At 35.8% G+C, this 119,635-nt stretch overlaps 4 protein-coding genes across 4 annotated transcripts; 2 read left to right on the top strand and 2 right to left on the bottom strand.

Annotated features, from left to right (window-relative positions):
- Nucleotides 1-4,484: 4,484 nt before the first annotated feature.
- Nucleotides 4,485-12,735, top strand: FAM162B (family with sequence similarity 162 member B; the record flags this gene model as incomplete). Its single annotated transcript, XM_082855946.1, is given in 6 exon segments — nt 4,485-4,522; nt 7,975-8,347; nt 8,349-8,412; nt 8,560-8,668; nt 12,074-12,182; nt 12,703-12,735. Coding segments are annotated over 6 exon segments (726 nt in total).
- A 13,486-nt stretch (nt 12,736-26,221) lies between these two features.
- On the bottom strand, nt 26,222-72,029 carry KPNA5 (karyopherin subunit alpha 5). The gene is made up of 14 exons (XM_082856057.1): nt 71,959-72,029; nt 67,020-67,153; nt 65,532-65,633; nt 65,319-65,418; nt 60,747-60,841; nt 58,440-58,571; nt 56,433-56,521; nt 42,048-42,147; nt 39,273-39,436; nt 37,173-37,251; nt 35,156-35,281; nt 34,451-34,578; nt 31,317-31,495; nt 26,222-26,557 (listed from the first exon to the last, which is right to left on the bottom strand). The coding sequence occupies exons 2-14, from the start codon at nt 67,146-67,148 to the stop codon at nt 26,370-26,372; spliced, it is 1,611 nt and encodes a 536-aa protein (XP_082712183.1). The 5' UTR covers nt 67,149-67,153; nt 71,959-72,029; the 3' UTR covers nt 26,222-26,369.
- A 1,404-nt stretch (nt 72,030-73,433) lies between these two features.
- Nucleotides 73,434-97,403, top strand: ZUP1 (zinc finger containing ubiquitin peptidase 1). The gene is made up of 10 exons (XM_082855299.1): nt 73,434-73,702; nt 74,948-75,523; nt 78,433-78,543; nt 80,272-80,393; nt 81,984-82,152; nt 88,412-88,600; nt 88,888-89,053; nt 91,701-91,852; nt 92,944-93,164; nt 94,661-97,403. Exons 2-10 carry the CDS (start codon nt 74,962-74,964, stop codon nt 94,706-94,708), a joined length of 1,740 nt encoding a protein of 579 aa, XP_082711425.1. The 5' UTR covers nt 73,434-73,702; nt 74,948-74,961; the 3' UTR covers nt 94,709-97,403.
- A 34-nt stretch (nt 97,404-97,437) lies between these two features.
- On the bottom strand, nt 97,438-113,782 carry RSPH4A (radial spoke head component 4A). The gene is made up of 6 exons (XM_082856129.1): nt 112,688-113,782; nt 110,066-110,300; nt 104,089-104,820; nt 102,871-103,021; nt 99,351-99,468; nt 97,438-97,757 (listed from the first exon to the last, which is right to left on the bottom strand). The coding sequence occupies exons 1-6, from the start codon at nt 113,359-113,361 to the stop codon at nt 97,520-97,522; spliced, it is 2,148 nt and encodes a 715-aa protein (XP_082712255.1). The 5' UTR covers nt 113,362-113,782; the 3' UTR covers nt 97,438-97,519.
- Between the last annotated feature and the right edge of the window lie 5,853 nt (nt 113,783-119,635).

Below are 119,635 nucleotides of genomic sequence, written 5' to 3' on the forward strand. Positions count from 1 at the left end.
TTATAAGAATAAAAAAATTTTAACTTCAAACAAGTTAAATGTCTATAAAGAATTCATTAAATAAATTATGGTACATTTGTTCAATAAAAGACTGTTCAGCCACTTGAAAAAGTGAAGTAAGTTTATACGAACAGCGACTAAAAGGTCCTGCCATCTATTGTGAATGATGGAAACCAGTTGCAGAATAGTATAATTTTTGTATACATACTATATATAAAGATTGGGAAGACAAGTATCTAACTAGTAATACTAGTTTCCTCTAAAGGGTACATGACTGAGCAGACTTTCACTTTCTGTGTTTTATTACTGTTTGAATTTTAATTACAATGAGCATGTTTTACTTCAGAATAAAAATTTTAAGAAAAATAATTTCTTAACCAGCCCATTTGCTGATCTGGTATTATTGCAATGAAAATCATGAAAAGCTGTTTTATATAACAAAAATAGAAAGTAAGTGGTAAAGAACATTCTAAAAGAGAATAATAATGATAAAGGTGGGAGAACTGCCAGGAGTCAGTAGTTCTTCCAGATAATGTAACAATAATTAAATGATGCAATATTGAAACAAAAACAAACATAAATAAAATGGAATCTTAAAATCCAAATAAACCCATTTATATATTATATTTAAGCATTCAGTAAAATAAGAATCACATAATTCCAGGAAAGTGACTATTATTTAATAAACAGGGAGGGATAATTGTAGTGCTGTATAGGGAAAATTGATTTAGATCGAAAACTTATACCCCAAATGAACTCTATGTCAGTTATTTGGTCACAGAAATGCAAAAAGAAAAAAAAAGTAAAGCATTAGTTACCAAAAATAAAGTTATGCTAACATATGAAGAAACATCATAACATTGGATTACTTGGACATTTTGTGTGTGTTTGAACTATTTCCTTAAGTCAACTTCCCAGAGTAAAACTGTTGGTGTGCTCACGCACACACACACACACACACACACACACACACACACACACAACACACATTTACATGGTTCTTGACAGGAGTTGGGAATAAAATTCAGAACACATGTTTTGAAAAATATGAGAGTACATATTTAGAGATAGAATTAAACAAAATATCTGAACTAAAGCCCATCCAGAACATCATATATTCTGTAATTAATTACAACAGGTAAAGTTAGAAACAACCTACGTCCACCATAGAAATAAAATAAATTATAACATTTCTTTATAACTAAATATTAAGATGCCACATAAAAAGATAAATATAAAGATTAGGCTGCAAAATGGAAATGGTTTATGATCTATAAGTGAAAAATTTTAGATGTTATGGGTACTTTACTTAATAAACATTCTAAGGAAGCATAGAGAAGTAGAAAATATTTGTGTTCAGGATGTGAGAATATGGGATAATTCTATGTTCCCTTTAATGTTATTTTAATAATATGTTATACATTTAAATATCATAATGGAGTATACTGAAATGTACAGATGATAAGAGTAAGATTGTTCCCATCAACTTGCAATTCTATTGCCACTAGTTAGGGCGAAAGTAGACTATGAAGTAAATGTAATAAATGTGAACTGGATGCCCTAAAGCACAGCTGCTATCTAATCCAGTTTTAATTGTCTGGAGGCTGACAATTAATTTAATTGTCTGGAGGCTGAGAAAAATCATGAAAAAAAGCAATGCCTGAAACCACATATGTTTCTAGCAGAAAAACTGTCATAGAATGTCTATTAGATTTACCTTTGGGGACTGGGGGTTGTGACACTAAGCTCATAATTTGCTTCCAGGCACAGCACATAACACTTGGTAGCTCAGACTCCACACTGGCAAAATGGCTATATTAAACCCACTTTTTCTTCTGATACTTGAGAATAGTCTATGCTTAGAATTTTTAACGACCAAAAAGAAATGAAAAAAAACAGAAAGTACGTATATTTGAGCTGCAGAATACAGACTGTGAGCTAGTTGAGGGCAGGAACAGAACTCATCCTCTTCATATGTATCATGAGAATTTAGGAAAACTCCCCTACTCTGTAGGTGTGTATTAGTAGAACAATTTGGAATACTGTTGCCACCTAGTGGGCAATTATATTTTTACTTTTTATTTATGGTCAATAGTATAACAGGAACTAGGACCCTCATGGAACACTTCTAGAACAGCTTCATGATAAACACTTATATAGATGTTCCTGCTTAATTCAATACTAATGAATACAAGCATTAAACTAAAATATATTTTTATTAGTTTACCAAATAAAGTAATTAAGAAATGGTAATGTAAAAATATATTCTTAGGAGCGAAGAAGTTACTTTTAAATTGACTCCAAAAAAATTACAACTTTTAATTTTGGCAGGGTAATAATCCCTCATTTTCAACTTATATACATTTTTTTCCTTGGGAAAAAGTATAGAAATTGCCCTTATAGAACTTGCTCTTTCTTCCTAAATATTCAAACTATAATAAATACATATGAACAAAATCTTCACAAAAAATTTAAAAACTTTTTCACCATTTATTCATTCATTTAATATTCCTTGTCGTAGCCTTTCCCTTTTCACTTAAGGAAGATCCTTTACACTTCTGTAAGGTCAGTTTAGTATAGATGAACACTTTCAGTTTTTTCCCGCCTTAGAAGCTTGTTCTCTCCCCTTCAATTATGAATGATAACCTTGCTGGGTAGAGAATCCTAGGTTATAGCTGGTTTTTTTTTTTCTTTAAGCACTTTAAATATGTCATGCCACTCCCTTCTGGCCTTATAACTCAATTTTTTAATAAAACACTTACACAACTATCAAGTGCTTCGATGGACTCTTAGAGCAGTCCAGCTTTTTATGAACTAGGTTTCAAAATTTTAAATGACTACTAGAGGAAGCTAGGAAACACTTCAAACTCAGAACATGATGTTTGTAACAGAAGTAAAGACTACTTAACATTTAGGTACCTATGCCTCCATTCCTATTTAACCTTTTTTGCATCATCTAAACAGAACTTTGTTATTGAATCAATGTTTCACCCTGTCAGTGTCATAAATTCTTTTGGTTTAGAGTTAGCATTTAGTCAAAGTACACATGGACCTTCCAATAACAAGTATATATTCAAGGAGACAGCTGTTTTTGATACTTTTAATGCTTTATTTTTGGACAGCCTAGCAGGGATAACTCTTGGATGTTTTGTAGTACTAAGCTTTTTAGAAAAGGTGTTTAATCTACACTTTCTGGTTGAATGAAAGAATGAAGGAATAATGAACAAATAATAGCTGATTTTTAACCTCTATAACATTCTCTCTCCTAGGCTATACAGTTTTAATCTTAAAAAATTTCGCTAGATTTTGGGTTTTTTACCCAACCCAGACCTCTTGTTGGAGAGCTCTGATAATTTAAATGATTTGTGGTATTAGTGCCCTGCCAATTATCCTTAACAAATTCTGTTGTTAATCTTCATTATCACGATCATAAATAGTAAATAATAATTAAGTGTCCATTTGTAGATAGTGGTGAAAGGAGAAATATGAAAAAAAAACTACCTGAGACTCTGTCATCTTAATTAGCTATGCCTAGATATTATTAGACTTCACATTGGAAATTAGAAATTGGTATGAGTAGCCCCAAGTAAAAAGGTTCAGAAGAGAAAAAAAAATTATTTTGATAAGTTGATTTTTTAAATTCCTGAATAGGGAAAACATTCAAATAGGCCAGTTCTCTGTCTCCAAGAAAACATGACCATATAAACCAAGAGAGAGACAAGCAGCTGAGGGAAGCTGAAGAACTGTATGAAGTCATGTAGGACAAGAGGTAATTGTCTTAAGGGAATATAAGGTGGCATCATTCACATCATGATTATGAAATAACAACCCTTCTTCAATTGTAACTATAGAAGTAAGGTATTATATTGTACACTTATAATGGGTAGGATTAATTTTGCAAGACCACTTCCCTATACGTGTATGAGGAGGGTGGCGTGGGACACGGAGCTGGAGAAGCACTGGCAAGTCATCATAAAAGGCTATTGCAGGATACAGATTTGAAGCACATAAAGTCATAATTGTGCCTCAAGTGTGAAAAGTCTGTAGCAAATTCAGTGTTGGGGACCATAAAATCCTCACTTTTTCATACAAGATTATTACTAGGGGGCTTCCCTGGTGGTGCAGTGGTTGAGTGTCTGCCTGTCGATGCAGGGGACGCGGGTTCGTGCCCCTGTCCGGGAGGATCCCACATGCCGCGGAGCGGCTGGGCCCGTGAGCCATGGCCGCTGAGCCTGCGCGTCCGGAGCCTGTGCTCCGCAACGGGAGAGGCCACAACAGTGAGGGGCCCGCGTACGGCAAAAAAAAAAAAAAAAAAAAAAAAAAAGATTCTTACTAGGAATTTTGGAGTTTGAAATTGATCACGGGAGCCAGAGGATGCTCCACCAAAAATGATTAGCAATTACACACAATCTGACATATATGAGTCTTAACAGACATTCAAGTAGGCTACAAAAATAACCTTTCAGCCAACGAATGTGAGAGACATGACCATTGCAGATGCCTCTTCACCGTCCTGGGGGCAGTTTGCATAAATAGTACTTCATAAATATGCATATATTTCAGATTTGCTATTTCTAGAACGAATACAAGCTATGTATTATTGAAAGTATGAAAGGTTTTGATCAGTGCAGGAGCAATTAATCCAACCTGGTTTCTTCTGAATGTATTTTTTCAGACTAATGTTTAGAACAATGGGACAATAAGCAACTCAACCAGTCAGAACTCAGCCATGCCCTGATGAGCGCTGGTCACACACACAGTGCCTACCCAGCTATACAAGCCAGAACTAAACTGTGATGTCAATTGATAGTTGTTGTGCATCACTATTAGCACAGAGTAATTCAATGTAACCTACCTACCTGTGCTTAGTGACATTTTAAACATCTAGGGATATGACAAGGGCATAGATTTGAATCAGACTATGCAAAATATCAAAGCAGAAGACTTTGAAAGAGTCCTCCCTGCCTCATTATAATATTTTTTCAGGTCGTTTCTGTAGTCTGTGGATAGGGATGTAGGGTGCAGGGTTAGAAAAAAAAATAGGAAAGAGATTGGCGCCATGAAAGTTTTATACGATAACATCCATGTTTTAGAAAACTATCTCTGGAAGCTAGGCAGAGAAAGGATTGGAGAAAGAACTGACCAGAGATGAGGAAAATACTTTGGAGGTCATTACAATAGATGGTTGAGAGAGAATAAAATACTGAACTACAGCAATGAAAATGGGATTTAACAGGAATAACATGAAGAGCTGTATATAGATCTTTTTTGGGGGGTTGAGATCTCATTTTGAGCTTTTGCTGGTGTCCTCAGCACATGCTTAGTACCTAGCAGGTAATCAGGCGCTTGCCTGGACCACCCACTTGATAAGGTTGCCGGAACCACTGGAGGCCACTGTAAGCTGGGTCTGCAGGGAAACTCACTTTAGTAACTTTCCCTACAGAGAGACTAGTAGGGGATGGGAAAGCAAGTTAGTTAAGGTCCCTCCCAGCTCCTCCTTTGGAAGCAAGGCATTTTCTGATGAGGGAATATAGTGCCAGCCAGACTGGGAACTTCTTGGGGACTGCAGCAATCTTTGCATTTCCTGCCTTAGCCCAGTGCAGAGCACACACTAGCTTTCAACAATAAAAAATAATAATAATTTTTAAGTTACCACACTTTCCACTTAATCTATGAAATCACTTTATTTAAAAATTATTCCTAGCTATAGCAGTATACCTTAAGAAGTAAGTAAATTAACTGTAGGAAATGGGAACATAAACCATACTAATCAAAACAAGCCTTGAAGGAACAAAACTGTAAATAGTATATGCAAATTAGATGAACCATTGGACTGAGAAATAACATAGTACAGAACGTGTAAACTGAAACCACTGTGGATTAATAATAAACTCTGTGAGGAGCAAAGATTTTTGTATGCTTACCTGCTATGCTGTAACCTCAGAGCCCAGAACAGTACCCAGCACATAGGAGACATTTAATGAACATTTGTTCAATGAACAAACGAACTGTCCTGGTTTAAAAGAAAGAAAGAAAGGAATATAATTAGTTTTTCTTCTATTAGAAGTTGATTCGAGTTTTTGTTTTTGTTTTTTTTTTGGTTGTTGTTCCAATTCTAGAGCTAAAGAAAACATCTCTCATGCAACTGTGTTTTTTTTTAAATGTAGAACACTGCCGAATAGTGATATTTTAATTGCATCAGGAACAGAGAACAGAATGCAAACTGTTCTTTCTCTCATGACATAAGCCACGATTCTCTTGCCCTGTGGTTCTGCAATGCTAGAGAAGCTTGAGAGAGAAAATCATGTGTAGATACCTGACATTTGGTTCTCTCCAGGGAAATAAACTTATTTAGTTAGTTTAATATTCCTTGGTTATTATATATATAAAATTATATTATAATATTACAGTAATATATAATATTACTGATTGGCTGTTTCACACAGATGTTTTTCTCTAGCTCTATGGGTATTTTCAGTGATGTGAAGAAAAATAAAATATTAAAGGAGAAAACAACACATTTGAATAATGGGAGAATTTTCAAGTAGCATATTCCTGCAACCATCAAATATTATCTATGGCAACGTACTTTTTCAGGTAGGAATTCATTCTGTTCATCATGCAGCATGTCCTCAAGTATTCAGTCTTTTCTTAAACTAGCCCAGATAGAGTCTATTTCATTATTGAAGATTTTCATTCATTTTTTCATCTATTTAACAGATTAAAATTAAGTATCTACTAAGTGCCAATGTTTCAGCTACACCCTTAGGGAGCTCATTGCCTCCTACAGTTCCCTACAAGAGATTTCATGAATTAAAATGCCCTTGTGTTTGGGGACTAGTTAAAGAATGTGAAGGGAAAGAAACATCTTTGAAGTGTTATGAACGTACCAGGCACATTTAGAGGGGCATCTCTAACCATCCTTTTTAAATAGCGTCCACCCCCATGCCTGCTTACTTTTTTTCATCCTGCTTTTTTTTTCTTCATCTACTAATCCCCACTTGACATTGTTCACTGCTCTATACCCAGATCTGAGAAGTCGCTGGCATAGAGTAGGGTTTTTTTTGTAGTTGTTGCATGAACGAACTTGAAAGGAAGCAACTCTTATTTTACAAATGAGACCAAGACAAATGACTTAAATGATTTGCTTATAATTGTGCAACCCTTAAATCACAAATTAGGGGATTAAACCTTAGTGTGAAGGCAAAGCTCATGGTTCCTTCCACAACTGTGCCTCTAAATGCATATTTCTTTACTGAGATATGAATCTGTCCTCTTTTGTTAAAACGCCATTATGTGAAAGACGCAGAGTTACAGAGATCTTGCCTTCAAGAGCCTGGACAGTCTAGTTAGGAAGGAAAGAAATATGTGGGGATCCAACTAAAAGTAGGGCAGTGTCTGTGTTGGGAAGGGACCTCCGAGACAGTAAGGAGGAGGGTGCGCTAGCCTGGGGCTGGGTCCTGGAGAGCACTTTAACGTGGCTGGGGTCTGTTGTCCCTGGAATGTGAGGAAGTAGACTAGGTAGATTCCTTCGGAGTAGCCAGCTTTCCTACAAGCCCTTTCTCTGAGTCCCTGTTCCCATTTAGATACCAGGGAAAAGTGGATTCTCCCCTCTTTTTGAGAGGGAAGATAGAAAAAAAGCTCATTTTGAAGGGAGTTTGAAGAGTTTGTGGTCTAAGAAATAAAGAGGTGGAGAAAACCAGTGGTAGGAACTGAGGTCGTTTTACCTGGAAAAGAGAAAAGGACGGGAGTGGAGAGTGGGGTGAAGAGCTAACTTCAAAAAACCTCTTCATGGGAAAATCAGAAGTTCGTTGAAAGTCCTGACACTTACTTGGTAAACATCTGAAGCGACCTGAACTTGAAGGCCTGACTGTCGCCCTTCTCTGGAGGAGAGAGTTTAGATTTATTCTCTTGGGCACCAAACAGTGGAACCTAAAAAGCTCTGACGGAAACTCGTTTCTACTCCACACCAAGAAACGCCTTTAACACGAGCGGCACGGAGCTGCCTCAGGAGGAAAGTAGTCCCGCCGTCAGGTCGCTCCCGGGCCCCGCCTGGCGACCGTCTCAGCCCCCGTCCCGGGTCGCCGGCTGGGGACGCAGTCCGGGAACCCAGGAGGCGCACGACAGACTCCGGCTGCGCATCCGGGGCTCCCCTGGTAGCTGCGCGGGGCGGGGCAGGCGTCCCGGGAGCTCGGTCCCTGGCTCCGGCTGGGTTTCGGCCGGGAGACCAGGGCGCAGCTTGCTCGCCAACGTCGGGCGCCTCCTGCACCTCCGCCTGGGGCGCATCCCCCGCTGCGCCCCGGGAGCGCCCCCAGAAGCCGCGCGGCTGCCCGTCACGTCTCTCCGGCCCCCCCGGTCACCCCCAGTACTCCAGCGGCTGGGCCCCCGGCGGCTCAGAGCCCCCAGGTTCCTGTGAGCCGGGACTGGGAACGGCCTGGGAGGGAGGGGTCCGCGGAGAGGCGGACGAGGAGCCGGGGCTGGGGGACGGAGGCGTGAGCGTGCACTGGTCTCTGTGCCGTCTCTCGGTGCCTCCGTACATCCCTGTCGCTGTCGCAGCAGGGAAGGCCCATAGGGTCCCCGCCGAGCACAAGCTGTCGCAATTAGACAGGGAAATCCTGCTGTGGACCGGGCGTTTCACAAAGATGGAGGAGATCCCGCCTCGGACTCCGTAAGTGTGGCCTGTGCCCGGCCCGGGTTGCGTGCGCCCGGCAGGGTCGGCGCCGGGCCTGGGGGTCTCGGGGTCCATCCACTTCCCGACCAATGCGCACCCTGGAGCGGAGGCGGCCGCGGAGCCACACAGGTCTTCACAATAACACCTACCACCTTAAGGAATTTACCCACGCCCCCCGAGTGCGGTTAAATGCCAGGCTCCGTGATTGGGCTGTGGGAGCTAAGCTAAGCTTACAGAGAGATTCTTGAAGTCGGGTGAAAATCCAGAAGTTCAGTGGGCACTTCCACCGTCGCTTAGATGCCCGCCCCCAGCGAGCTCCGGGCCATGAGACAGTGGAGTATACTTAGGCCAAACGGAAGGCACCGGCCTTGCGTGCACCCGGGTGGCTGAGAGGGAGAAGGGCTCTGGTCTGGGAGGGGAGGGCGGCTCCCTGAAGCACCCAAGGAAGCATCATGGCTCGAGGGGTGGCTAGAGAGTCTCTGGGAAGAAGCCACATCCATGTGACCTCCTCTTCTGGGGTGGGAGATGTCAGGTGTACGCGGTCCTGCAGCCCTCTTGAGTACGGGTTTACTCGGACTGGGACCCACGACGCATCAGCGTCACTGGCCTCTTCATCATCCCAAACCCAGGACAGAGACTCGCTTAATAAAACTTAAGCTGACAACTTCAACTCCAGGGTAAATTTAATATATTTTTTTAAAAAAAGTAAATGTAACCTGTAAAAACCATCTTTCTACAGCTTCAGTTTATGCAAAGCCCAAAAATCTTCCGGGAATTTTACAAGGCAGTGGTTACAAGGGGAAGGAAGGAAACTAAGGATAACATCAATCTACTACTTTTTGAACTGATCTCAAAAAAAAACGGGAGACTAGAACTATAAAATCAAATAAAGATTTCAGATGTTCAAATATTATATTTATATGATGTAATCAATGCCTATTAGAATGGATAATGGAAACTGGGCCTACATCTTGTGCTGTGCATATTGCCTACACTTTTATTGATTGTTAATTTATTAGTCACCAAAAGCATCTCAAATAAATGGAAAACAAAATAAGGCGGGAAATGTTCATTCAATAATGAATTCTCAAACATTTTTATTCCTTTCTTGTATCAAATTATTTAATGAGGAATGGACATGGAATTTGAAATAACATGGAATTTGAATTCTATTTTCAGCATTTATTCAACCACGAAGATGTTTTTTAATATTATAAAGCAAATTTTGTTTTCCTTGAGATCTATAGCCTCTAAACTAAAGACTTAGCCCAAAGAAGAAATTAGCCCCAGAAAAGCTTAAAAAGACCATGCTCAGTGTTTTTGGATTTTGAATTCTAGTGCTACACAACAGAGTAATCAAAAATGTAAAGAACCTGCATTATTGTAAATTAATGCTTGTCAAGAGAACCTAGATCCATTTTAGCATGGCTGTATATGTGAAGAGACCCATTTTACAGAAATAATTTCATTTCCCCAGGATCACAGTCAAAAGAAATATTATAGGGCTTCCCTGGTGGCACAGTGGTTAAGAATCCGCCTGCCAATGCAGGGGACACGGGTTGGAGCCCTGGTCTGAGAAGGTCCCACGTGCCGCAGAGCAACTGGGCCCATGCGCCACAACTACTGAGCCTGCGCTCTAGAGCCCGTGAGCCACAACTACTGAGCCTGCGTGCCACAACTACTGAATCCCGCGTGCCTGGAGCCCATGCTCTGCAATGAGAGAAGCCATCGCAATGAGAAGCCCACGCATCACAGCAAAGAGTCTCCCTGGATTACCACAACTAGAGAAATCATGCACGCAGCAATGAAGACCCAACGCAGCCAAAATAAAATAAAATAAAAAGAAATATTATAAACAGAAGAATTTAACTTTGAGCAAGGTGCCTAGAAAAAGTATTGTAGTTTTGGGTTGAAAACATGAAAGTATTTGAATATTTTATTATTTTCTATAATTTTTTAAAAGCATTGCTATTTAGGAGAGCTATGCCTCCTAAGCTAAGTGTTAGATTTACAATATAAACAGCTTTCATTTTTATGCTTTTAATGGACATATAATTAAGTGACCTATAATTTTTGGACCATACACTAATGATATTTAATAATAACTGTACTTTTTCTTTTCTTTTCAGTGTTAAACTAATTTACACTAATGATATTTAATAATGACTGTACTTTTTCTTTTCTTTTCAGTGTTAAACTAATTTGGTATAGCTGTTCAAAGCCAGATGGATGGGTAAAAAAGATCAGATCTTTCAGGTTCCATCTGGAACAAAAGTCAACAACAAGTATAATCTAATAATGTGCTAAAATTCATCTGTTGACAACTACCTTCAAACTTACATTAATCTGCCTAAAATCTGAGGAAAGCAGGCTAGATATTGGTTTTCTGTGTTCTTTCAACTAGTGGAAAGTTAAAGAAAAATATTTTCATTTTTAAGAAGAATTGCAAATTGTCTTCCTGGAATTCTTTTTTTATGTGACTACATTCTATTTAAACTTGACAAAGATAAAAAATACTGCTGAATACATTCTCAAAAGTCATTCTTTAATTGTATGTATTTATAAACTGCCACTTCATGTTACTGCAAATTGTTAAAATTTATTTTATCATAAAGGCCTACAGGCATGATTACTTTTGTAACACTACTTTGCTAAAATCTGGATAACTTGCATATAACTTTATTAATAAATAAGACTATGCAGTATTCAAGTAAGCATATAAAATGTCAGAATAATAATAAGAAAATGAAGGTGTGTTTGTCTTTTCTTCAACAAATCACTGTGATTTTGATCACTTCTTTTGAAAACTTCATGCAGAAGCCACGAAGGAAACACCCTAATAGACATTCTCACAAAATATATAATGTATAATAGCAGCATAATAAGAGTCATCTTCACAAAATGTAAAATAGTCTCTTTAATGGAGTCAGGATGGGAGGGGGCAAGAAGAGATTTGGAGGCTAGTGAAAAACCAAAATGATGAAAATAAGTTTTCAGAAACAACCTGTTCAAAACTGAAAACAAAGCCCACTTAATAACACAGGGGCCAAATGAACATGAGTCATAGACATACATAGGCATTAATTCGTACTTTTATCCCAGTCAGTGAAACAAAAATGATGGAGAGTCAGGTCATAATCTCCAGTAGTTATATTTTGAACAGTTAGAAATGAAATATACTGCATTGTCATTTCATAGTGGCTAACATTATTTAGGACCTGAATAAATACCTGTTAACTTGAAATCGGTAAGATAATGGGCTAGCATTTGGAAATATTTCGCATCTGCCATTTGCATTCAGGGACACTTTTGGAATATTTACATAAAAAATCATTGTTTATTATGCCAGTCAGAAAATCATATTGCTTTAATATAATTAACAGAATACACATCTTGGTTTAGGCCAGAAATGATAGATGCTGCAAGAAACAAAGCGCGAGTGAAAGCTTGTTACATAATGATCGGACTCACAATCATCGCCTGCTTTGCAGTGATAGCGTCAGCCAAAAGGGTGAGTACCTCTTTAAAGTAAAGATAGACTTGTGAATTTTAAGAAGGATTATGAGCTTTGCTCTCCTTTGGGGGATTATTGCTGTTTTCTCAATGTAAGAACAATTTCATCTCAGACACCTTGAGCCACCTGCATATATTTATCATACTGGAAACAGCATTGTTCATGGAAATTTGAGTCAACAAATTAACTATATGGACAGGAGGGACAGAAGTTTGTTTCCATTTATAAGATAAGCAAAAACAAAAATAACAGTTTATAACATGGTCAAAATCTGCACAGGAAGAACTTTGTTGTATGAAAGTTATCCAGACTACATCATTCCTTAAATCATGAATTCAGTTAGCTATTGCATAGAATCATGAAATAGTTAGAAGTGCAAAAGTTGGAAATGATGACCAAGGCGGGCTAGTTTGCCTGTATCCTGTGTATAAGCCCTTTCCTTGTCATCTCCAATATGTAGTTTCTAGAGGGGAATTAAGAGCTAATTACTGTCTAATTTTGCTTCTTGCTTCCCCAGATTCTTTCATCTGCTGATCACTTTTTGCCATGAAGAGCAGCCCCACAAATATTGGGAGATATCTGATACACCTCTGTGAGTCATCTTTTCTCTACTCTTAATTTCTCCATCCCTAACAGCTTTCCTCTATTTTGAGCTCTCCTCTGGACACACTCCAGTTTATCAGTGTCCCTCTTCATTGTGATACCTGCAACTGAGTCCCTTAGAGTGTGATTATAACCTCTTTGTTTTTGAACACTGCATTTTAGTAACACAGCCAGAGTTGGAAATAGATTTTGGCAGCCACATCACACAGAATAGTTTGCCTGGATCCATCTTCACTCTCTAGGCACATTTAGCCAATGACCATTCTGCCTAGACCTATGGTCCTGCTCTTCTTTACTTCTCAGGTTTTCAAGGGTATTTGAGCCCAATATTTCACACAGGGACTGGGTCTTCTGAGCTTACTGATGTTATATACATGTCTACTCATTTCTGTTGGCTCAGCAAAGAGCTTATGCTTTGAAATTATTCTCATCAAATGGAAAATTTCTTAAATGTTTGCTGGGCTGAACACTTAAACATAGAAATAAGGAAATTCAGTCATCTCTTGTTTTTAACCTATCCTAGATAAAATGACTGTCTACCCAGTTGGTGATTCTCTAGCTCCTAAATGATAGATTGGATTTTGATACTACCTGGACCCTCCGTGTTTCATACCATCTTCCCTTGGTTCCTTATGCTTCAGCCACACTAGTTCTTTTTTGTTTTTTAAGGCATCAGACCCTTTATTCTCTCTAGGCTTTCCTTCCTTCTCTTGGCCTTACTGTAGCTGACTCATTCTCCTTCTTCTCAGTGACAGCTTCCGTGACCACCCCATCTGAAATGGCCTTGCTCAGGCACTCACTATTTTATTATCTTTCCAACTGCTCATGAGTAAGTCGTTATATACCAGCAATCCTGTTGACTCCACTTAAGACTATATGCACAATTGGACCACTCCTCACCATCTCTCTTGATATCCCCCTGGTCTGAAATAACCACCATCTGTTGCCTAGTTTATTGCAATATCTTTTAAATGGTCTTACTCTGTCTCTCTTGCCTCTCTCCAATTCACCTTTCATTTTGAATAATTAATGCATGTACCCTAAATAAGATGGTGTCATATAGAGATGGAGAAATGGTTAGCAATTTGAGATGTATTGGGGGGTCAAAAGGATAGAATTTTGTGGTAAATTCAATGTGGGAAGAGGAGAGAAAAAGGAAGAATGACATCAAAATGCCTGGGTTTTTGCTTTGAGCACCTAGATGGATGGTGCTGCCATTTGTTGAGATGTCTACGGCTGGGAAAAGAACTGATAGGCATGACAGGCAAAATATGTCAAGTCCTCTATTTCAGATATACTGAATGTGAGATGCATATTAGACTTCCATCACTATATATTTTTATTTTTTCTGCTAAGGACTTTGTATGTTCTTCAGTCTGAGGACCTATAGCTTTCCTCACTTCTGAAAAAGTCTAAGCTGTTATCACTTCAAATATGGCCTCTTTCCCCATTCTGACTATTCTTCCCACCTGTTAAAAATATATGTTGGGGGGAGACCTTCAAGATGGTGGAGGAGTAAGACGTGGAGATCACCTTCCTCCCCACAAATACATCAAAAATACATCTACATGTGGAATGACTCCTACAGAACACCTACTGAACGCTGTCAGAAGACCTCAGACCTCCCAAAAGGCAAGAAACTCCCCACATACCTGCATAGGGCAAAAGGAAAAACAGAGACAAAAGAATAGGGATGAGACCTGCACTTCTGGGAGGTAGCTGTGAAGGAGGAAAAGTTTCCACACATTAGGAAGCCCCTTCACTGGTGGAGACAGAGGGTGGGTGGGTGGGGGAAGCTTTGGAGCCATGGAGGAGAGCGCAGCAATAGGGGTGTGGAGGGCAAAGCAGAGAGATGCCTGCGCAGAGGATCGGTGCCGACCAGCACTCACCAGCCTGAGAGGCTTGTCTGCTCACCCCCCGGGGCAGGTGGGGGCCAGGAGCTGAGGCTCGGGCTTCGAAGGTCAGATCCCAGGGAGAGGACTGGGGTTGACTGCGTGAACACAGCCTGAACGGGGCTAGTGCGCCACAGCTAGCCGGGAGGGAGTCTGGGAAAAACTCTGGAACTGCCTAAGAGGCAAGAGACCATTGTTTTGGGGTGCGCAAGGAGAGGGGATTCAGAGCACCGCCTAAACGAGCTCCAGAGACGGGCGCGAGCCGCGGCTATCAGCACAGACACCAGAGACAGGCATGAGATGCTAAGGCTGCTGCTGCCGCCACCAAAAAGCCTGTGTGTGAGCACAGGTCACCATCCTAACCTCCCCTCCCGGCAGCCTGTGCAGCCTGCCACTGCCAGGGTCCCGTGATCCACAGACAACTTCTCCAGGAGAACACACCGTGTGCCTCAGGCTGGTGCAACGTCACACCGGTCTCTGCCGCCACAGGCGCACCCCGCATTCTGTACCCCTTCCTCCCCCCCGCCTGAGTGAGCCAGAGCCCCCAAATCAGCTGCTCCTTTAACCCCGTCCTTTCTGAGTGAAGAACAGGCGCCCTCAGGTGACCTACACACAGAGGCGGAGCCAAATCCAAAGCTGAGCCCCTGGGAGCTGTGAGAACAAAGAAGAGAAAGGGAAATCTCTCCCAGCAGCCTCAGGAGCATCAGATTAAATCTCCACAATCAACTTCATGCACCCTGCATCTGTGGAATACCTGAATACACAACGAATCATCCCAAAGTTGAGGTGGTGGACTTTGGGAGCAACTGTAGACTTGGGGATTGCTTTCTGCATCTAATTTGTTTATGGTTTTATGTTTATCTTAGTTTAGTATTTAAAGCTTATTATCATTGGTAGATTTGTTTATTGATTTGGTTGCTCTCTTTCTTTTTGTTTTTAATATATATATATAATTTTTCCTTTTTCTCTTTTTGTGAGTGTATACGTGTATGCTGCTTTGTGTGATTTTGTCTGTATAGCTTTGCTTTTGCCATTTGTCCTAGGGTTCTGTCTGTCATTATTATTATTATTTTGCATAGTTTTTAGCACTTGTTATCATTGGTGGATTTGTTTTTTGGTTTGGTTGCTCTCTTCTGTCTTTTTTTATTTTAATAACTGTGTTTTATTTTATTTTTTCTTTCTTTCTTTCTTTTCTCCCTTTTCTTCTGAGCCCTGTGGCTGACAGGGTTTTGTGCTCCAGCTGGATGTCAGGCCTGAGCCTCTGAGGTGAGAGAGCCAAGTTCAGGACATTGGTCCACAGAGACCTCCCAGCTCCACGTAATATCAAACGGCAAAAGCTCTCCCAGAGATCTCCATCTTAGCACTAAGAGCCAGATCCACTCAACGACCAGCAAGCTACAGTGCTGGACACCCTATGACAAACCACTAGCAAGACAGGAACACAATCCCACCCATGAGCAGAGAGGCTGCCTAAAATCATAATAAGTCCAAAGACACCCCAAAACACAACACCAGACGTGGACCTGCACACCAGAAAGACAAGATCCAGCCTCATCCACAAGAACACAGGCACTAGTCCCCTCCACCAGGAAGCCTACACAACCCACTGAAACAATTTTAGCCACTGGGGACAGACACCAAAAACAACGGGAACTATGAAAATGTGGGCTGCAAAAAGGAGACCCCAAATACAGTAACATAAGAAGAATGAGAAGACAGAAAAACACACAGCAGATGAAGGAGCAAGATAAAAACCCACCAGACCTAACAAATGAAGAGGAAATAGGCAGTCTACCTGAAAAAGAATTCAGAATAATGATAGTAAAGATGATCCAAAATCTTGGAAATAGAAAAGAGAAAATGCAAGAAACATCTAACTAGGACCTAGAAGAACTAAAAATGAAACAAGCAACAATGAACAACACAACAAATGAAATTAAAAATACTCTAGATGGGATCAATAGCAGAATAACTGAGGCAGAAGAACGGATAAGTGACCTGGAAGATAAAATAGTGGAAATAACTACTGCAGAGCAGAATAAAGAAAAAAGAATGAAAAGAACTGAGGATGGTCTCAGAGACCTCTGGGACAACATTAAATGCACCAACATTCGAATTATAGGGGTTCCAGAAGAAGAAGAGAAAAAGAAAGGGACTGAGAAAATATTTGAAGAGATTATAGTTGAAAACTTCCCTAATATGGGAAAGAAATAGTTAAGCCCACGAAGCACAGAGAGTCCCATACAGGATAACTCCAAGGAGAAATACGCCAAGACACATATTAATCAAACTGTCAAAAATTAAATACAAAGAAAACATATTAAAAGCAGCAAGGGAAAAACAACAAATAACAAAAAAGGGAAAACCCATAAGGTTAACAGCTGATCTTTTAGCAGAAACTCTGCAAGCCAGAAGGGACTGGCAGGACATATTTAAAGTGATGAAGGAGAAAAACCTACAACCAAGATTACTCTACCCAGCAAGGAACTCATTCAGATTTGATGGAGAAATTAAAACCTTTACAGACAAGCAAAAGCAGAGAGAGTTCAGCCCACCAAACCAGCTTTACAACAAATGCTAAAGGATCTTCTCTAGGCAAGAAACACAAGAGAAGGAAAAGACCTACAATAACAAACCCAAAACAATTAAGAAAATGGGAACAGGAACATACATATCGATAATTACCTTAAATGTAAATGGACTAAATGCTCCCACCAAAAGACACAGACTGGCTGAATGGATACAAAAACAAGACCCATGTATATGCTGTCTACAAGAGACCCACTTCAGACCTAGAGACACATAGAGACTGAAAGTAAGGGGATGAAAAAAGATATTCCATGCAAATGGAAACCAAAAGAAAGCTGGAGTAGCAATTCTCATATCAGACAAAATAGACTTTAAAATAAAGACTATTAGAAGAGACAAAGAAGGACACTACATAATGATCAAGGGATCGACCCAAGAAAAAGAGATAACAATTGTAAATATTTATGCACCCAACATAGGAGCACCTCAATACATAAGGCAAATACTAACAGCCATAAAAGGAGAAATCAACAGTAACACATTCATAGTAGGGGCCTTTAACACCCCACTATCACCAATGGACAGATCATCCAAAATGAAAATAAATAAGGAAACACAAGCTTTAAATGATACATTAAACAAGATGGACTTAATTGATATTTATAGGACATTCCATCCAAAAACAACAGAATACACATTTTTCTCAAGTGCTCATGGAACATTCTCCAGGATAGATCATATCTTGGGTCACAAATCAAGCCTTGGTAAATTTAGGAAAATTGAAACTGTATCAAGTATCTTTTCTGACCACAATGCTGTGAGACTAGATATCAATTACAGGAAAAGATCTGTAAAAAATACAAACACATAGAGGCTAAACAATACACTACTGAATAACGAAGTGATCACTGAAGAAATCAAAGAGGAAATCAAAAAATACCTAGAAACAAATGACAATGGAGACACGACGACCCAAAACCTATGGGATGCAGCCAAAGCAGTTCTAAGAGGGAAGTTTATAGCAATACAATCCTACCTTAAGAAACAGGAAACATCTCGAATAAACAACTTAACCTTGCACCTAAAGCAATTAGAGAAAAAAGAACAAAAAAAAACCAAAGTTAGCAGAAGGAAAGAAATCATAAAAATCAGATCAGAAATAAATGAAAAAGAAATGAAGGAAACGATAGCAAAGATCAATAAAACTAAAAGCTTGTTCTTTGAGAAGATAAACAAAATTGATAAACCATTAGCCAGACTCATCAAGAAAAGAAGGGAGAAGACTCAAATCAATAGAATTAGAAATGAAAAAGGAGAAGTAAGAACTGACACTGCAGAAATACAAAAGATCATGAGAGATTACTACAAGCAACTCTATGCCAATAAGATGGACACCCTGGAAGAAATGGACAAATTCTTAGAAATGCACAACCTGCCAAGACTGAATAAGTAAGAAATAGAAAATATGAACAGACCAATCACAAGCACTGAAATTGAAACTGTGATTAAAAATCTTCCAACAAACAAAAGCCTAGAACCAGATGGCTTCACAGGCGAATTCTATCAAACAATGGGAATAGGAACATACATATTGATAATTTCCTTAAATGTAAATGGACTAAATGCTCCCACCAAGACACAGACTGGCTTAATGGATACAAAAACAAGACCCATATATATGCTGTCTACAAGAGACCCACTTCAGACCTAGAGACACATAGAGACTGAAAGTAAGGGGATGGAAAAAGATATTCCATGCAAATGGAAACCAAAAGAAAGCTGGAGTAGCAATTCTTATATCAGACAAAATAGACTTTAAAATAAAGAGTATTAGAAGAGACAAAGAAGGACACTACATAATGATCAAGGGATCAACCCAAGAAAAAGAGATCTCAAACTCTTCCAAAATATAGCAGAGGGAGGAATACTCCCAAACTCATTCTACGAGGTCACCATCACCCTGATACCAAAACCAGACAAGGATGTCACAAAGAAAGAAAACTACAGGCCAATATCACTGATGAACATAGATGCAGAAATCCTCAACAAAATAGTAGCAAACAGAATCCAACAGCACATTAAAAGGATCATACACCATGATCAAGTGGGGTTTATCCCAGGAATGCAAGGATTCTTCAGTATACGCAAAACAATCAACGTGATACACCATATTAACAAATTGAAGGAGAAAAACCATATGATCATCTCAATAGATGCAAAGAAAGCTTTCGACAAAATTCAACACCTATTTATGATAAAAACCCTGCAGAAAGTAGGCATAGAGGGAACTTTCCTTAATATAATAAAGGCCATATATGACAAACCCACAGCCAATATCGTCCTCAATGGTGAAAAACTGAAACCATTTCCACTAAGATCAGGAACAATACAAGGTTGCCCACTCTCACCACTCTTATTCAACATAGTTTTGGAAGTTTTAGCCACAGCAATTAGAGAAGAAAACGAAATAAAAGGAATCCAAATCAGAAAAGAAGTAAAGCTGTCATTGTTTGCAGATGACATGATACTATACACAGAGAATCCTAAAGATGCTACCAGAAAACTACTAGAGCTAATCAATGAATTTGGTAAAGTAGCAGGATACAAAATTAATGCACAGAAATCTCTTGCATTCCTATACACTAATGATGAAAAATCTGAAAGTGAAATCAAGAAAACACTCCCATTTACCATTGCAACAAAAAGAATAAAATATCCAGGAATAAACCTACCTAAGGAGACAAAATGCCTGTATGCAGAAAATTATAAGACACTGATGAAAGAAATTAAAGATGATAGAAATAGATGGAGAGATATACCATGTTCTTGGATTGGAAGAATCAACGTTGTGAAAACAACTCTACTACAGAAAGCAATCTACAGATTCAATGCTATCCCTATCAAACTACCACTGGCATTTTTCACAGAACTAGAACAAAAAATTTCACAATTTGTATGGAAACACAAAAGACCCCAAACAGCCAAAGCAACCTTGAGAAAGAAAAACGGAGCTGGAGGAAGCAGGCTCCCAGACTTCAGACTATACTACAAAGCTACAGTAATCAAGACAGTATGGTACTGGCACAAAAACAGAAATATAGATCAATGGAACAGGATAGAAAGCCCAGAGATAAACCCACGCACATATGGTCACCTCATCTTTGATAAAGGAGGCAGGAATGTACAGTGGAGAAAGGACAGCCTCTTCAATAAGTGGTGCTGGGAAAACTGGACAGCTACATGTAAAAGTATGAGATTTGATCACTCCCTAACACCATACACAAAAATAAGATCAAAATGGATTAAAGACCTAAATGTAAGGCCAGAAACTACCAAACTCTTAGAGGAAAACATAGGCAGAACACTCTATGACATAAGTCACAGCAAGATCCTTTTTGACCCACCTCCTAGAGAAATGGAAATAAAATCAAAAATAAACAAATGGGACCTAATGAAACTTCAAAGCTTTTGCACAGCAAAGGAAACCATAAACAAGACCAAAAGACAACCCTCAGAATGGGAGAAAATATTTGCAAATGAAGCAACTGACAAAGGATTAATCTCCAAAATTTACAAGCAGCTCATGCAGCTCAATAACAAAAAAACAAATAACCCAGTCCAGAAATGGGCAGAAGACCTAAGTAGACACTTCTCCAAAGAAGATATACAGACTGCCAACAAACACATGAAAGAATGCTCAACATTATTAATCATTAGAGAAATGCAAGTCAAAACTACAATGAGATATCATATCCCACCGGTCAGAATGGCCATCATCAAAAAATCTAGAAACAATAAATGCTGGAGAGGGTGCAGAGAAAAGGGAACACTCTTGCACTGCTGGTGGGAATGTGAATTGGTACAGCCACTATGGAGAACAATATGTAGGTTCCTTAAAAAACTACAAATAGAACTACCGTATGACCCAGCAATCCCACTACTGGGCATATACCCTGAGAAAATCATAATTCAAAAAGAGTCATGTACCGAAATGTTTATTGCAGCTCTATTTACAATAGCCAGGAGATGGAAACAACCTAAGTGTCCATCATCGGATGAATGGATAGACAATGTGGCACATATATACAATGGAATATTACTCACCCAGAAAAAGAAACAAAACTGAGATATTTGTAATGAGGTGGATGGACCTAGAGTCTGTCATACAGAGTGAAGTAAGTCAGAAAGAGAAAGACAAATACTGTATGCTAACACATATATATGGAATTTAAGGGAAAAAAATGTCATGAAGAACCTAGGGGTAAGACAGGAATAAAGACAGAGACCTACTAGAGAATGGACTTGAGGATATGGGGAGGGGGAAGGGTAAGCTGTGACAAAGCGAGAGAGTGGCATGGACATATATACACTACCAAACGTAAGGTAGATAGCTAGTGGGAAGCAGCCGCATAGCACAGGGAGATCAGCTTGGTGGTTTGTGACCACCTAGAGGGGTGGAATAGGGAGGGTGGGAGGGAGGGAGACGCAAGAGGGAGGAGATATGGGAACATAGGCATATGTATAACTGATTCACTTTGTTACAAAGCAGAAACTAACACACCGTTGTAAAGCAATTATACTCCAATAAAGATGTAAAAAGAAAAAAAAAGTGGAATGCTCAGAAAATAGTCATGCTGAAACCCTAAACAAAGAATATATTAAATTATGCCATGCTTTTTTAGAACAGTTTAAGAAAACAACCATAACTGAAAGGGAACAGGAGGGATCCCTCAAAAGTAATATTGTCCAAAGTTTAAAACTCCCAATTTTTAAATAACAGGTACTTTGGGGAATTGCACATTAAATTCCCTAAACTGCCTACTGTTTCCAAATTTAAATATTTCTGCATAAACTAGTGAACACTCCAAGCTCTTTACTTGGTGGAGTTGCTCCCAATCAACATTTTAGTTCTGGTAGTGCTATAGAGCAGTGCTTGCAAGTGCAACTACTTGAAATTTTTATTTCAAAACAGAATGGAAAATTGAAATGTTAAAGTGTTACTAATAATGATATGATGTATGTATCTCTTAAAACTTAAACTACTGAAGCAAACATGAAAATCATTAGATGTCCTGAAAGGGGGGAATCATATGCTCATTTAATTTCAGTGGTAAACTGTTCAAATATGAAAGGAAAAAAATGAAAGAACAAATATACAACTGAGCAAACACATAATTAAAGGGTATACTTAAGGATTTCTGTGATGGGAACTCCACTGCGTGTTTAAATCTATTGTTTGACCTGTACATTATATTTTCATACATTTTCAGGAATTCATTTCCCACTAAAATTGCTGACCACTTTACTGGGAGCAAGAAACCCTAAAAATAATTGATCCAATTAGTTTCACTACTCTGTGATTAACATAGTTTCAAATACTGAAGGAAATGACGCCAGCCAAAACAAACAAACACACCCCCCCCCAAAAAAAAATGAACAACAGAAAACCATGGTAATGGAAGAAGAAAAAAATAAAAACAGTAAGCTAGGAGGGCCTAAGCTTGGCTACTGTGTGATTTTGTGTTTCACAGTATATTAAGGAAGTTAAATCAGACATTCCCTCGTATTTATTAGGTTTAAAACTCTAAGCCTTAAATAAATGCATTGTACTGCATTAAAATAACAGAAAAAGAAAAATAATCTCAGCTGAAACATGTGAATGTCCCACTAGCTGCCAAGACTTGAGCTACAAAGATAAATTGGATATGTTCCCCATTACAGCTGAATATACAAGTTCTAAAATAAAAGCAACATACTACTTTATCAGATAATGCTACCAATGAAATCTTACTGGTTTTAGAAAGGGGATGGAATTTTAATGAATCAGGGCATCTATTTTTGCTTTATTAGGCATATACAATCATAAGTGAAAACAAATGAAACACATATAAATGCAATCGTAAAATAGTATTTTATTATTTTTAATATAGTGCTGTAACATTTCATAATATTGCATACTACTCAAATGTTGGTTTATTTAGTTTGGCAAGAATATCTTCCCCTCATCCCACTTCCCAATTTAGAATTTAAAGATGCATTATCCTTTTAGAGATCCATCATATTGGCTCCTAATATGTTACATTTCATAAAACAGTAATGCTATGAACTAAAATGAGTAAAGGTTAACAACAATTACTTTGATTTCACAGTTTCACAAAGCAGCCAGTAGATTGCTGAATTTAGAACAGCAACAAAAATCCACGAAGACTTTGTATTATAATTACTTTATCCATAATGCTCCTTCTTGAGAGAAGAAAAAATATGAAGGCAAAGGTAATGCTTTGTCCAACAAAAGTCCTTTATCCAAAAAATCAACCTTTATCTGCAAATAGGTTTTACAGTTACCAAATGATATGCTGTTTCTGTGCCAACAGATTTTATCACTTTTTTTTGGTTTTTATTTTTTGCTTGCTTGTTCTAGTGCTACCAGCAAGTGAACAAAATGACACTAAAAATTAAGTTCTAGGAACAATTTTCAAAATAAAACTTAGAGTAAAAAAAACCCCAGGGAATTGAGTCAAGTACTTACAAATATAAAACAAGTAAGCATAATTGCATAGATTAGCTAGTAAAAATTCAAATTCAGACAAAAATAAAACACCGAATTTAATTCAATAAATGTAAAGGACTCTTTCAAGTATTCTCTTTATTTTTACATTAATGTTGCATGCATTGCCCTTTTACAACATGTTTTCTTTTTTTTTTTTTTTTGGCACAGTTTCTCTCGGATTAAAATATAATAAATCTTAGGAAAGCAAGTTGAAAAAAGAAAATTTTTCCCACAAGGGTCAGTGAAGATTAATGAAAATACATTTTGGAGCATTTAAAATAGTACATTTGAAAAGAGTAGTCATATTAAAAAAATTTTTAGGAACAAAGTATTTGCTAGTATTGGTTCAATAAAGTCATCACCACACCAACTATTACATATTACCCCTTGCATTCACATCTAATCAAATTAATTACCCAAGTAACAAATCCAATGAATTAAATATAATTTTATATATAAATGCTTAAAATATGGTCAAATTCTATACTTAGAGATATAATGCTTATTTCACTGGCAAAAATTTAAAAATCCTCCCCTCAAAGGTCATTCTATTATTTCTATTATTTTTCCTTCTGTAAGAACTATTTTGTTTGAAAGACTTAGCTTAAAGGTTTATTAATGTGACTACAGGGTCCTCAAAAAAAAAGCAGGCACAGCTGGTTAGTTTATGAATTATGCTGCATTAACAAGTTCAATTGATTAGAAAGAGTGGAACACCCTGTCACCTGATACTTATAAACTATCTGCATCACAAAAAAGTGTTTATCTGATAAATTCACCATCAATTTGGTGATCTTTAATATAACTACCCTGTTCTTTTGAATATACATATACTGAACTTCATAACTTCTACTACAATAAAAAGGGCACAGATACAATCTTCTACTTAACAATATAAAAGAGGTTTGGCAGATGCAGTCAGCATTGTGGACACCATTTAAACCTGTATTGTATAGCTTGTAGGTTTTTAAGTGTCTTGCCAAAAGCTTAGTTTCATGATATTTAATTTACAAAGTGTCATACTATTTAAAAGTACTCCTATATACATTTCCTTCTTGTAACATACCTCTGATTTCCAGCAGAAACATTATAAATGCTATCATAAATGAAACCTTCTTTACAGAATAGACTATGAATGATATCAAAAATGCTTTTAGTTCCCATCTTAAAACATCAGTAAACTAATTTTTAAACAAGTATTTTAGGTATACAATTGGAAATGTAAATAGCCTGCACATAACTATAATAATGAAAAGACTGATTCAACAGTACCATATCAGCTTAGAAAACTACCAAGTATAGTACTGTGAGAAAAACACACAGACACACACATATATATGTATCTGTAAATAAATAAATATATATATATATAATTTTCTATTGAAACTTTTTTTTAAAGTTTCACAGTATGAAGAGGTTTTTGCTGTTAATACATAAACACATACATTATATTGACGAATCTGATACAAATGTAATCTAATACGATGGTTCATTAACAAGCAGCAGTTTGACCCTTTGAGGATCACCAAAGGGGAAAAAAATCCTAATATAGGGTTCAACAAATTAAAGAATCCTTAGTAATTTTCATGAATAGCATCCTTTTGTGTCCAAACCATTAAGTCCATTTAATAAAATTTAACACATAACAAGGTGATTTCTTCAGGAGAATTTTGCCATTAAAGTACCTAAGTTCATTATTACATAGAAAGTGAAACTTTTCAATTACTGCTCTGAAAAATCAGAGAAAGGAATTTTTGCTATGCAGCACTACTTTAGATTCGTGATGGCATCTCATGATGCTCTTTAAAATGAGCAGTGAAAAAATAATAAAACACTATTTCAAAAATGTTGGCATATTTGGTCAAAATATAAAATATACTAATATAATAGCATTTATATGTTAAAAACACAAACATTTAAATGTTGTGTAATCATTTTAATGTGTTCAACATGAAGAACAGCTTCTTTCTTCACAATTGCCACATTTTAATTGATTATCAGTACAATATTTCTTCTGTATTTTATAAGTAACTTTTACAGGTTTTCTGTAGTAATTTTTTTTTTGCAAAGTATAACTTACAGCACAGTGATTTATAATTTAAGGTAATAGCTATTTTCACGTTCTAATTTAGCTTTTTCTCTGTTTCATGCTTCTGAAGCTCTTTTGTTTTGTTTTTGCTTTGAGAGGTAGATTTAGTAAAGAATGGGCATATCAAACTTACTGCCAAAATGCAATTATCGACAGCTGTACTGCTAATGTGCAGTTTCTAAGAATGCTAGAAAAATTCAGAACCATTACTGTAATACTTTACTAAAGTTTTCCTTTTCAGGCTTAAATTATTAAATAATCTCATAATGTATTTAACTGTTCACAAATAGATACAAAAAAACAATGAAAGACATATATACAGGCACACCAAAATAACAACAAAACTATAATAAAAGGTTGCATATGGATGGAAACTTGTTTTGTTTTGCTTTTTAAAAGTGCATTAATGTCTTTCTTTTTTGTTCTACATAAAAACACATCAAATATTCCTAATGACATTACAAGAAAAGGGAGATATCTGAAGCTACCCTTTTTAGCCATTAATTTTTCCTCCTACCAAGTTAAAGTTGAAACCCTTCCATTGGTGCTTCCTGCTGCTGAAATACAAACTGTTGTTGGTTTTCATCCACGTGAGGTACAATACTGGAGTCATCATCTTCTGCACCAAAGTAATGTTCAATCAGATCAAAAGCCTTTTGGTAAATTTCCTGATTTTCATGACTTTGAAGAAATTCGATTTTATCCAGGCCTATTAACGCAAAGCATATGTCAAAAACAAAGTTGTTACTCGAATTTCAACATATATTTAAGTCAAAATAATGAATCAATAGCATCCATCAGTCCACTGGCAATTGGATTGTTATTTTTATCTAATTAAAAAGATTAAAATATAATTTTTAAAGGTTACTTTCCATTTACAGTTATTACAAAATATTGGCTATATTCCCTGTGCTGTATACTACATCCTTGAGCCTATCTTACACCCAATAGTTTGTACTTCCCACTCCCCCACCCCACAGGTAACCACTAGTTTACTCTATGAGAGTCTGCTTCTTTTTTGTTATATTCACTAGTTTGTAGTATTTTTTAGATTCTACATATAAGTGATATCATAACTTTAATCTAATTTTTGCACGTACTGATAGCCAACACTTATGCCTTATACTTCAAGAATGAAAGAATGGGGCAATGTGGTATGAAGAATAAGCACAGGCTGGGGAGTAGGAGGATCATAGACTCCACCCTTCCAGTTGTGTGATTTTTCCCAAATAAGTTCGGTTCCTCTGTACTTTAGTTTCTGAATTTTAAAATGACAGTTTTACATTATGTAACTCCACAAGTTGTTTCCAGAGTAACTGTGCTAAATAAAAAGCACAAAAAGGGAAAGCAACAAAATAAAAATAAAAAAACTAAAATACCACACAAGTTCTCTCACAGAATGAGCCAAAAGGTATCAATAAGGATAAATGAATACTATTTGCAAATCCAATACAGCCTATAAGTGAAACTGAAAAAGCTCAGTTCAATAGTATAAGGAGAATCTACAGCGCTCTAGTTTATTGCTCACAAGAAAATAATCTACATACGAGTCTGGGTGATGCTAAAAATCTTTTTCACTTATTACAGATAAACCTCTTCAATTATATGACTGCAGGATATAAGGAATAAACAAAGTAGTCATATCTATATACAATCATAGAATAGCCTAAACTCTTGTATAACTTGGGATCAAAATAATGATTGTAGTAAGGAAATATTCTTATATCAGTGATTGATAACTTTTATTTATATGATGTTTTAACCATTGACATTATATAATTTGAAATAAAGGCAAAGTGATCTCCCAGGCTTGGTTCAAGAATCACAAATAAAAGCTTGACTCAACCATATAATATAATAGGACTTAAGACAGACAGTGAATATTTAATGGAAATATATTGAGAGGAAAAAATACTGACTTAGATTCATGTGTTATCCTAAAATAAATTCCATGTGAGTTAAGTTAAATATTTTAAGACTCCAATCAGAAAAATCTAGCCAATAAATAAAATAATTTTCATCAAATCTCTGTGAGGACAATGACTTTGTAAACTTTGAAGGAATAGAATATTAGGCTGAACCATTTATTAATTATAAAAGAACACAGTTTATCTCATTAAATTAAAAAGGTAAAAAGGATGGGAGAAAAGCTGTATTAAAATAAACTATAAAATAAAATTAATTCAAATTTTTACAAAAAATGACAAGTTGGTAACTGGACAAAGTATAATAAAGATGTAATTGAGATAAGGAAATATACTAACACATGGAAAATACACACCACTTTCTACATGAAATAAAACAAGAAACACATAAAAACAACTTGGTGGTACCATTTTACATTGGCTAAATCAGCAAAATCAACAAAACAAGTAAGAGGCAGTGACACTGCCGAGTAACATGCCTTCAGAAAGCAAAATGAGAAAACATATCAAAAACTTAAAAAGAAGTTTGTGCCCAAGCTCAGCAATAATATCCTTGAAATTTTATCCCCAAGTATTAACTCAACAGAAGAAAAATATTAATAAATATTATATTTTTGTATATTTTGTATTATTTGTATATTATAAATATTAAAATATATTAATGATATAATATTTTTAATAAAAATATTAAAAAATAAGCATCAGAAAGATGTTTATTTTGGCATATGTAAAGTGCAAAACGAATTGGAAACAAACTAATGGTCAACTACAAGAGTGTGGCTAAAACCCCACTTAATATGGCTAAAACAGCAGGCAACATTCTCTTTTTATAACATTATGTGGCTATTGCAAATCACAGAAAATTATGCAAATCATAGAAATTATGTATTGTTTGGAGAAAATGTAAAATTTCTCCAAAATGTTGAAAGTAGAACCCCAAACTATACATGGACTGCAATTATATCAATGTAAACTAATTCTGCATAAGGACAATGTAAAAAGGATGGTAAATAATAAAAAGAAATTGTTAGGATAATAGAATTAAGGGTAACTGTAAAAAAAAGATATCAAAAATATTATACTGCTTTTACACAAAATATTTTTATAGAATTAGAGGGGGAAAATGCCTATGGTAGATAATTAAGAATTGACTAACTCTCAACAAAGTGGGTATATAGTGAATGTACCTTAACATAATAAAGGCCATATATGACAAGCCCACAGGTAACATCATACTCAACAGTGGAAAGCTGAAAGCTTTTCCTCGAAGATCAGGAACAAGACAAGACTGTCCATTCTCATCACTTTTATTCAACATAGTAATGGAAGTCCTAGCCAGAGCAATTAGGCAATAAAAAGAAAAGTCATTCAATTCAGAAATGAAGAAGTAAAACTGTCACCATTTGCAGATGACATATTATATACAGAAAATTGTAGACCCCACCAAAAAACTGTTATAACTAATCAATGAATTCAGTAAAGCCACAGGATATAAAATCAATATACAAAAATCTGTTGCATTTCTATACCCTAGTAACAAACTATCAGAAAGAGAAATAAGGAAAACAATCCCATTTACAATTCCATCAAAAAGAATAAAATGCCTTGGAATAAACTTAACCAAGGAGGTTCATGAAAGACCTGTACAATGAAAACTATGATGAAAGAAACTAAAGAAGACACACATAAACAGAAAGACATTCTATGCTCATGGATTAGAAGAATTAATACTGTTAAAATGTTCATACTATCCAAAGCAATCTACAGATCCAATACAATCTCCATCAAAATTCCAACGGCATTTTTCACAGAAATATAACAATTAATCTGAAATTTGTATAGAACCACAAAAGAACCCAAATAGCCAAAGAAATCTTGAGAAAGAAGAACACAGCTGGAGGTATCATGTTCCCTGATTTACACACTATATTATAAAGCTATAATAACCAAAACAGTATAGTATTGGCATATAAGCAGATCAGTGGAACAGAGTAGAGAGCCCAGAAATAAACCCACATATATAGTCAATTAATTTATGACAAAGGAGCCAAGAATATGCAATGGGGGAAAAGGACAGTCTTTTCAATAAGTGATGCTGTGAAAATGATAGCTACATGCAAAAGAATGAAACTGGACCACCATCTTACACCATACTCAAAAGCTAACTCCTAATGGATTAAAGACTCAAATGTAACACATGAAACCATAAAACTCCTAGAAGAAAATATAGGCGGTAAGCTCCTCGACATTGGTCTTGGCGATGGTTTTTTGAATTTTGAAGTTGATGCCAGAAGAAAAGACCACAAAAGTAAAGATAAACAAGTGGGACCACATCACACTAAAAAAATTCTGCACAGCAAAGGAAAACATCAATAATATGAAAAGATAACCTATGAAATGAGAGAAAGTACTTGCAAATCATATACCTGGTAGGGGCTTAATATCCAAAATATATAAAGAATTCATACAACTCAATAGCATAAAACCAAACTATCCAATTAAAAAATGGGCAGAAGATCTGAATGGACATTTTTCCAAAGGAGATACACAGATGGCCAGCAGGTACATGAAAAGATGCTCAACATCATTAATCATCAGGGAAATGCAAATCAAAACCACAACAAGGTATCACTTTACACCTGTTAGAATAACTATTATGAAAAAGACAAGATAAGCGTTGGCAAGGATGTGGAGAAAGGGAACCCTTGTGCAGTGTTGGTGGGAATGTAAACTGATGCAACCACTATGGAAAACAGTACAGAGGCTCCTCAAAAAATTAAAAATATAAGTGTTGTATAATCCAGCAATTCTACTTCTGGGCATTTATCTGAAGAAAATGAAAACACTAACTCAAAAAATATATGAACCCTCATGTTCACTTCAGCATTATTTGCAATAGCCCAGACATGGAAGCAATCTAAGTATCCATCAAAGAATGAATGGATAAGAAAATGTATATGTATATATATATATATTCATTCCACACACAGTGGAATATTATTCAGGCATAAAAAGAAGGAAATCTTGCCATTTGCAACAACCTGGATGGACCCTAAGGACATTACAGTCAGTGAAACAAGTCATAGATAAAGACAAATACTGTATAATATCACTTATATGTAGAATCTAAAAAAACAAACAAATAAACAAACAAACAAAAAACGAGCTCATAGATACAGAGCACAGACAGATTGGCGGTTGCCAGAGGCAGCAGGTGGGGGGTGAATTATATGGGTGAAAGGGGCTGCCAAAAGGCACAAACTTCTAGTTTGTACAAGCTTTGGGGAAGTAATGTACAGCAATGGGGACTATAGTTAATAATACTGTATTGTATGTTTGAAAGCTTCTAAGACAGTAAATCTGAAGAGTTCTCATTACAAGAAAAAAATTTTTAACTATGTTTCATGACATGAACTAAAATTATTATGCTCATTTTGCAGTATATACAAATATTGAATCACTATGTTATATACATGAAACCAATATATCACTTGTATCTCAATTAAAAAAATTGATAGTAATTATAAATTTTTGACTGCTTACCATATGCTTCTTCAATGAGGGCACAGTATGGATTAATGCCTATTCCATTCTGCTTACATTCTTGTTCTCCAAGACGTAAAATATTTTCAAGTCCATTTAAAGCCACTTGGACTATTTTAGAGTCCATAACAGTCAATAGGTCACAAAGTGGTTTAATGCAGCCTAAGGCTACCAAATACCTTCAGAGTAATTAAAAAAAGAAAAGTGGGGAAAAAACATTTTAAAAGATTTAAATAAATATTATTTATAGCAATGACATGAAAATATTCTTCAGCGAAATGCTACATAAACAATTAAGTATTCCTATACAATCTAAAACATCAAAAAATTTAAATTTTCACTTACATAGGAACCTGAAAATTCTTACTCTCCTAGTTTCATAATTTAACATAATTAGCAATAAATGGTATTACAAATATTAGAAAAAAATACATGCAAGCAAATTGGTACTTACACCTGTTTTTGCATAGCATATGAGCACTAAGAATAATGGGCTCAAGGTTTATTTTTGGTTTTGATTTTTATGGTTAGTTAGCCCATGAAACACATGGAGTCATATGGGGATAGGTAGAAATGAAGATGGAGAAGACATCTAAATCAAACTTCAGGAAATTTCCCACAAAAACAATTGTAGTTAATGTTCTAAAACATCTGCTATGTTTCAGAAGCACAGACGGCTTCTAGGAGCAAAACAGGCCATGTTGTGAATAATTTTAATAAATAATGATCACAAAAACTATTCTACTCATTTCCTAATGCTTTTTTCCTTTTCTAGTTGTTATTAGCTCCTTAAAGTAACTGATTTGTTCACTTGGCAAAAAGTCCACATTAAGCATGTCCTGAAGTCCATATTAAATATGCTCTAAAGCCAGGCTGCATGGCTTCAAGTCCTAATTCCACTCCTTATTAGTTGTGTGATTTTTGAGTAACTTCTCTGTGCCTCAGTTTCCACATCTTAAGTGGGAATAATAATAGTACCAAACTCAGAAGGTTGCTGTAAGAATACTGCAGGTATTCAGTAACAGTTTCCATCCCCCCACCCCCTGGCTTTTTTTAATGTGCATACCTTCACTGGAGCACTCACTTGCCATATACTATTATTACTGTGACTGATCAAATATAATTGCTGAATGAATAACTATCTCACAGAGTTATAAAGTTAAAGAAAAGAAAATACTTGAAAGTATCTGATGCACTGCTGATGCTCAATAATTGAAACGACTTAGCACAACAACCGGCACTCAGTAAATATTAGTGATATGCATGCTGAACCTTATCTGAGATCAAGACTTCTTCCCATATATGTAGAGTTAATGAAATAGTGAAAACTGGCTAGAAAAATAATGATCTCAGTTTGGACACCTGATTCATACTAATACTTTTTTTTTTTTTTTTTGCGGCACGCGGGCCTCTCACTGTTGTGGCCTCTCCCGTTGCAGAGCACAGGCTCCGGATGCGCAGGCTCAGCAGCCATGGCTCACAGGCCCAGCCGCTCTGCAGCATGTGGGATCTTCCCGGACTGGGGCACAAACCCGTGTCCCCTGCATCAGCAGGCAGACCCTCAACCACTGCGCCACCAGGGAAGCCCCATACTAATACATTTTAAGGAATAATATACAGAACAGACACAAAGATGGAAATAAATTGAAAAAAATACAACTGTTTATAGGTGGACAAACTTTGGGCCCCTAAGCACATAAAAATAACACCAGCATTAAAAAAAATACAAGTTAGAACAAATGAAAGACCTTGTTTTATTACTGCTTGTATTCATGACACAAATGAAATGGAAATAATACTAATTAAATCAAAGAAGAGGAATGGAAAATAAAAAGCAGACAGATGTTATCAACATGTAGAGATATGAATCTGAGAAAAGAAGGTAACAGTAGAAATGAAGGCAATAATAGACAATGATCTCCCAATAAGTAGATTTCAAAATCCTCTACATGATTTGTAAAATGGCATAGCAGACTGACTTCTTGTTTTATAAATTAAGAAATAAATCAAATATGCATTAGAAAATATTTCCTAAATAGTCACTTCAAGAAACCTAAAAAGTCCTGAGTTTCATGAAGGGATCCTCAGAACAAGAAGATTCTGTAGGAAGTCAGGCTTTTATAGAATTGCAAAGTAGAATTTTGCTATCAAGGAAAAAAGAGTAAAAGCAGGGAATTCCCTGGCGATCCAATGATTAGGATTCTGTGCTTCCACTGCAGAGGGCATGGCTTCTATCCCTGGTTAGGGAACTAAGATCCCGAAAGCTACAAGGTGCAGCCAAAAAAAAAAAAAAAAGAGTGAAAGCAGAAGATGAAAAGAGATTTAGGAATTGATAATAAAAATTATAATAAATTATAATAATGATAATAGCTAATCTTAGTACAGACCTTAACGTTTAGGCACCATGCTAAAGCACTTTAAATGTACAAATTACATTTAATTGTCAACATATTACCACAAGGTACTATCCATTATTGAATCCATTTAAAAAATGAAGAAAACTGTGGATTAGAGAGACTAAATGACTTTGTAAAGGTCACACATCTTTTATTAAAGGAACAGGATTTGAAAGCAGGCTGACTTCAAAGCCCATATACCTATTATTTATATTGTTAGTAAAAGAAACAAATAAATAAACAATAAAAGGCTAGAATCAAAAAGCTATCCTAAGAAAAAAAAAGAATAATTTATGGAAAAATAAAAGTGAGATACTATCCACAGGTAAAGCTAACAACCAATTAGGAATGTCTGTTTCAATTTTATTTTAAATAAGTGGATATTTAAATTTATTAGCCATTTTATAAAGTTACATGCATGTGATTTTAATGACCTAAAAAATACTTAATGCCCATGATAGTTTATTTTTCAAATTAACACAGGCTTCTTCGATTTTTTAAACCTCTGATTTTTCATAAGTAGTCTGCCAAGGAGAATGATGTTAATTATACTTTAAATGAAAAAAATAAACCACTGTGAATGAATAAGTGATATAACAAATGCTGTCATTTCATATTAGAAATGCTTAAGAAACTTAGAAATAATGTTTTAGTTTCATCAACAAATAAAAAATATGTATTATTTGAAATTTTGTCCTATTTACATTTATAAAACAGTTTAAAAAATCTGTTTCACACCTTATCTGTTCTGGAGTGCCTCCTGATGTCGCATTAGTTATCGCCCAAGCTGCTTCTTTCCTGGTGCGAAACTCTGCTTTCTGAAGAATCTCAATTAATACAGGAAAAATATTTGCATCTATAACACCCTGAGGAGAAAAAAATAATCATAATCACTGCAAATACTATTTTAAAAATATTAGGAAGTAGATGAATTTTGAAACTTGTTGGCTTTAAAATGACTTTTTGGAAACACCTTAGGAAATATTTTATTTCCAATCTTCCAACAAACTTTCACATACTTTCTTTTTAAGACTGGAGAATATATTAGCAGAATATAAATTTTAAAGATGATAAAGCACCAACATATGATTGATCAAAATGCATTAGTAATCACTGACTCAAGGAGCTTGATGGGACACTAATAAATCATTATTTAAAAGCTTTGAGAGGAAGATCATTGCCTAACTTATATTTAAGCCTAATAAAATTCAATCCCTTTTTAAAGACTAAATGCTATGTGTCAGGCACTGTACTAGAATGCCTACTACAAGTAAATGTTATTATTTTAAAGGAGGAAAGTCCAGTTTTTAAAACACTTTTCAAGAATCTTTTAAGAATCTTTTTTTAGTAACTCACTAAAAACAAATCACTGATAAAATGCTGACTTTCGCCCAAAATGACTCCTGAGATCTTCTTGTTTTTTCAGATCTGAAAGGTATTTACCTGAATCTGAGCTCTATTTCCAGCAGTGATGTTTGAAACAGTCCAGCAGGCTTCTTTTCTGATTGACTCCTTTGAGCTACTCAATAAGTGTAAGAGACAGGGTAATGCAGAGCAATTCAAAATTACCTAAAACAAACAACAACAACAAAAAATGGAAATAGAAAGTTTTATTGGAGAAAAACTACACAAAAATATACTAATTATTTGGTACAGATGAACCGGTTTGCAGGGCAGAAATAGAGACACAGATGTAGAGAACAAACGTATGGCCACCAAGGGGGAAAAGCGGGGGGTGGTAGTGGTTGGGAGATTGGGATTGACACAGATACACTAATATGTATAAAATAGATAACTAATAAGAAACTGCTGTATAAAAAATAAATAAAATTCAAAACTTCAAAGAAAAATACTATTTAGAAACACAAAAATCATTCTGCATTAAAAATCATTAACTGCATTGAGAAAAAAGAAAAAAGCAATTCCTCTCAAAGTAAAACTTAAGCACTTGCTGTCTTCTACCCTCCCAATTTGCCAAAAGTTGTTCAATGTTGGTGTAGTGAGGTGCCCTGCTCTCAATCCACTCATCTGCAAATAAAAGCAGCATATTCAGAGGTGTGTCCTTCAAGTTTACAAATACATTCAGAGTTCGACTGATACAACTATTTGAAGAGAGATTTAGTGATTGGTCAGCAACCATCCTCTAAGTTTTGCCAAATGAAAAAAATATACAGGGAAAAATATATCTGTCTATCAACATATCTCAAACAGTCTGAAAGTATCTAATTCCATAACTGTTATGAAACCTTAATGTGTATAAGTCTGTTTGTTTCATTAAAATTTTTACTGTTCCATTTTCCATTTTCCTTTTCTAAGTAAGTATAGTCTGCTTTGTCTCTTTACATTCTTTATTCCATGGCAAGATTAATTATGTTCCATTTTCACAGTACCCACAATGATTTACATTAAGTTTACTTGGTTAAAAACATATGAAGCAGTGCACCGAAATTCTGCTCAAAACAGTGTATGTTTAGAAGTGCATTTTATTTTAAAGAGCTATTTTAAATTAATAACTATCAATTTCTAAAGATCTGTTTGATAACTAAGGTAAGTATCTAAATATGACTTTAAAATATTAAAACTGAAAGAATGTAGATTAGAATAAAAAGTTTACTTTATGATGGCAAACAAAGGAGGATTTAATGTTTCAGAGTTTAAGCTTCTGTCTTCAAGAAAGACCACCCCACATCTGAAGTCAATCTGACAACACACCTTTTTTTCTTGACACCTCACCATCCTCCAAGATAGGCAGACAAAGACACACACACACACACACACACACACACACACACAGAGTTAGTTACCAATCTGGAAATGTTTCCTTGCTATCATTCCTTCCATTCTCATAATCAGTCTTCAATTTACTATAAAAGGCCCTTCCATTTCCAACCCCACTTTTAACCTATTTATAACCAATCACCATCTCACTAGCAGTTTCTTTACCAGTCAAGTTTCACGCTTCTTAAACATAACTCACACGTCTGTCTCTGTACCTACAGTCACATGAATTTCTTCTAGTCTGCTGAAATTCTTCTCCACTTTTAAGATTTAGCTTTAGTTCCAACTCCTTTATGGAATCTACAGAGTTCTCAGCACACTGATCTCTTTTTTAAATTTTTATACTATTTACTGACAAATCAGTTCTCAGCAAACATACTACCTCAGGTAATTTGCTTTGTTTCAATATATATTTTCTCAATTGAACTGTAAACCCCTCAAGAGCTGAACTCCTATCTTGTACTTCTTTACATCAATATAGGTCTAGGATAGTGCTTTCAGATAGAGGTATCTGAGATGGATTGCTTACTATCAAAAATATGCTTACTGTCACATTGTAGATGCCTGCATAATTATGGTAATGCTAACATCTTGATTAATATGTAATCAAGTGGTATGAAACATGATAAACTTCTTAAAGTTCATTATGTCACCAGTTCATCACATTAAAGTCTGAACTCACCTGTGTTTGTATATCATCACCAGTCACAATATTACCAACTGCTCTTAATGCAGGTGATACAACTTTATAATCATTGTGCCTAAAAGTAATAAAAATATGAACTTACATACTATACTAAAATTTAAAGAAAATTTGCAAAAACTGTACAGAAAATTCTTGCATACTCTCTACCCAGAGATCCCATTCAAGTTTCACTAATTATCTCAGTAATATTCCTATAACAAAGAATATAATCCAGAATCACGTGTTGCACCCATATCTCTCTAGTCTCTTTCAACTCAAAACAGTTCCTTAGTTTTCCCTTTGACAATCACAAGCTAGTTATTTGGGGGTTTTTTTGTTCAGTGATTAAGACCAAGTTATATGCTTTTGGCTGAGGTCACAAAAGCTATACAGTCTTTTCATTACATAGTATTGGATGGCATATGGTATCTATTTTGTCCATTATAGTGGCACTGGCCTCTGGTCACTTAAGATGGTGTCTCCCAGATTTCTTCACTTTAACATTACTGTTTTTCCCTTTATAATTGTTTTGTGAAGAAATACTACTTTTAGACTATGTAAAATCCCATTCCTTAACCTACTTTCACCGTAAGTTTTAGCATATCTTGATATTTATTGTCTGAATTATTAATAATTATTAGTATTGTTGCCCATGATGATTTTCTAATGCTATCACTTCAACTATGTGTCTTTTCTATCTATTGATCTATCTACTTATTTTAGTGTGGACTCATGGATTCCTATTTTATTCAATAAGTTATGTTACTACAATTTATTTCAATGCTCAAATCATCCCAGGTTTAAGCAGTAGGAGTCCCTTCAAGTGGACTTCTGTGGGCTTTTGACATTTCTCTATTCTTTGAGTACTCATTACTTTCTGGGTTCATCTTATTTTTTTCTCAGTCCCAGCCCTGGAGTTAGTCATTTCTTCAAGAACCTGTTAACTCTATGTGGTGGAGAATAGTGTTTAAAAACCAAGATTTATGCATTTGGTGTGCTCATCTTGTTAGTACAGATGTGTCACTGCTCTCAGGCCCCTAAGAGGACACATAACATATATACACATATATTTACATATACATTTTTTTCTATATCTATCTTTTTATGATGAAAGCCATGCGTTCACACTGATACCTCTATTTCAGATCTAATAACACAAGATTATTTTGGCTTTTCTCCTTTTCATATGTATATCTCCCTTTTCTAAGAATAAGAAGCTGGCTTCCATGATCATAATCTCTCTATATATGACCAGTCTTCTGATCCAGCTAAGCTGCTATCCTATCCCATAGTGTGTTGGCTCCAACCCCTGTTCCAGCCTGCTTACCTGCTCTGCTCTAGTGGGTGCCATCCTTAACCTGGGTCCTGATCTGATCCCCCTGTTGGATCTGCCTTCCCATCCTTCTCAGATGCTGTCCTCAAGCTAGAGCTACAACCCCTTATCGAACCTCTCTTTTTCTACCATCTACCTTGTTTAGGCCTACCTAATGGTTTTCTGACAAAAGAAGAAAGGATGAAAGATTATACACTTTTTTAAAAGAAGAGGATGAGGAAACTACAATATCTTTCTAAAACAAGTCTTCTTACAACTTTTTAACTTCTTTGTAAAGCAAATCTGTTCTTTTTAAAGAAGGTAGCAATAACAGCCCAGCAAAGAGAAACATGATCTTTAATACAAGTGAAATACTAAATGTTTTCACTGCACGGACTTATACACAAATTAATTACTGTAATGAACAATTAACTAGATTATTGGTTCTGTGAGAGCAGGAACTGTATTCCATATATCACTAATACATTGCACAAAACTAGCAGGTAATAGGCATTTCATAAATACTTGTTGAATTAAGTCCCGCCCATTTCTGAAGAGATTAAAACTAGTAAAATTCATTAACAAACTGATTAGTTCCAAATAGAGGATATAAAAACTAAGTTTAAGGGTCAAATTCTCAGTATTATAGCTATTCTGCAGAGTGGACTTGGTAGCTTTTCAATCCTTCCTGAAGATAGTGATTCTTGAGATGTTTAGAAGGCCATTACTCTAAATGCTAAACTTAAAACACAATCATACACTTATTAACCATAAATTATAGTTACATCAAAAGTTCCACCAATCTTCGACAGACTCCAGAATCAATGACAGCTTGAATTTTATCATTGGATCCATCGGAGAGATAAGAAAGGGCCCAACACACATCTGCTAATACATCTGGGTCACTGCTAAACAACAATCGTGACAGGACATTTAAGCAAGGTGAAACCTGGAAGGGAAGAAAGAGCCAGTATTTAAAATTTTTCTCTATCTAAAACAAAGTTTCTTTAGGAAAATTGTTTCTACTCTGTTTAAAATGAAAATTTAATGCTACAAAAATACCAGAGAAACTAAGACATTCTATTGTTTTAAAATTATGATCATGAAAACTATATATAAATATGAAACTGATTATGATTCCTATTTATCTTATATTGAATAAGATATGTGGTAATTTAAAGTTCTTAAAAATAATTAAATACGTATTTGGGATGCCCTATGTCCAAATCATACACACACACCCTCAATGATTTAAAAAACAAAGTCCTACAGAGTTCTAGTTTTAAGAAAGTAAAATAAAAGCATTTCTGTTTCTGGCTTCTCAGAAACAAGGAAAAGAAGAAATAGCAATACAAATCTCATCTTTGAGGAGTCCAGTAGACATTTATACCTGACCACAACTGGTGAACTACAGAAACTGAATTTTGTAGTATCAAGCATACAGGAGGTTGAAATTAAACACTGGATTGGAAACTATAGAGATTAAGTAAAAGTTACATACTGATTGAATTGAAAACTTCCAGCTCTCTTGCAATTCCCAGCTCCCAGATCTCCAGTGGTATTACCTAGTCAACCCAATCTACCCACCTTCCAATAGGAGAGTGGAAAATCTGTCTCTAGAGAAACAAAATGGTTTTAGAAAACATACTGAAATTTTGAGTTCCTCATAGAAAATATGGTTTTGCTGCCCAATTATCCTACAATGAAGCCCATAAGATAACAAGCCTGTACACCCATCTTCCAATCAGCTTTTTAGTGCCTGCCTCCTGAGTATTTCCAGCGTGTCAAGGATCACCAGATATATGAGGAGAGCCTCCAGTAGGAAAGAGATCAAGACAAACAAACAATAAACAAAACAAAAATGTAGACAGACATCAGAAAAAAGAAAACTTCCAAAATTATAAATCCACAGATAAGAACATTTGCTGAAACCATAAAAGAACAAAATTCTACATGAAGATGAGCAATCAAAGAACAAACAAAATTATTGTTGAGAATCTAAAATATGATTGTGGAAATAAAATTTCAAAAAAATCTGAATGATAAAGGAATCTGTCTCATAGAAAATCACAGAAAATTTACTTAACAAAAGTCTTAAGCCCTATTAATGTGATATTACACTGTAAGTTTGGAATATGTAAGTAAACAAAAAAGACCAAGATTCCTAACTCTAAAGAGTTTACATTTTAGAGGAAGATTTTTTTTTAAGTTAATATAAATAATAAACACATATTATGTTAAAAGGTGTTAAAAAATGAGAGTAAAATGTGGGGGTCTGTGGCTGGGGGATAGTGATAGATTACACTAAATACAGTAGTTAGGGTAGAGCTCATGGAACAGGTAACTTCTAAGCAAAGACTTAAAGAAGAGGGAATTAGGTAGATATTAAGCAGTGTTGTAGGGCAGTGGCTCTCAAAGTGTGGTCCATGGACCCCCTTGAAAACTTTAGGGGGTCTTTAATGCCAAAACTATTTTCATAATTATACTAACACATAATTGGCCTTTTTCATTTTGTTGACATTTGCATGAAAAATATAAAAGAAATGGTGGGTGTCATACAGAGTGAAGTAAGTCAGAAAGAGAAAAACAAATACCGTATGCTAACACATATATATGGAATCTAAAAAAAAAAAAAAAAAAGGTTCTGATGAACCTAGGGGCAGGACAGGAATAAACATCCAGAGGTAGAGAGTGGACTTGAGGACACGGGGAGGGGGAAGGGTAAGCTGGGAAGAAGGGAAAAAGTAGCACTGACATACATACACTACCAAATGTAAAACAGATAGCTAGTGGGAAGCAGCTGCATAGCACAGGGAGATCGGCTAGGTGCTTTGTGACCACCTAGAGGGGTGGGATAGGGAAGGTGGGAGGGAGGCACAAGAAAGAGGGGATATATGTATACATATAACTGATTCACTTTGTTATACAGCAGAAACTAATGCACATTGTAAAGCAATTATACTCCAATAAAGACATTAAAAAAAAAAAGAAAGAAACGGTGGGTAAAACTATCAGCACATTTGCACAAATCAAAGCAGTGATACCAAAATGTACCACAGATCTTTGTATTCTTCATGTCCACACACTTGTAGTTAAAAGTGGGGAGGAAGAATAACCTTGAAGAAGCAGTAAAAATTACTAATTTTATTAAATCTCAACCCTTGAATATATGTCTTCTGAATATATTGTGAGATAAAATGGGGAATACACATAGAACACTTCTGCATATCAAAAAAGTAAGATGGTGATCCCCAGGAAAAACACTCATTTGAGTTACAAGCTGAATTAGCTATTTTTTCCCATGGGAATATCATTTTTACTTAAAAGACTCTTAATCGTTACTCAGTCTTAGATATTTGGCAGACATTTTTTTTTGGAAAATAAAGTGAGCCTTTCCATTGTATATCTTTTGATTTTATGTATGTGCAAATATTGTCTAGTCAATAAAAAAAGTAATTACTAAAAAAAGAGTAAAGTCCCTTTAATCTCTAAAACTCTATAATAAGGAGACTTAAAAGTTTATGTAGACAGATTCCTTAATTTTTGTATTTTACAAATACCTTACTAAAGTTTGGAGGAGGATTTTTGCCTCTACATAAATTTGAGAGGGCCCATACTGCATTTCTGGTTGTTGTAAGTCTGTTTGAATTTGTTAATAACCTGCCAAGAAAAAGAAAAAAGGAATTGTCACTTTACATTCATTTTTCCTCTTTAGCTGTTTTCTACTATCATAACATAAAAATTCTTAATATATTTTATAAGGAATTCAAACCGACCTGGTAAAATAGGAAAAGGAATTTTTAAAAATTCATTATATTTCCAGAAACATATCACAGCTCTATTTTTTAAAAATATGACCTGAATGGATTCTTATAAGACATAAAACATGTTCAAAATAAAGAGTGCTATGGTAAACTGACTTATTAATTTCTATATATTTTAAAAAGAGTATATTATTAGATTACTTTTTTTAACCGTGAAAATAATACACTATACAAATTCATGAAGTAAGAACTACAGAGTCAAAGTGAATGAAGATCAGCTGTTGAGAAGAGATAGTTTGTTTTCTTTTGTTTTGTTTTAAACAGATTGCCTATCTTAGTATTTTCATCTGCAACCTGCTATCAACCTGCTAGAAGTACAGAGAACCTAGCTTTAAAAAAAATTCTTGTTCTGGAGTGACTTCAGCAAAAATGGTAGAGAAGGGAACTCTGGGGGCCTATCCTTCCCCAAAACACCAAAAAAATTTTGCAAACTCTGTCAGAATCAACTTTATCAGAACTCTCCAAGAAAGTAAAAGTTCACAATAAGCAAGTAAACTTTTAATCAGGAAGGGGCTGAAATGTGGTAGGAGAGCTTTCTGGCAATATAACTTGCCTTTGCCCAATCCCCTCCCCAGCCTGGAAGCAGCCTTGAAGACAAAAGCTGGAGTTCCCACTTTGAGTTCTGGTTCCAAAAGGGGCTATGGAGACTTGTTTCCAAGGAATTGTGTTTCTCTGTTTTGACCTGTCTGGATACTCCCTGAAGGACCAATGAAGGGCTTGCCTTTGTTTTGCCTAACCAGGAACTCTCTCATTAAGATGAATATCTGATTTGTCATCAAAAACCATGGAGGACAGAAGGCAATAATATATTTGAAGGGCTGAAAGAAAACTGTCAAAGAAGAATTCTATATCCAGCAAAATTACACTTCAAAAATGAAGGAACAACAAAAGCTGAGGAAATTCCATCACTACTAGATCTGCTTTATAAGAATAACTATAATAACTAAAATGTTCTGAAATAAAAGGACAATAAATAATGACTCAAGACCATATGAAGAAATAACATAACTAAAAATAACTACACAGGTAAATGTAAAAGGCAGTATTATTTTATTTTTGGTTCATAATTTCTCTTTTTTCTATGATTTAAAAGATACATACATAGAGCAATAATTACAAATCTATGCTAACAGGCACACAATGTTTAATAATGTAGCTTGTGACAACAGTAACTTATTGTACGACAGAGATGTAAAGGAACAGAGTTTTTGTATAATATTGAGACTAAATTGGTATAAATTCAAAGTTGTTGTTAGTTTAAGATGTTAGTTGTACTCCTTAGATTAACCATTAAGAATATAACTAAAAAATATACTAAGAAAGAAATGAGAAATAAATCAATACAGTATATTACCAAAAAAAAAAAAATCAATTAAACACAAAAGAAGGCAAGAAGGAAGGAACTGAGGAACAAAAAAAGATTTAAGCCATAAGACACATAGAAAACAACAAAATGGTAGAAGTACTTCCCCATCAGTATTTACACTGAATGTAAATGGACTAAACTCTTGACTTAGAATTAAAAGGCAATGACTGGCAGCATGCATTTAAAAAAAAAAGAAATAAAAACAATTCATGAACCATCTGTAATGCACTCACAAGACACTCCTTTTATTTATTTATTTATTTTAATTTTTGTGTGTGTGTGTGGTACGCGGGCCTCTCACTGTTGTGGCCTCTCCCGCTGCAGAGCACAGGCTCCGGACTCGCAGGCTCAGCGGCCATGGCTCACGGGCCCAGCCGCTCCGCGGCATGTGGGATCTTCCCGGACTGGGACACGAACGTGTGTCCCCCACATCAGCAGGCGGACTCTCAACCACTGCACCACCAGGGAAGCCCAAGACACTCATTTTAGATTCAAAGATACAAACAGGTTGAAAGTGAAAGGGTGGAAGAAACATTCCATGCAAGTAATAATCCAAAGAGAGCCAGGGGAGCTATACTAGCATGAGAAAAATGGATTTAAGTCAAAAATTGTTTAAGAGATAAAGAAGAACATTATATATTGATAAGAATGACAATCCATCATGAAGTTATAACACATAGCAACAGAGCAAGCATACAAAGCAAAAATTGACAGAATTGAAGGGAGAAATAGACAGCTATAGAATCATTGTTAAAAACCTCAATATAGGGCTTCCCCAGTGGTGCAGTGGTACACTCCATGTTAGATCACAAAGCAAATCTGATATATTTTCAAAGATTGAAATCATATAGAGCACAACGAAATGAAACAAAAAATCACTAAAAGAAGGAAAATTGGAAAATGCACAAATATGCGGAAATTAAGTAACATACTCTTACACAACCAATGGGTCAAAAAAACTTCCAAGGAAATTAGGAAATACTTCGAAATAAATGAAAATGAAAACCCAACATGCTAAAACCTACAGAATGCAGTGAAAGCTCAGAGGAAAAATTATAGCTGAAAACACCTACATGAAAAAAGAAGATCTCAAAAAAATATAACATAAACCTTCATCTTAATTAAGAAACTAAAAAAATTAGAGCAAACAAAACCCCAAGCTAGCAGAAGGAAGGCAATAATAAAGAGCAGAAATAAATGAAATAGAGAAGAGAAAAACACTAGAGAAAATGAACTAAATCAAAAGTTGATTCTTTGAAAGAAAAATCAACAAAATAAACAAACTTTTACCTAGACTGACAAAGAAAAAAAGACTTAAATTAGGAATGAAAGTGGGGATATTACTACTTATTTTTCGGAAATACAAATAATTATAAGAGAATACTATGAACAATTGTAAGCCAACAAACTGGATAACCTAGAAGAAATGAACAATTTCTCAGAAACACATAAACTACCATGACTCAAGATGAAACAGAAAATCTAAATAGATACATAACAATAAAAGATACTGAACCAGTAATCAAAAACTTTCCAATAAAGAAAAGTCCAGCACAAGACAGCTTCACTGGTAAGTTCTACTAAACATTAAAGAAATCCTTCTCAAACTCCTCCAGGAAATAGAAGAGAACATTCCTACCATTTTTTTTTTTACATCTTTATTGGAGTATAACTGCTTTACAATGGTGTGTTAGTTTCTGCTTTATAACAAAGTGAATCAGTTATACATATACATATGTTCCCATATCTCTTCCCTCTTCCGTCTCCCTCCCTCCGACCCTCCCTATTCCACCCCTCTAGGTGGTCACAAACCACCAAGCTGATCTCCCTGTGCTATGCAGCTGCTTCCCACTAGCTTATCTTTAACATTTGGTAGTGTATATATGTCCATGCCACTCCCTTGCTTTGTCACAGCTTACCCTTCCCCCTCCCCATATCCTCAAGTTCATTCTCTAGTAGGTCTGTGTCTTTATTCCTGTCTTACCCCTAGGTTCTTCATGACATTTATTTCCTTAAATTCCATATATATGTGTTAGCATATGGTATTTGTCTTCCTCTTTCTGACTTACTTCACTCTGTATGACAGACTCTAGGTCCATCCACCTCATTACAAATAGCTCAGTTTCGTTTCTTTTTATGGGTGAATAATATTCCATTGTATATATGTGCCACATCTTCTTTATCCATTCATCCGAAGATGTACACTTAGGTTGTTTTCATCTCCTGGCTATTGTAAATAGAGACACAATAAACATTTTGGTACATGACTCTTTTTGAATTATGGTTTTCTCAGGGTATATGCCCAGTAGTGGGATTGCTGGGTCATATGGTAGTTCTATTTGTAGTTTTTTAAGGAACCTCCATACTGTTCTCCATAGTGGCTGTACCAATTCACATTCCCACCAGCAGTGCAAGAGTGTTCCCTTTTCTCCGCACCCTCTCCAGCATTTATTGTTTCTAGATTTTTTGATGATGGCCATTCTGACCGGTGGGATATGATATCTCATTGTAGTTTTGATTTGCATTTCTCTAATGATTAATGATGTTGAGCATTCTTTCATGTGTTTGTTGGCAGCCTGTATATCTTCTTTGGAGAAATGTCTATTTAGGTCTTCTGCCCATTTCTGGATTGGGTTGTTCGTTTTTCTGTTATTGAGCTGCATGAGCTGCTTGTAAATTTTAGAGATTAATCCTTTGTCACTTGCTTCATTTGCAAATATTTTCTCCCATTCTGAGGGTTGTCTTCTGGTCTTGTTTATGATTTCCTTTGCTGTGCAAAGCTTTTAAGTTTCATTAGGTCCCATTTGTTTATTTTGTTTTTATTTCCATTTCTCTAGGAGGTGTGTGAAAAAGGATCTTGCTGTGGTTTATGTCATAGAGTGTTCTGCCTATGTTTTCCTCTAAGAGTTTGAAAGTTTCTGGCCTTACATTTAGGTCTTTAATCCATTTTGATCTTATTTTTGCATATGGTGTTAGGGAGTGATCTAATCTCATACTTTTACATGTACCTGTCCAATTTTCCCAGCACCACTTATTGTAGAGGCTGTCCTTTCTCCACTGTACATTCCTGCCTCCTTTATCAAACATAAGGTGACCATATGTGCGTGGGTTTATCTCTGGGCTTTCTATCCTGTTCCATTGATCTATATTTCTGTTTTTGTGCCAGTACCATACTGTCTTGATTACTGTAGCTTTGTAGTATAGTCTGAAGTCTGGGAGCCTGATTCCTCCAGCTCCATTTTTCCTTCTCAAAATTGCTTTGCCTATTTGGGGTCTTTTGTGTTTCCATACAAACTGTGAAATTGGAGGACGATGTTGGCTGTGGGTTTGTCATATATGGCCTTTATTATGTTGAGTAAAGTTCCCTCTATACGTACTTTCTGCAGGGTTTTTATCATAAATAGGTGTTGAATTTTGTTGAATGCTTTCTCTGCATCTATTGAGATGACCATATGGTTTTTCTCCTTCAATTTGTTAATATGGTGTATCACATTGATTGATTTGTGTATATTGAAGAATCTTTGCATTCCTGGAATAAACCTCACTTAATCATGGTGTATGATCCTTTTAATGTGCTGTTGGATTCTGTTTGCTACTATTTTGTTGAAGATTTTTGCATCTATGTTCATCAGTGATATTGGCCTGTAGTTTTCTTTCTATGTGACATCCTTGTCTGGTTTTGGTATCAGGGTAATGGTGGCCTCGCAGAATGAGTTTGGGAGTGTTCCTCACTCTGCTATATTTTGGAAGAGTTTGAGAAGGATAAGTCTTAGCTCTTCTCTAAATGTTTGATAGAATTCGCCTGTGAAGCCATCTGGTTCTAGGCTTTTGTTTGTTGGAAGATTTTTAATCACAGTTTCAATTTCAGTGCTTGTGATTGGTCTGTTCATATTTTCTATTTCTTACTTATTCAGTCTTGGCAGGTTGTGCATTTCTAAGAATTTGTCCATTTCTTCCAGGGTGTCCATCTTATTGGCATAGAGTTGCTTGTAGTAATCTCTCATGATCTTTTGTATTTCTGCAGTGTCAGTTCTTACTTCTCCTTTTTCATTTCTAATTCTATTGATTTGAGTCTTCTCCCTTCTTTTCTTGATGAGTCTGGCTAATGGTTTATCAATTTTGTTTATCTTCTCAAAGAACAAGCTTTTAGTTTTATTGATCTTTGCTATCGTTTCCTTCATTTCTTTTTCATTTATTTCTGATCTGATTGTTATGATTTCTTTCCTTCTGCTAACGTTGGGGGTTTTTTGTTCTTTTTTCTCTAATTGCTTTAGGTGCAAAGTTAGGTAGTTTATTCGAGATGTTTCCTGTTTCTTAAGGTAGGATTGTATTGCTATAAACTTCCCTCTTAGAACTGCTTTGGCTGCATCCCATAGGTTTTGGGTCATTGTGTCTCCATTGTCATTTGTTTCTAGGTATTTTTTGATTTCCTCTTTGATTTCTTCAGTGATCACTTTGTTATTCAGTAGTGTATTGTTTAGCCTCCATGTGTTTGTATTTTTTACAGATCTTTTCCTATAATTTATATCTAGTCTCACAACATTGTGGTCGGAAAAGATACTTGATACAGTTTCAATTTTCCTAAATTTACCAAAGTTTGCTTTGGGACCCAAGATATGATCTATCCTGGAGAATGTTCCATGAGCACTTGAGAAAAATGTGTATTCTGTTGTTTTTGGATGGAATGTCCTATAAATATCAATTAAGTCCATCTTGTTTAATGTATCATTTAAAGCTTGTGTTTCCTTATTTATTTTCATTTTGGATGATCTGTCTATTGGTGAAAGTGGGGCGTTAAAGTCCCCTACTATGAATGTGTTACTGTCGATTTCCCGTTTTATGGCTGTTAGTATTTGCCTTATGTATTGAGGTGTTCCTATGTTGGGTGCATAAATATTTACAATTGTTATCTCTTTTTCTTGGGTCGATCCCTTGATCATTATGTAGTGTCCTTCTTTGTCTCTTCTAATAGTCTTTATTTTAAAGTCTATTTTGTCTTGATATGAGAATTGCTACTCCAGCTTTCTTTTGGTTTCCATTTGCATGGAATATCTTTTTCCATCCCCTCACTTTCAGTCTGTACATGTCTCTAGGTCTGAAGTGGGTCTCTTGTAGACAGCATATACATAGGTCTTGTTTTTGTATCCATTCAGCCAGTCTGTGTCTTTTGGTGGGAGCATTTAATCCATTTACATTTAAGGTAATTATCAATATGTATGTTCCTCTTCCCATTATCTTAATTGTTTTGGTTTGCTATTGTAGGTCTTCCCTTCTCTTGTGTTTCTTGCCTAGAGAAGATCCTTTAGCATTTGTTGTAAAGCTGGTTTGGTGGTGCTGAACTCTCTCAGCTTTTGCTTGTCTGTAAAGGTTTTAATTTCTCCATCAAATCTGAATGAGTTCCTTGCTGGGTAAAGTAATCTTGGTTGTAGGTTTTTCTCCTTCATCACTTTAAATATGTCCTGCCAGTCCCTTCTGGATTGCAGAGTTTCTGCTGAAAGATCAGCTGTTAACCTTATGGGGATTCAAGGGAATTATTTTTATTTGTTTTTCGCTTGCTGCTTTTAATATGTTTTCTTTGTATTTAATTTTTGACAGTTTGATTAATATGTGTCTTGGTGTGTTTCTCCTTGGATTTATCCTGTATGGGCCTCTGTGCTTCCTGGACTTGATTAACTATTTCTTTTCCCATATTTGGGAAGTTTTCAACTATAATCTCTTCAAATATTTTCTCAGTCCCTTTCTTTTTCTCTTCTTCTTCTGGAACCCCTATAATTCAAAAGTTGGTGCATTTAATGTTGTCCCAGAGGTCTCTGAGACCGTCCTCAGTTCTTTTCATTCTTTTTTCTTTATTCTGCTCTGCAGTAGTTATTTCCACTATCTTACCTTCCAGGTCACTTATCCGTTCTTCTGCCTCAGTTATTCTGCTATTGATCCCTTCTAGAGTATTTATAATTTCATTTATTGTGTTGTTCATTGTTGCCCATTTCATCTTTAGTTCTTCCAGATTCTTGTTAAATGTTTCTTGCATTTTCTCTATTCTATTTCCAAGATTTTGGATCATCTTTACTATCATTATTCTGAACTCTTTTTCAGGTAGACTGCCTATTTCCTCTTCATTTGTTAGGTCTGGTGGGTTTTTATCTTGCTCCTTCACCTGCTGTGTGTTTTCCTGTCTTCTCATTTTGCTTATCTTACTGTGTTTGGGGTCTCCTTTTTGCAGGTTGCAGGTTCATAGTTCCCGTTGTTTTTGGTGTCTGTCCCCAGTGGCTAAAGTTGGTTCAGTGGGTTGTGTAGGCTTCCTGGTGGAGGGGACTAGTGCCTGTGTTCTGGTGGATGAGGCTGGATCTTGTCTTTCTGGTGGGCAGGTCCACGTCTGGTGTTGTGTTTTGGGGTGTCTGTGGACTTATTATGATTTTAGGCAGCCTCTCTGCTCATGGGTGGGATTGTGTTCCTGTCTTGCTAGTGGTTTGTCATAGGGTGTCCAGCACTGTACTTGCTGGTCATTGAGTGAAGCTGGTTGTTGGTGTTGAGATGGTGATCTCTGGGAGATTTCTGGCGTTTGATATTATGTGCAGCTGGGAGGTCTCTTGTGGACCAGTGTCCGGAAGTTGGCTCCCCCACCTCAGAGGCACAGCTCTTACTCCTGGCTGCAGCACCAAGGGCCTTTCATCCACACGGCTCAGAATAAAAGGGAGAAAAAGAAGGAAGGAAGGAAGGAAGGAAGGAAAGAAGGAAGGAAGGAAGGACGGAAGGAGATAAAAGAAAATAAAGTAAAATAAAGTTATTAAAATAAAAAAATATTAAGAAAAAAAATTTTTTTAAGTAAAAAACACCAAAAACTGACGGATAGAACCCTAGGACAAATGGTGAAAGCAAAGCTATACAGACAAAATCTCACACAGAAGCATACACATACACACACTCACAAAAAGAGGAAAAGGGGAAAAAATAATAAATCTTGCTCTCAAAGTCCACCTCCTCAATTTGGGATGATTCGTTGTCTATTCATGTATTACACAGATGCAGGGTACATCAAGTTGATTGTGGGTATTTAATCCGCTGCTCCTGAGGCTGCTGGGAGAGATTTCCCTTTCTCTTCTTTGTTCGCACAGCTCCCGGGGTTCAGCTTTGGATTTAGCCCCACCTCTGCGTGTATGTCGCCGGAGGGCGTCTGTGCTTCGTTCATATAGGACAGGGTTAAAGGAGCCGCTGATTCGGTGGCTCCAGCTCACTGAGGCAGGGGGAGGGCGGGGTACGGAGTGCGGGGCGAGCCTGTGTTGGCAGAGGCCAGCGTGACGTTGCACCAGCCTGAGGCGCGCCGTGTGTTCTCCCAGGGAAGTTGTCCCTGGATCCCAGGACCCTGGCAGTGGCGGGCTTCACAGGCTCCTCAGAAGGGGGTTGTGGAGAGTGACCTGTGCTGGCACACAGGCTTCTTGGTGGCGGCAGCAGCCCCCTTAGCATCTCATGCCCATCTCTGGGGGTCCGCGCTGTTAGCCGCGGCTCGCACCCGTCTCTGGAGCTCCTTCAAGCAGCACTCTTAAACCCTTCTCCTCGCGCACCAGGAAACAAAGAGGGAAGAAAGTCTCTTGCTTCTTTGGCAGGTCCGGACTTTTGCCCGGACTCCCTCCCCGCTAGCCGTGGTGCACTAACCCCTTCCGGCTGTGTTCACACCACCAGTCCTCTTCCTGCACTCCGACCGAAGCCCAAGCCTCAGCTCACAGCCCCGCCCGCCCCAGTGGGTGAGCAGACAAGCCTCTCGGGCTGGTGAGCGCTGGTCGGCACCGATCCTCTGTGCGGAAATCTCTCCACTTTGTCCTCTGCACCCCTGTGGCTGTGCCTCCTCCGCGGCTCCGAAGCTTCCCCCCTCCTCCACCCACTGTCTCCGCCCGCAAAGGGACTTCTAGTGTGTGGAAACCTTTCCTCCTTCACGGCTCCCTCCCACTGGTGCAGGTCCTGTCCCTATTCTTTTGCCTCTGTTTATTCTTTTTTCTTTTGCCCTACTCAGGTACGTGGGGAGTTTCTTGCCTTTTGGGAGGTCTGAGGTCTTCTGCCAGCGTTCACTAGGTGTTCTGTAGGAGCTGTTCCACGTGTAGATGTATTTCTGATGTATCTGTGGAGAGGAAGGTGATCTCTGCGTGTTAGTCTTCCGCCATCTTTCCCCGGCCTGCCGTCTCCACAACTGTCGCAGCTTTGGCTGCTGGGGCCCCTCCAGATCCGGCAGCCTCAGTGAGGCCGCCCTCCCCTCGGGCTCCAGGGCAGTTCTGTGACAGTGGAGGAAAGAGACCCCAAGCTGCGAGTTCTAGCTGTGCCCTACCTTGTTTTATGAGGCCAGCATTACCCTGATATCAAAGCCAAAGACACCACAAGTATGTATGTATATTCCTAGTAGATACGAAAGATGTTTAACACAATTCTAGGAAACTGAATCCAGCAACATATTAGAAGGATTATACACTATGAACTAATGGGATTTATCCCAGGAATGCAAAGATGATCCAATGAACAACAGCAAACAATATAATACACCACAGTAATAGCATGAAGGAAAAAAACATGTGATGGTGTCAATTGACACAGAAAAAGCGTTTGACAGGTCCCAACACCTTTTCATGATAAAAACATTCAACAACCTAGGAATATAAGGAAACCACCTCAATGATAAAGTTTATTTATGAAAAACCCACAGCTAACATCATTCTCAATGGTGAAAGAGTGATAAAAAACAAGACAAAGATACCTGCTTTTGCCACTTTTATGCAACGCTGTACTGGAAGCTCTAGCCAGACCAATCAGTCAATAAAAAGAAATAAAAGGCATCCAAATTGGAATGGAAGGACTATCACTATTCACAGGTGACATGACCTTATATATAGAAATCCAAAAAAATCCACAAAATAACTAATAGTGCTAATAAATGAATTCAACAATGGTGCAGGATACAAGATCAACACACAAAAATCAACTGTATTTCCATACATTGGGTACTGAACAAGTCAAAAAATCCAAGAAATAACTGCATCTAAAATTGCATCAAGGAGAATAAAATACTTAAAGATGAAATTTAACCAAGACCTGTACAATAAAAACTATGAAATATTGTTGAAGAAATTAATGAATACTTAATTATATTAAAAGATATCACATGTTCACAGATGGAAGACTTGATTTTGTTACAACAGAAATACTCCACAAAGTGATGTGATATACAGCTTCAATGCAATCGCTATCAAAATGCCAATGGTATTTTTTAGAAATGGAAAAGTGAGGCATCAAATCTGCATGGAATTACAAGGAAACTTGAACAGCTAAAACAACATGGAAAAAAAATTTGAAGGTAAACTGAAGGACTCACACCTCCTGATTTCAAAACTTACCATAAAAGCTACAGTAATCAAAACAGTTACTGGCATAAGGACAGACGTACAGATCAATGGAACAGAATGTAAGAATCCAGAAATAAACTCACACATGGATGGTCAACTCATATCCACCAAGGGTGTCAAGACCATTCAATGAGGAAAGAACAGTCTCTTCAACCAATCATGCTGGAACAAGTGGATGTCCACATATACCTCATGTCATATTAAAAAAATAGCTCTAGATGGATCAAAAATGCAAATATAAGAGATAAAACTATAAAACTCTTATTAGAAGAAAACAAAAGGGTTTCATGACCCTAGATTTGGCAATGGTTTCTTACAAATGACACCAAAAACATAAGCAACAAACAAAAAAAATAGATAAGTTGGACTTCATCAAAATTAAAAACTTTGTGAATCAAGGAAATTATCACGAGTGAAAAGGCAACCCAGAGAATGCAAAAAATATTAAAAAATCATATACCTGACAAGATTCTATCCAGAATATATGAAGAATTCTTATAACTCAACAACAAAAAGACAAATAACTGAATTTAAAAATATGCAAAGGAGTTAGATATTTCTCCAAAGAAGATACACAAATAGCCAACAAATGTATGAAAAGATGTTCAGTGTCATTAGGAAATGCAAATCAAAGCAAAATGAGATACCACGTCACATCCACTAGGATGGCTTAAATCAGAATAACAGACAAATGTTGGTGACAAAGTGGAGAAATTGGAACCCTCACACACTGCTGGTGGAAATGTAGAATGGTGCAGCTACTGTGGAAAAAGTTTGGTGGTTCCTGAAAAGTTAAAGATAGCGTTACTACATTACCCAGCAATTCCACCGGTAGGTAATATGTAAAAAGAATTGAAAACTGGTGTTCAAACAAAAACTTGTACACGAACATTCATAGGAGTACTATTCACAGTAGTCAAAAGGTGGGAATAATCCAAATGACCATCAACTGACGAATGTACCACAAAATGTGGTACATCCATACAATGGAATATTATTTAGCTATAAGAAGAACAAAGTATTGATACATGCTACCATATGAATGAACCCTGAAAACCATATGGTAAGTGAAAGAAGCCAGACACAAAAGGTCACACACTATAATGATTTCATTTATATGAAATATCCAGAATAGGTAAATACATAAAGACAGAAAGAAGATTAGTGGTTTCCAAGGACTGAGGCACTGGAAAAAGGGGATGTGACTGCTTAATGGGTATTGGGGTTTTGCCTGGGGTGATAAAAAGTTCTAGAACTAGATAGTGGTTATGATTGCAAAACACTATGAATGTACTTACTGGCAGTAAATTGTATACTTTAAAATGGCAAATTTTACACTGTGTATATTTTATCACACACACAAAAAATATGTTCTAAAGGTTTTCCTATAAACAGTTTTTGAAGCCTCCTAAAACCATAACTCATTTCGAAATAAATTAGTTACACTGATTTTCTATATCAGGGGTTGACAACCTTTTTCAGTAAATACTTTTGGCTTCACAGGCCTTTCTCTGTTGCAACTATGAACTCTGTTGATGTAGTATGAAAGCAACTATAGACATTAAGTAAGCAAACTGATGGGACTGTGTTCCAATAAAATTTAATTTTCAAAAACAGGGGACAGGCCAAATTTGGCCTGAACACTGTAGTTGGCCAAGCTGTGATGTATACTATTTTTCCTCACTTGTATTAATGGGATTATTATGAGAAATTGCAAATCTTTTCTTGTCCAGATTTGCTGTATTATAAATTAAAGTTGAATTAAATTAAAACAACAAAGCTATATCAGTATAGAAAGTCCATAGACGCAAAAGGCTTATATTTACTGAGAATAAAACAAATTGAAACTCCCCAAGGAAGAATTGATAAAACCGTATTATATTAATAGAAATTTTATGTATACTTAAGCATTAGCTAAATGTAAATTTTAGTGTGAACTACAGATTATCCATCATCTTTTTTAAGTTAATACCATTTTTCCTTTTGACCAACTACAGTGAGAACATCTGGCAGCTAACTTGACATTACTTCCTTTTTACGACCTTTCTCAATTTTTTAATGAACCTTTGAAACTTTCTAAACCTACTCTTTTTCTGAAATTTATTATGTTTATAACCAGGACTACATAGCTGGGTACTATTTGTCATTAGTTTTTTTTTTTAGTTTGGTTTCTTTAGTCATAATTAAAAGCTCCTTAGAACATTTAAAGGGATTAGAACTAATAAATACTTACTGCTTAATAAACCATTACCAACTTGAGATATTAACAAATAATAAAATGACCTAGAGACAGAGAGCAAAAGTGAAAAGAGAAACAAAGTGCTCACAGTTAATCTACAAACCATATAATCAGGCCAAAAAAGTCTCAAATTGAAAATTTAAGAGATGTTTTTAATAGTATGAACTTCAAAATAACTCTGATATTGAACCCTGAATCAGTGTTTTCCTTCATGGCTCAACTAAATTCTCAAATACCATAAAGCTTAACTCTGGATAAGCCCAAAGTAAATGAAATCACAAGTGGTTCAGTGGCCTTCACATAGTAGGTACTCAATGTTAGTTGAGTGAAATGATGCTGAGAAATCCATTTTGTCCATGGAAAGTTATACTCCCTAAAATAATAAAATATCTTTTACAAAATCATATCTAAAAATTTATTCTTCCTATCCAATTTCTCAGTTTGGAAAGGATGGAGAATGGGCTAGAAATGATAAGAGTTAAAATTTTCCCTTTCAATTAGTTTTTCCTTTTTCACTATTTACCACTGGCATTTAGCCTAAATAAAAATCCTCTTAGTAAATGATAACCAACATAGATAAAGAAACCTATCTTTCAAATAATTTTATGTCATTTCTGTAAAGAACCTTACATTATAGGGTAATGTCTTTTTTAAAAAAAGTATAAGGTATTTGAAAAAGAAACCTCTAGCTAAGTCATTTTAAATAAAATTCTAATTCTGAAAGAAAACTCTTTGTTCTCTGAACATTTCAAAATCAAATATGAAAACCTGACACCCTCAATACATCATCTGTTCATGTATTAAATACTCCCTGCTTTAGCAACTTTTATTGTATTAAAAACTACTACTTATCCTTGTTTTGTAGAATAATTATATTAGCAGAGTAAGCATCAAGTAAGCAAGGACCACTGTGAAGTGTGGCTTAAGAGAACATAAAAGACAGATATGATACAATTGGAAAATTTTTGTTGTGGTTAGTTTTACGTACTTTCAAGCTATTTCAGGCTTGGATAAACATAAGCGAAATTTAAAAGTATCATTGAAGAACTTAATTGTGTATGTAGTAATATAGTGTAGAAAACAGTCTGCTTTTCCCAAAGTAGTATTTAATCATGATAACTTAAAGTACTTACTCTAAAAGAGGTGGAAGTATTTCACAATTCAAAACAAAATCTCTGCATTCTGCATTGTCACCAGCAATATTACCAAGTGCCCAAACAGCCTTAGAAAAATAAGAAAAAAAGATTCTTTTATGACAATATCTTAAATAAGATGCTCTCTCTTAAGAATGAGATTTTAGTGTAGAAGGAAAAAAGTGATAGTTTTCAAGATGTTAAAACAAAACATGCTAGTAGGAAACAAGAAAGGAAAACTTTAAAAGTACCTTTAATAATATTTTTAGTCAAATTGAAGCATAGGGCATTTAAAAACTTTTTCTTACATTCTAGTGAAATGTTTATTCTGTTCAACAAAGAGATAGTTTGTCTACTCTGAATCTACATGGAGAGACAAAATAGAGTTGACCCTTGAACAATGAGGGGGTGAGGGGCACCAAGCCCTGCACAGTCGAGAATCCATGTATAACTTTACAGTTGGCCCTCCTTATCCAAGGTTCTGCATTTGCAGATTCAACCAACCTCAGACTGCATAGTACTGTAGTACGTATTTATTACAAAAAATCCATGTGTAAGTGAACCGCACAGTTCAAACCTGTTGTTGTTCAAGGGTCAACTGTATATCTATATTTAGTGAATCTTCCAATTACCTATGCTAGAGGTTTGCTCCTATGCCAAGGAATCCACTCACTGGGAAGGGACTGACATGTAAAAGAAAAAAGGAAGGACAGACAAAGCATAGGAAAGGAAGGTAAAGCTAATGTGAGAATTGGCTTGAATTGATGCTTGAAAATAAGTTTAGAGTTAGTCCAGCTTAAATAAATGGTAGTAAAAGATTATTCAAATATTAAATTTCAATTAGATGAGAAATTACACAGATGCAAATGATCATTATATTCTCATTTCAAGCTTTTCATATAAGTATAAAAGTAGACATTAAGTTACTTTTTCAATTAGGACAATTTTATTTTAACATCTAAAATATGCGTTAATATTTTTAACATCTACTCTAGACCTACGCTTATTGTCTATTTTTTTAAGAAAAAATTTTTAAAGTGATGACATTTTGCAACCTGTGAAGTATTTTGTTGGTGGGGATATAAATTTGTTAACATTTTTGGAAGTCTACTTTGAAATATGTAATAAGAAATTTAAAATTTTTTCTTTGACTGAGTAAAGTCATTTTTCCCTAATGAAATAATCGCGGTACATATATATGTCAAGTCACATTAATATCAAGACCGATATACAATGATGTTCATCACAATATTATTAACACTAATAAGCTAGAAATAACTCAAATGTACAACTATTGAGGAACAGATAAATTATGGTACCTACCTGAATGGATAATGAGTAATCAGTAAAATTTTCTTGGAAGAATAATTAATGCTGTATGCAAAGGCTCTCAATACTAGTGTTAAGTGGGAAAAAAATATACACATAAAAATATAAATATAAACAAACAGATGGAATGGTAGAGAGATCTACAGATCAATTTGCATGAAAATGATCCAAAACGAAAATATAAAAACATTCGACTTTCTCTGGATGGAACAAATTATATGTGATTAAATTTTCCCTGTTACAACAACTATGAGAAAGTTTAATCTAAAATGGTTCATTCAAAATAATGTGATATATTAAAAAGAAACAATGAAATAATCTACATACATGCAAAGAACAAGGAATCAGACTGGCCCAGGTTTAAAACCTGGTTCAGCCATTCACTGTGACTTTGGGTAGATTACTAACTTTTCTGGGTCTCACTCAGTATGCTCTTTTATAAATGGGAATAGTAATTCCCAATAGCTGAGATCCCATGTTTACAAAACCCAGGATTATGCCTAAGACAGTTCATTCTTCCTTCCTTCTAATTTGACAGTAAATAGAAATTATTGTATTCTAATAAATGTAAAACACAGGCAACTTGGTAAAACTGAATTTCAAACCATAATCGCAAATGGTACTTTCAAGAGAAAGTTAAAATCTAGTAGATATAATAGGTCAAATTAGAAACGTTACCTGTTCTTGAACATCTTCATGCTCTGAATTAAGAAGTTTGATAAAAATTGGAACAGCCCCAGTTTCAATCACTACTTTGGTATGTAGAAAAGTTCCAGATGCTATATTAGTTAATGCCCATGCAGCTTCAAACTAAGGAAAAATAAAAGTAGAATAAATGAAAGCACCCAAAAAATGTCAGAAAGGGGAAGAAAGGAAGAAGAGAGGGAGTAAAGACTTAGCTGAACAAATCGGAGAGAAAGACTGACTTACAATTAATAAGATTTAATGTGAAATCAGATTTGATAAGTAAAAATTCTTTATTTTAAAAAAAGGACTCTTCAATCTGGAAAAATAAGAACTGAGAAGAATATAATAAAATTTACAAATCATGAGCAATAAATGAACACATTTGAATTTATAATTCATAAAACTCCTAATGTTTACAATTAGGGAGCCAGGTATTCTAAAGCAAGCAGTGCAAAAATAAATGAGACACTACTTAATAGAGTAATAGTATATCTATGGAACTTAGAATCATAAAAGGTATTTTTGTTTCCCTAGGCATCATCTAGTCCTAACCTCCTCACTTAAGAAATAAGAAAATTATAAGTCCAGACATTTAGGTGATTTGTTCAAGGTCAAAGAGTTCATTATTAGCAGATATCTTTTAAAACATGTGCAGGCCAAAGAAAATTTGTTTGTGGGCCAATCTGGCATGTAGGCCCCCAGTTTGAGGCCTCTCTATTAGATCAATGTTTCGAACTAGCATATTTCATATGAACTTGGATAATATGGCACAGCATATAGCTGCCCCAAGAGCATACTGCTGAATTTCATTAGGTTTCAAGTGTAGTGATTAATAAACACTCAAATCACCAATATTCTTCTTGAATACTGCATGCTCTCTGCACATGTTATTCTCACAACCTGAAATTAATTTTCCTTTTTTCAGCCTATTAAACTCTCATTCACCCTCAAGACTAGCCATGCGACACTACTAAACCAAAAAAAACCCAGATAAGTTGCCATGTTCTCTGTGCTCCCAAAGCACTTTGTATATTGTTTTGCTAGCATTAACTGTACTATGGTATCACAGATCTGTTTGTGTGTTTGTCTCCCCCAACAGAGTGAAGAATTTCTGCAGAGAGGGACAATATCTTACTCAATTTTTTAACTACAATGCCTTATACAATGTATTGCTTAAACTAACACTCAATTTTATTCATTCATATTCACTCATTTCTTCTTTCAATCACTTAGAATTAAAGAGCCAAATAAAAAACTAGTTATCAGGAGGTTTAGGTTTTAGTCTGGACTCAGAGCTTATGAATAAGGCAAATGGACTAGATCATGATCTCCCGTCCTTTCAGCACTATCACCTAAAGACTCTGAACGCTAATTGACAATAAGACTATACTATGGATAAAAGGGTCTTTTCCTCAGACACCCTTGTTGTAAACATTCTCAACAATTTTTCAGCATAAAGCTCATGATGGTTAATAGTCACAGGTTCAACACATTCCTTTGCTTACACCTAGATGTGAGGACCTTTCCCAAATTACTCAGATAAGTGGAACACAATTCTAAGTTGTAATTTCAACAACTATTACTCAAATATTAGTAAAAGTCCTCCATGACCAACAAGAGCATTGAGAAATTAGGTGTAGGTCTTGTGCAATTCCTGATAGATATAATTCCACCCTGTACACTTACTTAAGAATATTTATAGCAATGAAAGTCAGGAAGAACAATCTTAAACAGTAAAATACCTGCAAACTTCAGTAATTTACTATTAGTAGCCAATTATTTGGAAGACATCTTAAAATTTTCACTATAGTATAACTGAGAAGCAATGCTCTTTAGGACAAACTTAACATTGGTCACATTTTAAGTAGATTATACTGATTCGTTCTTTTTTCAAAAAAAGAACTAATCAATCAGATTAAAATGTTTTAAGAGGTACAAGAGTTTATACTAAAAAGTTACAACTTTAGTTAGCTAAGAGCCAAAAAAATTTAACCATTAAATTAACATTTTGATTTATGGTTTTCTAAAACAAAACTTATTAAAGGTTGACAACTACAAAATTTTTCTTAACATTAGGAATGATTTTATATATTTTTCCCAAAATTGTTTAATAACAGTTCCTAGAAAAAATTAGCATTGCAACCTTGACCAAGGCAAGACAGGTAGCACCACCTTTAATTGCCAAGTATTTACTGAATGCTTACAATATACTCAGTACTGTAGAAGCTGCTTTCACTAGACACATTAATCCTATGTCATTTCTGGAAAAAGATTAAGAAAGTAAACTACAGAACTCACTTGTAATGTACAATTTTCATTTCTTTCAAGAAATTTTACAAATCTCTGCACAACTCCTGGTTTCTGTATAACTTGATCAATTGGTGGATTAGGTTCTGAAAATTAAAAACTAATTAAGTTATTACATAGACACAAAAACACAATGATCTGGACCCTATGCCAATTAACAGGGCACATAAAATAACTCTTTCCTAGGTTTCACTGATCCAGTTTAAAACGCTTAGCTGGATGTAGCTGAAGAAAATAAACGTTCTCATAATTGCAATGTTTACTGCAAAAAAAAAAAAAAAAGCAAATTGTTTTTCATTACCATAATGATAAGAAAATTTTAAAATATCTCCTATACAAATATTTATAATTCATAAATTGAATGCTATTTAGGAGGTCACCTTCACAATATGGGAATATTTCAGTCCAATACTCAAAATACCAATCGAAGGATAAAGTGTCTTCTAATTCTTCATAACTATACTCCAATTTCCAGGGATGTCTCTTTCACTATCAACCACGAATTGCCTAATGTCTTTCAGCTAGATAGGTTCTATTTTGTCAGGGTATTATTTATTATTTACAAAAATGCTATTGAAGTACCTAGAATTCTTGATAAATTCTCATGAAATGCTGAGGACTTTTGAGAATCATAAAATCTCTAAGAAATTTTAAAACAAAGATATGTAAATTGAAAACAAAGATATTTCTGGGACTTCCCTGGCGGTCCAGAGGTTAAGACTCTGCGCTTCCAATGCAGGGGGCACGGGTTCAATCCCTGGTTGGGGAACTAAGATCCCACATGCTGCGGGGCACAGCCAAAACAAAACAAAGATATTTCAGCTCCCAATAATATAAGTACCAAGAATTCTTTCTCCTCCCTTGGCTTCAGCAACAAATACACTCTTGTGGTTCTCCAGGAACTTCTTCACTGTTGTTCCTTCGGGTTAGTTTTCTCCGTTATTTATTCTCCTCCTAGAAAATGTATTTCTAGGAAATCCCCTCCTAGAAAATCTATTTCTATTTTATTTCTATTTTGCTAATTCAGTTATCACTTATCATTCACAAATCTAACCCCCGTAAATTCTTTTTTCCTAGATTCTGTCCCACATTTTTAAGTGCTTATGGTTACATTTTTCCCCCACAGCTTCTTTAAAATGTAGCATAAACAAAACCAAACTCATAATATCACTATGCTTATTCCTTCCCCTTGCCCTGTGCCCACCACACAAATTTGTCTGAGCTATCTGTCCACCTGGTTACACGAGAGAAATCTCATTTCCACTTTTGACTCTTCCTTTTCTTAATTCCTGTTTGAGTATGTTACTGATCATAAATAATGTTTAATAAGTAGAATTAATAAATGAATGATAACCATAAAAGGTCTACAAATCCTGCTTGTTGAAGTTTTAAGTCAGTTTAAATCTTAGAAATTGTGTTCTCAACTGTTAAGAAAGATTTATTTAGGAATGGACTTCTTGGTAATTCCCTGGCGGTCCAGTGGTTAGGACTCCACGCTTCCGCTGCAGTCTGCACAGGTTCCATTCCTGGTCGGGGAACTAAGATCCCACAAGCTGCATGGTGTGGCAAAAAAAAAAAAGGAATAGACTTTTTTCTTCCTTTTCTTCTTTTTTCTACAAATCTGCTATCTTTCTAACTTGCTCAAAAATTGGGAGATTTCTGCAAAATTAGTAAAGTTAAAACTATAAAATTTTGTTTGGGTGTTCTAAATGAAAAGTCTGGATTCTTCAAAATGTAAATTCCAGACCATAGCTTAAACTGTTCTTATAGTTATAAAACATCAACAAGATAAAATAATATATATTATTAATGCCTTTATTCCCATCTTAAAAAAAATCAAAACAAAGTTATTAGGTTGTGGTTACCATCTTTACCTTCCAGTTCTTTCTCTTTTCCCAAAAGAAAATTCTAAATCTACTTTCCCCTTATTTTTGTAAAGGACAAAATTTTGTCTTGCTCTTTTTGAGCAGAGAAGAAAGGGGAGGTTGAGAAAAGGAAGTAAACATAGAAAATTGGTTTTCTAGTTAGAGGGTGGGGAGAAGTGGGTATTGAGACTACCTGAATATGTAGATAAAGAAATATAGACAAAGATATATATATAGATTTAAGAACCCAAATATGATCTCTTCCTGGGGAATTACTTTACAGTTACTTTCATCTAAAAGAAAGCAATTAAAGTGTGCTTGGATCATCAAGTAATCTAACAATATCATGAACTTTTAACTTCTACATTGATATTATACTGACAGAATAATAGCCTACCTTATCTTATAAAGGTGATGAACTATTACAGGGAAGACTTAGTCAATATGGCAATGTAAACATAAGTAAAATAGAGGAATATCTGCTTCAGCACTGAAGACTAATCAAGAGTCATCCACAACAAAAAAGCCTTGGAGAAACAAAACTGGGATTGAAGAAAAGAATAATTTGTGATTTACATCTATAAGAGTGGCCATAATAGGGAAGTAAATAACAGATTCTAGCAAAAGGTCACTATCATGACTTAAATCAGAGGAATTCTATTTCTATTTCTAGCTCCAGTTCTAGTTCTAGCTCCTTCCCCATATTTCCTACAGTGATGGATCAAGGAAAATTATAGTAAATCTAATATTCTTCTAGACCTAAAATATTTGGCAGGAACTCACACCAATCAGCAAAAGAAAGTATCTATAATTCCTGACATATGCCCAACCTGGGCAAGCATAATCCCACTACAAGAAACAGAAAAATCATTGAATCTATGAAAAAGATACTATATTTTAAAAGACACAGAATACTCTGAGGAATTAGGAATGAAGATAAATTCAATAATGGGGAAGTTGTGGTGTAAAAACTGGTGGCAAACTCTAACATTCTTAAATACAATTAAATCTAAATTAATTCTGTTAATTGGTTATAACATAATACATATGCCAAAAAGAAATCTTAAAAGAGAATATGGTAATATAAAAATTATTGATGTGTTATTATTAATACATTTAACCTATTTTTTAAATTAATGTTTTAATTTATAAATATTAATCTGACTAAAAAAATATCCAAATTAAAAAACAAAAACTGTGGAATATGGTGAGGAAGAGGAAGCTACTCTTGATTTTATAGGGTCTCCTAACATTGCTAAGCTACTTTTGCTTGGAAGATAAGGGATGGAAAAGGAAAATTAAAGGTATTTATGAAAAAGAACTACAATAAGAAAGCAAAGGTAATAGCCTGTAATCTGTGCTGAACTGAACACAAGATTTCTTTTATTCCTCGTACGTTACTAAATTTTGTCTTTTAGGAAGATACGGCAGCTAGCCAAGGGCAATTTCAAAATCTTATCAGTTCATGTATACAGCTCAATAAAATTAGAATTACTAATCCTATAAATTCCATGTATGAAAGATGAGATAGACTAAGGGTTAAATTTTTATTTAATAAGGAATTTTTATAAACTCAATATAATATTGGATAAATAACATAAATAGGCAAATTATAAATTATAATGGTCAATAATAAAAAATATTCAACTTAGGTGCTCAAAAACTGCCACACTATAAGCACTATTATATAACCATCTTTTTCTTTTTTAAAGATAGCTGTGTTGGTAAGAATATAGTGAAATGAATATCTGCACAAACTAAAGATGGGAATGTAAATTAATACACTGTTTATTCCCTTTGACCCACGATTTCACTTTTATAAATTCATACTAAGGAAGCTTTAGGTTATACAAGGATTTATGTAGCTTTGCTTATGATAATCAAAATTTGGTGAATCACTTTGCTGTATACCTGAAATTAACACAACATCGTAAATCAACTATACCCCAATATAAAATACAAATTAAATTTTTAAAAGTTTAGAAAAAAATATCTGATTGATTGATTATTCATTTTACAGTCATGCTCTGATGTTAAAAAAATGTCTGAGGGCTTTCCTGATGGCACAGTGGTTAAGAATCCACCTGCCAATGCAGGGGACATGGGTTCAAACCCTGGTCCGGGAAAATTCCACATACCATGGAGTAACTAAGCCCGTGCGCCACAGCTACTGAAGCCCACTGACCGAGAGCCTGTGCTCCACAACAAGAGAAGCCACCGCAGTGAGAAGCCCACACACCACAACGAAGAGTAGCCCCCTGCTCCCTGCAACCCAACACAGCCGAAAATAAATTAATTAATTAAAAAAAAAATCAACTGATTTTGACCACAGATGTATGGGTTTATTTCTAGACTTTCAATTTAAAAAAATAAATAAAATAAAAAATTTTTAAAGTCTGAAAAATATTTCTACAAGAATTTAAAAATATGTATTTCTAACTTTCTTTCTTGGCAATGGGACTAATTTGGGACTATATTTGCTTCTTTAAATCCTTTTATATTTGCAGATATTCTACAATCAACATGCATTACTTTGATAATATAATGTTTAAAAAAGAGATGTTATTTAAAAATATATTTTAGAGAAAAATTAAGACCTACTGGCAAAGAAAGTGCCTTGAAATAAAAAAATACAATAAATAAAACTGTACTACAAATTCTTGTAAGATCAAATAAGCATACTGAAAATAATTCTTGCCTTTAGAAAGCAGCTTTCTAAATTTCTGTGTTCCTGTTAGTTGTTGATCAGCATTATTAGAAAAAATCATCTGAACCATATCTGTGGTAATAACTTCTTCCTAAAACACAGAAAATACAATTGTTATTTAAATATTTTGCATTAGTAATTTTGCTGTATCATCTCTGTAATACTGTTGAAATATAATTTGAAATACGTTTTTGTAATATCTACCTCTGGAATGGGTACAGTGGAACTGATATCCGGATCCTGGATAGGATTTTCTAACATAGATTCATCATTTCTGGGCAAAGAGACATTTCGGCGTTTGAATAACTGTAATAAAGAGAAATAACAATATATTGAGCTTTCCATAAAACAAATTCCCATAGAATTATATTTTTCCTTTACTGAACAAAACAATAATTTTATCATTCAAAATTCTGAATATTTTAGTATTTCTTAATCATCACACCATAACAAATTTATGAGTAGTTTTGGGGCTAAATTAGCTCTTGTCCTGTAGACTGCTTCTTAATCTCAGGTCTTTTACCAAAGTCTAGTAGCATAAGCAGAGTACACATTTATATTTTACAGCACTTGGAAAACCACATATGCTTATACTAAATTATGAGATGTCTAAGAAGAAAATCTTAGTTAAAAAGCATATGTGTTATATGAGTGAGATCATGTGGTATATTAACAGAGTTAGTATATTAGATTAACAAGGAATAGAGAGTAGCTCTCAGGAAAGAGGACCCTATGCTTATTAACTCAGGAGTGAATATAAAGAAAAAAAACAGAGGAGGAAAGAGACATGGTCAGGTCACTGAGAAAGATTTATAGGTACATCTCATAAATCAAAATTGACGAAAAAAATCTGGTATCACATACTTTTTGATAGCTAAATAAATTCTGCTGTTCCTCAGTCTGTACACAGTTCTCTTTCTATTCATTTATTCAAGAGATTTTTTTTTTTTGAGTACCTACTGTAATATAGTAGAGACTATGTTAGCTACTACAAATAGGGGAACGACAAATAGTCATATTTCCAAAACAGGCCTTTTTCTACTTTCTTCATTGCTAGTCCTTTTTACACATTAGTTTTAATTCATGTATGTGAGGACCATACCCTCCTAATTATTTATGAATACTCCTAAATTTAGGTATATCCTGGAATGAAAAATGTTGAGATGCATTCTTTTAATTTTTCTATTCCTTATGTCACATATATAAAGTTCAAACAGAGAAGGCTAAGAGGTCTGCCTGATAGACTATAGGAGGAACAGTATGAATAGCGTAGGAAAATGATTATAATTAATTTAGGGGCAAGAGCTATGAAAATCATAAAGCAACAAATGAATACAATTAACATTTTTTTAGGGGGCAAATTTTACAATGACAAGTGGAAGTGATCTAAATAGGCTCAAGAGTAAAAATTTCTTAGCACTGGAGCAGAAATATTAATGTAAAAGGTTTATCAATGGAAAGGAGAAGCCATTCTTGTTGGTGATTAAAAATAGCACAGGATTCTGATTCGTGAATTTGCTAATATTATTACTGGAGCCTAATAAACTAAAATATATATTTACCCATATTCAATTTCCTAAAACATTTTTTCATTTAAAATTATCTAAAAATTAGCAGCAATAATAATACTACTTCTAAACTCTTTATATAATGTTTTTACGTTAACAGAATTAAATATTTTAAAACACCTACCTGTTCTTCCCTTTTTTGTTTTCGAAGTTGTATTCCTTCTTCTTCTCTTCGTCTACGCATCTCTTGGGGATTTAGGGCTTTATTCTTATAACTTTTCATTCTATAGTTATCTTTCCCTGGACAAGCCATGGCATCTTAAGATTAGGAGAGAAGAAAACAGATACTGATAACTCTCAAAACAACACAAGATGTTTACTCTAGGGCAATTAAATTCAGGCTCATGGATTAAATAGACCAACAAAACCCATTCTGAAAATTATGTACAAAGAATACATTTCTTCACCGCCATATCAAAATTGGAGCAAAATGACCAAATATTTTAGAACTTAACTATCAAATAATAGATTTTGGTCTAAACACAAAGTCATTACCCTAATTCCACTGATTCTGAGATGCACTCCCCCATCCCTGGTATTTTAAACTTTCTGTAAGTGAGATGCATCTTAAAATTACTGTCAGCCAGGAACTAATCATGAAATAGTTGGGTAAAAAACTTCTAAATTACAGCTTATGGAAAGATCAAGAAATAACCAGCAATGAATTGTCTTATTTTCAATAAAATATGGTATCAGGCTTCAGTAAGCACACCTCACATATTTATTGGGGTCTGTCTTCTTTCATTTACTTAAGGCACTGCCTAAAGAACTAAAGCCACACAGGTCATGACCTGAGTTATGGCTGCCTTACCAGTTTTCAGTACTAGAGTATAATTAGTTCTTTTAAAATACTGAAATACTTCTACTTTATTTTTAAGTAGTTTTATTATAAATGTTTTTTAAAAATTAACATTTATATAAACATTTTAATAAGTATATTTAAAATATATATTTTATATAAATATAAAATTGTATATTTGAATATATATAATAGTTTTAGAATAAGAATTATAAACACTTCTTAGTATTATATTAATATTTTGGTATTATTGGAAACAAATACAAAATTACTAATACTATAACCTATCCTGCATTTACACATTAAAAAAAATCAGTCTAAAGCAGGGTTTCAATTTGAATTTAATATGAGAGATAATTAATACCTATCTAGAATGTTATTCTGATAAATTCTGATGACATACCCATGTATAGCCAGAGAGAATGCTGTAATCAATTAGCACTTATGAAGTAAACAGGAGAGAAGGAGAGATGGGCATTTATATGCTGTCCCTGATATAGAAGAGCTAGATTAATGAACTGGCAAATTATATTTTAAGTAGTAAAGTACACTAAAACATAAGCATTAAATCCTGCAGGAGCACAGAAGACACAGAAACTAACTGTGCCTTAGGGAGTTCTGAAAGTTTTCCCAGTTATCATGTCTTAAAGAATGAGCAAGAATTTGCCAGGGAAGAGGATGAAAGGGGAAAAGGAAGGGCACAAGTATGTCAGACAGAGGGAATATATGTAAACACAGAATTCATGAAGAAGCCTGGCATAAACATGGAACAGTAAGAAATCAAGTGTACCTGAACAAGAGGATGCATGGGAGAAGGGGCAGGAGATAAAGCTGGAAAGGTAGGTAAGAAAACATATGCTTCCTGCAATCTGGTTGAGAAATCTGGACTTGATCCTAAGGAATAGAATTAAAGAAAGTAAAGTGAAGGTTGTTTCAAGCTTTGATGATAAAGACCTAAACTATATTAGTAGCTGCGTTGAAAAATATAGAAGACAGATTGATTCCAGAAACATTTCAGAAATTGATTCAATAAGAATTAGAGGCCAAATGAATGTAAGGAATATGCAGTAAGGAAGAAAAAGGAGTTGAGTATGACTCCATGGTTTTTAGTGTGAGCCATTTCAGTATAAGGACAAAATAACCCAAAATAAGGAATACCGATAAAGGAACGGAGTGGTGGTTTTGTTTTCTTGCCTCAATGTTTTTGAGATGAAAATAATGCATTCAATTATACAGCAAAAATCACTCTTTCAGTACTATGAATTTGACAAAATGCACAGGCATATAACCAACACAGTAAGATACAGAACAGCTTCATAACTCCCCCCAAAACTTCCTCACGCTGCTCCTACTAGTCCTTCTCCCACTCTTAAAACCTGACAACCACTGATTTGTTTTCTACTTCCATAGATCTGCCTTTTCCTGAATTCCACATACATGAAATAATAACAGTATGTAGTCTTAATTGGCTTCTTTCATTTAGCATAGTGCATCTATAAGTCATCCATATTGTTGGCATGTAACAATAGATTATTCCTCCTTATCGCTGAGTAATATTCTATTGTACAGATATACCACAGTTTATCCATTCATTTACTGAAGGACATTTAGGTTGTTTCTAGTTTAGGGCAGTTACGAATAAATCTGTTATAAACATTCATGTACAGGTTTTTGTGTAAAAGTAAGTTTTCATTTCTCTCGGGTAAATACCCAGGAGTAGGATTGATGAATAATACGACAAGCGTATGCTTCGCATTTTATAAGAAACGGCCAAACTACAAAGTAACTATAACATTTTGCATTCCCATTAGCAACATATAAGAGTTCCTGTTACTCTGTATCCTGGTTATACACTTGGTATTGTTAGAATTTTGTTATTGTTAATTGTAGCCCTTCTAATGGTATACAGTGACTTTTAATTTTAAATGTGTTAAATTTACAGTACATAGGGCACAAACAGAAAGTTTTTATTTATGGATGGTTAAAAATGAGTCAAAGCTCAGGAAAAGAGTGCTGAATGATAATCCAAGAGCATTAGAGATATAAAAGAAAGATGCCCAAAGGCGAAATCTTAAGGATATTCACATTTCAGTGGAAAATGGAAAGAACAAAGGAAACCAAAAATAAACAGGAGGATCAGAAGAAAATAAGAGTCATGAAAAAGAAGGGAATTCAAAAGATAAAGGAGTATTTCAGTTGTAGTAGCACTAAAAACAGGTCACCCAATTTGTTCATTCATTGATTTATCCAGCAAGTTTAAGTGCCTACAATAAGCCAAGTACCATAGGAAGGAAGCAATAGATTTGATAATTAGGTCACTGGTAAAGACATTGAGAGAAATTTCATTAGTGGTGGAGCTAAAGGGCGAATGGAATGGGCTGAGGACTTCACAAGGATTTAAAACTTTGTGCTTCTGAACTTTTATTATTAACTTTCTTAATAATAACAATGTTTAGCATTATTCTCTACATATATAAAAATTCTGTCACATTAATAAAAGCTTAGACTCTTGGAAGGGAAAAACAGAGATCAGAGTTCATGACAGAGCAAACTGGGCTTCAACATTAGCTGCTCAATTATGTTCAACAGTATAAAATATCTTAGCAAAATGAAATGTTTGCAGCAATAAACCTCTTTAATATATTTACCACCTATACATTAGGCATCTTCTAGGCCACTGGCCTCTAAACTTTTTGATCACATATCCTATGTACACAAAATACATTTGGGAATTCATCCTCAACATGTTTATTTATATACATGTATTACTAGCTTAATAAACTATCCCATTATAAATTCACAGATAGAAAAGTTTTTTAAAAAACAGTAGTTTTAAAAGGTAAACAAACAGAAGTTCTAATATTTTCTCCCCACATCTGACTGAATCACCTTGTGCCTCCCAACACACACAGCAGACACTACTCCTTAATACCACCAGTCTAGGCAAAGCTTTCAATATAAATGTTAACCAACTAAAATCTAGCCCCAACAACTCATACATCATTTGTTCCTTTTTCTTCTGTAGTAATAACTTCCTGTCTCTTATTTAACATCTGCATCCTCACTGCAGTTGCTTCAAAGGGGATGTAAAGTTCAAGGAAAATGATCTTTAAAGGGGCCTCACCCAAGGGGATTGTTTCTTTCTCTGGATTATAGCTTAAAAAACTACTGTACTTCAAAGGCTGCTGTCTCATACAAGTTATTTTAAATATAAGAAATGCTATTCAAACACTGTAAAGTTGCCAGAGGAATTTTTTTTCAGTCATAAGCTTATTTTTTCACTCTCCTCTTTGAAAAACTGCTGACGTTGGGCAAACAACTGGAATCCGAACTTTTTCTAATATATATTAACGGAATTTCTTGTCTCCATAAAGCCTCCATTTCCAGGGGCTAAGGTGGCTGTTAGTAAAATTACAAGATCAGTACAAAGGGGAAAGTGCACCAACCAGAAGATCTAAAGGACAGAGCCGTTTGTTTACCAAGAGGGAAAGTCATTTTCTTACAAAATATAAATCACTGAATGTTGTAATTAAGAGACCTCAAATCAGAAGGCTTTTTTTTAAAGGTGTTCAAAAAGCCGAAGAGTTAATGCCCATATCATATTCTTTTGAAGTATCACTATCCCGTTTAACAGCTTTCAACTCCTTTCATCTCTTATGCATTATCGAGGAGACACGATTAAATTTTCATCTTGGAAGTGAGGTGGCCGACTATTAGAAGCATCTAAGGCACGCTCGCCCGCGTCCAGGACTGAGCCCTTCCCGGCACCTGCATCCAGGTGGAGGGCAGCTCGTGGAGGTAGAGGGTGGACCTAACATGTGTAGGGTCCTGGGACCGAACCTACCTTATTCTGGACACGGTGAAACTTCTAATAAGCTGAGCCGCGGGACAGACTGCTGAGCCCCAGAAGTGACAGGCAACGTTTGACAAGACCATGTACCAAAAAATGGAACTACCGAGAAACAGTGGAGCAGAGCGGCGATAGGATGAGATCCTCTGCCTGAAGCTCCTTCAGAGGACCAGCCCGGCTCTCGGAGAGGCTCAGTGCTCCCCGCGACTTCGCCTCCTCAAGAGAAAGGTCCGGCTGCCACGCCCCCGCCACCGCTCTCTCCCTCTGGGGAAGCTGAGAAAATCAGGGCTTGGCCTGCTTCTGAACCCTTTGTAGGGGAAGGGGTAGATCAAAACAGTGGCCTCAGGAACTAGTAGCTCCCAAAGGGACCAAACCCGAGGCTCACCCAACCTGTCCAGTGTCACTCCTACTTACCTATTAATGTGGCACTATCCGGCGCTCTGACTTTCCAGTCCCCAGCTGCGGCGTCTGCTGCGGTAACAGCGGGGTCACCACTCCGCCCCTAGCGATGAGTCTGAAGACCAGGCTCGCAACTCAAGATGGCGGCCTCCTGCGCCCCTCACCCGAGACCCCAAGGCTCGCCTCCCAGAAGCCCTTGCACGCGGCGGCTGCGGCGGCGGCTGCGGCGGCGGCTGCGGCACTGACCAGCAGAGGGGGCGGAGAGAAGCGGAAGCCCCAGCGACACCCACCCATTGGGGAGCCGGCTCCTGCCCGGACTCCGGGACTTTAACCAGAGCGGTTGCCGTTGCAGGAGTGTGTCCTACTGCCCTAGTCCTCCGTGCCAGCTCTCAGTCTTTCATTCACTCATTCGTTGGTTTGCTCACCCATCCATCCATCCACCCATTCATTTGTTCATTTTACAACGTGGTATATTGATGGAGGGCATAATCTGTGCCAGGCATTGTTTGATATTGGAGGTACAACAGTGTACACAATGGATAAAAATCTTAACCTCGGGCTTCCCTGGTGGCGCAGTGGTTGAGAGTCTGCCTGCCGATGCAGGGAACACGGGTTCGTGCCTTGGCCCGGGAAAATCCCACATGCCACGGAGCGGCTGGGCTCGTGAGCCATGGCCACTGAGCCTGCGTGTCCGGAGGCTGTGCTCCGCCAAAAAAAGAAATCTTAACCTCATGGAGCTTCATTTGTTTCAAGCGTTTCAGTTAGCTATTTATTTAAATTTTTGTATTCTGTAACATCTGTGGATTTTTGACAAAAAAGTAGTCACTGATATATGAAATAAATAACTCCAGATAAAGTACTCTAAATTATTATAACACATATATAGCCTTGTAATCCACCCTGGGGTTGAACAAGCAGTATTGAAAACAGACTGTTTTCTACATGTAGTGTTAGGCACAGAATATGCAAGATAAATAACACGATTCCTTCCCTGAAGAAACTCCTGTTTTCCATCTCTTGTTCTTTTTGTTCTCTTTTCTGAGAAATTTTTTGGGTTATCCTACAGCTCTCCTACAGCTCTCCATTGATGTCTTTTTTAAAATTCTGCTATTGTATTTTTTAAATCCCAAGAGCTGTTTCATATTTTTAATTCAGGGATCAAGATAGCGTTATCTTGTAACCTTGAGGCAAGAACGTGTCTTTGTCATCCTCCATAGCTCTGAGTTTGGCACGCTGTAGCATTATAAGCCCTTTACTGATAACGTAATAGAGTGCTACTCAGTCAGGCCCTGGATAGTGGGTATTGTGGATTCGTGTAATGCCCTGGGACTTGCCCTCTCCTCGTAAATTAGGCGTTGGAACCTTGCCGGGAAGATGCAAAAAGACTACGACTCCCAGAATGCACTACAACCCAGATTGGCCTGAAGCGGTGCATGCCGGGAGTCCTTCCCTTCCGGGGAATAGAAAAAGAGCTTTCTTGAATTCGTTCCTGGAGGCTGAAGCTTTTCGGAGTCCCTGGTTCTCTTCTCGGTTCACCGTGAGTCTCTGGGTAGAAAGAGGGCCTGCCTCAGTCTTTTAGGCCGGGAAAGGTAATCGACGCCGCGCACGCACTCCTCTGCCCGCAAGCCAGACGGCGTCAGCCGCGGGATCCGAAGAGGAAGCCAAGCACAGGGCAGTGTGGCCGGCCTGTGGCCGGCTCTCCAGGCCAGTAGGAAGTGACCGTCCAGCCCAGGTTTCCTGGGCCCAACGCTTTGACCCAGTTAGTATCGGGGCTGGTTTCCTGTCCTGGCCCGGGATGCTGGCATGGACCCTTGGGTAGGCTCCTGCACCTCGCGCCGGCCTCCGTACTTCTCTCATCCCCTTGTTGTGATCTAAGTGTTAGGGAGTTGAAGCGCATCATTGTGCGTCCAGCTGTGTCCCAGCCCGGGGAACGTAGAAACTTCTCTGCATGTGACGTTCTTCCCACTGGGGGTTTGGGAGAATTTTCATCTAAAATCAGAGACTATTTTCACTTACCTGAAGGGAAATGGAAAAAAGGACAAAGTTGGGAGTTCTTAGAAAGCTACATTTATTTAAATGATGGGAATAATTTCCTTATTTTTCATTTCCTGTTTGTTTTCTGAATAGTTTTTAGCTGAACGGTAGTCTGTAGTAGAAAGGTTGTGATGGTGATTGCTCTTTGAAAATTACTTTTAGCAAAATCACCTTTGTGTCAGTAGCCAGTACATTATTTGTCCGTAAAACCCAGAAATGACTGCTGATTTAGTACAACTCGTTTTGTAGACCGAACCTCAAAGAGGTGAGATGTCTCACCTAAAATTATGAAACCTGAGATTATAATCCAGTTCTCTTTGACTCTGGAATCAGTGCTGTTTTCTATGATGCTCACTCTGCTTTTATTTCTTTGGGTGGAGAGTACAGCCTCTGGAGAGTGACTGGGTTAGCATTTTGGTTAACCATTTTCTGGCGCTGGTGACATATCTGAGCCAGGGTTTCCTCCATATAGAATGATAATAATGATGCTTGAATTGGTTTGATACATGTAAAGCTCTTTAACTGTTAACTGCTATTATAAAGATTTATTTACCGAATTCATTGTTAATAACTTTAAAGTTTTTTATTTAGATATATCAGTTGGTAAGGTTTCTTCTCTTTGTTTTCTCTTACTTGACTTATTTTACCTGGGCAAGTTTATAAACGTTATTTTTTCTCTACCTCAGTCCAGATACACACTTTTTGGAATTTTTGAAAAATTATTTACTTTAATTTGCATTATTATTGCCTTTGTTTTATCGAAACCATAAACTTGAAATACAGTAGTGAAATTTTGGTTGAGATTTATAAATAAATTTGTGTATTTGAGGAACAGTAAGTACATTGAAAATTTCTTTATCTAAATAATCCAGTTATAAATAACAAATATAATTGCTCAAAATCATTTTATAAAATGTATTTTCTTCAACTCCTACTTTCTAACTTAAAATAATATTGTATTCTTTTCTAGTTACCTGCTGTACCATGCTATCTTGCAATATATGTGGTGAAACAGTAACCTCAGAACCAGACATGAAGACTCACCTCCTAATTGTTCACATGGAAAATGAAGTTACATGTCCATTTTGCAAGTTGTCAGGTGTGAATTATGATGAAATGTGTTTTCATATTGAAACTGCTCATTTTGAGCAAAATGAACTAGAAAAAAACTTTGAGAGGATTAATACAGTACAGTGTGGAACTTCCAATAGCAGGAAGGACAGCACCCTACAGTGTAGAATGGAAGTTAATTCAAGTATTCATTCAGCTTGTGCATCTAATCATCCGAAAATTTCAGCTCAAGGCCCGCCTAACAATGGTATTTTAAAACATAAAGGCTTTCATTCAGAGAACTTAACTGAATCTAGAAAATTCCTGAAAAGTAAGGAAAAACAGTCTGACCGAACCAAAATTAAAGGATCAATTTATGAAGCAATGTATAGTCCTCCTGAATGTCCATTCTGTGGAAAAATAGAAGGTTGTAGTCAAGATATGGAAACTCATGTGAAAACAGAGCATGCCGATCTTTTAGACACTCCATTAGAAGGTAAAGTATTCGTTTTATATAATAAGTAAGTAGCAGTAGTCTCAGTTTAATATGTGGTGTCCCAAAAGTTGATTTGTAAATGAGATCACTACAAATGTGTTTTCAATTTGTTTATAACATTGTTCATTTGCCATTATTGCAATATGAAAATACAATAATGGAAAAGAGTTTTGATGCAAATAGTAAATGTTTCAGCTACATTGAAAATAGTTTTAGAAACTTTCTGAGGAGAAATACACTCAGAGTCCAGTTTGCAGAGGCCACTTTTTTTTGTGTGTGTGTGGTATGCGGGCCCCTCACTGCTGTGGCCGCTCCCGTTGCATAGCACAGGCTCCGGACACGCAGGCTCAGCGGCCATGGCTCACGGGCCTAGCCACTCCGCAGCATGTGGGATCTTCCCGAACCGGGGCAGGAACCTGGGTCCCCTGCATCGGCAGGCAGAGTCTCAACCACTGTGCCGCCAGGGAAGCCCTGCAGAGGCCATTCTTTTATTTACCACCAGCCCAGTGGCATCTGAACTGTCTGGAACTCAGATTTTGTTACCAAGTTCTAGTTTGATTCTGTTATGATCAGAGAACAAACTTTATGGTTTAAGTTCTTTTGAATTTCTTGAAACTTGTTTTATGGCCTAAGGTATGGTATATGGTCTATCTCAGCACATGTTCCATAGACACTTGGGGAAAAAATGTGTGTTCTGTGGTTGTTGGGTCGAGTGTTCTATATTTGTCAATTAGGGTATGTTGTTTGATCGTGTTCAGATCTTCCATGTCCTTGCTGATTTCCTGTCTAGCAGTTCTACCGGTTTTTGGAAGGGAGTTGAAGTCCCTAATTATAATTGTGTATTTGTCTGTTTTTCCTTTCAGCTCTATTAGGATTTGTTTCATGTATTTTGAGGCTCTTTTATTGGTGCATACACATTTAGAATCATGTATTTCTTTGATACCATTGAGTTTTTAAGAGTAATTTATATATTTTGGATGCAAGTCCTTTATCAGATAATGTTTTATGCAAATATTTTTTCCTGGTCTGAGGCTTGTCTTTTCATTCTCTTAACAGTGTCTTTCACAGCACAGAAGTTTTTACTTTTAATGAAGTTCAACTTACTTGATTTCTTCTTTCATGGGTTGTGCTTTTGGTGTTGTATCAAAACTCCTTGCCAGACCCAAGGTCACCTTTCCCATGTTATCTTCTAGAAGTTTTAGAGTTTTGAATTTTACATTTAAGTCTGATTCATTTGAGTTAATTTCTATAAAAGGTTAAGGAGAGTGCATAAATTCATTTTTTGAAATTTAATAAATGCTATTTTTTAGGGAAGTTTCAGGTTCACAGCAAAATTGAGTAGAAAGTACAGAGATTACCCCTATACCCCCTGTCCCCTTATCCTCACAACCTTCTCCATTATTCAACAACCCATACCAAGTGATACGTTTGTTAAAATCAGTGAATCTACATTGACACATCAATATCACTCAAAGTCCATAGTTTACATTAGGGTTCACTCTTGGTGTTATATATTCTACAGGGTTTTTTTTTGGTTTTGTTTGTTTGTTTGTTTTGCAGTATGCGGGCCTCCCACCGCTGCGTCCCCTCCCGTCACGGAGCACAGGCTCCGGACACGCAGGCCCAGCGGCCATGGCTCATGGGCCCAGCCGCTCCGCGGCATGCGGGATCCTCCCAGACTGGGGTCGAACCCGCATCCCCCGCATTGGCAGGCGGACTCCCAACCACTGCGCCACCAGGGAAGCCCTATTCTACAGGTTTTGACGAATGTATAATTACATGAACCCACCATTTAGTATTTAGTATCATACAGAATAGTCACACTGCCCTAAAATTCCTCTGTGCTCCACCTATTCATCCTTCCCTCCCCCTGGCAACCACTGATCTTTTTTACTATCCATATTTTTGCCTTTTCCAGAATGTCATATAATTGGAATCATACAGTATGTTGCTTTTTCAGATTGGTTTATTTCACTAAGTAATGTACATTTAAGATTCCTCCATGTCTTTTTATGGCTTGATAGCCCATTCTTTTTTTTTAAGCGTTGAATAATATTCCTTTGGATGTGCCACAGTTTATTTATCTGTTCACCTACTGAAGGACATCTTGGTTGCTTCCAGGTTTTGGCAATTATGAATAAAGCTGCTATAAATGTCCATGTACCGGTTTTTGTGTGGACAGAAATTTTCAATTCATTTGGGTAAATACAAGGGAATTCATGATTCTGGATCATATGGTGACAATGTGTTTAGTTTTATAAGAAACTGCCAAACCCTTCCAAAGTGGTTGTACCATTTTGCATTCCCACCAGCAGTGAATGAGAGGTCCTCTTGCTCACATCCTTGCCAGCATTTTGTGTTGTCAGTGGTCCAGATTTTGGTCATTCTAATATATGTGTAGTGTTATCTTGTTTTAATTTGCAGTTCCCTAATAACATAATAACATTTTTGGTACCCAGTATCAGCCAGGTCTTGGTCTTGTAGAGGTACCATTTCTTCTGTCTTGGGCATGCTCCCAACTAGGGCATTTGATCCCAGTGTCCTGCTTTTTTGCTGAATGCTTGAATTCTGCATGTCACCACACAGTTTGGAGGGTACTGAGAATCCAGCCCCCAAAGTCCATATCTGAACTGGTCTCTACTTACCATTTGATTTTCCTTTTTCCTTTTCTTTTCTTGTTTTGACTACGGAGCTAAATGTTTATTATTAATATTTTCCTTTATTGTAAGAGGTTTGTGCTTATGCCCAGGCTTTCATCTTGACCCTAGAAGTAGAAAAATTGCTTTAAATCCAACTACAAAGAGCTTTTACTTATTTAATAAAGTTAGTGGGTAGTAGAGTCTTTGACTTGGGGTGAAAAATTTTAAGGTTTTAAAAATCAAACCAACTAAATTATATCTCTAATACAGATTGTAATCAACCACTCTATGACTGCCCTATGTGTGGGCTCATCTGTACAAATTACCATATTCTCCAAGAACATGTTGACTTGCATTTGGAAGAAAGCAACTTTGGACAAGGTATGCCTATATGTTTAAAGATAAGAATGTCATGATTTAATTTCTACTTCCTAGGATACTATCTACTTTTTAGATTAGTATTATAGAGGGAAAAAAAAACCCACACTGGTTAAAAATAAATCTGTCCCTTAAAAAATTCTAATACTGTTTCAACTTTTTAAAGAAGTTCTTTCACAGAAAAGTTATAAAGGATGAACTATTGTGACTAACAACTGAACTAGGGGTGTGAATCCAGGATTTTGACCTAGAACATCAGTATTTAGAAGACAGTGAAATATTGTACAATTTAAAAAATCTTTTTGATTTATAAGTTGAGACCATTCTTTCAGCAGCTGGAAGTAGTTGAATTTAGCATCTTGTCAGTAAAAATTGTTTATGAACTAGGAAGCTGCCATATGGCACATATAATTTTAAAAAGAATATGAACTATGAGACTTAAAAGTTTTTCAAGTGCATTTTCAGATACTCTTCTAGTTTCTTTATTACCACCTACTAGCTTTATAAGAGATTCTAAAGTTTTCCTCTGTCCCCTATTTTTTTTAATAGTGGTATTGATTAAGTAATCATGAGGGTGCCTTAGAAGTGGAAAGATCCTATATGATTTTCACAATTCCATTGAAACAAAATGTAATGTAGACCTAAAGAGAAACCAATTGTGTTCTACTGGATTTCAGTTTCTTAGGGTACATAGATATCTCCTGTTAATGCAGGGGTTTTTAGTGTTCATTATCAATGATCCTAGTACCACTTAGTGATGTCCAGGGACAGCATTACCTGCTCACTCAGCCTAATACGAAGATGAGAATTACTGGAGTAAAGATGGAACAGTTCTCTACTGTGGTGGTTCTTTACTAATTACTATGGAAGAATAAATCTCTGAAGTTGAGAGTCTAATAGTTCTTACTTTGTTTATGATAAGCTTTGTATGGGTACATAAATTATTCTGTAAGCCTGTAGTGGGTAATGAGAGAAAAATATGGTCTGAGTGAATCACTGTTGATAGCTTCAGAAGTATGCTAAGAATCAGTTTTGAATTGCATATTTCTACCAGTGGAAGTAGGGACAAATTAGGAAGATGTAGCAGAGGCTGAGAGATTTGAAAGGAAAGAAAGAATATTCAAATACATAATTAAACCATCAAATTGGGAGGTCAAGGAGATGCTGGCCAGAAGACACTCACTAATGGATCTGTGGGACACTGGGTAGAGAGGGAAAAGGGCAAGATGTTCCATAGTTGTACTATTTGCTTAGGGGTCAGACTGTAATTAAGTTACAATCTAATATCTGTACTTTGCAAACTTATATTTTTACCTTCTTTATTATTTCCTTCCCCCCCCAGTATTTCTTTTAAAAACCAATATGCCTTATTTTTGTTAATGAGGGGCACTGCTCAAGGGTGCTACTTAATTTCTCTAAGTTCTGGTTTCCTTAGTAGATAATAATACCTAACTTCCTAAGGTTGTTATGAGGATCCAAATGAGATAATTAATAAGAAGTGCCTGTCACAGCCTAAACACTCAGCGAGTATTAGCGATTTAAGTGGAGGTTATACCCTTACAGAAGCAGTCCAAGTTCTGCTAGATTTGTTCTCAGTGTTTCTGTGACATCGTAGTCATGAATAAATGGCAAAATAATAGCATTTACTCCTTTTAAAAAATATGTATTAACATATAAGTGAGCCTTTATTTCAGTAGTTATGTTATTCTAAACATTAAAAATGTATAATAGGTATGGATAGAGTCCAGTGTTCTAGAGATCTGGAATTGGCTCAACAGCTTCAACAAGAAGAAGACAGAAAGAGGAGATCTGAAGAATCAAGACAAGAAATGGAAGAATTTCAGAACCTGCAGGTACAAAGATTAATAGCAATTATATTATTTTGGTTTGGTTAGAGTTCTTATTTTTCAAACATGCTATCAAGCCTTCAGCCTATTATTTTTGTCTTTATTATACAAAATATTTTTTTACATATATTTTTTATAGTTCATAACAGCCACCATTTATAAGTACTCATTCTGGTCATGTACTAGGGTGAACACTTCGTATAAAGTATCTTAAAATCTTCACTGCTCCATGAAGTTATTTTAGACTTTTTTTTTTAACAGAAGATGAAGAAATGGAGACATAAAGTACTTAAGTAGCTTAACTTGCTCAGGGTTTGGCAGTATTAAATGGTAAAGCCTGGATATAAACCTATGTCAATGGGAAAAATTAGGAAATTGAGACTCAGAATTTTAAGTGTTTGTATAGGTACTTAAAACGGAAACTTAGAATTAATGTCTCCTGAGTCTTAAATTCTTTTAGTGATTGCAATTCAGGCATTTAGAAAGAACCATTTTTAATGGAAAATGCTTTTTGATGATGTTTGAGACTTCATTTTTTTTAGGTGAGTGGTGGTATCTGTTGAACTAAACTGGTAGCATCTATTATATTTTTAATGCATTAAAAATTTTAATAGCTTTTTCTACTTTTTTCAGACCTAATTTGCTGTAGACTATGATGTCATCTGTGCTAATAATGCTCATATAGTTTTTGAGTGTTCTTTTTCTATGTGCTAATAGGGTAATGTATGAGTAAAAAGGGTTTATGATTGAATAGGTTTGAAAGTGTCCAGTTAAACAGGTTTGTGTACTTGGGGTCTTCTCAAAGCCTTTAAAATACTAATATGCATTGTACATATCATAATCTTCCTGATCTTATTTGACCTCTGACTTTTTTTTCTCCAGTATCTTAGACATGGCTATTCTTCCTTTGGAATATCTAATTTAGGCTATTTTTCTCATTCATGATTCATTTATTTGCAAAATTATTTTCCCACCAGGATTCAGAGGAGAAAAGAAAGTTGGCTTTTCCTAAGTCGTCTTTGCCTTATATAATTTTGAAACATTTATCAATACAAAAACTTTTCGGTGTTTAAGGGAGTTTATTATGTAAGTTTGCAGGTTACTTGTTCAGATCTCAGAAATGTTTTCCATAGGGGCTGTTTTAACATATTATTGTCAGTGTGCAAAAACATAGTTCATTCACTACATAGAATGAATACCTGAATGAATTATGGATTAAGTAGGCCTTTGTAGGCTAGCCTAGGAACCAAATAACAAGTACTGACAGGTTGTCTTGAAAAAATCAGCAGTATGGTCAGAACTCATCTGCCTTTCACAGTACCATTAGTAGGAAGACAGGATTCTCTACTTTCCCTACTACAAGGAAAACAAGTCTCTTACCATGATGGTTGTTTGTAGAGAAAGGCTATTATTAACTTAGGGATTTTCTTGTGTGTGATTTATTTTTCATAAAAATCTTTAAGTTGACTTGTATAAATGTCTATAAACCAGAATGTTTCAAAATATATTTCCAGATATAAAAAATAGTGGGAAGTTTCCATCCTCATTAATGTAAAGGGACATAAAAATTAAGTCATTTGTTTTTATGTTCAATAGAGACAATATGGTTTAAATAATTCTGGAGGGTACAAGCAACAGCAGCTACGAAATATGGAGATAGAAGTAAATAGGGGAAGAATGCATCCATCTGAATTTCATAGAAGAAAAGCTGATATGATGGAATCACTAGCTATTGGTATTGATGATGGAAAAACAAAAACTTCTGGTGAGTATTTAAACATCCAAATCATGGTTTTAATATTCCATACACACTGAAGTAATAATCAGAATTATTTGAATTTTGTGTAATTTTCATAACCCATAGTTTATATAGTTTTAGGTGAGACTGTGTGTTCAAGTAATTTTTTGTTTGTTGTTTTAAAACTCCTGAACTTTTATTTTTATAGTAAATAATTCACTTAAAAATAATTCACTTTTATATTGTGTCAATTTATTTGACATTTGGAAACAAACCTTTTAGAAAAGTTTTTAAGTGCTTACTATGTTCTAGACAATTGCTGTCTAGTAGAATGTGAGCCACATAAATAATTTTAAATTGCCAGTAGTCACATTAGAAAAAGTAAAAAGGACTAGGTGAAATTAATTTTAATATTTTTCCAGCGTGTCCATAATATGTCAACATGTAATAGGTATTAAAAACTGTTAATGGGATATTTTACAATTCTTCAAAATCCAATGTGTATTTTACTTTGCAGGGCATCTCAGTTTGGACAAGCCACACTTCAGGTGTTCAAATAGCCACCTGTAAATAGTTTCTACCGTATTGTTCAGTACAGTTTTAGATACTAAGACCTTTATATATATTGTATCATGTAACTCTCAAAAGAAAAATCTTGTGTACTGTTCGATTTTTCTGGGTGAGGTCATTGTGACTTAGGTTAAATTACTTTCCCAAGGTAAGGTTGCATAGCTAGTTATTGGCCCAGCTGGTATTCACAATCAGATCTGTCTTGTTCCAAAGAATGCCATTTTTCCTGATGTTTTTAACATTTTTTTTTAACATGTCTGTTAGTATAGTTTAAAAAAAAACCAAATTATATGGAAACAGCTTTGTTCCCACCACCCAGTTTTTATGAAATTTAATGTTTTAAAGCTGTAAACCCTTTCATATGTATTTTAAACCCCTTGCATACCCCTCATTCATTCTGATTTCTGTCCTCCACAAAGGGAATCATTATCCTGAATTTGGTATTTATCAGTCTCATATATGTTTTAATAATTTTATCTTATATGTAGGTTTCCGTAATAATACATAATCTTTTATATTTTAAACTACGTGTAAATTGGTATACAATATGTATGCTTTAATTGGATTTGCTTAAATATATTGATTCTTATAACTGTACTTCATTCATTTTGATTGCTGTATAGAATTTCCTTGTATTACTTAGGTTGTTTCCAGTGTTTTATTCTTACAAATTGTGAACAGGTTTCCCCCTCAAGAGTTTCTCTAACATCCAGACTGGAAATACTAGATTAAAGGGTATTTGCATAATTAACTTTGTTAAGGGTATTATGGAGTTGTTTTCTAAAATGGTTGTAATCTACATTAGCATCAGTGTGTTCTGACTTATACTTTGTATCATGACACTTTTTAATTTTTGCCATAATAGGGCATGAGAGGAGGATACATCTCTTAATTGTATTTCTCGGATTACTCCTGAGTTAGTTTCTTCTGTAAATAACCTAGTCCCTTCCTTTTCCCCTTCTCTGTTGGGTTGTTTGTCCTTTTCTTATTGATTTTGGAAGTCCATTAAGTATTCAGGATACTAATTCTTCATTGATTATATGAGGAGCAAATATCTTCTTCAAATCTATAATTTGCCTTTAAATTTTGTACATGGTGTCTTCCATTAGACAGAATTTTAAATTTGAATATAATTGAATTTCTCAATCTTTCCCTTTATTTGTTTTCTAAGTGTCTTGTTTAAGAAACCCCCCCATCTTTGAGATCATAAACATATCCCTTTATATTGTCTTTAAATATTTATACCCTTAAAATGGATAACCAACAAGGACCTACTGTATAGCACAGGGAACTCTGCTCAATATTATGTAACAACCTAAATGGGAAAAGAATTTGAAAAAGAATAGATACATGTATATGTATAACTGAATCACTTTGCTGTACACCTGAAACTATCACAAAATTGTTAATCAGCTATACTCCAATATAAAATAAAAAGTTTAAAAAAAAGTATATATATTTTTAAAAAGATAGTTCCTTCACATAGATCATGGTATTTTTTTATGCCAGCTGGAAGTGACTTTAGCACATAAAAATCAACTCACTGTGATAAACCATAATATGGAAAAGAATATTATATGTATAACTGAGTCACTTTGCTGTACAGTAGAAATTAACACATTGTAAATCAACTGTACTTCAATAAAATAAACTAAAATTTAAAAGAATAGAACAAAACAAAAGAAAAATTTATGCCGGCTTTTCATATTCAGGAATTCCCTGGTGGTCCAGTGGTTAGGACTCCGCACTTCCACTGCAGGGACACAAGTTTGATCCCTGGTTGGGGAACTAAGGTCCTGCAAGCGGCGCTGCCAAAAATATAAAATAAAATATAGTAGCCATTACTAAAAAAAAAAATTATACCTTGCTTTTCATATTTTGACTTTTAATCAACTTGGAATTTATTTGTGCATATGTCTGTGTGAGAGAGCGGGAGGGAGGGAAAAAATTGAGTGAGCGAAAGAGAAGGTATGGATCTAATTTTTCCCCTTATTTGTAGTGATACTTATAATACTAAGTTGTTATTGCTTGTTTATCTCAGTACCACTTAGCAAATCTGTACTGTCTCCATGTATTTGTAACACATATGTCATATTTTCATATATCCATAGGTCTGTTTCTGAAGGCTGTCTTTATACTTCAAGGGTCTCCCTGCAGAAAGTTTCCATACAGGATAGGACTTCCCAGCAGATGTGTAATATGATGCATTAGGGTATATAGGAAGAAAATATTAGAACTTCTACTTGTCTTTAATTTATGGTATCCTTTAATTTCTGTTTATACATATGTTTTAGAGTTACTGGAGAATATAGTAGTGTATGTATAATTTAAAATAAATATATCTGTAAAAGATTGAAGAACACTGACCTGTAATGTACTGTGTCCTTTTTATTTAGAAGTAATCGATTTAGTGCTAAAGATTTTTTTTTACTCCCTTCACTCATTTCTCCCATCCCCCCACATCCTGCCTCTGGCAAAGACCAGTCTGTTCCCTGTATCCATGAGCTTGGTTTTGTTGTTGTGGTGGTGGTGGTTTTGTTGTTGTGTTTTTAGATTCCACATGTAAGAGAGATAATGCAGTATCTGTCTTTCCCTGTCTGACTTATTTCACTTAGCATAATGCCCTTAAGGTCCCTCCACTGTTATAAATGGCAAGATTTCATTCTGTTCTGTGGCTAAATAATATTCCATCGTATGTATGTATGTGTGTGTGTGTGTGTGTTATCTCTTCTCATTTTGTTTTTTGTTGTTGTTGTTACATTAATTTTTTTATTTTTTTTTATTGGGGTATAGTTGATTTACAATATTAGTTTCAGGTATACAACATAGTGATTCAGTACTTTTTAGATTAAAGTTATTATAAAATATTGGCTGTATTCCTTGTGCTGTATAATATATCCTTGTAGCTTATTTATTTTATACATAGTAGTTTGTACTTCTTAACCCCCTACCCCTATTTTGCCCCTTTTTCCTTCTCTCTCCCCACTGGTTAACCACTGATTTGTTCTCTATATATGTGAGTCTGTTTCTGTTTTGTTACATTCCTTTGTTTTATTTTTTAGATCCCTCATATAAGTGATAACATACAGTATTTGTCTTTCTCTGTCTGACTTATTTTACTAAGCGTTATTACCCTTCAGGTCCATCCATGTTGTTGCAAATGGTGAAATTTCATTCTCTTTTCTGGCTGAGTAGCATTCCTTTGCGTGTATGTATGTGTACCACAATTTCTTTATCCATTCATCCTTCAGTGGACACTTAGGGTCTATATCTTGTTTATTATAAACCATTATGCAGTGAACATAGGGGTGCATATATCTTTTCAAGTTAGTATTTTTGTTTTCTTCTGAAGCAAATTGGCTTGCTGTGTCATATGGTAGTGAAATTTCTGGATCATATGGTAGTTCTAGTTTTATTTATTTGAGGACCCTCCATACTGTTTTCAATAGTGGCTGCAACAGCTTTCAAAAGTATGCAAATATATACAGTCCTGTTGGACTGCTAGTATAAGGCCTGCTGACCAGGTGATATGGCAGTGTCCCCTGGGTGACAATCGCAAAAATCAGGGTTGCACACAAGTGTATGGGCTCTTTTCTGGAAGTTACTGGTAAGCTGGAGTAAGACAGAGGGAGAATGCCAAGGTGGCATCCACAGCCTTCGTTCCTTGAGAGCAGCTCCCTAGTCCACTAGATATGTGCCAATCCTGAAGCTTGCCCCCCAGGCTGAAGCTCTAAGACAAAGAAAGAGGCTGCCTTCAGAGGAAAACTTGGGGATATGCCTCAGTTTTTTGTCTGTGCAGTGACCTGGAGGTGGCGGCCTTCTAAGAATTGTCTTCCCGATTGCCATAGTCCTGTGAGACCCAGGAATGCAAGCCCTCCTGGCCACCAGAATCAGGCTGTCAGGGTGGCAGCTGTGAAAGCTGGGGTACCAGGCGTAAAAACCAGGACACCAGCCGTGTGTAAGGCTCCCCTCCAGGAGACACTGGCTCTCTGAAAACTTCCCTAACCTTGGGAAGGAAAAAGAAATCCACATCCAGGAAATCCAGACTTCCAAATAAAATTTGTATTTTTTGTTAGTTATGCAGATGTTAATTGAAGCTGCTCTCATTTGAAGAGTCTCATTATTTTAACATTCTATATTCTATATAGAATAGAATAGAATTTAACAGAAGGTACATTCATCTTGGAAAATATCTAAAGACATTTAGGTGCTAAGAAATAAAAAACTTTAATTATGAGGAAATTTTCCTTTAAAAGCAAGTGCTATGATGTGGTTACTAGGACAGTATTACCTACACAATGAGGCATCATTGAGTTAGTAATAACTATGCCAAAGTATATTAGAATGTACATTACTTTTTTTTCCTATTTTTCTATTATTCCACCTCACTCTTAAATGTCTCTCAAATCTTGATCTCTTTATCAAAGTCTGTGATACTGAATCTCACATTAATTTCTCTGAATTCCTAGAGTACCCATTCCATGCTACAACATTTAGTACTCAGTTATATAGCATTTTAATTGTTCTTTTTCTTGACGGTGAGTCTAATCTTTTTAAGTTCCCTGGAAATGGTTATAATGGTCTATATTTCTGTCCTTCATAGTGTAGGCACAGCTACAACTCTTGGTTCCTTTAATTGTTTTGATTTATTGACTCTGCCTTCTTAAAGACAAAAACCCATTTTCCTATAGGATAATCTTCATTCAAGTAAAGTATTTACTGATTGCCTTTTTGGTGCCATGTTCTATGTGAGAAAGTATGGGCTATCCAAATAAGATGTTCCTGCCAATAAGCTTCCCAGAGTCTGTAAAGTATACACAAAGAACTGTAGAATTCTGCCATGAAATATGACCAGTACCTAGGAGGCACAAGTAAAATGTAGTGATTGTTCAGAAAAAGAGGACCTTTTTGTTTGGGGTTATGGAATCAGGAAAAGTGTTTACAAAGACTGTAGCATTTGCTTCTGAAGGTATCAGTAGGATTTTGAAATATAGGGAGAGTTACTAGAAGGAGGAAAGGGATAGAATCAGATGTACCCTGTCCTAACACCTTGTTATTCATGCTATAGCACTTATTATAATCTGGGTCCAGGAGGTTTTAAGGAATATTGTCATAATACTTTGTATCCTCAATGCTTAGCATAGTGCTAAGTATTTTAAAAGTGCTTAGTAAATATTGTGATTGAATGAAAACTCCATGGTCAAAATCATGTTCAGTTAGGCCACAGCCAAAATTGTGGCAAGAAGAGTGGTTTGAAATAAAGATAAGTTAGAGGATAGCCTGCTGTGGGCTTCATATACCATGGATTAAAACTATTCCATGGGTAATAGGAAGCTATTGAAGTTTTTAAATTGAGAGCAAATTGACTAGGACTGAGCTTCAGAAAGAATGATGTCCAGCAGAATGTATAATAAAATGGGGGGTCAAGAACATTCATTCAGCAGTGTACTTTTATGTGCTGGCCCTGCAGATGCAGAAGTGAAGGAAGCAAACAGTTTCAATTCAGCATAATAAGTAATATGCTAGTATTAGGAAACTCTCATAGTAGTAAATAAGCAGGACAATAACCAAGATTATATCAGTAAAAAGATAAAGAAGATGGAATCAACAGGATTTAGATGTGGCCCTTGAGAAAGAGGTTGATACTAGAAATATATGAGACAGCCATAGAAAGATGATATCCCTCTAAACTTTCTAAATCTCTTTTTCACTTTAGGAATTATGGAAGCACTTTATAGGTATTATCAGAATGCTGCCACAGATGTGAGGCGTGTGTGGCTTTCTACAGTAGTGGATCACTTTCAGTCATCTTTTGGTGACAAAGGTTGGGGTTGTGGTTACAGAAATTTCCAAATGCTGCTTTCATCATTATTGCAAAATGATGCTTATGATGATTGCTTGAAAGGTATGTGAAATATGATACCCTGAACTTATCATCTGATAAAGTACATTTGATGTGGAATGAATTAATATATAGTAGGCACAATTAATAGCTTTAATAAAGATGTATTTTAGTGGATATTTACATTAAAAACCTGAATTCTGGTTGAAGGAAGAGAAAATGATATGGTAGAAGATGTCAGAAATAATGGCATAAAAACTGTAGGTTCCTGTAGAATGTATGGTGTACTGCTAAATGATATTATTCAGTACTTTACTGTCATATTACATATTTGCTTTGTATAATTTTAGGTATGTCAGTTCCTTGCATTCCAAAAATTCAGTCTATGATTGAAGATGCATGGAAGGAAGGTTTTGATCCCCAGGGTGCCTCTCAACTTAATAACAGGTTACAGGGAACAAAGGCCTGGATTGGAGCATGTGAAGTATATACACTTCTGACCTCCCTAAGGATAAAGTATGTACCTAAAAAACCAAGTTAATGTTATTGTCATATCTGGGAAATTTTTGTTATTGTGGTTTTTTTTTTTATCAAAGGGATAGTTAAAAAATAAAATTTAAGTAGCATTAAAATGAAAGACTTACAATGAAAACCAGCAACTCATTCCCCATTTCATGCTCTTATCTATTCTCAAGTCCTGTCTCTCAGAGGCAGCTGTCACTTCCATTGTTTTTTTTGTTTGTTTGTTTGTTTGTTTTTTGCGGTACGCGGGCCTCTCACCGTTGTGGCCTCTCCCGTTGCGGAGCACAGGCTTGGGACGAGCAGGCTCAGCGGCCATGGCTCACAGGCCCAGCCGCTCTGCGGCATGTGGGATCTTCCCAGACCGGGGTGCGAACCCGTGTCCTCTGCACCAGCAGGCGGACTCTCAACCACTGCGCCACCAGGGGAGCCCACTTACATTGTTTTTAAATAATATGCTTTCATGGCCTTTTCTTGGTTTGTCACTTTTAGACATTGTCTATTGCATTCTCCTTATATCTCCCATCTGTTTCCCCTCAATTTTTGTAATATGGTTAAATCTCAGTTTTTATTAAGTTAAAGTCAGGGTTTACATCATGACTGTGTAAATATTATTCATTGCTGATTTTATATCTTTCCTGAAAAGCTTTTTAAAATTTTCTTTGAGTTAAGAATTGCCTTTCCTTTTCCGTTTTACAGTTTGGCTGCATCATGGTCAAATTTTTCCAAAAACTCCATTTATCATGAAATCTGAGGTGCTCCTTATTCCTGGACACCTTTTTCTTGAAGCTGTCTTTCCTCTGCTCTAGTCTGCATTATTTGCCTTCTAGATCCCTTCCACAGCTCTAATCATGTTGCATTTCTTCACTGTTTTCTTGAATTGGGTCCTGGATTTTTCCTGGATTCCATGTCTCTCTCTTTTTTGGATTACTCTCTTTTGCTTGAACACTTCCTTTATTAGCCTTCTAAGAAATGGTACCTAGTCTTATTACGTAAGTGATAGTTTGTGTGGCTGTATTATTCTTAACCCAAAATCATTTTCAAATCAGATCAAGTTGTTACTCTGTTGACTTCTAGCAATCAGTATTACTAAAGAGAAGGTAAGCTGCCATCTGATTTTTGTTCCTTTGTGTATAACCTATTTATTTTCTCTGGAAGTTTTTTTGCATCTTTTCTTAGCCCCGATACTATGAAAATTCACCATTGGATGTGGGGCTTTGATTCATTGTGTTGGGCATTTGTTTTTCCTTTTGAATCTGGAATTGTAGGCTATAAGATCTCAGTATAGTGGTTAAGGGCTTAGACTTTTTGAAGTAAGATTGCCTACAATTGATTCTAGCTTTCTGCCTACTAGCTCTACGACTTAACTTGTCCTAGTCCCACCATTGATAAAAGAACATGTAAATAGTTACTGCTTCATAGAGTTGTAGTGATAATTAAATGAGATAATAATGTCCTTAGGACTATGACTGACATGTAGTAAGAGCTTAGAGGTTAAATGTTGTTTGATAATTATGATCCCTCCATTTTCTTTATTTTTCTTTCTGGAACTCCTGTTAGTTGGCCACTGAACTTCTTTGACTTTCTTTGATTTTGTTTTAATATCTAAATTTACTCAACGTTATCTCCCAGCTACTCTATTGAAATTTTTATTTTAACAATCATGTTTTTAATTTTAAGGGGTAATTTCATACCATCGTATTCTTTTATGGTTGTAAAATTTTTTTCCAACATTTTCTTTTTTTCTATTCCTTGCATTTTTCTGTATCCTCCATGTTAAATTGCTTTCATGTCTATTTATTTTAGTCTTTTCCATTTGGAAGGCTTTCTTGTAACTTTTAAAAATCCTTAGCTGTCTGTTCCTAAAGTGAAGAATGAGGCACTAAAAAGCTGACTGGCGGACCTCGGCTTTCAAGAGACATCGGAGATAGATGCTTATGATCATCTTTAATGGAAAGTTTGCCTTAAGCTTCATGACTCTGTATTAATTGCTTTTACTTATATTCGACCTTTTTTAAAATAGTTGTTGAGAAGTGTAAATAGTGCTCCTGTTTAAAATAGTTTGGTTTATTCATGGTTGACTTCCTCTTGAGGAAACAGTACCACCATGGTCTGTTGCCAAATAGGAGATAGATAGATAGATGTATAGATGGGGGTACATACAGGTTTTTCATGATCTTTACAGGTATTCTTTTCTTGTCTATTATTGAAATTTGAGAGAACTGACAGGAAAAATATTTAGGATATTTTTGATAGCTTCAAATGGCTGTTGAGGAATTATAATTAGAGGTCGGCTTCTAATTGATCATCGGGTTTAGAGACTTTGGAGTAAAAGTCCCTATGTCTCAGGTTATAGGTAGACTTTTAAAAATCAAGTATGACCCTCATTTACTACTAATGGAAGTTTTATATGTCAGAAAATTTTTGTAACTTTTATATCTGTCATCAACCTTAAAAGTTATTTAAATAATTTCCTCATAAAATAAGTTTTCAAATAAATAATAAAATTTTTATTTCTTCTTAAGAAAATGATGATGAAATAAAATTAATTCTAAATTAACTTTTTGTATTTTATAACTCCATTGATGAAAAAAATTTTTTTAATATTTTTCTAAATAATCCATTTTGTCAATTTTTTTTATAGGTGTCGTATTATTGACTTTCACAAGTCAACTGGCCCTTTGGGTACACACCCTCGCTTATTTGAATGGATATTGAGCTACTATTGTTCAGAGAGAGAAGGGAGTCCGAAAGTACTGTTTACATCTAAACCTCCTATCTATCTTCAACATCAAGGTTAGTATAACTTACAGATACTAAGTATAACTTATAAGACAATTTATTTTTATGAGACAGGCAATTGGTTTTTGCTTTAGGATACGTTAAGATTCTGATAATTAATGGGAGGAGAGGAGTATTGTGACATTACTCTTATTTTTAGAGCTGTATTGTCATCATGACACATTCTAGTAATGGATGATGTCCTTGGTATTTTCAGGGCCACCTGGTTCACTCTCCCTTTATTGTTCATCCTTTACATTTTCCAAGGCTTTACCTCACTTCAGTGAGGCCTTCCCTGACCATCTTTTTAAAAAATTCATCTTGTTATTCTACCCCCCTCCAACAATGGCATTTCCTATCCCTCTTCCCTGCTTTATTTTTCTTTATCTAACATGATATATATAAACTTTACCTATTTACCTTGTTTGTGGAGAATTCCTTCCTATTAGAATATAAGCTCCATGAAGGCAGAAGTGTTTGTTTTGTTTGCTTTTGTATCACTAACTGCATGGAATAGTGCCTGGCATATGGATATTTCATAAAATTTGTCAAATGGATGATTTGGATTGACAGGAGGAAGGAGAAGTAAATATTAGGAATTTCATTGTTCAGGATACAAGCTAGAAAGTTTAAGCCCTTCCCATTGAAGTTCTGGTATGTATAAATTGACTCTTGTTTACCTTTTGGAACCATGAGACTTTTTGTTCTTCAGTAGGTAAATTTCAAATCCATTCATCTGAGATAATTTGAATAAGAAGGACTATGGGATTAGGAAAGAAAAACTAAAATATACGGCATAGTGAAAGTAGAATTTTTTGCCATGAAGCCTTTAGAAAACTAAAATTGAACAAAGAAAACTGAAAGTGTCTTAGAACTGAAAGAACTCAGATAACCTATATGTCAGAGGGACTGACTGTATTTATATTCTAAATACACATGTGCACACACACTATATATAGAAAGTGTATATAGTGTGTCTATATGTGTGTGTGTATATATAGTAACATATCTGTATATAGCTGTACATATAAGTAGATATCACACACGCACACACACACACACATATATATATATATATATATAGCTCTTACTTGATTTTTTGATAGGTCATAGTCAAACAGTTGTTGGAATTGAAGAGAGAAAAAACCGAACATTATGTTTACTAGTATTTGATCCTGGATGTCCTTCTCGAGAAATGCAGAAACTCTTAAAACAAGACATGGAAGCTAGCAGTGTCAAGCAACTTCGGAAATTTGTGGGGAATTTAAAACATAAGCAGTACCAGATAGTGGCAGTAGAGGGTGTTCTTTCTTCAGAGGAGAAAATTGTAAGTATCTAAATATTTATTATGTGAAGCTTGGACAGGTTGGACTTCAGAGTATAAAATTTTTAGCTAACTCCTAACACCTCATTCTGTAACATTAGGTTGGCAAAGATATTTTGTATGTCATTTAATTTCTGGAATGAACATCTTTAAATTTCAAATGGTACCTAAGTTTGTCAAATATTTTACTTAGAGCTTCACAAAAATATTTAATTTTATAATACATAATTTAATTTTTAATGTCAGGGGAGTAATGAAAAATGGCAACATATATGGTAAGAAAAAGCTAACTTAATCCAAGGAGTTCTAACTCATATTGGTCTCATAATTACTGTTTATTAAATGTGATTCTAGTGATTCCTGAGGCTCTGTGTTAGGCACTTGGATATGTTGGATGAACTATTGGAGATACATATATCACACTATTGAGAGAGTGAAGTACTCTAATAGGACACATACACTTACTTATTGGATATATACAATTCCAGAAATTAACTTCAATACAGTTACCTCTTTATCCCTTGCATTTAAGTGATGAGTAGTACATTATAGAAGAATTCCTAGGAATTGGAAACCCTCCACTTGTATAAACTGAAGCTATGTGGTAGCATATAAAGTCTAGAAAATACACAGTTCTCAAATCTTAAAGAAAAAAAAAAATGTCCCTATTAGAGTACTTCACATTTGTTTCCCTCTAAAGAGAGAAGAGATAGAGCAGTAGCAAGGAGCGTTTATGAAGAATAATAGGATCATGAGGGAAAGGACTAAAATTGTTTGAAATGAGAGATAGAGCTAGAGTAATCTTTTCAGCATCACAACTTGGGATATACAGGCAAGGACTGTTTAAGAGGTTTTTCAGTTTAATTACGATACATTAGAGGTTTCTTTGCAATGACTTAAATACCAAAATTGCATTCATTTTTTTCACCCTATCATTAATTTGGCTGAATAAAGTTAGAGGTTCATTTTAACTGTTACAAAATACCAAGATGCTTGTTCACCAATATACCGATAACTTTTGACATCATAGGTGGGGTTAAGATGTTATGGAAAAGCCCAAGTGAACTTTTTGGCCTACCCAATATCATGGAGGCTAGCTGCACATTTTATTTAGCTGTTAGCTTTGTGGTCTTGGAAAGTGAGACCTTGGTGGTGGTTCTCTGCTTGTAGCCCCATCTCTATCTCTCCTTCTCTCTGTTTTTACCTCTCTCTGACTTTGAGCCAGGATTTTTAATTTTGATTCATTATTCCATAAAAAAGGTGTTATTTTCTTTTTAATCCTTTGTGTTTTGTCTTTATCTGGAATTTTCTTTAATTTTTTAATGGCTTGGCTTCAAAAATGTTTTTCCTAATTTCCTAAATTTGAAGTTGTAATATTCCTTAAGGAATTTTCATTATCTTGGAAAAAATTCCAGATTTTTTGTATTATAAAATTAATACATACTTTAATTAATTGACTTCTCCCTTACTATTAATATTTTTTTAAATTTCTTTTCAAGGCCAGGAGACAAGCTTCTCAAGTCTTTACAGCCGAGAAGATCCCTTGAAGAAGTAAGCATTTCAGTGATTGTGAAATTTTACTTTATTTTCCAAATTCAGATATTAAACTTTTAATACAACATATGAATTCTCTAAATACTCCATTTAATTTCTAAAATTCTAAATTATACCTTTAGTACTCCATTGTTTAGTAGTTATTCCAATAAAATATCTTGTTTGCATTGTGGGTTTTATATTTCTTATCCATGTTTCAGAAACTGGTTTGTATTATAGTCATATGACTATTTATTGGGTTCTTACTTGTGTTAGGTATTCGCAGTATGTTGTGTGTATTAATTAATCTCCATAATAGTTCTGTGAGACAGGTACTGTTATTAGCTTGTGAGGAAGCTGAAACTCTGAGAGATTAGTAATTTGCACAAGAAAGTGGTCATCATCCAGAGTGTGAACCCAGACTGCTCACCTCCAGGCTCTTACCATTATAGCATTCTGCTTTCTTCTGTATTATATATGTAATGAAATTCCCTCCTCACTACTTAGAAATAACCTTAATATTTAATAGGCATAGCTCTAAAAAGAGGGATTTGCTTTTGTTAAATATTTACACTCGTACTTATACAACGGTGATGTAGAGTGTTGTGTTTAATGTGTCCTGTAGGAAAGAAACTTTCAGATTCTGTTGGATTTGCCATGTAAGGTTGCAAGCTAGAATCCTACTCTGGCCAATTTAAGCAGAAGAGAATTCATTCAAATTATCAGAAGCTCACAGAATCCATAGGTAACTAGGGAACTCTGCTAGAACAAAGGCAACAGTAGGGGCTGGAATATGGCATAATTTACAGCAGGGTCAATCAGGTTAGGAGCAGAGGTAGAATGTCTGCTCAAATTTCAGATTCCAGAGAGGGCACATCTGATTAGCATGTGACTGTATGCCATGGGACAGAGGCAATTTCTCAAAAGGAAATCCGGGCAGATGAAGAAATGGATATTAAATAACAAAGAAAAGCAATAAGTGTCTACTGCCCCATGAAAAAATGAACAAGAACTTATTTGAATGAAGTTCTATAAATATTATTTATGGCATCAAATACAGAAAGTTGCACTCCAAGAATGAATAATATGTATAGCTGATTCACTTTGTTATACAGCAGAAACTAACACACCATTGTAAAGCAATTATACTCCAATAAAGATGTTTTAAAAAAATAGTGTGTATTAACAGCAAGAACTGACAAAACCATAACCTTCATAGTCTTAAAAAATAATATTGCCAGCTGGAAAATTCTGGAAGCTATCATTTCTAATATTCTGTCATCCAGACTGGTAAACAGGTTTCTACTCTATATTCCCATGCAGTTACGCTCCTTCATGCCATCATTATCTCTTACCTAGACAATGTAATAACCTCCTAAATGGGCTCCCTGTCTTGATCCTCTGTCAGTCCATCTTCCACACGGAAGGCAAACCGTTCTAAAATACACATGCGATTTTGTGACTTCCAGTTGAGTCCTCTTCATTGCTCATTGTTAAAATCCAAACATCCCACACAATCTGGGCCCTGCATACCTCTCCAGTTTCATCTCTCCCCACTCTCAAAGTTTCACTCCTTTCAGCCTAAAGACCTTTGCCAAAATACAGCTGGTGCTGCCTAGGGCCTTTACCCCCTTAGTTCTCCTCTTAGAAGGGCTTCTGCTTAGAAATGCTTCCTGAACTGCTCAAGTTTGGATTAAATGCACCTTCTAAGTGTTTGATAAGCAACGTTTCTCAAAGTATAGATTGCTGAGCTGCAAACCGCCAGTCTGTGACAAGATAATTATAGAAGTTACAATTGCTGACATACTTTTATTCTATTTTACACAGATAATAGCCATGGATTAGCAGTTGTTTTTTTTTTAATTGGTTCTTCACCACAGAGTTTGACAGACACTGTCCTATGGTGTAATATTTGTATCACAATACCTGCTATTCGAATTATCTACCTTTATATGTTTCCCTCCTTGAATGTAAGCGTGAAGATTTCAGGAGCAATGTCTAGTTTTTAACAGTAGCCCCACAGTGCCTGCCACATCACATATAGAACTTAAAAATACTATTTTGGTTAATGGAAATAACTAATTTTAGAAAAGCAGTGGTAGAAGATATCAGTTTGAAGTCTTCGGATGTCCCAGCTAGCCGTCTCTGTGCAAATTGTTTTCCCTGAAATCAGATAAAACCAGTTTCTATAGGATGAAAGAAGAGTTACATTGAGACATTTCTTTAAGAAGCAACAAGCAAAAGAGTTAAAAAATTTGAATGTTCCCACAGTCTTTGAGCAGGTGGTGGAGTTACGTACCCTCTCCCCACAGGGGGGGAATATATATATAGATGTATATACATACACACAGTATTTGCATACAATATCACAGATTGCTTAAGAACACACGCTCTAATTTAGTTATTTTCAATATTTTTGGTCTCAGTATTCCTTGATGCTCAAAAGATATTTACGTTCCCAAGGAGCTTTTATGGGTTATGTATTTCCATGTTTGCCATATTAGAAATTCAACCTGAGACTTAAAAAAAAAGAGAAAAAAATATAGAGGCACATATGCCATTAGCTGCAGCCATCAAAACAGTAATGTAAGAAAATGTCATTTAGCCTCTGAAAAATCCATTGAGTATCTTTCTAAAAGTACATATTAATAGTTCTACATACAAAATTCCGAATTTTATATTTTCAAGGAATGGTATTTTGCACATCAATAGTTGCCTATATATAGGCAACTATATGTATATGTGTATGTGTATATATATATATCAGTCCCAAATAAGGAGTATGTGTGTATCAGTCTCATAAAACTGGGCTAATTTTATTTTTATTAGTCATAGTCATCTTCCTCATCTTCATCTTCCTCAGTTTCTTCATTTTCCTCTGTTGAATTTACAGCTGCTTCTTGTGCAGCCCTGAAAGCCTGCTCCTCTTCCACACTAGGGTCATCCATTTCTGTAATTTCTGGTCCACTGGGGTACTCTTCATAAACTGGTGGTGGAACTGGAGGTGTATAGCTGTCTGGACTGTATTTATGACCCCAGCCTATGTAGAAATTTTCAAACTTTCTGTAAGTTAAAAAAAAATGTAGATCATTGTATAATTTTTCAGTAAGAAAAATTGAACCTTCTTTTCTGTAAGGATAAGGTACTTAGAGTATCATAGTCCCATAGTGTTAAAACAGTACAGTATATTTTAAATGCATTAGAGATGAAATATCCCTAAATGATTCTTTTACCACAGGGAATTACTATGATCCAAACTGCTTAAGCTGGTTAAGAAAACATAGGGCCAGACCCTGTCAAAATGTACCCTACACCTGGACCACAGCCTTTCATCTTTTAATTATTTTCAGAAAAACAAAACAAAGCAATGAAGTTAAAAATTACATACCTTCCTTAGAGTTAGAAAGAATCAAGAAGTTGCCAACCTTGAAAACTCTTGGCTGGGTGAGAAGTCGGACTTGTGGTTAACAACCTATGTGTGTTTTCAGGTCTATCCTTGAGCAATTACAAAAGCTTTACATAGGTAGGCCTCACGGGGGGGAACTGCCCTCTCCACCCCAGACTTGGTGCATAGCCAGTGCACTGCAATCTCTAAGAGAGCGTTGTGGTCAAGGATTCTGGCCCCTCTGGCCTGTCATGCTCTTAACACAATTGTGTTCCTGGCCCAGGTGCCTTCATTCCCAGGCCTCTTCATCTGAGGCCTTCAGCAGAGGTCTTCTTCAGGCCCCTTTGCCAAGGCTTCCTAATGAGGGTTGGGTGAGAGAAGGGGAGACCTTATAGACACTTCCCCTACTCTTGACTCAGTACCCAGTACTTTTCCCTAGTCCTCCCCACCTTTCTCTGGTCACAGGTCCTTAAAACTGCAGGAGCCTTATGTGGGGACTTGCTTGTCATTGAGATGACCCCACAACTCTGCTGACCCATCTGACCTTCCACCAGTGTGCCATTCCATGGGGGCAAATGGAACGGGGTTGGGGTGGGGGGAATCAGTCCTTCAACTTGGTTATACCATCACAGTAAGTGATTAAAGGCTTAACATTTTCATTTCTGGCTTGTTGCTTTAATGGCTACTCTGACATTTGACCACTCAGCTCTCCAGCTCAGCCGAGCTTCTGACACTAGGTTATTAAGTAAGAAATGGAAGCATAAGACAAATGAAAGTGTAAGCTCTGGGTGAGGAATTAAAGGACGTTTACTGTCCTCTTATCCTAACACTTTTGAAAGTGAAAGCCTAAATCATACATATTTTAAATTATTTTTTATCAAGATATCCAACAAAAATGATGAGATTTAAACTAAATACTGCTTAGAATTACCTCCATGAAATGAATATCAATTACTCAAATAATCATAGAAGAAAAAACATATTTTAGCTTTAATTGGATTAAAACATATTTTATAAATATGTTTTATGGATATTGGATAAAAACATATTTATGGATATGGATAAAAACATATTTTAGCATTAATTGGATAATTCAGATGAAAAGGCAGAAGTCTGAATTACTCTAATGTTCTAAATTTGATGCTTTGTTGTATAAGATGGATGTTGTTTGAATTAATCTTATGCCATACACACGACATTCCAGTGATAACTTATAATTTCCAGAAGTTAAATAATCAAAATAATAGCCTTGTAAGTTGTCACATACTTACTTGCCATTGGAAAAGGCATATGCTCCAGTCCAAAGGTTGGATCTAAGGACTGCAATAGCATATTGAGTAATGAGATTTGAGGATAACCGTGTTGTCCAAGGCGGTATATTCTGGATCTCTGTAAACCAAAGAGAAATTCAAAATAGACTTAACTGCTAAATAGACAAGGATATACTGTGTAACAGAAAAGCTGTATTTATACATCTTAAAATACACACTTGACATGAAGTTAAAACATTAGCAGCTTAACATAAGAGCAGGAGGGTATTATATGAACGTTGTGTAAAAATGAAATTTGAAAAAAAATGTGTGTATACATTTATAGAGATATATATATACACACACATATGTGTATATATATATATATTTGTGTTTATATGTGTGTGTACATTTGTAAAGCAGAGAAAATAAGTTTTACAAGAGGAGGCCTATGTGGCGGAGGGAAAAATACGTGATGACCAAATCATTATTATGAAAGAGAGCTAGGGTTATAAGCATGAATGCTCCAAAACTGAATAGGAAGAAAAAAAGAATATGAAAGCAATAGTAGATTAGAAAAAAACCAAAAACAGTACCTCATATTTTAGCTATGCCATGTGTTTATGATCTGTAGAATGCAAAACAAGAATGATAAAAAAGATAGCTATCAGCATTTCCACTAAGAGGTAGAGCCACCTTATACTTCCTCTGCAGTGCACTCCTGCAACCGCTGTCCTAGGCAGTTCTCGGTGGGGCCAGCTACATTACATTCTTTATTCCTACCATGTACTGTAGTGTGTGTGTGTGTGTGTGTACACAGGTTTCTCCGCTATCCAAAAGTAGAGCATTCCTATGAAACCTTTTTTAAGCTGAAATGACATAGAGCGAAGAAGCAATTACCTTAGGACACATCTTGCTAATGTATTGACGAGATTAACAGATAAAGCATAGAAGCTCACAAGCACAGTTCAAAGCTATGGCAACTTGATGCTGAGATGCTGAGTGTAGTTCCTGGAGAAGAAGCTTGGAGGTGCCCTTCTGACAGATTGAAGTGTGTGCTGCTTCTATAACTGCTCACTGCAAAACAAGTGCTGAACGCTACTTTTGCCTTTTTTTTTCTTCGTAAAAGAGAAAATCCTCTGGATTTCTATCAGTGAAAATAGGTACTAATGTAGTTCTCTCATAAAAGCAAAGTGGTGTAAGTCTATCTTTTGAAAAGTGGAAAATACCTGTGTATATATACATATATAGTATCAATATAGAGAGAGTATTTGGTATATATATATAAAAATATATATTACATTGTATACATACATAGTACGGCATACCTTGTTTTATTGTGCTTAACAGGTGTGGAGTTTTTTACAAATTGAAATTTTGTGGCAACCCTGCATCAAGCAAGTCTGTTGACACCATTTTTTCCAACAGCATTTGCTCACCTCGTGTCTCTGTAACATTTTGGTAATTCTCTCAGTATTTCAGACTTTTTCATTATTATTGTATTTGTTATGGTGATCTGTGATCTTTAATGTTACTATTGTAATTGTTTTGGGGTACCACAAACCATGCCCATGTAAAACAGAGAACTTAATTCTATAAATATTGTGTGTGTTCTGACTGCTCCAACAATGGTGAATTATGTTGTGCACCAGGAACTAATATTGTGCTGTAGGTCAATTATACTTCAAAAACAAACAAAAAAGCTCATAAAAAAAAGAGATCAGGTTTGTGATTACCAGAGATGGTGGGTTGTCGGAGGGGGAATTGAAATTGAAGGAAGGTGGTCAAAAGGTACAAACATCCTAATAAGTAGGTACTAGGGATGTCATGTACAACATGATTAATATAATTAACACTGATGTATGTTATATATGAAAGGTGTGAATAGAGTAAATCCTGAGAGTTCTCGTCACAACACAAGGAAAATTCTTTTTCATTTTTCTTTTTTAACTATATGAGATAATGGGTGGTGACTAAACTTATTGTGGTTATCATTTTGTGATGTATTTTAGTCAAATCATTATGTCTTACACCTTAAACTTATACAGTGCTGTATGTCAATTATATCAATACAACTGGAAGGAAAAAATAAATGGGAGAATTAAACAAATAAAATTTAAAAAGGAAAACCTGGAAAGGATTCACCTTTCTAGATGCCATTAAGAATATATATGATTCATGGGAAGTGGTCAAAATGTCAACATTAACAGGAGTTTGGAAGACATTGATTCCAACCCTCGTGGATGACTTTGAGGGGATCAAGACTTCAGTTGGAAGAAGTAATTGCAGATGTGGTGGAAATAGCAAGAGAACTGTAATTAGAAGTGGTGCCAGGGCTTCCCTGGTGGCGCAGTGGTTGAGAGTCTGCCTGCCGATGCAGGGGACACGGGTTCGTGCCCCGGTCCGGGAGGATCCCACATGCCACGGAGCGGCTGGGCCCGTGAGCCATGGCCGCTGAGCCTGCGCGTCCGGAGCCTGTGCTCCGCAACGGGAGAGGCCGCAACAGTGAGAGGCCCGCGTAACACACACACACAAAAAAAAAAGAAGTGGTGACTGAATTGCTACAATCTCATGATAAAACTTGAATGGTAAGGAGTTGCTTCTTATGGATGAACAAAGACAGTGGTTTCTTGACATGGACATGGAATCTACTCCTGGTGAAAATGCTGTGAAGATTGTTGAAACGAATACAAAGGATTTACATATGACATAAACTTAGTTAATAAGCAGTGGCAGAGTTTGAGAAGATTGACTTCAGTTTTCTACTGTGAGTAAAATGCTATCAAACAGCTTTGCATGCTACTGAGAAATCGTTTGTGAAAGGAAGAGTCAATGTGGTAAACTTCCTTGTCTTATTTTAAGACCCCAACCTTCACCAACCACCACCCTGATTAGTCAACAGCCATCAACATCAAGGAAAGACTCTCCACCAGTAAAAAGATTATGAGTCGCTGAAAGCTCAGATGATGGTTAGCATTTTTTAGCAATACGCTATTTTTTCTTCCAGTTTGATCTGTTTTTCTTTGAGTTTGCATGTATATTTGTTTTTTTGTATAATTGACCTACAACACTATGTTAGTTCCTGTTACACAACATAGTGATTTTTTCTATACATTTCAAAATGATCACCACGACGTTTAGCCACTTTGTATGTCACCATACAAAGACCTTTTTATTTGGACTATATTCCCCAGACTGTACATTTCATACCCTTGACTCATTTATTTTGTAACTGGAAGTCTGTACCTCTTAATTTCCCTTACCTAATTCTCTCATCCCCCCACAATACAGTATTTTTTAATTAAGGTAGGTACATATTTTGGGAAATAATGTTATTGCACACTTAATAGACTACAGTAGAGTGTAAACAAAATTTTATATGCACTGGGAAACCAAAAAATTATTGACTCACTTTATTGCAGTGGTCTGGAATTTATCCTGCAGTACCTCCAAAGTTTGCTTGTATGTACATGTGTACATACTTATGTATGCCTATACACACACACACACGCACACACACACATATAGTGTGTAAAATTACCTAAATCTTCAGAGATTGGTGTCAAGAGAGGAGGCCCTACTTCCTGTTCTACGTAGTCAGGCTCTTCTCTTTCTTCTTCTTCTTCTTCTTCTGCTTCTGCTGCTTCTTCCTCCTCACTTTTTTGTATGGGGTTGAACCAATTACAGCGACCCTGGGTATAAATATTGGAAGATTTAGTAGTCTGACAAGGACCTTAAAATATCAAAATATTCTTTTGGATTGAAGTAATTATCTGCATGACATCCCATTATGTGGCATATTGATCATTCATTCAACATATATTTACCAAAAGCTGTTTTGATCAATGTTATTTTAAGCAAAGACTGTACTATTTATTTCAAGAATCTGCCCACTTCTTGAAGTTACAGAACATTTATATATTAAAATCATTAGAACCTTGGTGAAGAACGTAATCATTTTACTGATTTATGTGAAGGTAAGGTACTATTATTATTATTAATAACAAAAATGTGATAATAAGATTAGGTATGGAGTTTGGGGCTTATAATTTCTCATTTAATTAACTCATCTAGAGGTATTTAAGAATATCTCTATGTACATCAAAGTATAATGAAGATTTTCTACCTGCAGATGAGACAGTTTAACAGATCGATTAAGAGTATGGACTCTGGATCCATTCTGCCCATTCACATCTGACCCTGTTCTTTATTAGCTATATTCCCCTTGTGACATTTCCTAAACCCTCTGCCTTAATTTCGTCATCTGTAAAATAAGGATATTAGTCTTTCATACAGTTGTGAGTTTTAAATGAGATAATACATATAAGGTGCTATTAAGAACAACTGGCAGAATAGGTTCTATATAACTGTTATAGAACACTGTTTACTTGTTTTTGTTAGAATCTTTTATCATTCTTGGCAAAAAAAGTTCCTTGTATTATAAAAATAGAATAAAATAACTCCTACCAAAATTAATGTACCATCTATATTTAACATATAAAAAATAATTTCACAACACATCTAAATCTAAATCCTTATGTAACTTGTCAAATACTCCATAGAAATATTTATCTTATTTACATTTGGATCACAGGTTTATACGACTTGGCAATTATACAGTACTCTGTGTTTTCACTAGGTTTTTTAATTGTCTCTGGAGTCTGAAGGCCTTTGTCTTGTATATATCGTATGCATTGTAGACAGAATTTAATAAATATTTGCTGACTAGATGATAGATTGAGAATTGCAAAGCCCCTACCTGAGGGAGTATATGTTGTACATGATGAACCCAATTGGATAGGGATTCCACTAGATCAATCACTTGGATTCCTTCAAAATCAGGGTTTTCTTCAAAGCTATCTCGCCTGCCTTCTGTTTCTTCCTCCTCTTCTCCTTCTTCTTCACCAAAATGATAGAATCCTAGAGGGCTGACCTGAGTCCCTGCTGAAATTCTGGCAATTTGTGCTCGTAAGTAATTACTCTCATTTCCTGGGAAGGGTGGGTAGCTTACAATGGGAGTATCCAATCGCCCAGTGAAAAATTTCTTGATTTTTCTTGCAATAACAATTTGTGCAGGTGTAACTGCTGGTAACTTCACCCATGGTCTTCCTGGTTCATTGCAAACAAAATAGACATATTTGTTGGCACCTGTTCTGCTTTCTTCCTTTGGAATAGACTGTGGGGCCTTGTAAAAGGACCTGGGTAATTCATCTTCATCAGCTTCATTGTCTCCATTGTCCCTCTCTTCAGGTACATCTTCCTCTTCCACCTCCTCTTCATCTTCTCCCTCACGGAATTCCACTTCAGCTACAATATAATTCATTTCCAGACCTAAGATCTTACCCCAGAAACGACATTTTTGGATTGGGTGGGTGTCAGTAAGCTGCTTGAGGGCAAGAAATATGCGATAAGTCTCATCTGTGCCCAAACCGACTCCAGCTTGTTCAAAATAAAAAGCTGACTCCATTACATTTGGAAGAGAGTGTTCTGCCTGGGAATACAATTGCTGTGATTAATATTTTATCCATAAGAGAACTGCTTGCAGTCTACATTAATGTGATCCCTATTTTTAAAAACCATGACATTTTTCACAGAACTAGAACAATTAATTCTAAAATTTATATGGAACTACAGAAGACCCAGAATTGCCAAAGCAATCTGAGGGGAAAAAAAGCTGGAGGTATAACCCTCCCAGACTTCAGACAATACTACAATGCTATAGTAATCAAATCAGCATGGTTTTGGCACAAAAGCAGACATATAGATCAATGGAACAGAATAGAGAGCCCAGAAATAAACCCACACACCCATGGCCAATTAATCCACGACAAAGGAGATAAGAATATACAATGGAGAAAAGACAGTCTCTTCAGCAAGTGGTATTGGGAAAGCTGGACAGCTACATATAAATCAATGAAATTAGTACACTCCCTCACACCATATACAAAAATAAACTGAAAATGGCTTAAAGAGCTGAATATAAGTCACAACACCATAAAAGTCCTAGAAGAGAACATAGGCAAAACATTCTTGGACATAAATCATAGCAATATTTTCTTAGATCAGTCTCCCAAGGCAAAAGAAATAAAAACAAAAATAAATGGGACCTAATCAAACTTACAAGCTTTTGCATAGCAAAAGAAAATATTAACAAAACATAAAGACAACCTAGGGAATGGGAGAAAATATTTGCAAATGATGCTGCTGACAAGGGGTCAATATCAAAAACATACAAGCAGTTTATACAACTCAATATCAAAAAACAAACAACCCAATCAGAAAATGGGCAGAAGACCTAAATAGACATTTCTCCAAAGAAGATATACAGATGGCCAACAGGCACATGAAAAGATGCTCAAGATCACTAATTATTAGAGACTACAAATCAAAACCACAATAGGTATCACCTCACGCTGGTCGGAATAGCTATCATCAAAAAATCTACAAGGAAAAAACTCTCCTACGCTGTTGGTGGGAATGTAAATTGGTGTAGCCACTATGGAAAACAGTATGGAGGTTCCTTAAAGAATTTAAAATAGAACCACCATATGATCCAGCAGTTCCATGCCTGGGTATGTATCTGAAGAAAACAAAGACACAACTGCAAAAGATACGTGCACCCTGATGTTTATAGCAGCACTATTTACAATAGCCAAGACATGGAAACAACCCAAGTTCCCATCAACAGATGACTGGTTTAAGAAGATGTGGTATGTGTATACAATGGAATACTACTCAGCCATAAGAATGAACTATTGCCATTTGCAGCAACATGGATGGGCCTAGAGAATATCATACTAAGTGAAGTAAGACGGGAAGACAAATATTATATATCACTTACATGTAGAATCTAAAAACTAATGTAAATGAATCTATATACAAAACAGAAACAGACTCACAGACACAGAAAACAAATTTATGGTTACCAAAGGGGAAAGGGAGGGGAGGGATAAATTAAGAGTATGGGATTAACAGATACAAACTATTATACATAAAATAGATAAGCAACAAGGATTTACTGTATAACACAGGGAACTATATTCAATATCTTGTAATAACCTACCATGGAAAAAAAAAGTCCAACATCCTCTCCTTATAAGAAATATTTAAGTGGCCCCTTTACTATCTTGAAATAATAAAATGTAGCATACAGTAATATGTATAAAATAGATAACCAATAAGAACCTGCTGTAGCAAAAAATAAAATTCAAAAAACATTAAAAAATTTAAAAATGCCATATTTGCCAAATAAATAAATAAATATAGCAAAACCTACCTACAGATATTTAGAAAATAATTTTTATAAATATGTTTATATGCATTTTTATATATTATCATACATTTGCTAAATACATATTTATGATATGGATATGGTAAGATATAGAGTAAATAAAAATCAATATGGGTGTAATATACAGGATAAATAAAAGGAACGTATAATAAGGTAAGCGCTCAGGCATGACTACATTTGAAGACATAATTTAGTTAGATGCTTGCTTCTACTTATGATAAATAATTTTGGGTTTAAAATGAGAAAAGCAGAAATAATTCCAAAAAAGAAATACAGGAAAATAAAAAGAGTCTCAAGTGAACTCTAGAAAAACATTTTTGAGAAAGTAGAAAATAACCTTAACTGAGCTAGGGATAACTTGGCAAGACAACCTTTAGACCCTGAGAAATTAAGAGCACTTTGCTATTCTTACAAATGACCTGCTCTTATTTGTATTATAACTTGAGTTGAAAAATAGAGTGTCAAAATAAGCATAATGACTTTTTTTAACCCTAATCTCATCTGATTGTAAGACTGTTTCTTTGGGATCTATTGCACCACGCGCTCTGATCCTACTCTGTCTTCTGTAACTATTTCTTCTTAGTCTTTTTAATTAATTGAGGCCTAAATATCGGTGTCCTCAAAATTTCAGTCATCTCATCACTCAGCACTTTATGCTTAGAAGATTTCTCCCACACCAACCCAAGTGATATGTGGTTTTTAAAATCTACTTCTCTCACTCTGACTTTCCTCCTACATTTCACACCCTTATTCCTAGCCAGCTACGAGAACTTTCAATCTGAATATTTGCCAAAGATATCACCATCACTTAGTTTCCCGAACTAGAAAGTTCAGTCATCCTTGCTCCCTCTGACTCCCTTGACTCTCATATTTAGTTAAAGTCCTATTGATTCCACCACCTAAAGAGCTGTTGGCATTATCCCCTCCTCTTTAACATGCTAGTCTCCACCTGGACTACTTGTCCTGTCACAGAAGTCTTCTAATACTGTCTTCCTTGTCCCCATTCAAACCCTTCTTCTTTCATTCTGCTCCACATTACTACCAAAGTTATGTTCCTAAACCATAAGTCAGACCAGGCTTTCTCTACTAAAAGCCTCTATTAATTTCCCACTGTACGCAAGAGATCAATTTCTTATCAATACACGGTGAGCAGTCTAGCTTTAAAGCACCTTGCTTGCTTCATTTCCTTCACTCAAAATCCCTCAAATCTGAAGTCAGTTTCCCAAATGCTAAATAATCTCTCTTGACATTTTATTGTGCTTTTGGCCCAGAATTTTATGCCTTATAGTCTTCACCTGGTGAACTTCTACTTATCCTTCATGATCCAAATGAAATATCACTGCCATTACAAAGCATTGCCCAGACCCTAATAGCAGAGTTAGTTACTCATAGCTTGTCGAAACAACGCAGTAGTAACTGCTACTATTCATTAAGTTTCTAGGATGTGCCAGATCCTTTATATATAGGACCTCTGCCCCTCAAGTTGTTGCCATGTGATTATCCCTGAGGCTTGGAAAGGTTTAGTCATTTAGAGTCACACAGGGAATAAGTGATTGAACTAGGATTCAAATTCAGATCTAATTCAAAAGCCCCTGTTTTTTCCACCATATCTCTATTACTGCAGTAGTCAAATAGCTTTAATCTTTTTTTAACCTCTTTCACTAGACTGTGACCAACGTAAAGTTAGAAAAGTCTTTTTTTTTTTTTTTTTTTTTTTGCGGTACGCGGGCCTCTCACTGTTGTGGCCTCTCCTGTTGCGGGGCACAGGCTCCGGACGCGCAGGCTCAGCGGCCATGGCTCACAGGCCCAGCCGCTCCGCGGCATGTGGGATCTTCCCGGACCGGGGCACGAACCCGTGTCCCCTGCATCAGCAGGCGGACTCTCAACCACTGCGCCACCAGGGAAGCCCAGAAAAGTCTTTTTTATGTGTATATGTCAGTACCTAGCATGCAGTAGGTATGTTTGCAAATCAATGGGTGAAGGAATAAATGAATACTGAAGACTAAGAACAGGAATTCTGGTGTGGTCAAAGACATGAATAGAAATATTAATACTCTAAACATATCAGTCTGGGACAGAGTTCCAAGAGCTACCTGTCTTCCTGTTCCTGAATCTTTCTACTCTCTGAGGTAGAACTTTTTATCTTCATCTGATGACTTGGTTCATCCTTTCTCTAAAACCAATCCTACTCTTTATTAGGAGGAATTGATGGAATCTGGTTAAGAGGCTCAGGTTCCAGCATCAAAACAGCTTATCTGTATTCTCATCCCAAAACCTAGTTCAGAACGCAGATCCCTGCCTTGTAATACTGTGCCTATAGATAGTGCAGTATCCTATTCTCATACTGGAGTCGAACCTTCTTTGATAAACTGCATGAGAGTGCCTGCCTTCTGTTTGATCCCCACATGCTGTTTGCCACCAGACTTGTCAATACTATATGTGGCTACATAATCAAGTGTTTGGAGTAAGATATTTTTAGAAAAGGTCAGCCAATATCAAATCCTTGACAGCTATCACTTGTTCCTTCTGAGTATTCTATATCTCACTGTCAATTTGTGTCTCCCTATAACAGCTAAGGAGCTCTAGAGGGTAAACCTACTGTGCATATCCCTACTCCTCCTCTTTCTTTGACTGAACTCTATGTTCTTTTCTGAACATATGTTACTCCAAACATCAAATTTGCAAGTATGAGGACAGTTTTAAATAGTCTAATAGTAACAGAACATAGAAGCTCAGTAGATGTACAGTATAAATTACTCAGTAGAATAAATTGCAAATATGCAGGCATTTAGGAAACAGTAGCGTATACTGATTTGAAATATTTGGAGGTAAAATTTCAATAATACAGCTGATTTTATTCTCGAATGATACTTTTTTATCTCTGTCACCAACTTTGTAAATATTTTCAGCAATTTATCTATGGGGATTAAAAGAAATATTTTATTTCTCTCCTCTTCTGTCTCATTGACATAATATATATACTGTCAAGACACAATATGAAGAAGTAGCCTTGGAAGAGAATGCAAATGACATTAGAAGTTCTTTTAATTTTTCCAGTAAATTAAAGGGGAAAATATGCAACTTGATTTAAAGCCTAATTTTAAATTATGTGACATTTATTCATTCATTCAGCAAATATTTAATAAGAAACAGCTACACACTCAGATCTGTACCAGGTACTTTGGAGAATATAAAAGATGAAGAAAACATTTTTTCTGATATCAAGCAGTTTAACCCTACAAACATATAAAACAGCTAAGCCTCTGAAATACTAAAACACTGTGTGAAAACATAAGAAACTCTAACCAAGGAAATGAGTGGTGTGAAATGAGGCTGCAATACTATTTAGTAAGCTATAAAAGGCAGTGGATATGAATTTAAAGCCACACCCCACTAACCTCAAAACCCTAAGGTTGACCTATTCAAATTTACAGGAGTGACTTACTATTTCATTTTCCATTTCTTGGTCAGCTCCTTCTAAATTTCCCTGGAGAAAAAGAGCTTTTTGGTTCTCTGCTATTTCATAGGCTGGAAGCATCTCATTCTCATTTTGGAGTGTATCCAGTTTTTTACTAAAATGTTCCATCTTCACATCTTGGCTAACATTTTCAATGATGTCCACAGCATTTTCAGGACGCTTATCTAAGACCTTGGTCAGCATTTCAGAAAGATGATCATATCTATCCAAAAAGAGAAAATTCCAGATAATAACCGTGTCAAAAGCATTTGAAAAACATTTCATGCATTCTCAGTGGGTTTTTAGGAAACTTCAAGAACTCGAAGACTTTAGATATTTTTAGTGGAAAAACACAGTAATTTCTACCACTGCCAAGAAAAACTTTGAGCATAAAATAAATCAAAGCAAGTTCTCTCTCTTTTTTTTTTTTTTGGCAGTGCTGCATGGCTTATGGGATCTTAGCTTCCTGACCAGGGATTGAACCCGCACACCCTGCATTGGAAGGCGAAGTCTTAACCACTGGACCGCCAGGTTAGTTATTTTATTTTTTCTTTAATATCTGTATCTATCTAACGGATCTTAAGAATGTCAAAGAAAAATATGTAGATTATATGGGCAACCAATGTGAAGGCCAGTTTACAAATATTATATATGAAGAATATCATATTCTTTCTCAAAATATTGCTATTTTTATAAATGAACAGAAATATTATGACTGGCAAAAAAGAAGCAAGCAATTATTTTCTGTAGGCTTTTTATTCAACAATGTGAAATTTTGTATTTTAGGCAAATATTGTTTTAATTGCAACAACAACAAAAAACAGCTTTCATGGCTGTCATAGGTCAGCATATAGGAGATGGAGTTAAAGTTGTCCTTTACTAAAAGCCATTTTTAACTACAGGCTCTAAAGCACTTAGAAAATAATAGTGAATATTATGGAAGGTATTCATTTGTTACCTCAGAGACTTAATATTTGGAAATTAAATTAAATTTAGCTATTTAAGTAATGTCAGTTACAAAATCATTCAGTAAACGAAATTTTCCCATTTTTTGTTTTGTATTCAGTTTTAAATTGTGAACTTTCAAGTGTTTATAATGAGCTCTTTTGGCATTTTATCAAAGTTTGTAAATTCATGCTTGTTATTTAACCCAGGGAATTGTGACAAGAAGTTTATATCAGTAATTCAAATAGAATCCACTGCTAAGCAGCAAATCACATCCCTGAAACGTAAGTAAATTGTAGTTAAAAACAGTAATTTATAAATAATATTTTAATTTGGGTTTTGTGAAGATTTCTCACATCGAATATTCATTGGTTTCTTATTCTTCAGACTTTAAATTTATACCTCATATTTTTAAAAGCCAAGTAATGGCTACAAACATTTGCCACATACTGTATATTGAATGGGCATTCATTTAATGTTTGCTGATTAATCAGGAGGCATCTCAGCAAATTACGTGGTGGATTAACTAGATTCAAAAGGTCCGGGCTGTATTTCCTGTACTTCCATTCATTAATTCATTCTTTATTCAGTAAATAGCTGATAGCACTGTGCTAGGCATTAAGTATATAGTGGTGTACAAAACTCACATGGTCCCTCACTCTGAAGGCCTGCACTTAAGTGGGAGAGTCAGACATTAAATATAAGTCTATGTACAATTATAAATGGCCTTACGTGCTATGAAGGAAAGAACAGGCAGTTATAATAGAGTTCTGTGGAAGTTGACTTCTAAAAGATGAGAAGCCAGCCAGGCAAAGACTTAGGGCAGAAGCCTTTCAGGCAGAGGGAACAGCATGGGAACTGAAGAGGCCATGTGGCTAAAGCATAGGGAGGGAAAGGTAAGAGTCAGTGAGAGAAATCTTGAGCAAATTAATTTTTCCATGACTCAGTCCCCTCACTTAAAAAACAAGTGGATTGTATTAGATGTTTTCTCAAGCCCCTTCTAGCCCTAAAATTTTGTTGATTCTATTGTTATGTAACCCCGGCAGCGAGAATTTCTAGAAAATTATACTCAATGATAAGATCTGAATTTTAGCTATAATGGGATGGTCAGAACATTCCTGGGCCATTGATCACCACATTTTAAGAGATCTGGATAAAATGGCATGTATTTTTGGGTGGCCTGTATAGCGACCAATTCTCCTGGTTTGCCTAGGACTGAGAGGTTTCTCAGGATGCAGAACTTTCAGTGCTCAATCAGGACAGTTCCAGGTTAACGCAGGTAATCTATCACCCTAGCACTGGCCTGGGTGGGGACTCAAAACCAAGCCATATAAGCACTTAGAATGCTTAGATTTTGGTAGACAGTCCTTTTTTACAAGCATCTTGGAGAGATGCTTGGACTTCACTGTCTTTATGGTTTCTTTCAAACCCCAGACTCCACAATTCCTAGATTTTATTTCTGTGCACCTAGGGTCTTTAAAGAAGCTAGAAGAATCTCCACCAGTGACCTATTTTGAGTCCTATGATAGAAAGAGTTATTAAGTCACTCTCTCACTCATACAGACGTTTCAGATATATTTCCATTCACCCACAGAAACACATCCCCACACAGAGATACTTTCCTTTGCCAAATTTCTCCCCCAACCCCCTTCCTCCAAGACTTACAGATTTAAGCCCGACTTGCTACTGGACTTTAGTAGGTAAGCCTTAGCATTCTGAATGGCAATCTCAAGCATGCTGGGGGCCACTTCAGAAGCCCCAGACTCAGGCTGATCCAGATCACAGTTACTGTTTGAGTCTTCTTCTTGAAAGATGTCAAATCTCAGCTCTTTCCGTTTAGAGTTGTTGTAGCTCACATCCCTCGGTCCATACAGGTGACATTTGGTTTGCTGAGATTGATGAAAAGTGTTTCCCTCTGATTGGCATGTTTGATGAGGAGTTGATTCTCCTTTATCAGATGATTGTTCCAAATGGTCAAAGTGAGGTGTCTCAGCTTCAGAAATCACACTAGTGGTCTTGTCTGACTGCCATGGTGCCATAAGGTCCTGCATGGCGAGAGCCAGGGGAGGAGTGGAAGAGGGCTCCTGAGATGGGGAAGGTGGAGATGACACACCTGGTCCTACGAGGTCATCCACAGGCGTGCTGGCTCCAGACTGGGGGATCCCAGGAGGGCTGCTCCTGGGCTGGGGTCCAGTTTCCGGCCCCTGCTCCGACTCTGAGGCCTCGGATAACCCAGGTTCAGGATCTTGGGAGGCTGTTACCATTTCTTCCCACGGCCGCCCTGTTTTCCCAAGTTCTTGGTGGTGTATTTTTTGTTTCAGGGGGGTCGAGTCTTCCATGGAAGGAGTCAAGAGAAAAAAAGTTCTGGATGAAGGGGGCGTGCAGATATGGAAGGAAGCAACGCAAGGCAGTGGCTTTGCTTAGGTCTGCTCGGCGATTTCTGGGTCCTAGTTGCTCTGCAAGTCGCAGCGTCCTATCTCCATAGCAACCCCAGGCAGGGTTCCCCTAAGAGAAATAACACACATCTGTTGCCAGGATTCTAGGGAGGAGACCAAGAAAGATGAAAATCCTAGATCTGTGATTTGGTGGAGCCTCTGCTCCTCTACCTAGCTCAGCCAATCCAATCTGCAGTCCATCAGTCGCGGCTGGAAACCTGAGAACTGGTCCGACGCAGAGAGGAGGAGCCGCGACCCGGCGGGATGATTTTCAGGGTCTGATAGTTTGATTCAAGTTGCACGTTGAGGAGTGAGTCCTGCATTAGTGGAGGGACAATACATTTACAGAGCTTGTGTGTGTGTGTGTGTGTGTGTGTGTGTGAGAGAGAGAGAGAGAGAGAGAGAGAGAGAGAGAGAGAACGAGAGAGGGAGGGAGGGAGAGAGAGAGAAAGGAGGGATGGAGGGACGGAGCGAGGGGGAGACCTTGGTAATGTTGAGGTGCAGGTGACAATGAGACTCTAGTGTGCAGAACATCAGAGTCCAAGACTCAGAGGGCAAAGGTTTCTCATCTGTGCCAACCAAACTTGGGCAACTTTTGAACAATAAACAAGGAAGTCCTGATTTTTGCTCTTCTCCCTCATGTGGAATCTGCCAGATGAGTAGGCAGAAAATTACCTTCAAGGAGAAGGCAGTGCAGAAGCTTACCCTATATAAATAGACAATTCATGGGTTACCTGTTTCCTAATAATTGAAATTCAAATTAACCCTAAAGCTATATTAGTATAATGTAACATTTATTTGATAATATGAATGTGAATTCATAATTTTGCAATATTTAAGATCATGACTATTAATTCATATTATTCCATCTCCAACATAAAGAAGGTATAGAGGATGGAACCATATCTGGCCTTGACTAAAAACTGTAAATTAAAGTCTTTTTTTTAAGATTATAATTAAAAAAATTTTTTTTGGCCACGTGGCTTGTGGGATTTTTAGTTCCCTGACCATGGGCAGGGAAGAGCAGTGAGAGCAGAAGAGTCCTAACCACTGGACCACCAGGGAACTCCCTAATTAAAGTCTTTAATGTTAATTTGTTCTGTATCTCTCTCTCTTTTAAAATAAACCAATTAATACTTGATATAACTTCCAATTAGCAACATGTTGGTCATAAGTTCTAATTTCATGAAAGAGCATCATACTTACCTCCCACCCCCAGTTTGGTGGGAGAAGCACAGAACTCTTCAATCATTTGTTCAAAGCTGTGGATATTTACCCTTCCCAAAATACACATGGGTGTGCACACACCAAATGTTGCATGTAATTTCTTCTGGTTCAGGGACTCCTTGAAGTCAGAGTCCCAGATTAGAACTCTTGGTATAAGACTCGGAAAAACAAAATGAAAGGTAAACTGGAATTATAAATTGCAGATTTTTTGTAATTGATACAAAGGTTGAAGGCGAAATAGCATTTTTTCCCCATCATAGTTCTATTTTCTCCACCCTTGAAGCTGACAGGATATGATGGAGGATTTTTTCTTGGACTGACAAGCCAGAGCAGGGTGGTAGGACCAGAAAAAAGGCATGATAAGGAACAGTTTTTTGCATCTATATTCATGAGAGATCTTAGTCCGTAGTTTTCTTTTCTGCAATGTCTTTGTCTGGTTTTGTTATTAGAGTAATTCTGGCTTCATAGAATGAATTTGGAAGTATTTCCCCTGCTTCTGTTTTCTGGAAGAGATTGTAGAGAATTGATCAAATTCACCTGTGAACCCATCTGGGCCTGTTTTCAAAGATTATTAATTATTGATTCAATTTCCTCATATATATGCCTATATATGTGTGTGTGTGTTTTGGCAGACTGTATTTTTCAAGGAATTGCTCCATTTTATCTAGGTTATCAAATTTACGAGCATAGACTTGTTCATAGCATCTTCTATTATCCTTTTAATGTCCATGGGATTTCTAGTGATGTTACATCTTTTTTTTTTTTTTGCGGTATGCGGGCCTCTCACTGTTGTGGCCTCTCCCGTTGCGGAGCACAGGCTCCGGACGCGCAGGCTCAGCGGCCATGGCTCACGGGCCCAGCCGCTCCGCGGCATGTGGGATCTTCCCGGACCAGGGCACGAACCCGTGTCCCCTGCATCGCAGACGGACTCTCAACCACTGCACCACCAGGGAAGTCCCCCTTGGAACTTTTTAATGATCAGTGAAGTTTTAGTTTCCTAAGCTGTTGGAGGGGATGCCCTATTCCAATAATGGTCTGCCCAAAATTTTAACTAAAGGTGAAATGGAGAAACATTTTAGAAAGACCTGTATAATTGTGATGTCGTAATTTGTTCCTCTTCTTCACTCCAAGTAATCAATTCATTTTTTTCATTTTGTCATTTTGGATCTCAAAGAATTGAAGTAATTGGGAGCACATCATATCATCACATGAAATTGTACCATGTTATATTACCTAGGTCTGTCTGCTGAGGGACCTGGAAGCAATGAGAAGTCAGAGCAATGAGCATACCTAAAGCATACCTAAATCAGTCGCAATCAATGACTGATTGCAGTGGAGCGGCAAGGAAAGTACAAATGAGCCTAGAACATCTTCCTATATCAGAAAGAACTGAAAGAATACTGGAAGCATGTCAAAAGCACACCAGAGCCAACTTGGACTTATTGCAACTGACAAATTCTGGGACATTTTAAATATTAAAATAAATAAAGGTAGTACAGATTGTACTGTTTAAATAAAAAAGAAGACATGAGCCTAATACGAGGCATAGGCAAACTTTTCGGTAATGGGCCAGTAATTGTTTTAGTTTTGCGGCCCAAATATTATGTGTTTATATAACAAGAAAGAAAAAAGTTTCCACAGCTTTTCTATTATATTTTATTCAAACTAGATTATAATTTATAATAATTCTTTGTACTATATGTCTACTAAAGACAAGGGTAGACTCACAGATGTTGGGAGACAGTTTACAGTCTTAGGTATGTTTATTTTCTATAGACATGTTTCTTTAGATGCTTTACTCAAACTCTAATCAACCCAACATCAATAAATAACTTATTTTGCTTGGCTAAAAAATGAATCACTGCATATTTATTTTGATTGCAGCCTCATCTTTTACTTTTGTGAAGCGACTTTGTTGAGATGAAATATTCTGTTTAAAATTTTATATTTTTTCTGTCCATTTCTTTCCTCTGAGTTGCAAGTATTGTGATTACTGCTTAGTGTGGTTATATTAATGCATATCGTATTCTTTTAGGTTAGCTGTAGTGTCATTGTGTAATAAACACGATGTTTTACCTGTTCTTCAATAAAAGTAATCCATTCTCCACTGTGCCTTAAAAGCATGACATTCAAATCTACTTTTCTTGTTTCTTCATAATGAGCATGTACTGGTAATAAAAAGTAAAATATTGAAGTATGGCCATACATACTCTGAAAGGCTGTTTCTTTATAATGACATCATTGTAATTATGCTTATTATTTATGTTTATGAATTATTTCCTCAGTTTTATTAATATATGACAAAATACATTGAAAATCATTCATCACCTGCACACAGCCTGATAAATATTCACAAAGTGACCACACCTATGGAACCAGCACTAAGATGAAGAAACAGTATTACCAAGACCACAGGAATTCTGTCATTTGCCTTACCAGTTACTATACCACTCCTATAGGTAACTTCTCTTTTTCTAAACCCATAGATTATTTTAACCTATTTTTTTATCTTACGTAATGTTTCATGCAGTAAGTGTCTAGCCTTTTTTCCACTCAATAGTACGTTTCTGAGATTCGTGTATGTTTTCAGTGTGGTTGTAATTCATGCATCCTTAGTAATGTACACTGTACATAAACATTGAGTTCTTTCCTTTGTTGATTGCTGTGGATAGTGGTGCCTTGAAATGTTGATGATTGTAAGTTTACTAATTTTTTCCTTTAAGTTTCTTCCATTGATTTATGCTTCACAAGTTTTTTCCCATTTGGGAATTATGATCAGATTCACTTATATTTTTCTAGTTATTCAAAATGATTTTATCTTAAATTATTTAACCAGTAAATACATATGGAATTAGTTTAGTGACTTAGATGTTATGGATAAAAGTATTTTTTCAACCAATAGTTAAATGATAGAACCATTAGATGATTATTTCACCTTTGAACCTCTGCTCTTTCATGTAAACTTTGTGATCTGGTAAATTATTAAATAGATGCATGTGTTTCATGTGAGTTCTCTATTTTGACATTCACGTTTGGTTAAAACCAAAGAATAAAGTTCACTTAGAAGGATAAAGGATTTTTACTTTTTAATCCCACATTTATTTGTAGATAAAGGAAAAGTACACACTACAGAAAACTCTCTCAAGGGATTTACAATTCATGCTGCATGCTTTCTGGTTTTCCCTTTATCTTACAGGCTACTAATGCAGAGAATCTCCCAAATCATTTTAATGTTTGAAATTTCAAAGTGTTTACAAAACTCATGGCAATGAATGTAAGCACTGTTCACTAATTTTGTTTCATAATAAAGTTTTATAATCAACATTAGCATGAGAAGTATGTATTAAAATATATATTTAAATATGCCCACAAATTTAGTAGATTTTTTATGATTCTTTTGCATTGATTCTACTCCTCATTTATGTCCCAGATAAAATTCAAGGGAAAATATTTCATTTTCCTTTGGAATACTCTGTCAAATGTTTCATTTTGCTCCATGGTCAAGTGATGTTTCCAGTCTCCGATGGTGCCTAGTGGGACAAGCACATCAACAACAACTGGGTAAGAAATAGCACTATGAGGTCAAAAAGTTCCTCCAACCCACTTTAATCTCTTCTCCAACTTACTTCAGGCTGTTCTCAAGCCAGCTAAATATCTGTTAGTTCTCCATAGGCTTTGATACTTCACTTTCCTTTTACAGTTATCAGCTAAGAAACAAATTTAGGACGTAGTAAGGCTGAAAATAGGATTATAGTCCACTTCATTATCAGTTAGACTTCCAACAGCCACTACCATTAAATTATAACATTTCTTTAGGGAAAAAAAACCTTAAAATATATGAAGAGATTTGAAAACTTAAATATGTTTTACTAAATGCCAGGTACCATACTTGGCAAACTACATCTATCATGTAATATTAATTCTTAATACAACCCTTAAAACAAACCAGCAACATATTAAAAGGATTATGCACCATGATCAAGTAGAATTTACTTCTGGGATACAAAGATGGGTCAACATATATCAATTAATTAATGTCATACCACATTTACAGAACAAAGGAAAGAAAACCTCATGATCATCTCAATAGAGAAAAATCATTTTATAATATCCAACACCTTTTCATGATTAAAAAAAACTCAAAAAATAAAGGATAGGGAGAAACTAAACATAAAAAGTCATATATGAAATAGCTACTGCTAACATCATAATCAATGTTTGAAGACTGAAAGATTTTCCACTAAGATCATGAACAAATTAAAGATGCCTATTCATGCCATTTCTATCTAACATAGTACTGGAAGTCCTAGCCAGAAAAATTAAGCTAGAAAAAGAAATAAAAGGCATCAGTTGGAAAGGAATAAGTAAAATTGTCTCTGGTCACAGACAACATGACTTTATACATAGTAAAACCTAAAGATTCCACACAAATATTATTAGAAGCAGTAAACAAATTCACAAAGTTGCATGATGCAAAACCAGCAGACAAAAATCAGTTGCATTTCTATACACGAGCAAGGAACAATCCAAAGAAAAAAATTCACAAAACAGTTCGATTTAACATTGCATTAAAAAGAATAAAATATTTAGGAATAAACTTAGTCAAGGAGGTTAAAACCTTGTATACTGAAAACTACAAAATAATGCTAAACAAAACTAAAGAACACAAATAACTAGACAATATCCCTTGTACATAAATTGGAAGATATAATAATGTCAAGATGTGAATACTACCCAAAGTGATCCACAGATTCAATGCAATCTTATGCAATAGTCTACTAATATTTTTTGCACATAGAATAATTTACTATAAAATTCACATAAAAATCTCAACAGACTCTGAATAGCCAAAACATTCTTGAAAAAGAACAAAGTTGGAGGCATTAGATCTCTTGATTTCAAAACTTACCACAAAATCAGTTATCAAAATATTGTGGTACTGACATTAAGA

This window comes from Leucopleurus acutus (genome assembly GCF_964270905.1).
Source record: "Leucopleurus acutus genome assembly, chromosome: 15".
Taxonomy (NCBI): Eukaryota; Metazoa; Chordata; class Mammalia; order Artiodactyla; family Delphinidae; genus Leucopleurus; species Leucopleurus acutus.

What these genes read in the sequence shown, in the direction of transcription:
- RSPH4A (XM_082856129.1), bottom strand. Translation starts at nt 113,361, where the DNA reads ATGGAAGACTCGACCCCCCTGAAACAAAAAATACACCACCAAGAACTT. An exon ending in AGCAAGTCGGGCTTAAATCT is followed by an intron (nt 110,301 to 112,687) that starts GTAAGTCTTGGA and finishes CTTTTTGGATAG; the next exon opens with ATATGATCATCTTTCTGAAA. An exon ending in ACCAATCTCTGAAGATTTAG is followed by an intron (nt 99,469 to 102,870) that starts GTAATTTTACAC and finishes TTTGGTTTACAG; the next exon opens with AGATCCAGAATATACCGCCT.
- KPNA5 (XM_082856057.1), bottom strand. Translation starts at nt 67,148, where the DNA reads ATGGCTTGTCCAGGGAAAGATAACTATAGAATGAAAAGTTATAAGAAT. An exon ending in CCACTGTACCCATTCCAGAG is followed by an intron (nt 65,419 to 65,531) that starts GTAGATATTACA and finishes TCTGTGTTTTAG; the next exon opens with GAAGAAGTTATTACCACAGA. An exon ending in ATGAAGATGTTCAAGAACAG is followed by an intron (nt 56,522 to 58,439) that starts GTAACGTTTCTA and finishes TATTTTTCTAAG; the next exon opens with GCTGTTTGGGCACTTGGTAA.
- ZUP1 (XM_082855299.1), top strand. Translation starts at nt 74,962, where the DNA reads ATGCTATCTTGCAATATATGTGGTGAAACAGTAACCTCAGAACCAGAC. An exon ending in TTTAGACACTCCATTAGAAG is followed by an intron (nt 75,524 to 78,432) that starts GTAAAGTATTCG and finishes TCTCTAATACAG; the next exon opens with ATTGTAATCAACCACTCTAT. An exon ending in TATCTATCTTCAACATCAAG is followed by an intron (nt 91,853 to 92,943) that starts GTTAGTATAACT and finishes ATTTTTTGATAG; the next exon opens with GTCATAGTCAAACAGTTGTT.